Source organism: Labrus bergylta, chromosome 13 (genome assembly GCF_963930695.1).
Source record: "Labrus bergylta chromosome 13, fLabBer1.1, whole genome shotgun sequence".
NCBI classification, from domain to species: Eukaryota; Metazoa; Chordata; class Actinopteri; order Labriformes; family Labridae; genus Labrus; species Labrus bergylta.
Window position 1 is genome coordinate 25,722,300 of NC_089207.1, and position 141,097 is coordinate 25,863,396.

At 40.0% G+C, this 141,097-nt stretch overlaps 10 protein-coding genes across 16 annotated transcripts in view; 6 read left to right on the top strand and 4 right to left on the bottom strand.

The window, feature by feature from the left end:
* The first annotated feature begins 213 nt into the window (after positions 1-213).
* On the top strand, positions 214-24,689 carry LOC109996844 (transient receptor potential cation channel subfamily M member 2-like). Its single transcript, XM_029280642.2, has 33 exons — positions 214-406; positions 1,328-1,401; positions 1,717-1,885; positions 1,999-2,179; positions 2,815-2,978; positions 3,073-3,253; positions 3,380-3,441; positions 3,526-3,726; positions 4,950-5,052; positions 6,726-6,847; positions 7,159-7,533; positions 7,812-7,937; positions 8,036-8,165; positions 8,268-8,413; positions 9,057-9,169; positions 15,787-15,885; positions 16,000-16,225; positions 17,174-17,292; positions 17,376-17,508; positions 17,951-18,122; positions 18,212-18,392; positions 18,472-18,653; positions 20,074-20,206; positions 20,926-21,013; positions 21,247-21,331; positions 21,416-21,555; positions 21,653-21,717; positions 21,986-22,015; positions 22,114-22,200; positions 22,356-22,431; positions 22,541-22,642; positions 23,517-23,633; positions 23,780-24,689. The coding sequence occupies exons 1-33, from the start codon at positions 305-307 to the stop codon at positions 23,894-23,896; spliced, it is 4,401 nt and encodes a 1,466-aa protein (XP_029136475.2). The 5' UTR covers positions 214-304; the 3' UTR covers positions 23,897-24,689.
* A 1,865-nt stretch (positions 24,690-26,554) lies between these two features.
* On the top strand, positions 26,555-61,638 carry si:ch211-45c16.2 (mitogen-activated protein kinase kinase kinase 13). Of its 4 annotated transcripts, XM_020651161.3 has the most exons (15): positions 26,555-26,670; positions 38,554-38,635; positions 49,863-50,581; positions 51,533-51,716; positions 51,815-52,006; positions 52,808-52,966; positions 53,923-54,081; positions 54,741-54,849; positions 55,037-55,146; positions 55,354-55,470; positions 56,039-56,182; positions 56,371-57,121; positions 57,225-57,295; positions 57,485-57,776; positions 58,402-61,638. In XM_020651161.3, exons 3-15 carry the CDS (start codon positions 49,930-49,932, stop codon positions 58,501-58,503), a joined length of 3,042 nt encoding a protein of 1,013 aa, XP_020506817.2. In that variant the 5' UTR covers positions 26,555-26,670; positions 38,554-38,635; positions 49,863-49,929; the 3' UTR covers positions 58,504-61,638. The 4 variants fall into 4 exon arrangements, with proteins under 4 accessions (XP_020506817.2, XP_020506820.2, XP_065818217.1 ...); XM_020651164.3 differs by lacking the exon at positions 38,554-38,635 and having other exon boundaries at positions 26,585-26,670; XM_065962145.1 differs by lacking the exons at positions 26,555-26,670; positions 38,554-38,635 and adding an exon at positions 40,330-41,683.
* Positions 61,639-64,491: 2,853 nt separating this feature from the next.
* pfkla (phosphofructokinase, liver a) lies at positions 64,492-74,607 on the top strand. The gene is made up of 22 exons (XM_020651169.3): positions 64,492-64,734; positions 65,538-65,611; positions 65,714-65,791; positions 66,659-66,848; positions 67,072-67,237; positions 67,688-67,732; positions 67,827-67,935; positions 68,132-68,227; positions 68,483-68,575; positions 69,638-69,763; positions 69,860-69,924; positions 70,028-70,091; positions 70,218-70,364; positions 70,465-70,535; positions 71,216-71,303; positions 71,415-71,567; positions 72,002-72,166; positions 72,252-72,313; positions 72,963-73,074; positions 73,188-73,287; positions 73,390-73,495; positions 73,575-74,607. Exons 1-22 carry the CDS (start codon positions 64,650-64,652, stop codon positions 73,720-73,722), a joined length of 2,343 nt encoding a protein of 780 aa, XP_020506825.1. The 5' UTR covers positions 64,492-64,649; the 3' UTR covers positions 73,723-74,607.
* A 101-nt stretch (positions 74,608-74,708) lies between these two features.
* Positions 74,709-78,746, bottom strand: LOC109996851 (protein SIX6OS1). 3 transcript variants are annotated; one of them, XM_020651170.3, is made up of 14 exons: positions 78,661-78,746; positions 78,166-78,222; positions 77,921-78,047; positions 77,231-77,320; positions 76,952-77,139; positions 76,823-76,865; positions 76,616-76,724; positions 76,363-76,498; positions 76,202-76,278; positions 75,542-75,741; positions 75,325-75,460; positions 75,200-75,241; positions 75,087-75,114; positions 74,709-75,008 (listed from the first exon to the last, which is right to left on the bottom strand). In XM_020651170.3, the coding sequence occupies exons 1-14, from the start codon at positions 78,710-78,712 to the stop codon at positions 74,881-74,883; spliced, it is 1,413 nt and encodes a 470-aa protein (XP_020506826.2). In that variant the 5' UTR covers positions 78,713-78,746; the 3' UTR covers positions 74,709-74,880. The 3 variants fall into 3 exon arrangements, with proteins under 3 accessions (XP_020506826.2, XP_020506828.2, XP_065818378.1); XM_020651172.3 differs by lacking the exon at positions 78,661-78,746 and having other exon boundaries at positions 76,202-76,266; positions 78,166-78,467; XM_065962306.1 differs by lacking the exon at positions 78,661-78,746 and having other exon boundaries at positions 78,166-78,466.
* Positions 78,747-79,617: 871 nt separating this feature from the next.
* tmem169b (transmembrane protein 169b) lies at positions 79,618-83,591 on the top strand. Its single transcript, XM_020651173.3, has 3 exons — positions 79,618-79,775; positions 80,369-80,741; positions 81,218-83,591. The coding sequence occupies exons 2-3, from the start codon at positions 80,468-80,470 to the stop codon at positions 81,850-81,852; spliced, it is 909 nt and encodes a 302-aa protein (XP_020506829.1). The 5' UTR covers positions 79,618-79,775; positions 80,369-80,467; the 3' UTR covers positions 81,853-83,591.
* A 768-nt stretch (positions 83,592-84,359) lies between these two features.
* Positions 84,360-92,664, top strand: xrcc5 (X-ray repair complementing defective repair in Chinese hamster cells 5). The gene is made up of 21 exons (XM_020651146.3): positions 84,360-84,630; positions 85,227-85,340; positions 85,453-85,636; positions 86,374-86,422; positions 86,563-86,685; positions 87,164-87,343; positions 87,728-87,842; positions 88,712-88,850; positions 88,933-89,045; positions 89,194-89,256; positions 89,347-89,484; positions 89,565-89,655; positions 89,978-90,105; positions 90,255-90,451; positions 90,690-90,780; positions 90,931-91,000; positions 91,155-91,264; positions 91,510-91,606; positions 91,808-91,875; positions 91,989-92,063; positions 92,236-92,664. Exons 1-21 carry the CDS (start codon positions 84,616-84,618, stop codon positions 92,248-92,250), a joined length of 2,175 nt encoding a protein of 724 aa, XP_020506802.2. The 5' UTR covers positions 84,360-84,615; the 3' UTR covers positions 92,251-92,664.
* Positions 92,608-104,233, bottom strand: LOC109996836 (collagen alpha-2(VI) chain). 2 transcript variants are annotated; one of them, XM_020651145.3, is made up of 28 exons: positions 104,076-104,233; positions 102,804-102,948; positions 101,695-102,305; positions 101,560-101,580; positions 101,400-101,465; positions 101,243-101,296; positions 101,116-101,160; positions 100,990-101,016; positions 100,870-100,896; positions 100,730-100,774; positions 100,589-100,642; positions 100,239-100,301; positions 98,640-98,702; positions 98,500-98,553; positions 98,364-98,399; positions 98,214-98,276; positions 96,809-96,871; positions 96,496-96,558; positions 96,305-96,367; positions 96,124-96,174; positions 95,944-96,042; positions 95,497-95,559; positions 95,299-95,334; positions 95,158-95,203; positions 94,926-95,078; positions 93,599-94,054; positions 93,477-93,515; positions 92,608-93,406 (listed from the first exon to the last, which is right to left on the bottom strand). In XM_020651145.3, the coding sequence occupies exons 2-28, from the start codon at positions 102,940-102,942 to the stop codon at positions 92,805-92,807; spliced, it is 3,102 nt and encodes a 1,033-aa protein (XP_020506801.1). In that variant the 5' UTR covers positions 102,943-102,948; positions 104,076-104,233; the 3' UTR covers positions 92,608-92,804. The 2 variants fall into 2 exon arrangements, with proteins under 2 accessions (XP_020506801.1, XP_020506800.1); XM_020651144.3 differs by having other exon boundaries at positions 102,795-102,948.
* A 9,551-nt stretch (positions 104,234-113,784) lies between these two features.
* marchf4b (membrane associated ring-CH-type finger 4b) lies at positions 113,785-124,237 on the bottom strand. The gene is made up of 5 exons (XM_020651142.3): positions 123,925-124,237; positions 122,834-123,555; positions 116,951-117,106; positions 115,921-116,113; positions 113,785-114,388 (listed from the first exon to the last, which is right to left on the bottom strand). The coding sequence occupies exons 2-5, from the start codon at positions 123,323-123,325 to the stop codon at positions 113,964-113,966; spliced, it is 1,266 nt and encodes a 421-aa protein (XP_020506798.1). The 5' UTR covers positions 123,326-123,555; positions 123,925-124,237; the 3' UTR covers positions 113,785-113,963.
* A 4,102-nt stretch (positions 124,238-128,339) lies between these two features.
* Positions 128,340-139,814, top strand: smarcal1 (SWI/SNF related, matrix associated, actin dependent regulator of chromatin, subfamily a-like 1). The gene is made up of 17 exons (XM_020651143.3): positions 128,340-129,157; positions 129,248-129,599; positions 130,969-131,019; positions 131,154-131,414; positions 131,498-131,548; positions 131,653-131,836; positions 132,074-132,224; positions 133,442-133,603; positions 133,725-133,790; positions 134,969-135,109; positions 135,794-136,012; positions 136,819-136,889; positions 137,105-137,207; positions 137,576-137,758; positions 138,889-138,989; positions 139,183-139,279; positions 139,438-139,814. Exons 1-17 carry the CDS (start codon positions 128,729-128,731, stop codon positions 139,627-139,629), a joined length of 2,814 nt encoding a protein of 937 aa, XP_020506799.2. The 5' UTR covers positions 128,340-128,728; the 3' UTR covers positions 139,630-139,814.
* A 662-nt stretch (positions 139,815-140,476) lies between these two features.
* nme9 (NME/NM23 family member 9) overlaps positions 140,477-141,097 on the bottom strand; it is an 8,405-nt gene continuing 7,784 nt past the window's right edge. The window contains exon 16 of the mRNA XM_065962398.1: positions 140,477-140,611. Within this exon, the coding sequence (XP_065818470.1) occupies positions 140,541-140,611 (71 nt within the window). The 3' untranslated portion in view covers positions 140,477-140,540. The remainder of the gene's footprint in view (positions 140,612-141,097) is intronic.

The window sequence follows — 141,097 nt, forward strand, 5'->3', positions numbered from 1 at the left end:
CTCTCTGTCCACCTGATCCATGATGACTGAATTAACAGGTGAGTGTGAACTACAAATATGTAGGATGTGCAGTTTTATACAAGTCGGTTACTAAAAATCCATCTAGATAAGTGCTTTTCCAGGAGCACTCACAGGAAGTAGAGATAATGCAGAACAGGTCACGTGCCAGCGAGATAAAAGCAGATGTCAGAAAGTTTCAGGCTCAACAGCTTTTATAGATTGAGAAGAATCACACTCTGTACACCTCCTCCATAAGCAGAAGGTTGGACAAAAATCCCAGGGCTTTGTTTATTTTCTCCTAGGAATGTTGCCGTCATTTGAGAATATGGTTCTGCCACAGGAATTAATCGAAAAGATGCCGCAGAACAATCTCCAGCTGAATCAAGTGATGTCTCGTTTAAAAAAGGTGAGTGATCTGTCCGTTTACATATTGAATGAACTAGAGGAGCTGGCATTTAATATGCTGTCAGCTGTGCATAGGTACCATGGCTTTATAATTTTCTTTTATATGAACATAGAAAAATACAAAATAAATCCAGCTTGAAGATGTTTTTTTCCTGTACCTGTGGAGATTATAAAAGCTGTGTTCTGCATGTCGTAAAATGTCATAAAACCATTGTGTAGGAAAGATATCATGTGGGCTTTTATTTTACAATAAAGAAATACTTCAAAAGGAAATGAGGTTTCTGCTGTTTTTCAATGTTGGAAAAAGTCCTGGATTATGTTATTTTACTTTCTTTTTTGTATTATTAGAACAGTGATGTATTTATATGCCAGATGACCTTAAATGTTTTGATTGGTCAAGTTGGTGCTTATTTCACTTGGTTTTTTTGGACTGACTCATAAGCTGCTGTTATATTAAACGCCATGTAAAGTAAACTCATTCTCTATGTAGCATTTTAACCACAAAAAGTAGCAGTTTAATACATTGAGTAGCTTACAATTTTATGTTTCCCTTTAGCAACTTGAGATGTATAAAGTAAGTTTGTGGGGGGAAAAAATCCTCCTCTCTCAGTAATTCACTATTGATCCAGAACTGGCACCAGACTACTTTCTGTCCCGTAAGAGGAAGGTTAATCGGGTTCCAGCAGTCTGCTCAGCTTCAGCTCAGCTCTGACATCACTGATGCAGTGAAAGCCAGCACCCACTGCAGAGGCTCCTCTGCTGTCATGCAGTTAGCTCTCATCCCGGGCTGCATCTGTGCACTGTTTCCCCCCTTGTTGTCTCAAGGATGGTGGAAGCTAAGAATGAGTCCCAGCTGGTTCATAGTCTGGCGATAAGTGCTGCCAGACCTGGTAAGCACCTTTCTCTCTCTCCTTCTTTCCAGCGCTGCACCCTCACCTCCTGGATCAAAGAGAAGATCAACAAAAAAGAATGCTGCCTCTTTGAGAAAGATGTCAGGTAGGATCAGCTGCTCTCTGCTGTCATATTTTGGTGTTTAAAGTGTTTACTTACCTTGTAGTTGCTGCTTCTGCATAGAGATACTGTATCATCTGCAATCTGTTGTCTATGTGGGAGGAGACATCATCCACAATGCTGTCAGATGTACATGACAATTTAATTCTTTATTTTTTTCCATCAAACTGTCTGTCCAGAAATAATTTACGTCATGCCTCTGTAATTTGACGGATGTGTTTTTATCTCTTGACTTTGCTTTTTTGTCTTGAGGACTTTTTTTAAAATTTAAGCATTCATTGGCTCCTGTTTCTCCACCAGAGAGGATGTCTGCAGGTGTGGATATTCAAAGATTGAACATGTGGGTGAAGCCATCAAGCCAGACGACTTCACAGGCGAGTCTTGGGACAGACACAGACATATCCATGAAGTTCCCACTGATGCTTTCGGAGACATTAGCTTTGATGGTTTGGGGCAGAAAACGGGCAAGGTGAATCTTTTGCTTTCTCTCCAGTAAAATAAAAAAACACTTCTGTGCATGTAAATATGTCCTGCATGACATTAGCCTCACTCTTTCTCTTTTATTGCATGTCTATTTTTCAGTATGCACGAGTGTCCACAGACACTAGCCCAGAAATCCTGTACCAGTTACTGACTGAACAATGGAAGCTCTCCCCTCCCAACCTGCTGATCTCAGTGACCGGAGGTGCCAAAAACTTCTACCTGAAGGCTCGAATCAAGAACATGTTCCACAGAGGTCTCATCAAAGTGGCCCAGACAACAGGTAACCCTGCTTGGGAGAAATGTGTAAGTGTGTGTGTGGGATTTCTAGGTGTACAAATGAATAGCCAGAGAGAGTCTGTGCAGGCAGGTGTTCTATGATTACCTGTGAGGTAAAGGAAGTATGCTATTGTATCTGCTAGTCCTGTTTTCTTAGCTCCCTTCACTGTTTACACTGTGTAAGTCAAAGATCCATTTCTTCTTCTCAATAACTTCTCACTAATCTTATTGTCTTTGTACTGATCTCACATACTCACTCTGATATTTAACACTGCATACATTCTTTATTATTTAAAAGTGTAGTGTGTTGGCATATACAGTATTCTTATTTCATTTCATTTCATTTCAAACTTTTATTTATTCTCAAAAGGACACTGAGGTTTCCCTCATTCCCAATGCCATCGAGAAGCAGCTTGGCCTCCAAAACAACCCCCTGTATCCGCCCCTTTGTGAGGAACCTGATCTTGACCAAGAGTAGAGACTTTCTGGAGTCTAGTCATCATGTTATGGCTGTGTGATAGATTAAACATTCATTTTAAATCTGTCACTTTTCAATGGCATAGTGGGAGAAATCTGAAATCTGTAAATCCCCTTTGTAATTTATACCAAATACTATACTATGTACTGTGTTGTTGACAGGTGCATGGATCATCACTGGTGGTACACACGCAGGTGTGATGAAGCATGTAGGGCAGGCTGTGAGGGACAACGCCCTGAGCAGCTCCATTCATGGCCAGATTGTGGCTATTGGAGTGGCAACATGGGGAATCATTCACAATAAGGACGCTTTGGTGCGTCCAGAGGTACAATCATTACATTTACACACTTCATGGACTGTATGTGTTTCATCCTGCAAGATGCAACATCCTCCTCCTCCTCCTCCTCCTCTCTCTGCAGGGTTGTTTTCCAGCACATTACCCGATGGACATTAAGGGCCAGGGCCGACTCTCCTGCCTCGATAACAACCACACCCACTTCCTGCTGGTGGACGATGGCACCCACGGAAACTACGGTGTGGAGATTGAGCTGCGTAGCCGTCTGGAGAAATGCATTTCAAGAAAGCGTCTTGGAAACAAAGGTTAAACATATCTGATGATGTGAAAATAAAACCAACAAAGAATTTCAGATTACATCTCAAGTCTTGTCCTTTCTATCTGTCCTGCTGTTCATTTTAAATGGATTTTTCTTATCGTCTGACCTCCAGAGAGCGGAGTGACCATCCCTGTGGTGTGTGTAGTTTTAGATGGAGGACCAGGCACCCTGAATGTGAGTAATCAGTTTTCTGCCCCTCCCTCTCGCTCTAGCCGTGGAGCTGCCTTGTCTGACTGCCTTGTGTTTTTTTCCACTCAGACAATCTATAATGCCATGTTGTGTGGGACACCATGTGTGATCTTGGAGGGCTCTGGGAGAATAGCAGATGTGATCGCCCAGGCAGCAGGACAACCACTGAGCCGGGTGACTATCGTCCATATCCACCTGCTGATGAAGCGGTTCTTTGGAAAAGAGTATGAAAAGTTCCCCGACCTTAAGATCATAGAGTGGACCAAAAAGGTTTGTGAACAAGGTGGAACGTCTAACACGAACAAACCAATTTCCATTACTTTACATTTCTGTTAGAAGAAAAGACCTTCTAACAGAAATGATAGATAGCTATTAAAAATGAAGATATTAATCAAAGCTTATTGATGAAATGAGGTTGATGAAGAAAAAGCTTCCACAGATTATTATCTTCTCTGAAACCTCTTTAGATGATCTAAACTTTTTTAAAGTTGATGTTTTTCTTCATCATGAATTGAAGTTTTTCAAAAGCGGTAAACAGTTACAGTTAAGTGGGCTTTTTTTTGTCAAGCTGTTTGAAATTGAGCTTATTATAAACAATCAGCAGTATGGTATTATTTTTGTATGCAGATGACACTCAACCATTCATACCAATATTACTGAAGTAAATAAAATATAAATAAAATATATATATAATAAATATATAGTAAATAATATTTACTATATATTTATTATCATGTTCATCCCAACATTTCTGATTTTAGTAAAGAACATCCGGGATTGCATCATTCAATTATTCAGAAACAAAAGGGTTTAACATGTCTTACATTTGGGGAGGAGGGTGGGGGGGTCATTGAGGAAGGGTTGAGGGTGTCAGCTGTCTTTCTTCTTACCTCAGTCTCACCACTGCACTATTGTCTTATTTAGCCTTGTATATATTAGTGTTTTTTCTGCTTATATTATGTTATTATTATGTTATATTATTATTATTATATATATGTTTAACTTTGTACATTGAGAGCACAGTTACTGAAGACAAATTCAGTGTGTGTGTAAGCATACATGGCCAATAAAGCTGATTCTATTCTAATAACATCTTTAGATTTTCATCTAAAGTGAAAGATCACATTATTGAGTGAGCAGAATTCTCTCTTTATTAATAGAATGAGATGTTAGCGCAAATCTTCTGATCTCATCCTCTCTTCACAAGTTTACATTTTTTTCAGAATTGATCAAAAAGTCTTTGGTGAACTTATTTTAGAGTTTACTTTCAAGTCCCTTCTCAAGAAAAACATAGTTATACAATAATAGCATCTTTCTATATTAATTGATCATTGCCTTTATTTTTTGTGGTGTTTATTGTTCTTATCTGTTATATTTACTTTTTTTTTTTACTTAATTTTTGCTCTCTGAAGCACTTTGTTACTCGTGTTTCCAGACGTGCTTTTCAGATGAAGTTTCAGGTCTTGCTTGATTGTGTCTGCTGCATTATTCAGATTCAGGACATCATCAGCATGCCTCACCTGCTGACGATCTTCAGAATCAGTGAGGACGATCACGGGGATGTAGACGTGGCTATTCTACAAGCGCTACTCAAAGGTAATGATGATCAGGTCTTACTGGACTGACTGTAGATATAGAAAACAACATTAAATGAGCAATATGTAACTATGACAACTAGCACGCAGTCCAAATTCAAAACATTAAAGAGAGCTGTCTCCTCCCTAGAGTCTATGTGCATGCAGGTTACCATGTCCCGGACACTGAAGCTTCAGTGTTTAGCCAGATCTGCATCAGTCTTGAAACCTTTCTACGTTCTAGCCTCTCCATTTTTCAAAAGCATCTCCAATATTTATCCTAGTTTTACAACCTTCCTCCTCATGGAGCTAATTATAAAAACGCAGAGGCTTTTTTGGTCGAGTAGAATCAGTTATATTTGAACTAGTTCGCTTCCCCGCTTCCATCGCTGCAACACCTGTTGATTTGCTTTTAAAACTGCCTACTTCTCTGGTTAAAACAAAAACCAGACCATTCAGGACCCAAATCGGAATTTAGAAGGGCGATATACTGGCTGCTGAGTTGTTGTCAGAGAAGCCAGCACTTCAAAATAGCATTTTTTCCTTAATGTTTGATGATATAGTAAGGTCATTTTATGATTTAATTCAGTAGAAATGTTACAAATTGGCCCTATAAGTTTGGAAAAGGAAGGGCATTTTGCCAAACCAACTCTAAGAAAGTTTGAAGCAACTTCCAGAAATCTTAAGTTACGGCACTGTGGTGTCAAATATGTCAGGATAAAAAAAAACACGGATATTCTTGCAGATATTTCCCCCTTAACGATCTTCTTCTATACAGAAACTTTGATAGCCACACTTGATATGTTTTAATGCTTCTTCCAAACCTCTTCTTCCTCATTGTTTTCTGAAGAAAGAAAGATGAAACCTGTTTAGAGGAAGCTTAATGCGTACTGATATAAAAGTATGTGGAGACAAAGTGCTCTTAATGATGGGCAGATCCAGCACACTGGACAATCACTTAGATGAGTCATCATTCTAGCATAAATGCTTTATCCATACTTTCCATCTCTGAGATCCATTAACAAACCAGAAATGAAAGGGTTAGCTGCATTTCCAGGCAGTAATGATGCTAATTCAGTGAAGAAATCCCTTTTTTTTTTCTGTCCATGACCACAAGTTTATCGTATGACAACCATAAACAACCGTTTTTTGAATGCTTCATGGAAGGAGACAGTGTAAGTTGTTCATGGTCTACATCATAGTGTCTGACCTCAGGTTATGGCATGGCAAGTCATCAAAGTGCTGAACATCACATATGTCTTTTCTTATAGAGAGGAAAATAATCAACAGCAGATTTTACAGTATATTCTTCACAGTAAGTCAAAATCCTAAATAATAAAAAAGTACAGAACACACACAGTTCCATGTCTTCCCATGTAACATTTTGCTCCTTTACATCACCATAAATTGACTTTATAAATTGATCTGTTTTTTTATGGTCAATTGGAAAGGGAAAAAAAAGCATTCTTGGTCACCTTGTTTTCTGGGACACTGTGATGAGAGATATGAAGGATTTCCTGACAGTACATAGACTTTGTTGCATCATTACACAATAAAAAGTGCCTTGATCATGGAGAGTGACTGATATGTTGTGTAAAGAAAATGCCGTTTGAAAGAAAGGTGGCCCTTGCAGTCATTCATTCAGTTAACTCAATGTAAAGAGATGTAGTAAACAGTGACAAATTCTCTTCTCAGCTTCGAGGATCAGTGAGTCTCAGGGAATTGAGTGCTGGAAGAGGCAGCTGGAGCTGGCTATAGCCTGGAACCGAGTGGACATAGCAGAGACGGAGATCTTCACTGAGGAGAGCCAGTGGAAGGTGGGTTTCCTCAGTATACAACATTTTGTCACATTAGACACCTGTATCAGTCTCTTTCAGACATGAGACAATATCCTACTGTCTTTGCTAAAATAACAACAAGTTAAATGGCTTGACTTTGAAAACATGGAATATGATCCTTTGATGACCTTTGTTGTCGTTGTTTAATGGAACTGTAATGACAGAAAGTTGAAATACGATCGTATAAAAGACTGTACCATCAAATCAGAGAAGTGTATGTATTTGTAAAGTCTTGATGATTCTACTGGAATGCTCATCCTTTGTTGATGCACTGGTTCAATCCCACACAGTCCAGTGACCTTCATTGGGCCATGTTCTCGGCCCTGGTGGGCAACAAGCCTCAGTTTGTGAGTCTGCTGCTGGAGAATGGTGTGAGTCTGAGAGATTTCCTGCAGGACGAGGAAACCCTGTGCGAGCTCTACAAACAGATGCCCGGCTGCTTCTTTCTGAGCAAGTTGGCCAAGCGGGTGGACAGAGCGCGCCGCAGCAAGAGGCGAGCACTCGATAGAAGGGTTCGAGCTCTCCAAAGGCAAGGAGAGACCATCTCCTTGACTCATGTGTCTGAGGAGGTGCGCCACCTGCTAGGCAGCTTCACCCAGCCCATCTACCCCCCTTCCACCAGGACGTGCAACTTTAATATGACTATGGAGGACACATCTACATCAGTGAGTCTCTTTTATCCAGACTTTTTTGGGTATTTTTTCCAACTAAATTAACAAGTCGTTATTTTCCTACCACAACTGTTGAGTGTTTAGTTGTGTTTCAATATAATTTTTTTATGCATTTGTAAATAAATATGGCTGGAGAGAAGTTACATTTGAGAACTTTAACATTATGTCAGCTCTGACATTTCTGAGAGAGTCATGCTTTGATTTTTGATTCTGATTCTGAGTCTAATGCCATAAACTCTTCGATGAATGCACATTCATTTACTTTCCTCTAGCTGTCTAAATCTCAGGCAGGTTCAGAGTCTCCACATGATGAACCTCAGAGGGACTATGGCAGAGATCTTTTCCTCTGGGCTGTCGTCCAAAACAACAAAGATCTTGCGGAAATTGCCTGGGAGCAGGTGATCTTACTCTTCTGCAGAGAGCTTTGAAAATACTACCTGGTGTGTCTTGTGTCGTGTGTACATCCTTGCATCTTTGTGTATCTGTATGAACACAGTGTAGAGACTGCATGTCCGCTGCTCTGGCTGCCACTATGATCCTGAAGAAAATGGCAGAGGAGGGCAGCGATGCAGACGAGGCAGAGGTCATGCGTGAACTTGCTAATCACTATGAGAAACAAGCCATAGGTATAAGACAATATGGGACATTAGCGGCTTTTTCTGGTGTGATATTATGAGATATTACAAGATTGGTACCTGTTTCATTGTGTGTGTGATTGTGTATTCCAGGTGTGTTCAGTGAGTGCAATAACAATGATGAAGAGCGGGCTCAGAAGTTGTTGGTTCGTGCGTCACCATACTGGGGAAGAACAACATGCCTAAGACTGGCACTGGAGGCAGATGATAAAAGCTTTATAGCTCAGTCAGGAGTTCAGGTAAAGGCAACTTTCATATAATCTTTAGGGATTTGTGTTTTAAAGGTCACATATTATTCTCCTTTTCAACAAGTTTAAATAAGTCTCAGAGCACCCCAAAACATGTCTGTGAGATTTCTTTCCAAAAATCCACTTCCTTTATTTGATCATGCCTATAAACCCCTCTGTTTCAGCCCTGCTCACAACAGGCTGTTTCTGTGTCTGTACCTTTAAATGTAAATTAGCTGTGTCTGACCACGCCCCCTCTGGAAGGGTTTGGGTGGCTCAGGCTTTCTTGCACCATGCCGGATTGATAACGGTGAAAAAGGCAGACTCAAAGTGCAGAACAAACAACTAGCTGTGAGAGTGTCACCCACCTGGGGGAGGGCTAACTGCCCTTTGTGATGTCACAATTTTCCAAACGGCCTGTTTGAGGTGGGGAGTGTCGACAAGCTATAGACACATACTAGTGTTGTAGAAAAACAATGAAAAGTGTATTTTGCATAATGTGTGATCTTTAAAATAATCAGTTGCATGTTTCTAAATGTTCAGTCTTGATTAAATATGGCTACACAATCTTATGTAAAAGTCTTTCTTTGTAATAACAAGAAATGAATATTGAAGATTCAGATTGGCTCAATAAGATAACATGCTCATCTTTTAGGCTCTTCTGACTCAGATCTGGTGTGGCGAGCTCTCAGTGGTCAACCCTGTGTGGAGAGTGCTCATCTGCATGGTCTTCTTCCCACTGATCTACACTAGATTTCTTGTTTTCAGGTGAGTTTTTTAGGTCTGTAGAAAGACATGTCTTACTTTTATTTTAATATAGGCGTTGCATGTGATGTCTATTACAACAATAGAGTTGTCGCGATGCAAGATACTGTATGATTCTTGGCACAGCAAGACTGTGATACAGCTACAACGGTTTAAAATACTAGGAGAAATACAAACATGCAGCTGCAAAAAACCTCACATTTATAGCTAATACTCTGCGAATATACAAAAGGTTCTTAATCAAAAGCAAGTAATCACTCACTATAAATATATATATACATATATGTATATACACACAATAATTACATTAAATAAAGGGCCATACATGTGGATTGGCACAGAACATCTTTTACATTAAAAAAATGCACATTAAAAAAATATTTGTGCATTTATTTTATACCTCCTAGTGGCAGCAAGTGGCGGCTCTTTTTCTGTTTTCTCTGTTGTTTACAAAATTATTCGTGTTCATTTAAAACAGAGAACTTAAAAAGCTGTTCACAATAACAATTTTGTCAGACTCGGCACAAATGGTGGATAAAAAAGCTCAACTCTTAATAACAAGATTGTTAGAGTTCAAGAAATATATGCTCAAAAGTTCAAAAGAGCAGGCAGAGGTACACAACCATTACCAGGCAAAAAACAGGGTCTGACTCAGATCTGGTGTGGCGAGCTCTCAGTGGTCAACCCTGTGTGGAGAGTGCTCATCTGCATGGTCTTCTTCCCACTGATCTACACTAGATTTCTTGTTTTCAGGTGAGTTTTTTAGGTCTGTAGAAAGACATGTCTTACTTTTATTTTAATATAGGCGTTGCATGTGATGTCTATTACAACAATAGAGTTGTCGCGATGCAAGATACTGTATGATTCTTGGCACAGCAAGACTGTGATACAGCTACAACGGTTTAAAATACTAGGAGAAATACAAACATGCAGCTGCAAAAAACCTCACATTTATAGCTAATACTCTGCGAATATACAAAAGGTTCTTAATCAAAAGCAAGTAATCACTCACTATAAATATATATATACATATATGTATATACACACAATAATTACATTAAATAAAGGGCCATACATGTGGATTGGCACAGAACATCTTTTACATTAAAAAAATGCACATTAAAAAAATATTTGTGCATTTATTTTATACCTCCTAGTGGCAGCAAGTGGCGGCTCTTTTTCTGTTTTCTCTGTTGTTTACAAAATTATTCGTGTTCATTTAAAACAGAGAACTTAAAAAGCTGTTCACAATAACAATTTTGTCAGACTCGGCACAAATGGTGGATAAAAAAGCTCAACTCTTAATAACAAGATTGTTAGAGTTCAACAAATATATGCTCAAAAGTTCAAAAGAGCAGGCAGAGGTACACAACCATTACCAGGCAAAAAACAGGGTCCAAAAATGAGTCAAAGTCAAGTCTACTACAAAGAAAATGAGAGTTACGTATGTAACTACGGTTCTATGAATTCTGGATGACCGCCAGAGGCAGTTCTTAACACTGGATTATATCTGTCTCGTGCACGTGCAGGTCGAGTATTTAATATCAACAAAGTCACGTGACCTGGGATGACGCCTGACGTGGCTTAAATAGCCTGCGTCATCACGTGAGACGCCCCTTCAGAATCTTCTCACCAAGATTCTGAGTGACGGAGAACTCTGGCGGTCATCCAGAATTCATAGAACCGTAGTTACATACGTAACTCTCGTTCTATTTCATTCTTCCTGACCGCCAGAGACACTTCTTAACACTGGATGACTAATACCAGCATGGTCATGAGGAATCTCAACTCACCGTGAACAGTCTTAAGGTTCCTGAAAAACAGCTGCTGCCAGTGCCCTGGGAGCAGTGACATTCACCCTGTAAAAATGTACATGGTGTGGCCCAAGTGGCTGCAGCACATATCTCACTTAGAGGGACCCCCTGTAGTTTTGCCCAGGAAGTGGAGACACTCCTGGTGGAATGGCCATTGATATTAAGAGGCATTGGCAGACCCCTTGACCTGTAGGCCTTTTCAATAACCATAACTATCCACCTGGAAAGCCTCTGCTTGGACAGGGCCTGTCCTTTCTTGTGGATGCCATAGCAGATAAACAGGCAATCAGAGTGGTGAAAACTTGAGGTTGCCTGGATGTAGTGTCTCAAAGCCCTAACTGGGCAGAGCAGCTCTGCTGAATTGGCTTCCTCATCCTGCAAGGATAAGCTGTGATAAGCTCCCATCTCAATGACCTGATTAAAGTGGCTTGCCCCCAACCTCTTGGGGAAGAATGATGGTTTAGGCCAAAGTGCCACTCCTGTGCCATCCGAGTTCCATCGCATGCATGCCTCACTCACCAACAAGGCTTGAAGCTCACTCGCACGTTTTGCCGAAGCCATCGCCAGAAGAAAAGCAGCCTTTGCTGACAGCCACTCAATCCCTACCTGCCCCAGAGGCTCAAAGGGGGGGAGGCAAAGGCCTTCAAGCACCAAAGGCAGGTCCCACGAGGGAACCTTAACAGCCCGCGGAGGGTTTCGCCACTGAGCACCTCTAAGAAACTGGGTCACCAGAGTGTGAGACCCCAAGGTGTGGTTATCAACTTTAATATGCCTGGCCGAAATCACAGCCACATATACTGCAGAAACCGCAGTACTACTGGCACAGAGGTACTCCCAGGAGTCTCTTTGTGGGCTCTACACCATTCTGAAAAAAGCTTCCACCTGTTCCACCATAAAGTGACCTTGTGGAGGGTGCCCTCGAGTCATTTATGGTCTGGATAACTGCTTGGTCACAAGCAGCTAGGAGTGGTTCAGGCCCCTCAAGGGCCATACCCACAATTGCAGGCGCTCCAGAGTCGGATGCCAGATGCTGCCCCCCAGCTGTGAGAGCAGGTCCTGCCGTGTCGGCAGGCAACATGGAACTCCGTTCAGAAGACTGTACATGCGTGGAAACCAGGGCCTCCCTGGCCAGTTCAGGGCAACCAACAAAAGTCTGTGGTTGAACTGACTGATATGCTAGACTGCAGACATGTTGTCGGAACGCACAAGAACATGTCTGCCCTTTATATACGGCAGAAACTTGATGAGTGCCAAATGCATTGCCCGGAGCACGAGCACATTTATGAGCTGCGTAGCCTCCTGCACTGTCCAAAGCCCTCTTACCGCTCTGCACTTCCACACTGCCCCCCAACCTGAAGTTGAGGCATCGGTCATTACAACTTCGCAACGTGAGGGTACTATACCCAACAAGACGTCTCTGGACAGAAACTCCCTGTTTCTCCATGGCCGCAGAGGAAGAAGACATCGGCTGGACACCATGACTCTCTTGTGTCCCCTTGGATCTAAATGGAGGCCATTTGTCCAAACCTGGAGGGGCCGTAGGTACAAAAGGCCCAGTGGCACCACTGGTGTTACTGACATTAGCATACCCAACAGCCTGAGGAAAAGGCTGTACTGTAACCTCCTGCCCCTCCAGAAATGGAGGAGAAGCTGGAGTATGGCCTCCACTCTGCGTTGGCCAGCATACAACCTGAATCCAGAGTCAATCCAATAAAAACCGCCCTTTGGCTGGGGATGAGACAGCTCTTGCCGTAATTGACTGTGAGGCCCAACTGTGACACATGGTGAAGAAGGGCTGAAGTGTCCTGATCTGACTGCTTCTGGGTCGAGGCACAGATCAGCCAGTCGTCCAGGTATGGGTGGACATGCATACCCCTGGCCTGTAATGGGGCCAATGCTGCCCGCATGCACCGTGTAAAGACCCGCAGGGCCAGGGACAGTCCGAAGGGGAGCACTTTGAACTTGATAAACCCTGCCTTGAGTGCAGTGAATGCAAAGCGCAGGAATTTTCTGTGATGGAATGCGATTGGCACATGAAAGTATGCGTCCTTTAAATCGATGGATGTGAACCAACTCTGCCGTTTCACGGCCTGTAGCACATCTGCTGTTCTCAGCATGTGGAAGGGCAACACCTTCAGAAATGTGTTCAGCCCTCTTAGATCTAGGATAGGGCGAAACCCACCTTCTTATTTGGGGATCAGAAAATACACTGAGTAGACCCCACCTTGCTGTGACTGCTGATTTACGCCTTCTATGGCGTTCTTCTGTGGGATCGCTGACCGTGTTATGTCGGACCCCACTGAAAACTGGGGGCCGGCGTCGGAACTGAAGATTGTACCCTTGAGAAAGCGTGGCCACCACCCAAGGGTCTGAAGTACAGCTTCTCCAGTAGCTGAGGTGCTGCTCGGAGAAGCGTCCGATGGCCGGAGCTGGGGCATCAGGGCCTGCCCCCCTGGCCATTAGGGTCCCTTGTGGGGCGAAACCCAGACCCCCGACCTCTCTGGGTCTGTGGCGCAGACCGTGGGGGTGCACGTCGGTGGTAATCAGGCCGCTCAAAGGCTTGTGAGGTTCTTGGGCAGCCACCAGGCCGTCGTCTCAGAGCAGGCGCAGGGCCCTGAAGGCTAGCAAACTGTCACCGAGCTTGTTTCGTCTGGACTCCACGCTCCATTAACCTGCCAAGCTCCCTTGTCATAAGGGCAAATGCCTGCAAAGATGTGTCACTCAGGCTCTGGACGGATGCATCCAGGCCAGAGGACTGCAGGGACTGTGATAGGCCCAGTATCAAATGGGACAGTGAGTTACCAATACATCCCATGCAGGCCGCTGTATCAGAACATTTCACCAGAAAATCGTCTGTCATGCGACTTGTGGAGCTCCTCAATGTATGGCTGGAATGGTGGTACAAAGAAGCTTGCCTGTGGAGGGACCCGCCTAAAGAAGGCGCTGGCTGGGGTGCTGGATGCCGGGGTCTCATCCAAGCCCAAGCGTGCCAGTGCCGTGGGCTTGGAGCAGGGGCAGCCTCTGAACCAACTCCGGATCCGCTTACCATTTGCTGAGAACCAGTTTCAGAAGCATGAACGTCCACTGCTCCTTGAATCAAACTGGCCCCACAAAACCGGCTCCAGGAAGCCCTTGTAGACAAGGCATCCCCATCCCAATCAGGTGGGCCCTCCCCCGGACTTGCCGCCCCCCTGCTCGGCTGAAGGTCAAGAAGCAGAGTCTTAATCTCTGCAAACTCGGCGGCTCGTCTATTAACCTTAATGGCTAAACCATCCACCTTCTTAGGTCTCTTCCTAGGTGGAGCACATTCCGGCGGTGAGCCACTCCTTGAAGCCAAACCAGATGGAGGCAGCTGGTCTCCAGGCTGCTGTCCTTCCACCTCAGCCAGCCGGCCCAGCTTCAGATCCTGTGGCATGAAACTGCAATTCATGCACGGACTATATGACAGCCCCTCCCTCAGCTGTGCCACACCGAGGCATATAGGGCACTCATCATGACCATTGAATGAATGCAGCGGCGCCATGCATGAACGGCAAACATGGGACCCAAATATGTGGGACATGGTTACCTATCTGGGTAGTGTTACTCGGGAGCGAAAACATTCAGTGGCAACAAACACCCACAAATCAAATCAACTCCCTTTCCGTTTACCTATGGGGAGCGCTTACAGATGCCCTGCTTAACAAACAATTAAGCTGTTCTGTCTTTTCTTTTTCAATATTTCTCTGTTTTCATTCTAAATTATTTTACCATTAACCCACAAGTGAAAACCATTTGCTGGGGAGCCCTTGCTCTTTTACACAAACAAAAAATGTCACGCCTCGACGAGCGAACCCACTCGTGTAGCAGTCAATTACAATCAGCTGTCACTCACCTTGATACCGTCAGCCTCACGGTGAAAGCGCAGACACTTCTCACCGCGGAAAAAACAACCAAAGAAACCCGAAGCCAGGCTCTTCTCAAAATGAAATCACTGTACAGCTAAGGAAGGGTTAATACTTACCTCAGTGGTCCAACTTCAAGCTGTCATTAGCCAGTCCGTAATGCGCTGAGAGCCCCAGCGAAAACACTGGTCAGACAGCTCGGTACGGTGAAACAATGTAGCCGTTGTAACTAACCGCAGCCCTTGGAGGACAAAATTCCGTAGCTTCAACCGTGGTTACAGGGCTCCAAGCAAAAAGTTTTTTCGGCTTCCTTCTGTAAACAACCTGCATCGTGGATACCTGATGACGCGGGCTATTTAAGCTACGTCAGGCGTCATCCCAGGTCACATGTGACTTTGTTGATATTAAATACTCGACCTGTGCATACACGAGACAGATATAATCCAATCTTAAGAACTGCCTCTGGTGGTCAGGAAGAATGAAATAGAACAGGCTGTAATACTACTCTCACAAGACAAACTGGCACAAACAGCAGGGAGCGTAAAGACTAATTACACATGAGGTAATCAAGACAAGTGAAGACAGCTGGGTTGTTTAGTGATGAGACTCAGTTGGGACCAAGACGCTGACACAGTAGGGATGAGGAGGAATGTGAAACATGTGGAGGACACAAGAAGGCAGCAGAGGGAACCTGAAAGGAGAGGAAAGTCATTAACTAAAAGAAAACCACATGAAGGAAGTCAAATATTAAAAGAGAAACATAACCTAGTCTGAACATTAGGGTATGACAGATTTGTTTTTTGGAGGGGTGTATAGGTTCATATATCTGAATCTATTAATGTATTTGTGCTACAACTTTTTCCTCATCGGCTTTGATCACTCTCTGTTGAAAGTAATCTTAATCAATTGTAATTCTTTCTAGACGTGATGAAGTTATTCAGAGAGAAACGGAGAAGAATGAAGAGATCAAGACAGTGGAGAACGTGACAGGAAGTGTTCTCCGAACAAAAAGTCGTCATCTGTAAGTAGACAGTTTCTAGTCCTGCTTACAAGCAAGAAACAAAAGTTCTAAATGTCACTTGAGAGAAAAAAACACGAAGTTATCTGTGACCTCAGTGACCTTTTCTGTCCACAGTGATGCAGCCAGACTGCAGCGCCTGAAGATCCTGGGCAGCTGGTCCAAACTGGTGTGCCTGTACAGCTCTCCTCAGGTCAAGTTTTACTGGAACATTGTGTCTTATTTTGCCTTCCTCTTCCTGTTTGCTGTGGTGCTGATGATCGACTTCCAGGCAACGCCCTCTCCTGCTGAGCTGCTTCTGTACGTCTGGCTGCTCTCTCTGGTGTGTGAGGAGGTCAGACAGGTGAGAGAGTGCAGCTGGGACTCACATTTATGGAAGTATAGATGAACATACACTGAGGTCTTAAACTGCTGTTGTGCTTTCTTACTGTATGAGGAAGACCTGTTTAATTATCCTCTATTGGTGTAACATTGGTGTCCCATTATGTGAGTTTACATTGCATTACAAACAGTGGGAGCTGCACATAGATACACACTCACACAGGTATAAAGAGCTGTTTTCCTTGTCACCGCCTTGCCCCTGTTACTCCTCTGGTTAAGTCTCTGATGCTGGCTCAGGGGTCAAACGACTTGAGTGTGGCTGCAAAAGCCAAGGAAGCGCTGTTTGAGCTAATATTAAAATACATATTTTTACAACAGAATGAATCAGCCTGGTACAAAAAACAGTCTTGGCCTTAATGACATTTTTTTTCCCCTTCGAATGAATTTTTATTGACTTGTCCATTTTGATTATGTTAAGGCTCAGGGATATGCCCACAATTGCACAATTAGGGGTGTGGATTAACTGACTGACAGATGGGCACATTGTAGCTGTTTGCCAAGAAGCTTAAGGCCCTCCTGAACTCCACCTCTATGTCTGTTACTAAATTGATCAATAAACAGGTGGAGATAACATGGATATACCTCAACACTGCATGACCCACTCTTTATGTCTCAATTCATGGGACATATCCCTCTGCTGCCACCTATGGGTTGGTGGTGTGGAATGCATCTGGGGCACATCTGTCCCTCAGCAGCTCCTTTCTGTTGTATCAAGGAGGAGCAAATACGCATGTTCATGGTAATGGAGGCAGGCTGGTAACGTGACCATGCAGTAACTTTGGATTAATTTGAGGTGAAATTTAACTACATAGTTGGATGCTGCACTCAGAGTGTGCCTCATTCCACTAAATAGACTAAATAATCCCTAAATCACAAACCGCCCATTTCTGTTTCGCCTTTTCTTCCTCAGTTGTTTCATGATCCGGATGGCTTTGGATTTCGTAAAAAAGCCAGGATGTACATAAATGATGTGTGGAATATGTTAGACGTTCTGTCCATCCTCCTCTTCATTGTCGGCCTTGCGTTTAGGTATGTTCTTCTCCTCCCTGACGATCACTGTTTGCTACAGAACTGCTCTCCAGCCCACGACTTACAGTGTTTTTCTTCTTCAGGTTGACCACTAAACTTTTCTATGCGGGCAAAGTTGTCCTCTGCATCGACTTTGTTGTGTTCTGCCTTCGTCTCATGGCCATTTTCACCATCAGCAAGACCCTGGGACCCAAGATCATCATCGTCAAGAGGATGGTGAGAGGGTTACTTTGAATTAAACGACAGCTGACCTGATGCAATGTGGGAGCAATGGCAGAGCACAAAAAAAAGACGCTTTGCTCCAAAATACCTTTTATCAAAGACAAAAAAGAGGCTTCTGCTTCACTGGGCCTCCATCTGCTGTCTGCACATGAGAGAAACAAATCAAAAGTGATTTTGAATGAAGTGTAGCAGCTGGTACCGCACTGGATCTCAGTTAGATTGGAGGTTTTTTCATCCATGACCAATTCTACCATGCATGATTTCCTAAAGAGCCCTTTACTGTTTAAATACTGGAACATCCTACTGGAAAGTGTTCAACCTGGTATAGATCATGCAGTCTGAATAATCCAATTTTTTTTAGTTTTCACAGTGAACCTATATAAAGTCCCTACAGTTTTCAGATATGACTTATGTCTGGTGTGTGTTTGTCCCACAGATTATGGATATGTTCTTCTTCATGTTCCTGCTGAGCATCTGGGTGGTGGCATACGGTGTAGCCAAACAAGGAATTCTTATTGACAACGACAGCCGGCTGGACTGGATCATCCGCGGGGCAGTTTATGAGCCGTACCTTATCATATTTGGAGATTTCCCCACCAATATTGATTGTGAGTGGAGAAATGTGTTATTTCTTTGTTATAGAATCTCAGTCTTTGTCAACAAAAATAAATCTTTCTCTGTTGTCGTCTCTGTGCAGATACTGCGTTTGATATCGACACCTGCAGCATGAATGGCACCGATCCTCTGAAGCCCAAATGTCCTATCCTTAATGAAAACCAAATGCCAGCCTTCCCTCAATGGCTCACCATCATCATGCTTTGTGTTTACCTTCTCTTTGCCAACATACTGCTGCTCAACCTACTCATAGCGATCTTCAAGTGAGTCAAACTTCCCTGTACTCATAGTAGTATTCCCATGCCATCCTCTTATTTTTTTTATGCATTTTTTTTCTCACAGCTTTACGTTCCAGGAAGTTCAGGACAACACAGACACAATCTGGAAGTTTCAAAGATACGAGCTGATAAAGGAGTACCACAGCCTCCCTGCTGCCCCTCCTCCTCTCATCATCTTCAGCCATCTCTACCTCTTCATCAGGCTCTTGTTGTTGTGTCGGGCCCCCGTCATATGCAAAGAGTTTAGTACGTTTTGAATCATTTACTTATTCCTGCCTATGCAAAGACTAAACGTCAAAGTTAATCATGTAGACGTTCAAGTTTGATCTTCATCACTCTAGTAGAGATAAAACATACAAAACATTCTTTCTGATCATAGGCTACAATGATCATTTATAAGTACGATTATTATCTTTTCACTTGTTTGCTTGAGGAAAATGCTCTTTTGAATGGATCTTGGCTTTTATTTACAACCTTAGAGTTTCAGTTCCAACCCTGCCATATACTCATATCACATGGTTCATCTTCAATGCTTACATCGATAACATGCTTACAACTTACACATTTTTGTTACCGTTGGGGGTAACACTTTATATTAAGGTGCTTGTAATTAGCATTAATATCAGGTAATAATTCACTTATAAGTCACTTATAAGACCTTATTAGATTCTTATGAACACAAATAAGACTATATAAGTGTTAATATAGGCATAATTAATGCATTTATTATGTTTTATAAGACACTTATAGGCTCTTATTAGAAATGTACTGACACTTTATATACCGTCATAAACATTAATAAGATGTTTATTAACATTCATAAGACTTCAAGAGTGTTAATTAAACTATAAATTAATTTATAATTGGCTTGTAAGATATTAATTAACACAAAGAAACTTGTTTATAGACCACTTATCAACATTCATAAGATGCAGAGGAGCTTTATTAACTCTTAATAAGTGCATAATAAAGTATTTATTAACCTTTATAAGGCATTAATATGAACCTAATAAAGTCTTATCAATGTCAATAAACATCTTATGAATGTTGATAAGTGGTCTATAAACAAGTTTCTTTGTGTTAATTAATATCTTACAAGCCAATTCTAAATTAATTTATAGTTTAATTAACACTCTTGAAGTCTTATTAATGTTCATAAACATCTTATTAATGTTTATGACGGTATATAAAGTGTTAGTACGTTTCTAATAAGAGCCTATAAGTGTCTTATAAGACATAATAAATGTGTTAATTATGCCTATATTAACACTTATATAGTCTTATTTGTGTTAATAATAATCTAATAAGGTCTCATAAGTGGCTTATAAGTGACTTATTACCTGTTATTAATGCTTATTACAGACACCTTAATATAAAGTGTTACCCAGTTGGGTAACTCCATCTTTGTGACCTTGTGTTGAGAGATCATTTTGGTGGTCAAGGTTCCATACACACATATTTTCCCGATTTTGTCCCTTATATAATTGTGAACGTTTTCGAGCTCGAAAGTAGTTTGACAACACTTCAAAATAAAAGTTTAACACAATGTCCTTTTTCTGAATCTGGATCCTAATTTCTCTGAAACTGAAATCCTTGTGTGCATTTGTCTATGTGCATCTACAGTCTTATTTAAGGTGAAGAATTCATTTGTGACTCTGTTTTTCAGAGAATGAGCTTCCTCAGATAGAGGAGGAGGAGCTGCTGTCCTGGGAGGCGTTGATGAAGGACCAATACCTGCTCTCCACACAACAGGAGCAGAATCAGAGCATGGAGCGGCGCATCCTGGACACGGCCCAAAAGTAAAACCACACAACGACTGTAGCCCACTGTAGCTGAATAACAAATGTTTGAGCTACTTCTGTCTATTTGAGATCTATTGTCACATCTTGAATATTGTTTTAGTCCAGATTTGGTCAACAAAGTGTGATCCCACCTCCTCAACTTTTTATTCAATTTGAGAGTCCTGTTTGGTTGAAACTTCTAGTTTGTGACAACAGATAAGGGATAAAAGAAAAGTCTGTTGGAATGAACTTATCATAAAGCAGACATTACTACCCTTCAAAATGTCCATTCTCCTGTTTCACCTTTAATCATCCTGTTTCCTTTATGTTAAGTTCAGATCCTGACCCACACTGTCAAAACACACAGCCCTGGATTTAGTTCAAATGAACTTCAAAGCGCACAGGATCTGCCTGAGCGTCTGCCTTTGAGCCTCTTTTAGCTCATTGTTTTGGATTGTTAACCTCGGCTGTACTCTTTCTTTAAGACTGATAACACTTTCATGTGTCTCTGGAACACATTAAAGTTCATACAATCACTTTATTTATCTTGCTCTGAGTAAGATCTCACAAACATCAACTTTACTTAATACAGGGACTTAATCGTTGTCTCAGAGTTTGGATTTTGTTCTACTTTTACTGTTAAATATAAACATAATATTATATAACGTTAAACAACTTAGCATTAACACTAGAATAAGAACCAGACATCTATATATTGTTGTTGTTTGTCTCCTGAGGGTTACCACCATGAACGATCGACTTGAGAGGGAAGAGGAGACAAGCTCTGCTGCCATGGCGACAAGACTGGCTCGACTAGAGGAGCAGGTTGTGACCTGTTTTTCTTTTTTTACTTAATTTTGCACCTGCGTGTATATTAAAGTATTTTTTTTTTACATCAGGCAGAATGAGTGAGGCACAGTACAGAAAATAGATGATACACTTCAGTTGCATTTTATTTCCAGATGTCCCTGATTAAAAAAAATAATAATAATCTTTCATCTTCCATGTTGTACAAGCAGTAATCAAAAGTATCTGACCTACTTTTGTTTTGTCATCAGGCTGCCCAGTCAGTCAAAGCCCTGCAGTGGATTATGGACAGTCTGAAATCTCAGGGTTTTGCCTCCAAAGAACCACCATCGCTAAGTCAGCTCCCGACTTCCTCATTCCCATGATTGTTTACATACCAAACCTCCTCTTGTTGTGCTTACTTCTTCATCTTTCCCACAGCCACAGCAGACGAGTCCCCCGACACTTTGAGGAGCACATCTGAGAAAGAGGACAGGTTCCACGTGAATGCTCGGCAGTTTCACTACCCAAACAGCAAAATCACACGTTTCCCCGTGCCTGAGGAGAAGGTGCCATGGGAGGTATGTCATAAACATCTGAACCAGTTTCTGGACCTCAGAAGTTTAGAGTTTGGGTTTAGTGGATCTGGTTGGTTTTCAAGTCCTCTGTTTTTTCCAGGTCAGCTTCAGTTCATACATGCCGCCTTATTACATCTCTGAAGACGGTGGGGCCCAAATGGATGGGTATGTTTCAACAAAGAGAAGATAATACAAAGTGTTTAGTTTCTTTAAGGATATGTTTGAGGATTTATTTGTACCTATGGTCAAGATTGTCATGTTAAAACAAAACCAGATCATTCAGCCAACTTGAATCAAATGTATAGAGTAATTAACTTTTTTGTTTTAAATTAAGATTAAAATGTTAAATCTCTTATCTAACCCTGTTACACGTATCACATCCTCTTCCTACTATGTCCTTCTCTTACATTTCATTTCTTCCTTCTCCGTGCAGAGTAGAACCAGTAGACTTGGATAATTACAGGTATGATTCGAAGATAAGATACACAAAGCATCAAATAACACGTTCAGGGACATTATGAACACGTCTCGATGTCTGAAGTGCGTCTTGTGTGTCATTAGAAACCCAGGAGGCAGGACGGGTGTCAGGGGACAAGGTGCACTCAGCTACCTCGGTCCAAATCTGAATGTAGACCTCGTGCTGACACGGTAAGGTCAAAGAGCACGGTCTAGACCTGCTCTTTGTAAAGTGTCTTAAGATAACATTTGTTATGAATTAGCGCTATACAAAGAAAGATTGACTGATAAGTCATATATATTTTTGCACGGCACGCCTTAAAGCTTTAAATGTGGATTTTTTTTAGGTGGCGAGACAGTGAAAGATCTGTTTTGGAGTACTTGGCAGTTTGGGACAACCATGGCACCTTAGTTCTACCTGGGGTAAGTTCTAATGTTAGATCAAGGTTTCATTTTTTTCATTTTTTTTTTTTTCATTTTTGTTGCTCAAATAAACATGTAACGTGTTCTGTTTTCATTCTTAAATCTGCAGGGACCCGTTCAATCAGCGGATGAGTTACCAGTGACTCTCAAGAGAACATTTGGAAAGAAGTTGTTTGAAAAATTGTCTGAAAAAGCCTCAGAGGGAACAAAGGTACATCTGTGCAACTCTGAAAGTAGAGTTTGAATGTTCCTATAGGGACAATTAATGAAGAAGGCAAAGCAGTGAATAAAAAATAATAATAATTACATGAATACAAACTCACTCAGCAGCTTGAAACTAGAGGATAAGCGTGTGTTATTTGCAAATGTTTGCAGGCCAACTTACAATTTGTTAAAAATATAAAAGCTTATTAATCAAACAAGCTTAAGTGATAAAAAAAAAAAAAAAAATTCATAAAATGCAATTTTAGCTAAGACAAGCACCAACTGTTAAAGAATGACAATAATGTGATGGATAAGAACAAGCTAAAAGAAACTACACAGGAGTCTCCCAAAGTGGAATTATCAAAAAGCTGGGCGAGGAGGCTGCACAACAAATGTATAGATCAGAAAAGAAGAAAAGAAGGTTGACAGGGTCTGAACTTTTAGAGGTCCTCACTGACAAATATAAGATATATTGTATGCACGATTATAACAAAAAAGACAGCAAGTGATGTCCCTGTTACAATGAGGTCAAACACTCATTTGATACCCAATGGGAGACCTTATATAGAGACTAACCGATGTGTCCTGAGCCAGTTTATTCAGAACACATTGCTCAAACTAATGCAGGCTTATACAACAGCCCAAAAGAAATCCTTTAGGCTGTAGTGTTGAATTTTATTAAAACTTATTTACATGTCCATCAACATTACAATCATCAAGAGGGTGCAGTTTGTATTGCTGTTGAACTTTTTTAACAATCCTGAACTCCAGCAGGGTTTTTTGATTAAAACATATTTTAGTTCTTTTATTGAAAGATGGATTTTTTTTCAGGATTTTGAGGATTCTGACTTGCAGTTGTTGTTTTTCTCTGGTTCTTTTAGGTGTTTGATGATTATGTAGATGACTGCAGGAATACAGATAATGCCTGGGTGAAAACAACCGTGTTAAACATTCACCTGAGCAGAACCAGTGAGCTTTTTTTCGATATCAACAACGTGGTGAGAACATTTATTATCATATGTTTTGAATGTAGAGGGGGGTGGTATTTTACTATATTATGAAGAGTTTGACTTTTTCTGTCTGCATCTGTTTTTTTAGTAAAGTAACAATTATTTTAGTTTCATGATTTTCTTTTTTTCTTCAGGTGGTGAGCAGCAATGGCGCTCTACAGTGGCAGGAGGTGAGCAGCAAAACCAGACTGTCGTCGAACCAAAGAGACTCTCTGCAGAAGGTCGCTGAGCTGCACAACAGGAAGTTCTGACATTCATTCTGCTGCAGCTGTAAATGTGCCTCTCTGTCAACAGGTTTTCACCTGCTGGTTCATGTAGCCTTCAGTTAGAGGCTGATCTAGATGATTTTCTGTTGCACTAAATGCACTTGGGGAAAAAAAAACTCTAAAGCCATGATTTATGCTGCTGTGAATTATTTTGCACTAAAGTCATTGGACGGTAAAATGATCGCACACACCTTATTCATGTTTTAGACTTCATATGTGGTCTCTTGAAAAAGAACATATTTCATTATAGCAGACTGGCCAATAACACAAACTCATGAGTACCTCATTTTTTTGCTACTTCATACTATTACATACATTTCAGTGGCCAGTGTCATATTTTTTAACCTTTGCATCATTTATGTGACAGAATAGACAGTATGTCCTTTTTTTCAACCAGAACATAAACTAGGCTATATACTGATTGTAAATAAAATTATACATTTTAACAAAGTGAAAAACATCAATAATGATAATATAATCAACGTCTGAAGGGAAAGCATTGTATAATGATTACTTTATGTATTTATTTATTTGCTGTTTACACTTCTGTAATCAGGTAAAACTTTAAATACATGAAATGTCACAGGGTGTTTTTTTATTTGATTAAAGCTGCTGCTTAATTAAAGTTCTTCCATCTTATTCTACCACTGAAATTGCTAGTATTGTCATTTAATGCCCCTGCATGTCAGTCTGTTAGTGAATTTTGCACTTTATTTCACATGTGACCTTAGCACTCGTTGCCTTAATAGCTTAACTATTAAAATCAACCTGAATTTAACTGACTTGGCTGATTTTTTTGAGTTGTATAAGACGATTCTCTCACTGAACTCCTCCATATCTGTGTGTTGTCTGTCATGTCAGTGTTTTCTCCACCTGCCAACCATTCATCCCTGCATTAGTTTCGGAGCAGCCTCCGAGGGCGCCTATTGGTTCAGACACACGTGGCAAAAACAAAGCAGTATCGGTTTCACACCCTCCTATTTATCCCTCACGCTCATAAATGAACAACTCAGAAATCACGCTGTCACTCTGTCAATAACTGAGCGGAACTTAAATGCGCAGTCGTAACAGATAGCAAAGTTCCTACAGGGGTTTGCATGAACACATAATAGGCTACTAGGTTTTTTTGTGTTCCTCCACAGAGTCAAGAAAACACATATCAAACTCATTCTTACATCTTTGTTTATGTTATTGTTTAGCACCCCCGGCTGCTCAACACAATTGTAAAGATTCAGCAACTATTTTTATCCACAGCGTCAAAGAGGGGGAAAAAAAGAAGAGCCCTCACTCCTCTCGCAATCCACGACACTACAAACAGCACCACACAGCGCCGTTCATTAGGTGCTCTTGCTCTCTGTGTTTACATCCAGTAATGTCAGATTATTATAATATTTGTTATATATGTATATCAGTTGATAATAGCAGATACATAATCATCAAAATGAATTTTACTGAGCCATTTTATCTACTTGTGTGAAGGCCTGATTTGACATGTGTATAGCCATTTTTACTTGAAGTAACAAGTTCAAATAAAATCTTTTTCAGTGGACTTGAGTATGTGGTCTGGTAGTTCCTGTTCATTTTTTTTTTTTTGTTTAATCTAGATAGTTGTTCCTATACATCACAATTTTTCCAGATGGAAATGCAATTACGTTCAAATGTAAAAAGCAAACAGAAGCCATCTGTACAATTACTAAAGATTAGTATTATATGTACAAAGTAAAATCTTAAAAACCTGTGAAAAAAAGACAAGCCTCTTAATGCTTACATACCATTTAATTAAGGTTAAATTAAATTAAATTAAACTAATTTAAAATTAAATTAAATTAAACTAAATGAACTAAACTAAACATTCAAGCAAACAACCAAAATATATAATAGGAAGAAATAGGAGAATCCTTAGGAAGAGACTCTTCCCACAATATGCATGACCATTTTATTCTGTAGTTTGAGGTACATAGCATGGAGAACTAAAAGATATATTGTTGTGTTACCAGGTCATTGTTTGTCAAGGGACAATGTGTTATGTTGACATGGTGCCTATTGTTCAGTACACAGAGCATGCGATCCAACTGAGTTGTGCTGCCATTTGTAGTCCACTCTTTGTAGTCCTTGAGACCTTACCATAAAGGGTTATGAAACTAAACTCTAGTAACAACAAATCATACCCCATATTTTAGGATCACCACAGCTCCCTTGAGTCTTAGGCACAGTATAGTTGCATGGTAAATTTTGCGAATGCTGATTATTCTTATTCTTATATACCTTTTTAATATGACCTGATATCTTCTACAAATTTACTTGCACATTGCTAAGAGGTGAGAGATGTAATGAAACAATGTAGTCAATAGCAATGTTTAAAAAAATACTCAGTCTTGGAATAAAAAAAAACATCTCTTTGAATCTTCTCTTTGAAAGTAAGAAGTGTTAGGCATATTTCATATTGAAGTAATATGCCCTATGCAGCGTTTATGTGAACAGCATTTTAATTATGTTATGCTTGCAAGAAATGTTGGACAGAAGAGGGGGCGCCTTTTAACTTCTGTGTGATTTGTCTTCTCAATAGATGATCTTTGATTGCGTGAGGGCCGGAGTTTACAGGTGTACGGAGCCAGAGTGTCCGGAAGTGACGTAGGACGCTCACAAGACTTTACACCAGTGGATTGGACTGTAAGTCGATGGACCGAGGAGAGAGAGAGAGAGAGAGAGAGAGAGAGAGAGCAGTCGGACATCTCAGAGGGATTCAGCGCTGCAGAACGGTAATATATACATTTTGTTTTACTTTTATCGAAAGACGCATTGTAATTGTGACATTTAAAACTTAAAATTGCAGTTTTTTTTCTCCCCCGTTAAACGATTCTGTTTTGATCGTGGGGTTGAAGCTAAATGACTGGGACAGCGAGGGTCTTTAACGACAATAAATACTGTTTCTGAATGAATCTTCAGCCTTAAAAACAAAACACAATGTTCACCTTCTGTCAACAAAGAGAGACTTTACAACAACTATGTATAACTATGAGTCACGCAGCAGATACAATGCACGTAGTAAAGGGTTATAGAGTTCTTCATTATGTAACAGAATGAACAAAATCTTGTTGAATCCTCACTTGTTTAGAAAATGACTCTTTCCTTGCCTGTTAAGTTTGAAGCAAGACAAGGATAAAATTACAGACTGATCTGTGCTGTAGGAGAGGAGGCTTAATTATAGCTGGTGGCGAGGTAATGTTTGTTTTTGAAGACAGAATGTAATCTTGTTTATTATGTTTGAGTAGCCGGTATACGTGGCTGAAAGAAGACAACAACATGTATTTTGACTGTGTTGACCATATTTGTGTTCATGTGAGGGTATAAATATCTTATAGCCTATTTCGTTGTCACTTACACTTTGCTGAACCTACTGTAGTCTAAAATTGTCATATTGCACTATTTAAGCTTAAACCTCATCACTCCTGTATATAGGCTACTGTAGTTTGTGGTGCACATGGAGTAAAAAGCCTCATACTCACGAGTGTATCTTAATATTTCTCACATCTTACCCATATAGATGAGGGAGAGATGATACAAACACTGATCAGTGTGATTTATTTTCAGTGGCATTACAAATTGGTTGCAGTAATATTCTGAAAAGCTTTTGCTTTATTAAGTGTGAAGTCCAAGTCCGAAAATTCTGTGTCCCATACAAATCATTATGCAACTTCAACAAAGGCCTAATGGTCTTAACATTTTTAGAATGAAGTAATAGTAGTGTAAAAACAATGGTTTCCTGTAAAGAAAGGTGTTTTTATTACCTTTAAATAAAGTCTAAAGAAAGCAGGACCATCATGTGTGCCTTATTATGTTTTCACTGAGACAAGTTTTTTTTTAGGTCTAAACATCCAAATTTGATCATCCTAGAAATCACCACACAATGTGATCCTCTTGTTATGTCACAATTTCATAACATAAACGTCAAATCTTTTGCCGGAGACAAATAAGGTTACGTTTTTTAAGTTCATGTCTTAAGTCAGATTTTATTCCACACCTCTGTCACAAAATGCAGCCTCCTAAATTACCAAAAGAGTTGACTTATCCCGAACATTAAAACCTGCACGAGGGCTGCATTCATAGCAGGACTGTCTGTATGACACTGCTCCTGTGTGTGCAGCGCTGCAGCCCTCAGCAGACATCTGACACAAATCACATGCAATCATTCATCCATCTCTTATGACGACTTGTTGTCACAACAGTTTTATGGTTCGGCTGCTTTTCGTTTCTGTTTCCACATTCTCTTGACAGTCAGCGAGCGGTGGAGAGGGTTACATGTGTGAGCACTTGATGCAGTATTGTGTTCCTCCCTCATTGTGCTGAGTGCGACGTTTTCCAGTCAGTGTCCATGTGTGTCGGTAACGGCTTTGCCTCCCTTGTATCTGCTGCGGTGCAGTTACAGGTCACACTGGGCTCCAATCAGCCAAATGAGGTACCCCACTAACAGTGTGTTGAAGGCTACACCTCTCAGGTGTTCTTAACTATGGCACGCAGACACCCAACACCAGACCGGCATCTAATGTGAGCAACTACACATGAGGGACAGTTTGGCTTTTAAAGCGCTTTGATGTTTTTTTTAATGTAGCAAGTAGTTGTTTACAAGTCAGCTTACAAGCTCTGACATCAATAAATAATGAGCACATTGTTTTTCATCGAAGATTTTCATGAAGTATTGTCATTTAAGGGGAAACTGTTGTTTTTCATTTCCAGACATTGCAAAGAGAAGTGAAGTCCTGCTATTTCCTCCAATACTGCACTATAAACAATAAACAGCTATAGCTTAAAGGATGGAGCTGGAAATACTTCATGTAAAGCAGAAACATAAATGGGCTATTGATCCTTTGGAACCAGACAAATCCGCGTGGTATTTGTTCAGACAGATACGTCTGGTCCCCCCCACTGATTTAATTTAGCAAAATTGAGGTCAGGCTGATCATAAACATGATCTTGTATGGAGCTGGTGGCTTTGAGGCCTTATTGTAGGTTACCAAGATGGCTACTGCTGATATGGGACTTTCTGAATCTGCGATCGCAGCAGTATGAAGCTAAATAGACCGGAGTTTAAGTTGGATAAACATGCCAAGAGTGGGATCATGTAGTGGAGAACGTCCATGTAGGATACTGATCTGAAGTCATATGAGGGGAATGTTGGAACTAGCTTCCTGGCTTAGCAGCTTACCGCTACCTACGTCACATGTAATGTTGCTCAGATTTTCTTTTTGAGCATTCAGATGTTTTTGTGCCGCGACAGAAACAATTTGCAAATTAACTGAAAATTGATTTTATAACCATTCTGATGCCACTGTAAGGAAGAAAAATGTGCATATCAGTTGGTTAAGCCCTTTTGGTTGTAATTATTCCCCCCCCCCCCTTGCTTTTATCAATCTTGCCTTTCTGAGATGATCAGTATTATAAATAAAGGTCTTAAGGTGGTTAGTTGTCTTGACTTCTTCTGCAGAAAAGTTCACACCTTCAACACCCGAAGGACTTCCTGTCCACGTTGGCACATTTCTGACTCAAAGATCGTTGTCCTTATGAGAAATAAATGGGCCGGGGCTTGAGTGTCATGGACAGGATGGATTTGTTGACATAGGAAGAAAAAAAAGGATATCACTCACCTTAGCATTGAATACCCCTTCATTAGTTTTTCTTGAAAAGGTGGGTCACCCCCTGCTGCATGGCAAGTTTTTCAGGTGTCAGGAGTCTGATCTGTCTCGCGCCAAGTCAAGCAGGACGTCAGCAGCGGCACAGGAAAGAGGGGAGGGAGGGTCCCGATGCAGGGGTAGGGACAGGAAGCCGTATTTATGTAATTGACATGTGTAGCAGCAGCAAGCAGTGTAGCCTTGCAGCTGGTCTGATCTCTCTAATCCCGCCCCCAGAGACTAGATTTGTTTGTTTTTTTTGGTCACATTTGTATAGCAGTGGCTCCAGTCCTGTCCCATCAGGCTTAATGAATAAGCTCATTGCTGTGTTTCATAACATGAAGAAACATCCAGCACATAAACATTTATTGTGTCGTCAGTGAAGGGACTGCATTGTCCTGTGTCATTAAATATACAGATATATATTATATATTGAGGGGAATTCTTTCACACAATATGTATTACCAAGGACAATGCTCTAAGTGATTAAGACATGGTGTCATCTTACGTTGGTACACATTGCGGTCAGTATTCTCAGCACTGTCTGCGGCTCATATAGCAGAGCAAAAGCTATTTCTCCCATCTTTTTTTTAAATAGAAAATTGGTCATGACATTGTTTTCCATAATGTTGATTTAGTTCAAATTCAGGATCAGTATTGGGCAGTTGTGGCTCAGTTGGTAGAGTCAGTCGTCTCTATATGAATATCGGCGGTTTGATTCCCAGCTCCACATGTACAATGTGTCCTTGAGCAAGACACTTATCCCCAAGTTGCTCCTACTGCTTTGTCGGCTGTGTATGAATGTAATTTGTTACTTCTGATTGACACTTAACATAGCAGCCTCTGCCATCAGTGTGTTTAATGTGTAGGTGTGACATGCGGTGTAAAAGCACGACAGGAGTTGATATTTGTTGCCCAATTGTTCTCAAATATTAATTATAAATAATGTTGATAATTGACTAATTGTCTGAGAAAAATGTCGCGCAAAAAGCCCGTCTTTTTCCTGGTAGTAGCTTCCAAAGTGTGAGAATTTTCTCTCTTATTTTTCATATTTTATGCCCGATTAATGAAAACTGCTGGCACAACAAAAAAGTAGTTCTAGAGGATGTCACATTGACTTATTGGAAACATGAATAGGCCCTTTTTTGCAATGTAATCTTCAGATAAAGCTGCATCGTTAGTGGCCTGGAAAAAAATCCATCTCCTCCTTTTAGTGGAATAAATGAAACATGTTGTGCTCAGGTGTGTGGAGTCTACAGTAATGCATGGCTAACAGCTGTTTTAAAAATAGCCGTCACATTTTCTGTCTCTGTGCTGAACGTTAACGTCGCGTGCAGCCATTGAAGGGGCAGCTGAGCGGAAAAAGGCAAACAACAAACGCTCGACTCAGGGAAATGATGTGAACATGAATGTCTTACCCCGTCCCACTCTCTCTCTCTCTCTCTCTCTCTCTCTCTCTCTCTAACCTCTCTCTCAATCGCCTGGCCCCCACCCCCCCCCTCTCTGTCTCCCTCAGGTCCTCTCCTCTACTCTTTCTTCCTGACTGACATTTCTGTAATGACACTGTCTGAGCTCCACAGGCCCTGCGTCCATACCAACCTTAGCTTACTGTGCACCACACGCAGGGCCAGCTTGTCACACCGCGAGTCCGCCTGGCACGCCTCACTTCACTATCAGACCGCTAAATGCCAATAAGGACAACTCAGCTTGATTAAAAAAGTAAGCATCCTCCATCTTCCGGGCTCCTCTGTTAGTTGGCTCTGCCGGAGATAAAGTGGTCGTTTGCCAGAGGGTTTATTGGACAAACTCGTCTGCCAGTTTGTAGAACTGGGACTCTGCTGAGAAGTGGGTTAGCCCTACATCTTCACATTTGGGCAGCGAGGGGGTATTTTAGCGGGACTGTGGGAGCTCAGAATAACACAGACCCCTTGTAGTCATAGAGTCATATTTAGATTGTGACACCTTATAAAGTATTAAATGTGGAAAAACACCACAAAGAACCTTGACACAGGACGCCATTTTTCAAGGGAATATCATAAAAAAAAGCTAAATATTTTCTATACATGAGCAATGTTATGACGCTGAGTGTGTGCGCCTTAGGGTGTGTGTATGTATGCTATAGTGTGATCATACTCATACTGCACATGACTTTAAATGTACTTCTCTCTTGTGATGGGTCTGCTAGCTGAGCTTCTATAATTACCACAGCCTGCAGCGCCTCATGGGGAGCATATTAACACACATGAGTGGAGGAGCAAGAACCAGAGCACATGCACAAAAGTCATACAGGCTGCATGTGTGTATACAACCACTGATGTGTGAATAATATGTATATGAGAAGGAAAGATGCACTGTCACTCATATGATATATAATGCATATAATGTCAGTGTATGGATTGATAAAGCTATCAATACTAAGCTCATATTTGATTTTTAAACAATTTGATGAGCACAATTAGAGCAGAAATGATCTGAAACAACATTTATCTTCTTCAGCCTTCATTGGTTCTCTGGAGATTTCGGATTTTGGTCGCTAGGGTAAAAGATATGGAAATACAAAACAAACACGCAAATATAAAACAATGTTTTTAGGTACTAGGGATGACTGTTTGCAGTACGAAAACTCACCTTTCTTACATATCTGGACTGACTATTATTGGCGCGAGACGTTTTTCTGCAATCTCATTTCTTAACTATTGTGTATTATTACTAGGAAGTATTTTGATTATAGATATTGGAAAGTGTGGATTCTGTGAAGGTTTTTTTTTACAGTTGCATTCAATAAGCATTTTAAACAAAAAATGGTGTTTTTTAAGTAACCCAAAGCACACAAATAAAAGTCTAGATACTGCTCCAAAAAGTCATGAGACGGGCTGTTGTGATATTTTGTGTTATTCAGGTCATATTCTAGATGTGCAGTAGCCCTGCTGTCTCCTCTTGCCTTTGGACTGTAACCTCATATATTCCTCTCCCCTCTCACCCTGAACAACAGCACAGTACCCTGATCTATACAGTGGCAATCTCAGACACTGCTTGTGGCCCGGTGCATCCCCAGACTCCTTCTTATATCCTTAATCCAAGATTGTGAACATGTTAGTGTGGGTTCATTTCCTCCCACTTCTGTAGTTCTCTTGTGTGAAATAATTTAAACCAAGAAGGCCTTCATAACATTCTCTGTTATTTAAGACTAGCTGCTTGTGTTTTGCATTATAGCTCTGCACGCAATCCCATAAATCAGGCTCGGGATTATCAGGTGCATACAGTTCAGAGGGAGGCCGGCCCAGCCAACCAGGCTCTGTGTCGGCTGCTGTTGCAGTTGCGAGTCTGCACTGATGATGAAGAAGGAAACGGGATAGATGGATTGTAGTGGTGCAGGCAGAATCCTCCCGTATAGTGTTGAACAGTCATTGTTATGTAATTTCCTTTCAGCGCGGATTGGTCAGGCTGTGGGTTGTTGGTGGGCTCAGCACAGTAATCTCACAAGCATTATCTGCCTCTCAGAATCAAGGGTTGTTGTGTGCAGGACTCACTCATCCATGTCAGCCTTTGTAAAAGCTACCAATCAGCTGTGCCGGCCTGTTTCCATCTCTCAGGCGAACAATGTTGTCCCCGTGCGTGAAGTGGACACACTGGGGACCAGTGTCATTTTAATTCAACAGCTGACCAGCTGGCTCTGGGCTGTGAGATTTTATTGGCTGGACGTTGAGCCCAAAAATACATGTTTTTTGTTGTCAAAAAGCTCTTTGTTGAGATAAGAAATAAGAAATACGCCTAACTTATTGAGAATTTTTCAAATACAGAAGTTATTTGCCACAAAAATCTGTAAACTCAGCTATAGCGCCCCACAGAGGCATTAAGGAGTAAGAGGAGAACATAAGAGGCGACAAAAAAAGCAAGTTTCATATCAGTTCAGAATGTATTTTGAATGTACGCATAATCTGTGTTTGCTTTAAACCTAATTTTTACTCTGCAAAGCTAATACTTAGTTAGCTACCTTTTAGCAAGTCTCCTTAACCTGTTAACTATTATTTTACGTTTTTCATATGGTATCCCATATGCATAACACAAACTACATCCCCAGTTTGTAGGTGACTCAGTTGTTTGTATTACTTATTTAAATGAAGAAGCTAGAGGAAATCATGTTTTAAAGAACCAGTTTTGCCAAAGCTAGTTTTAGCGCTCGCTCTTTTAGCTTTGGCTAGCCATGACTTATCTTTGCTCACTCTTCAAAGTCAGCTAGCTTTTTGCTTCTTTTTGTTTTGGTTAACTTTGTAGTTACATTGTTGTTACTGCTGTATGTTACCCAAAAATGGTATGGTATGTCATTATGTCAAGTTTAATAGCAGGATATTTTTAGGTGATAAATACAAATGTCAACGTTGAGATTTAAGTCTGAGCTTGATTTAGACTCAATCACAGCTAAACAAGTGGAAGTCATTACATTATGGCTTTCTGATGTGGTGTATTATAAACCATAATGTAGTCAAACAGGAAACAGATATATCATCATTACATGTACATTGCTATAAAAGTGAATAAACAGACCTAACCTACAACTTAAGAAAGCTATCTTGGTGTGATATAGTTTATTTAAGATTGAAGTCTTCCACATACACTGTTTCTTGCTCAACTTTTGACTTAAAGCCAAACAAAGTGGCTGACAAAGACTTCTGTTGACAGTGAAGTTGCCTTGAACACTATTTCCAAGTGAATTATATTGATTGTCCTAGATGATGCTTGTTCAGCCTCTCTGAATCCTGTTGACGGCTATACATAAAAGTCGCACAAAGAAGACTTCCTTTACTGCTCTGTTAAAAAGTACATTAGCTAAAGCTATGTCCAGTTTTAATGAGTTTGGACTATTTCATCTTTTCTCAGTTCAGAGTTTTTAATTTGTGATAAGCCCTTTAGGTCAAGGTTTAAAAAGCTCTTTGTGCTAGATGTGCTAACACTTTCAGTTTCAGTGCCAAAACCTTTAGAGTGCTCTTTGGTTCCCGTACTTTTGGTACTACAAAAAACATTTTGCCTACAAAAAAAATCTCAGAAAACTAGAGGGAGATCCCCAAATTTCTCAAATACTCAATTTTGTAAGAACTAAGCAAACTGTATTGACTGCTATCTTCAATTCAGAAGAGCATGAGAAAGAGTCCCAAAGCTGAATATGGATATATGACTGTTTAATAATCTTTACATCTTAATATAAAATGTGTTTAGCCACATTATTATGTTTTCTTCATTATGAGAACTCTTTTTATATCCATTAAACATTTAAAATCAGATTTTGAATCACTGCTTTTCTCCTTTATCATCTTGTCATAGGAAGCAACATGATAGTCTCATAACTGAACTAAGCAGACATCCATGGACTCTTATTTATTTGTTGGTAGTTGTAGATGTGTTTGAGTGTGTTTGTGTGTGTGTGTGTGCCTTCTATCTCTACCTGGCCGCTGCATGCGATGTCAGATTGTAAAAGTAAACCACTGTAAGCTGCGATGCTGCTTTTTCTCTTATTAATGCGGGGACACAGGAGCTGTCAGTGCGGTTGTTCCGCTGCTGGTAAAATAGTAATGAGTGTGTATAACGGAGCAGAGCCAGTGTGGTTTACAGCTCTGTTGCACTCAGAGGAGAGGGCAGGGAGCGCTGACCGGCTGTACATCACGTCTGTGTACCGGTGATGGAGACTGAACAGGAGGCTTACTACTGGAATAAAGCTAACCTTAGAGACTCAGGTCAGACTCTTATTTTTCTTTTTTAAGTATATAATTATTTCAATAAGTGCTCTGGGATGTGTTTGACCATAAGACATCAAAACATCTTATAACTGAGTATAGGGCCCTCACTGTCTGATTACAGCTTTAGTTCATATCAGAGCACACAGTGTAGCTATCAGCTACCCTCAGATGAAATGGTGCCAAATTCAGTGAAAAAAACAATTTTGAACAATTTTGTGGGATGTGAGCACAAGTATGAGTTAAAGCTAAATGCACTCATTAACTTTTATGTGTCAACCTTCATATCTTTATCGCAATGTTGAAAACTGTTAAGGCACAGTGCGTATTTTTCTCCTATCATGCAGGCCAAACAATTTTAATAAAAGTCTAAAGTACATGTTTTTTAGTATCAGTGTTGGAGAGAATTTATAGTGTCAAAATACCTGGTGCCTTTGACATTGGTCTGTAGCAGATATTGTCTGGAGCTAAAGGAAGTAGTAGTTATTATTTTATGAAGATGCCATTTGTTATTCTAGATTGAAAAAAATCACTTTTGGATAGGGTTAGGGTAGGGTTTTGTATTTTTTTAAAGTTGAAATAAGGACTAAACAAAATGATTGTCTGAATGTTATGACTGTTAATAACATATTGTTGTCTTGCCTTCTATCAGCATACATCAGTATAGTGCTTACATTTTCCTGTCTGTTGCATAACGGGCTGTGCCCTGTCACAGAGCCAAGCAGGGACCTGCACACTGCAAGTGGACAAAGTCCAAGCAAACTTACGCACAGAACAGAAACACCTCCAGTTATTTTCTTACATCAGAAGTGGTTTTTATATTTTTTGTTATCTTAGAAAAAACAGCATCTCTTGTTTTTGACATTTCTTCTCGGGCGATGACTCTGAAACAAACATCATTAATGAGCAGATAATCTTCTATCAGAGACCGTTTCTTTCTACTTGAGGAAATTGTACTCAATGTAGAAGAGGGAGATCTCAGATTTCAGCTCCCAAAGTAAATTGAACCTTTGATTAATGTTAAATGAGTTTGAATTTGTTTAGGAAAATAGAATGCGCAAAGCATTTAATGAGAGATTGAAAACAAATTCTTAAAGTAAAGCTGTTGGTTAGTAGCTATGGCTAACTATATTCCTTTGGATTTTAAACGTGTATGTTTGAAAATGATCCTACTTGTGTTGTCTTAAAATATGCCTGCATTATTTATTAGATAAGATAGCTTACAAATCAATGCTGATTGTTCAGTCAATGCAAACAATATTTATAAAACAAACAAAGCCATGGATCATTTCTTTAATTTTTTTATTTTTCAAGAACCAACATCAACAGACGGGGACCAAAGTTCCTCAGGAAACTCAAAGCTCTCTGAGCAGCAGAAGTGAAGTAACAGTCAGCTGTCAGGTGGCAAATTACTGTAAATCAAGAACACAAAAACAACAACACAGATCAGACAACACTCGCTATCTGTTAGATAATTACACTTCTGTTTAATATTGTCATCATGCTGGGCTAAGAAAGAAACATCAGTGTCAGCCATCTACTTCTTTTTTCCTTCTTTTTTCAAATTAAATGTCTTAAATTCACATCTCTGTGCAGTCGGCCATATGTATTAAGTCTCCCAATTGGCCTGACCGGAATCTGTTTGGACAGAAAACTCTCTGAATGGTGAGAGGGGCCAAACACATCTTTAAGAGGAAATATAAAATGAGCTTGCATTATGGCTGCAAACAAACTATAATTGCCATCAGGATATGTACAGTGATAATAAACGTCACCAAAAATCCTTATATGCAAGAATATGAATATTTACATATATGTACACATGCATTTAATTCTCACTCAGCATGTGAACGTCTGATTTTCAGTGACATTTGGATTGCATTCAAAACATTTAGGCCAATCAGATGAAGCCCCAGCTAGCCTTCAGCTAACTTTTGATAAATCAGAGACGATGGTGGTTAGCTAAAGCTCAATGCCTAATGAAGGGAATAAGAGCGTGTTTGATGAAGACCTCATTTTCTCCAGATCTCTTTTATATGCCATCCCTATATGGAAGTTATTACTTTCCCTTGTGGTCTTATCAAGACTAAAGCAAAGTGAAAGAGATCTTCATGGTGCATCCTGTGCATTCTTTTAAACACCCTTGTGTGATGATGTGGTTTAGGACACAGCAGTCTTTGCTGGAGTTAAATAGGCCTTCATTTCTGTTTGAAAGTTCTAGGTTAAGCATGTTTTTTTATACAATGTGGCTTTGCTTGTTTCCACGTGAGCACACAGGCTTGTGATCTGCTGACCTTCGGAATTACGGCTCTAGAGCAGAGCTAGACTTTCTCACTAAACAAATAGTTCAGTATTTGATTCCATGTGACTGTGTATAGCCAATGTCTCTCTCTTTCTTTTTGCTAATGTTTAACTAGAGAGCTGTTAGTTTGGGGGATTCCCCTGCTGTGTTTTTATGAATGCAGTCTACATGTTTACAGGAGTGTGTCTTCTGCAACAAGGAAAGAATAGCACGTTCAATGCCTACACCCACTCTTGTCTTTTTCAGGCACAGGAGAATGAATGACATTATTTTAATTTTGGACATTTTGCATCAAAAAGGTGTTGTGTTAGCAGATCCAACACAGTGTGCTCACACACTCACCAATCCCTAATGTCAGTACCATAAGAGCCAGCATCCTCTGCCATCTGTGCCTTGACTCATTTGACTGTCATTTCACGCCATTTAAAGACCGTGTTTGGAAGCCTCCCACTCAGCCTCGCCCCGGGATACCAAACCTCCCCCTCTAGCTTTGTCCCCTGCTGGGGTGTGGCTTGAAGATGAAGATTGGACAATAATGCTCCTGTATGCCTAACCCCCAAGCCTCAGTGCATCATTACACTCCTACTATAACTCCCCCACATCTTCATTCCCCCCACCCCCGAGGTTTGGGCTCTTAAAAACAGGATGGGTGGAGCATCTGTTCCTGGAGCATTTCCTATCAGGCAGACCCTCCCTCTCAATCAGTCGCTTTTGATGTAGTGTCATTGGTTTTAGTCTAAATCTCTGCCACCAGTGGAGACATTTAACACAGATATCCAGTCACACACACAATGTCTCCCTCTAGTTCAGTCATCCTGGAAATGTGTAGTGGGTGATACCTTTATAACGCTTCTTATTATGAGTTATGGACCCACTCATATTTATTCATGACATTCCTCATTCTCTTCCTATACGTCCATTCATTTCTGTTCTGTTTGTTTTCAGGTGAGAAGCAAGGCAGAGCTGAACCTGAGCCCAGTTTTACACTCAGAAGACCCTGTGAGATGTTTAGAAACAAACCTGACAGGTCAGTGTGTGTGTGTACATTCACAAACTCATGCACACAAATGTAAGAGTAAGAAGTTAACCAGCTGAATAAAGTAGTTTTATTTTCAGCATTGCATTAAGTAGGTCTGAATTGTTTTTTTCACCGTCTGTATTTTTGTTATTAATTGGAAATGTTGAACTTAATCCAGGACCTGAATCAAAGTGACATAAATATGAATTGGAATGACAGCTTGTCAAAGCCTGTGAAAGCTACTGCAGGAAAGCATGGTCTTTATCAATTAATTAAGGAGCCTACTAGAATCAGCAACACACACAGTTCAGTCCTTGTCTTTACAAATCAACCATCTAAATATTCTCTGTCTGAAATTATTCACACAGCGATATCAGATTTCTCACTTATTTATGCAGTTTGGAAAATTATTAAATCCCCAAAAATCCATTCTTGCCAATTTCTCTCTAAAATATCAAATTCAAAACTATCTCAGTTTAATGCTGAAATTAGTAATATTGATTTGAACTGCCTTTAGAAAACCCTGAACATGACATTGTGGAGTCCATATGGAAAAAATGTACTACTGTCTACAAGGTACATTCTCAGCAGAATAATTTACCACCGATAAATTCTCAATTACTCAAAGGCTTAATGTTTTTAATTGTATAGGTCATCAAAAACACTAGAGAATAAAATCAATATACAGAGCTTTAGAAACATGTAGTCTGTTTATTTCTAAGAGCTAATTCTTCAAGCTGCTTCTTAACCTAAAACTCTGTAGCAGACACTTAAAGTAATTACTGGAGAAACTAAGAAAAAGAAAATCATTTTTGAATTTGTCTACAGGATACTCTTATCACTCACTCTGAAATATAGCTTTCAATTATTGTTTTTTTCTATCTGTTATAGAATAAACATACCATTTTGAGACTCCCTCTAATCCCCCACCTGTGCTTTCCCCTACATCTGGAAAACTGCTCAATTCACCCCCTTTTTTAAAATCTGATGATCCAACTGTAGTTTGAAATTACAGGCCAATATCCATTCTCCCATCACTTTTACAATTTTTTAAGAAAATTCTCTTCAATCAGCTAAGCAACCATCTTGAAGATTAATTTGCTCAGTGACCTCCAATATAGTTTCCGTTTCACCTGATCAACCATGTCTGCATTTTTATTATTCACCAAAAACATTTCCTCGCTCATTAAAGGTCACATCACTGAAGGCATTTTTATTGACTTAAGTAAAGCCTTCGATACAGTGAATCATCAGATTCTACTGAACAAACAGAGTTAATTTCAATTCTCTTCTTCTGTGGTAATGTTGATCTCTTCATATCTATCTAACATGTCTTAAGTGGTTAAAATTGGTCATGTTACATCTCTCTCTATAGCCTGTTATATCGGGGTTCCTCAGGGTAGCATCCTGGGTGGTCCCTTACTCTTATAAACAATCTCCCAGATGTGTGTAAATACTCTATTATTTTACTATATGCTGAATACACTGTAATTTTTCTTTTTGACCTAAATCCTGATGCCAAACTTACCTCTGCTCTTCTTTGTCTACAAGACTGTTTGAATATAAATCACTTAACTTTTAATGTAAATTAACAGACTGTATGTATTTCCACTTATCCAAGAAAACTATATACATTTCTGACCATTTTGTGAGTCAAACTCTACCCATAACAGAAACGTATTAGTATTAGTATTCTTCGATCGCGTCTTAGTTATCAAACTCACATTCATAACTTAAAGAAACTTACCGGTAACCAGAAACTGTTTGTTCATAACAAGATCAGATTAAACGTACATCTGTTTATTCCAGTAACAGACATGAACCTATAGCTGGATTGCGAGGGCTGTTGAGAGGCATGACATGACCTTTTGAGGAGAGAAAAGAACCGTTTTTCTGATATTCTGGCGTTGACCTTTAGTTTCTCTCTCACTGTTAGCCCTTCGGACTTGGATTGGGAACTTACTTATCTCTGGACTCATTTCTGGTGGTTCTATATGAGATTTAATTGCTCTGTATCGTACGAGACTTAAAGTATTTATGTTTTATTAGCTCCAGAGAACATTGAATGTTGTACGTTTGCCAAAAAATACTTACAGTATAAGTTGTGCAGAGCATGAAGACCCTGTGGTGGAAATGTAGGTCAATAATCTGATGATTAACATCTATCCATCAGGCACCCAACTGTGTGGCAGTTTGTACATAATCTACATTTAAAAGAATGTAAAAAAAAAATGGCTGGCTATCTTTTATCATTATTACTGAAGAGATCAGGTTGTATCGTATTAGATGCAAGTATTTGGTGCATTTATGTGTTTTCTGTGATAATAAAGGGAATATTTTGGGCTTTAGAAAGAAAAAGAGGGATGTCACCTTTGGTTTAAGAAGAAGGATCATTTTGTATGTGGTAGTCTGGCATTATACAAACCCCTGTTATATACAATACAGGACACATGATGCAGTGGTGCAGTATGTGGGATGTTGATATCATTGAAATGCAGAGAACTGATTGCTGATTTTGTACAAAGGGATTTTCTCTTGTGCAGAAACGGTCTGTCCTACTTACAGAGACGCCACCGCAGCCGAACCTGCTGTTCCCAGCTGGTGCTGCTTTGAAATACATCCTCCCCCCCTCCTCATTCTTTTTTTCCTCCCTCCCTCTCTCCTCTTCTCCTCTTCATCTCTATTTGCTCCTCCTCTATGAGTCGGTGCAGAAGTCTCCACCCCTCCTGCGTCCCCCTCTCACACACCCCCTCCTCCCCTGCTCTCTGGGCCGCGTCCTCTCTGCGTCAGGCAGCTCCATTCATGAAAAGTGTGACGTGAGCAGGTCTTCAGCGACTCTGTGACGCTGACAGCCACCCACTCACGGCCCAGGTGCTGCAGGAGTTAGAGGAATGTCTGTCATCCTCCTGCCTCTGTCTCCCTCTGCTTTTCTTACTGTTTTTCTCCATCCTCACTGCCAGCTCAGCCTCTTTTTCCCTGGCAGCTTTTTTCCTTTTTTTATCCCTTCATCCCTGCCTCAGAGCTGAGGGAGGACCATGTATCTGAGCTCTGTCTGCTGTGAGTAATCTGGTGATGCTCTGTCTTTCAATGCATCTGATATAAATGTACTTTTATGTATTTCTCTGATATGTTTGACTTTGTCATTTTGTTTTCAGTGTGGTCAAAGACATTCTTGTGTGTGTGTGTGTTTGTGTGTGCTGTTTGTAAATCAGCTGTGAGCGTTTGCTCAGTAGCAGTGCAGTTACAGGAGTGTGTGGTTGTCGAGCTGTCGTGCGTAGGTGCGTGCAGAAGCTATTTTAGGCTCAGCGGTGATGCTGCTGCTGTTTTTTTTTTTTTTTTTTTTTTTGATGCAGTACTTCTCTGTGCCCTCTGAAGGACAGGTTGAGTTGTTAGATAAAGGTATTGACCAACAAAAAACTGTCCTCACCTTTTGATGTAGCAGCCAAAGAGCATCCTCTAAGGCATTTGAACTTGAAGCGGTCAGAGATGGAAGACTTTTATTGGACTCACGTGTATCATGCACAGCCGTGCTATGTCAGTATAACACTTATATTTTCCTTTGTTTTATTGTGCTTTGGTTAACTCTCTCTTTGTGCACCTGCCTGCTTTAGCATCCTTGACTTATTCCTCCCACTTTGCATCTCCATCCATCTCTTTATTCAGCTCAGCAGCAGGAAAGCTCTATGAGTTTGTGTGTGTGTGTGTTTGTGTGTGTGTGTGTGTGTGTGTGTGTGTGTGTGTGTGTGTGTCCACCTCTGTCCTCTGCTGCTAAGCATGTTTATGTAACTGCGCTGGATGAGTAGCCGGCAGCCGGGCTTTGGAGGAAAGGAGGAGGGGAGAGCTCCATCCATGCCTCAATCTATCTTTTCTCCAGTGTATAAAAACATGGCTGCATAAGGAGTTTACCATTTATATTTTTTATTTCTAGAGTGACGCTGACTCTTTTTGGGGTTCAGTTTCTAATATTAAAACATAAAGGAGTTGCAAGCAGGGATACACTGAACCCAACAGCTAATAGAAGCACTAATGTGTATTGATTTTCTTTGCTTTCTGCTGTGGCAGAGTGTCTTTAGACAGTTAAAAAGAGAGTGTCGTTCAAAACCCACTTCCTCGTATTAAACCCACATACCCCCTTTTTTTTTACTCTACATTTTTCATGTTGCTGCTATGAAAATGGTGTCAGTCGCAGCCAGGCTCTCGCAATATGTGTGTTGGTCTGTTGTGACACTTTTTTGTGTCTGTCTCTCTCTCCGCTCCTTGTTGTTGGCGGAACAGGCGGGCCGTCCCTATTAAAAGAGCACAAGGGGGATTGTTGTGGCAGCAGCTGCTCTGGTGAGCAGTGTTGAGTGTGTGTGTGTGTTTGTCTCTGTCTGTGTCTAAATGTGTGTGTCTGTGCTACTTTCTCCTGGCCGTGCAGGGCAGACAGGCCCAGTTCGCATGGAGCCGGCTCCTCTTGTGTCCTTTGTTGTCGCTCTGGGAGTCTTTCCCATTGGAGCGTGGTCGGTACAGTATCACGCCGTGAGCAGTAGCAACAGCAGCAGAAAAAAAAAACAGTTTTTCATCTCCCTTTCTATTTGTTTCTCCTTCATTTATCTCCTCTCGTTCTCTTTTCTGTTTCAAGCCACAAAACACACCATGTCTTTTTCTCTCTTATCTTCTTTTCTTCCTCTAAATCTCTCTCTCTCTCTCTCTCTCTCCCCTCACTGTCTCCTTGGCCTCTCTGTCCCTTTTCTGTCTGTTTGCTTTCGTCATCTAGCCGGATGAATCTGGTTAGAGTTCATAAACAGAGCTCTCCAAAGCTTTAGCGTTAAGTATCACTGTGGACAAAGACTCGGCTTGACTGAAAAGGCACATTTTTGTAGCCCTGCAAGCTGTCCAGAGCAGAGTGTGCGTGATACTTGCAGATTTTAGGAGGCTGTGTGTCCTGGTTGCAGCACTGGCTGCAGCCTCACTGAGAGAGAGAGAGAGAGAGAGAGGCTATGAAAACGAAGCTGGAGGGAGAACGTGTGACGTGTCGATGGCGCACACTGTTTTCTTCAGTTATTATTTTCTCAATTCTGGCTGGTACTGGTTGAGGCTATTTGGGGCAAAGTTATATTTGTGTGTGTTGTGTTCAGAGTGCTAATGAAACACATCCATGTTAAAACGCTTTCTGGATTTTTGTGTATTTCTCTGGAGGGGTTTTTTTCGGCTTGGATGTCAAAGCCAACCATGTCTAGTTGCCTTTCAGATCAAGCCTCGAATAACCAGTTAACAACCAAAATGAATCAGTTCCATGTGAGAAATCATATATTCTTTATTGCATTGGCATCAAGAGCGTACTCTCTAGCAGGCATCAATATCAGGAAGAAAAAAACATGTTTTTTTTTCATAATTTCAGGTGAGTCCAGGTGAATGACAGGGGGAATCAGAATATGAAGAGAGAGCAATTACAGGAAAATATCAGCCGCTTAACAGCAGACGGCTGAACGCTGTGCCAGAATTTGTTTAAATTTACCCTTCATCGCCAGTCCCAAACCGGCTGCAGATTATTACTTTCACCCACCTTCAGTTGACTACACAATCCCCCCCCCCCCAGCAGGACTCAAAGCCATGATAGCTAGGGAAAGACGATTTAGACATTAGCCCACATCCTGACAAATCAAATCAGGCCTGGGCTGTTCTGTTGGCAGACTCACATTTCTAAGGTCTCTGTGTAACATGCTCACAACGCTAAATATGCCATAATTCAATGACAAGAGAGGAATCCATGAGCAGAGAATTGTGTTTTGTAACATTGTTGACTCACGTGGTTATTAACAGCCATGAAGGTCCAGAGTCTGCTTTGACTAAAGAAACAAGTACAGATAACAGAGTTCAAATGTGACCCGGAGTCGCAGACAGACACATGTGTTGTTGAGCACAGAGACTTCTGACCTACTGATGATAAAACACTTGTGTATTTGTCCAGGCTACTTTTTTAAGAATCTTTCTATTATTGTTGTTTTCTTGAGGTACCTTCCAGGTCCTGTCTTTGCTCCATTTGTTTCAAGAGAGGTCAAGAGGGATAGAGAAAGTCTGGGTCAGGCATTTGTCTTATTTATCTTTCCCTCAAGCAGACCGGTCTGCCAGAACTGCACAGCATCTCAGAAAGGTTTGACCCTGGCTCACTGTGCTGCAATCACGTGTCACTTAATGCTTTTGCTTTCAAAATGATTATAACGTTGGATTTTCTTGTAGAAAATATGCTGTAAACATGTAGAATATGTGGCAGCTAACGGAGCTGGGCTTGTATCCATTTGATTTTCAGTTCAAAGAATAGAGTTCTCTTGTTCAAAAAGCCTATTTATTCTGAGTATTATACACTGTCTGTTCTTACTCTATGATGAGCTCAGTGGATACAGAAAAGCAACCTTCAGGCACTTTCTATCTCTCCAAACCTGAGCGTTGGATAAGAGTGAGTGTGACTGGCAGCAGAAGGCCAGGATGGATGCTGTGTTGACATGGTAACGTGTGAATGATGAGGTGCGATAGGGTCTAAATTGGCTCTTTGTTGTTGGCCCAGCTGTCACCTGAAGGGAGGTGCCCCCTGTGGGGACCAGCAGGACTTCCCTTAATGAGGAGCGGAGTGATGGAGACACTGATGACACTGCTGCTTCCTCTGCTGCTAACATGTTAGCGTTAATGAAGTGTGTGAACCTGCATAAAACTGTAAGTAAGCAGTCTGTCTGATGCTACATTAATATGTTGTGGAAGATCAGAGTGAAAGCACAGTACACTGAAACACAATCTAAACAACTATATTGGCTTTTGCTGAGTAGCACAGAAACCCCCTGTCCCCAATGGATTGCTGGGAGTAGTGGGATTATTGGATCCTGCCAGACACGCCCCAGGCTTGCATGTGTATGTGTGTGTGTGTGCACACACGTGTAAACTCAAATCCCCCTCCAACAGCAGCTGCTGTGTACACACCCACTCTCATATAAGTGTGGTACAGTTGTTCAGAACTTTACCAGGCCTGCTCTTTATCTTGAAGTGTGTTCATGTTAGAGTGACTAACCATGATTCACTGTGCTATTGAACATCGACATTAGTTTGCTTTTTGAGAGGCATGTGTTGTGAAAGGACGTGTATAGAGGGGTATATGAAGAGGGAGGGCTGAATAGGGGCTGTGTTTGTACAAGCTTGTTTCTAGAGGCCTGTAGAGGGATTAAAGGATCAGAACCCTGATCATTTCTCTCACTCTCTCTCTCTCTCTCTCCCCCTCTCTACTCTGTATCTGAGTTTTCCCCCGAGGCAACATCTACTCCATCCAAAACATGTAACTTATCTTTCTTTTTTTGTTACATCAGTGGGTCCTTTTGCGTAATTAAGGTCACTTTCAGATAGTGCTGTAAATAAAAGACTGTAAATGAAACCCTTCTTGATGCAGCACAGACATTATTCATTAGAGTCTATGTACATAGAGATCTTCCATTAGAGATTAATGGGTGAGAGCAAGAGGTCTGTTTCCTGCTCTTGGTGTCAGATATAGATGCATAGACTCAGTCTTGTACGGAAAGAAATTGGTCAAAGGGAGCTCAAAAAGGTTGACAGACGTCAGATTTTCTGTCAAATCGTGCTCAGTAGTTCGTCTTAAGTTGAGAAGTTGAGATGGCTACTGTTGGTGATGTATTGTTTTTTACAAGTGTAAAATGTGTATTTTGTCCAGTGGACCACACACACCCACCTTGACCCACGTCAGGAGCTCAGCTCTGAGAATTGCCCGTGGGATGGAATTACAGCTCGGGCCTCTTCACGAACAGCTCGATTGTCTCGGCTGTGGATAGGACGGATTTATTGGATACCTGAGAGAGCATTCTCTCCTTCCCCTGCACTCTCAGCAACCTGCTTAGAGACAGGCCTGCATTATAGATGAGCTTCTGGCAGCCCCTACACTCTCACAGCGCTCAGGTTACCCCCTCAGCAGATACAGTATGTAACATATATGCACCATCTATGTGAACCAAGGGTTAGGATGCAGACCATCTAGCTTTGAGCAAAATCTGCTTTGAGTCCCTTTGAGGAACTTTTTTTTCACCCTTACCCAACTTTGTTTTATTGTCAGGTATCAAAAAAGATTAAAAGAGATGTTCAGATACTAATATGGGTCTCTGAAATGTCTCTGACCTTAAATGTTCTATCAGTTATTACTGTGTATGCCATTCAATGCACTGAGCACATATAATCCATGAGCCCACTCAAAGTGTTTCTTCTTCTCAAATCAAAATGAGAATTTATATTTTCCATACAACAGATAGTTTACACTCTTTATTTGATTGCACAAGAGACCTTCATGGGTGCTTGAGTACAGCAACACTGAGGCGTATAACTACATTTATCACTCCGCATCAGGTGTAAGTTAATGATCACAGTTAATTAAACAACAGACAGTCTATGCCTGGAATAATCTATCACACAGGCCACCAAGGAAAATGTCAACACACTCTTGTTTCACTGGTTGCTTTATAAATGGAAACATTTGAATAAGACAAAGTAGCTGGTTTGACATAGACATACTAGCAAGAGTGCAGGTAAAAGTTGGGGTTTCTTCGGTTCAGTCAAGTTCTTGTCAATTTTCGGAACTAAAATCAATGATTAGAGTTAGAAAATATATATAAATGATGTTAGTGCTGTTATGTAAAGCAATATCACATTCCAGGCTAAAAAAAACACAGATGTTTTTATGGTTGGCATTCTGTCTGTGGCTTTTTAATAATGACTGAGTAACATCCATGCTATATGGTAGTTACTAGCAGCTTCAGCAACCAAGAAGAAGTGATTTCATGTAAATGAACATGTGAAGATGGCAGACAACTACAAAGGCAACAATGCATTGATAGTTCAAAATTGTATGTTAGTCAAAGATAGCAACATGAGCAGTTTTGTGTGTTCCAACAAAATGTTTAAGGCATTTAAGGTTGTTTATTTAAGATTCATAGTTATGACAATTACTTTGGTTAAAAAAAGTTTCATGCGGTGCAGATGGCCTAGCAGTAAGGTGGTGCCCCATGTATAGAGGCTATCATTGTCCAAGCGGGCAGCCCGGGTTCTAATCCGACCTGCGGCTCCTTTCCCGCATGACTCTGTCTCTACTCTGCACTGTCCTATCTAATAACGGCACAACAAAATTATATCTAAAATTTAAAAAAATGTTTCATTACAAAGGTCAGGGTTTCTTCAGCACTTTTGGGTGGACAAAGCATGTCAGACGGCTCTTCGGATTTTCTTTTTTGTGTAACAAGCTAGGCTGAACAGAAATAATGCAAGACAGATGATAAATAATAGTTTTAATGGAGATTTTTTCTTTTCTTCTGATACTCGTTAGTTTGACAATAATGTCCATTTTTGAGTGAAAGTATCAGACATGGTTTGTTTTGTAGCTTTGCAGCGTTTCAGCAGTAACACTATCTACATCAAAGGGATCACAGCTTTATTGTACTTTGACCTATGCCAACAGGAAAAGCTGTGTGTTCATGCCAATGTTCCCGTAGAGTGCAGCATAGATGAAGTGTGTTTCTGTTGGACCTCCCAGCTGCCCTCTCCCCTTCAGGAAACTTCCACGTCACCAAAGCCAGCTCACTCTACTCCCTCCTGGACTTTGATCTTTTGTTCCCGACTGTACAGCTTCTCAATATCTCCCTTCCTCTGTCCGTCACTCACGGTTTTCCACTGCCCCCTCAAACTTGATTGGATTTCTCAGGCCATGTCCCCATGGGTTTACAGAGGGGGAAATCAAGTCTTTCACAAAGCAATTTATTCACTGCTTATGGTGCTTTTTGCAAAGATTGGTAAACAAGCACAGCCAGACTTGATAAATGACCATCTGCAAACACAGTGTACTCTACAGTTGCAACAAATTAGAGTCTATGTGCAGGATTTGAACACTTCCCAGTGGTAGAGGTGAAAAGGTCAGACTGGCAGCATTGCACACCAATACGCTTTCAGAGACACTGACATGACGAGAGAAGGGGAAACAGAGTGTTTCTTCTGGATTGTCTTATTTTTTCAAAATAGAAACAGAACAAGTGGATTTTATAATCATGACAAATTAAGTAGTTTTCTTATATCCATCTTTAATATAGAGCATAACCTTTTTGCCGATTGTTCTTCATTAAGAGTGATTTTTTAAATCATACCACACAAACGGAGAAGCCATTAGAAGCTAACCGTCATTTGTTGTCCAAGCCCATTTTTTGGTCACCCGATAACTCCTTAGTAAGATAAATTTGTGATTTGTGAGATTGTATGACGCTATTCATATCTTAGAAATGGTAGTAGAAGGATGTTGAGTTGAGACGATATAACCCCCGTTGATCCATGTCTGTTCATTAAGCTGTCTCATCCTATACTACTATACTATATATACTTTGTGTGGTGTTGTAGACAGTGCCGCCACTATTTTTCTTTTTTTTTTTTACTGTGAGGTGACATGTACTTTATTAATATTTGAGGACAGGCTTTAATTGAAATAATATTGTATTTTAATGTAGTTTTTTTATGGTAATATTTTAATTTCTCAGGCTTTCATTGGCTACAGCAGGCAAACACACGTTTTTCTTGTTGCTTTATCCACAAACTATGTTTCAAATTTTGACTTTTAGGAAAGGTGTGTTGTATCCCCCTCCTTCGCAGTGGTCAAGCAGCATCTTGCTGTGGGTCTGAGGTGGGCCGCTGGTTAAGCAGTGAGAATGGGCTGTGTGTGCACCAGATGTTTTGCTCTCTGCAGTCCTAATAAATAGAGAGCGCTTTAATCCCAGCTATACTGTTTATGCTTCACATAGAACACTGTAAAGCCTTGTGTGTGTGTGCGTGTGTGTGTGCATGTGTGTCTTTGTGTGATCGGTTTAGTCAAACTGTTTCCCAGAAATTTCCAAGAATTACATTCATGTGCTCTGCAGTGTGGTTCGTACAACAACTGTCTCTTACAATATGCCCTAATTTAAACAGATTTCCGACCCCTCCCCTTCCTGCTGTGATTTCTCTCCATAGTTGAAAAAAAATGTAAGCTCTTGAAATCCCACAGCTCAGAGAGGAATTGAGAGGATTGCATTGTCTTTGCGGGTGTGATATTGCACCTCCTTTATGTTCCAAGCATCCGAATAGGTCTAACTTATCTTCTTTTAATTTAAATTTGCATTAGGCTATATTTTCCTTCTACTGTATTATTAGCTAACATGTCTTTCTTTCTGATTATTTCTGTCTCCACATTCTGCAGGTGAATTTCAGCGTTTAGACGAACACTCGTGTTAGGACGCACTCAATCCATCCTCACTGGGCGGCCCATGCACATGCACGACAACATGGGTAGCTCCCCGGAGGTGCTCTCGTGGACTTCCTGCCCCAGTCTACTGGTGGGCAAACTGAAGGAGGAGCTCAAACTCACTGTGGCTGGGGACGGAATGAAAAAAACAAACTTGCCCAACACCCAACCTCAGCCTCCTCAGGCACCTCCTTTGAACCTACCTCCTCAGATTATCACAGACTTGGCCCCGCCCACACACCTGCCCGTTCCCCTGCAGACGCTACAGACGCCTATTCAGGATGAGGACTCAATGCTGGGGGGTATAACTCCCCCTCACGTAGCTTTGAGCGTGGATTCCACAAGGAGCGAGGGCGGACACTTTGACAACAGCGTGCTCCAGCTGCAGGAGCACGACCACGAGGAGGCTGTGTCACCGGCCTCATGTGAGCATGGCGGGTGTGGGTGTGGGAGTGGGATGGAGGAGCAGATGGAAGAAGGGGACTGTCCCATGGATCACAGTGGAGAGGGGAGGCAGAACCACCACCCCCACCACCCTGATGACATCAAGCTGCACTTCCAGAGAGCAGGTCCTGGTTCGGGCGGCTTCTTAGAGGGGTTGTTTGGCTGTCTGCGGCCCGTCTGGAACATCATCGGGAAGACATACTCGACAGAATACAAGCTGCAACAGCAAGGTTAGTCTCATTTCTCCTAATGTAGTCTACAACCTTAATTAAATAGCCATCCCCAGATTCACAATATTGCTGTAGTGGGTGAAACTGTACTGCTGTCAGTTTGAATTGAGGTCGTGGTTTAGGTAGACTCACCTTGCTGCAGGCTGCACACAGAGGATGCAAGTCGAGGTTAGACAGAACGAGGCTCGGCCAGCTAATGTCCAAACGTTAAGGGATGAAGATGTTAGCTGCGTAGTTTCTACTCTTTGCCTGTTTTTAAACCTAATAAGGAAAGTGGATTACATATGACGCACTATTTATACAACATCTGAGACATTTGTAGCAGTTGTGCACAAGGCTAAAAAAAATATTTTTTTATGTTATCCACATGTGTTGTGTGTCTTTTTTATGGATGTTTACAGGTGACTGACACTACATGGCATGTGTATAGTCCTATAACTGTCACTATTTCTCTTAGGATAGAACCTTTTATAGTAATAAATCAACCTTTATTTGTTTCACATCTTTCACAATGATTTGTCATTGATGTGAGGTTGCAAGAAACCATCAGAGAATAAAGGAAGTAATAGCACCTAGCTAAGCAGTAAACCAAAACATAAACCCTTTCAAATGATAAATGTCTCTATTACTTTTTGTTTTGAATAAAGGATAGAAATAAACAAGTTTTAACGTGATAATATGTGAACTTTACAGGTGTTGGTAGTTTGATCTTTGTTGTTCCTGCGGTTCCCCCGTGATCGAGTCTTTTTGCTTAGCTAAGCTAACTAGCAGTTTCTTACAGCCTCACACGATCATACCAACAAGATAAGTGTTATCTATGTACCCAATAGGATTCACTTCATTTCAAAGAGAACGTATGACAGCATTAAGTAAAAACTAATTGTTTATACCTCTAAAGGCACAATACCTAATACGCTTCTGTATTTACAAATATGATTGACTTGTTTCCAGACATGTGGGAGGTTCCATTCGAGGAGATTTCAGAGCTGCAGTGGCTCGGCAGCGGTGCACAAGGAGCCGTCTTCTTGGGAAAGTTCCGCTCTGAGGAGGTGGCCATCAAGAAGGTGCGCGAGCAGAAGGAGACGGACATAAAACCCCTGCGAAAACTCAAACATCCAAATATCATCAGCTTCAAGTAAGTCTGCCTTACGTGTGTGTAAACAAATGTTGACTCATTTTTTTCCAGCCGGGGAATAATAATAATAATAAATGTCATTCCTGTGTTTTGTCCAGGGGTGTGTGCACGCAGGCACCTTGTTACTGCATCATCATGGAGTACTGCGCTCAGGGCCAGCTGTATGAGGTGTTGAGAGCGGGGAGGAAGGTGACCCCGAGGCTGCTGGTGGACTGGGCCTCAGGCATCGCCAGCGGCATGAACTACCTACACCTGCACAAAATCATCCACAGAGACCTCAAGTCTCCCAAGTGAGTATTCTCTTTTCTAGTTATATTAAGAGAAAACAGACTGATTTTAAACTTGTGCAGTTAGAAAAAAAAAACTCTGAGCAGAAGCCTTATTAATGACTAGGTTTAGTCACTGTGGGTCTTATTCAGTGAAATATCTACAGTATGAATCACAATAAAATTGATATTTCCCCAGATCTACAAAAGAGTACTGTATGTTTTTTTGGTGTTGTCACGGTTATAGATCAGCTGATCCGTTAATCTCACGAAAAGCGCTTAGCAGCCTTGTTTAGTTTTTGTTGGCCCATTGCAACAAAAACAATTCTTCCTTTCAGCTGTGGCTGCTCTGACATTAAATTAAATGCCATTCTCAGAATTAATAAAAAGCTTGTCCCCTTAACTTACAAGTAAGACACAGTGTCCTGTCTCATGCTGCTCATCCTGTCTCATCCTGCGCACACTGTAGCCCTGTTCCTCTAATCAATATTATCATGCTGCAGCAGTGCTGAACACTGTATTAGTCAGCAGAATGATAGCAGGCTGAATGTGCAGGAAAGGTCAGTCTCATTTAGCTAATGGAGTGATTCAGATGCAGAAATGCTTCTGACAAAGCTGAGTCTTTTAGGCTTAAAGATTAAAATTCTGCCAAATTAGAAGAAAATCTCATTCCTCTTCCAGAACGGAGGAAAGTTTGAAAAAATAGAAAAAAAGGATTGTTTAACTCAGGTCATTTGACCTGGTTTAATGTCAGTCTGACACTGCTATCCCCTGATATGATTGGTTTTAACACGTGTGTGCTTGTGTGTTTTCTGTGTGTTTTAGTGTTTTGGTGACCCACAACGACACTGTGAAAATCTCTGACTTCGGAACGTCCAAAGAGCTCAGTGACAAAAGTACAAAGATGTCATTTGCTGGTACGGTGGCCTGGATGGCCCCAGAAGTGATACGAAATGAGCCTGTATCTGAAAAAGTAGATATATGGTGAGTGCTAAAATTGTGCATATTTACGTTACTATATTATATTCTAAGAAATAATTAATAAAGATGTAAATATGCAGGTTATGACAATTCAAGCTTGAACTTGACAAAAAGCTACAAAATTGAAAGACTGTTTAAGTGTTTTTATTAGGGCTGGGCACGTTAACGCGTTATTTTCGCGTTAACTCATTAATTAATTATCGCCGACAATTATTTTATCTCGCATTAACGCAGTTTTTATTATTTATTTTCTTATTGTAAAAGTCTGTTGCTCACTGGCTTTTATTTTGTAAAATTCTATCGTGAGCGAGTCTAGTATGTTGCTTACTGCTGCGCATGTCTGCTGCGGCGCTCACAGGAAAGAGGAAACAGTGTTGCCAACTTGACGACTTTCTCGCTAAATCTGGCGACTTTCCAAACCCCCTTGGCGACTTTTTTTGTCAACAGCTACTAGCGACAAATCTAGCGACTTTTTCTGGTGTTATTGGAGACTTTTTTGGTGTAAGAAACTGACGTGAAAGCACGTATTGCTCTGCAGTCACTGTCCTCAACGAGCAGCGGGTGCTGCCGTGAGCCCCTCCTCCTTCCAAAAGCACTCACAGGCTGTCAGTGTAGCCTCGAGCAGCAGACCCAGCTGCAGTCAGAGAGCAGAGAGGAGACCCACACCACTCTGTGTCCACACTGCAACCAATGCAATAAGCTTTAGTTTTGTATTTATTTGCTTTGATTACGTTGTTTAAGTTGAGAAGTACATTTACAATAAAAGTGTGCTATACACTACTTTTGAATTCATTATTGGATTTTGCGTATAACAATGCGATTAATCGTGATTAATCACAGGAACTCATGCGATTAACGCGATTAAAACTTTTAATCGTCACTAATAGTCTCCTACTTTACAATCCTTCTGTAGATTGTTACCATGTACAGACCTGATTCACTCTCCTTGTGCTCTGTAGGTCCTTTGGTGTTGTGTTATGGGAGCTTCTGACTGGAGAGATTCCCTACAAAGACGTGGATTCCTCTGCCATTATTTGGGGTGTTGGCAGCAACAGTCTCCACCTTCCTGTTCCCTCCACCTGCCCCGATGGCTTTAAAATCCTCATGAAGCAAACATGGTGGGTGTGATGAAACATCATTTCTGCTCTCATCATACTCACAGTTGATGTTCAAATGGTTTGGGGTCAGCATCTGTATTAAAGGTCACATATTATGTTACACTTTAACATGGTTTTCTAGCACTCATATGTGGCCCTAACATGTCTACAGACTCCTCAATCATGAAAAAAGGTCCATCCTCTTTTCCTTTCAGGAAAATGTGTGCTCAAACAGGCCGTTTGGAGATTTTCCCTTAATGGTATCACAAAGGGCAGTAACCCCTCCCTCAGGTGGATGACACTCCCACAGCTAGGTGTTTGTGCTGCCCTCTGAGTCTGCCTTGCAATCCCCTTTAAGAGAGGGGAATGGTCAGACACAGCTACAGACACAGAAACAGCCTGTTCTGAGCAGGGCTAGTATAGAGGGGTTTATAGGCATGATAACAATCTGAGTGGACTTTGAGCAAGAAACTTAAGTGTCATGTTTTGGGGACGTCTGATACTGAATTCAAACTGGTTTAAATGGAGTATGATATGTGACCTTTAAAAAAATGCTAACCATGCACCACAAAGGGTGTCCTGAAAGCTAATTCTTTGAGAAGGTTTTTTTCATTGTGTATTTGAGTTTTAATCACATCTGCTCTCCCTTCCTTCTGCTGATTTTGCTGATCCTTTGCCAGGCAAGGCAAACCTAGGAATAGGCCTTCATTTCGTCAGATCCTATTACATCTGGACATTGCCTCTGCTGATGTCCTGGGAGCTCCCCAGGAGACCTACTTCAAGTCTCAGGTCTGCACTGTTACTACAAATCAGTCTGAGGATTGTACAGGCTTCTTTTCCTAAAATATTGCCCTTACACTGAGTGTTGTGCTCAAGCTCTAGACTGCTTAGATTTATTCTAGATGATAATGTTATTTTAGTTACAGTGCTGAGAATCTACATTTGATGTGATATTTACTGTTCATCTAAATTACAGTCAGAATGGAGAGAGGAGGTGAAGAAACATTTCGAGAAGATCAAGAGTGAAGGCACCTGTATCCACAGGCTGGATGAAGAGCTCATCCGGCGCCGGAGGGATGAACTGAGGTGTGTAATAAATAAGAGCCAGAGAGAAAGATCTCCAACTCTACAGTAAAAGAAAGCAAAAGTGAAAATTTTGTCTGCTGATGACATGATGTCAGTTTCTCCTGATTTCATAAAGAATCCTATATATTAAGGACAATTAGATTTTTGAAATTAAAGTTCAAACTGTTGAGAGTAATCATTTTGCCTGCTTTTTCTGCACACATTCAGGCATGCTCTGGACATCCGGGAGCACTATGAGAGGAAACTAGAACGAGCAAACAATCTCTACATGGAGCTCAGCGCCATCATGCTGCAGCTGGAGGTCCGGGAGAAAGAACTAATGAAGTATGTAAACAATTTATCACAGTAGTCATTGGTCAGCTTTACTACTATTGTACTCATGTTTTCTTTATCATCTACCACCACTTACCTCCTCCACTGAGGTATTTCAAGTGATTTTATATCTGAAATTATAACAGTTACTGGGGAGATAACTGATGTTATAGTAAGAAGAGAGAGAACAGTAGTCAGTGTTTTGGTTTGGTTTTGAATTCACTAGAACAACAGGGCATATGAGTCACATCACTTTTTTACATATTTCCACCCAAGCCTTCTTTGGCATGTATTTGTTTTTGCTGAGAAAGAGGAATAAAACGCATTCAAGTGTTGATGTTTTGTTGCCTGTCCTTGACCTGTTTTTTGATCCATATTAATTTTCTTCCTCTTCTGAAATATTACTTACAGGAAGAATAGCTTCTCGCTATGCTGAAGCTAATGGGGATCCAAATAAAACAAACAAACAAACAAACAATTGCTGTGTACCTTCTCTTATCACTGTAGGATAACCTAAAATGAAAAGAAAAGTTATTTTAACTGTCATGAAAACCCCAAACTAATTCTGTCCCCTCTACAGGAGAGAGCAAGCAGTGGAGAAGAAATATCCCGGGACATATAAGCGCCACCTGGTCCGACCCATCGTCAGGTCCAACGCCGTAGAGAAGCTTATCAAGAAGAAAGGAAGCATTTCCCACAAACCGGGGATGCCATCCGCTAAAAGGTATGTAGCGTAAAAAAAGCACATTTGTTTCTAATGCTACACATCCATTATCATTTGCAGTTTCTCCTCGATGAGATTAACATTCATTTAAATAAGTGACAAGGCTCAGTAGAGTAGGATAAAGAACTTTTTGTTATTGAATCATTCATGTTGCATAACAGTAACGTTGCTGAATGCATTTCTTTCAGGCCCGACTTGCTTCGTTCTGATGGCATCCCCAGTGTCGACTCTCTTCCCTCCCCCTCGCCACTATCGGCAAGCCCTAAAGTCTCAACGCCTCCCGGCAAAGCCCGATACAGAAGCAAGCCTCGCCACCGCCGCGCCAACAGCAAAGGCAGCCACAGTGAGTTCCCTGGGCTGTTGAAGTCTATAGCTGGAGCCTCAGAGGACACACAGTCTCTTCAGGAGCAACAGTTCCACCATCACCACCACCACACACTACCTGAGGGGGCCCTCCTCCCCTTGAAGGGCCGCGAACAGGCCGTTGTCAACTGTGCCAATAACCTACGCTACTTCGGCCCCGCGGCTGCCCTCCGCAGCCCCCAGACGGACCACCTGCAGCGCCGCGTTTCTGAATCCAGCCCCGACCTCATATCCACCGCGGTGGACGCAGACACGCGACAGAGGACTTCATCCACCAGCTCCAACCACGTCCCAGGTGCTGGTGCTGGCTCTCTGTGTCCCTGCTGTCAGGCTCACCCCTTCCCTGGATGCCTTCACTGTCAGGAGACCCCTCCAGTATCAAACCACCCAGAGTTACCTCACTACTCACTGCTCAACACGCAGGAAAGCACCCAGTCCTTTTTGGGGGCTCCCGGCAAAGACCAAACTACAGACAGCGAGGCCACCAAAAAGACCGAGCCACAGGAACGTGACGCATCGGAACACACACACACCCTCCCCTCTGCCCTGCCCCGCATTCTCAGACCTCTCAGGAAGGTGAGCACAGCTGGAGTCCTCTCGTGACTGACCCTGTGGTGAGTGTTTGTGGTATAAAACTGTGAAGCTGATGTAGTAACAGCTGTGATTGTCTCTCTTGCAGGGAGGCGATGAGTCATCTGAAGAGGAGGAGGGGGAGGTAGATAGTGAAGTGGAGTTTCCAAGAAGACAGAGGTAAAGCTCAGTTAATCATCAAATGTTCCACCTTGATCTAATACTATCATATCATGTTTTTCAACACAAGAAAATAAAAGACTCTCCTAATTTTAACCACAGCAATCATCATGTAGATTACAATATGTATTCAAGGAATCAAATGCATATGAACAGTGTCTAAAATGTACCTTTTTCTCTTCCTCGAAGACCTCATCGCTGCATGAGCAGCTTTCAGTCCTACTCCACCTTCAGTTCAGAAAACCTGTCCGTGTCCGACGGCGAAGAGGGAAACACCAGCGACCACTCCCACAGCGGACCCCTAGAGAGGATGAGCGCCAGCCAGGAGGAGCACCTGGATGAGCTGCTGTCGCACACACCGGACATCCCCATCGACATCTCCACCCAGTCAGACGGCCTGTCTGACAAGGAGTGTGCTGTCCGTAGGGTGAAGACCCAGATCTCACTGGGAAAACTGTGCTCTGACGAACACAGCTACGAGGTCAGCATTGTGGATGTGCTATCATGTTGGCTCGGTGTTTTCATTGTTCAACACACATCAGAGTGTCAGCTTGTCCGCCAAACCTTTTAGTCCACAATAAAATATCTGAACACCTTTTACATTTATTTCAAATTTCTTATAGACCCCTTTGTATCCTAGAATATGAATCGTGCGGCTGCAGATTCTCATTTGTGAGAAAAGTCTCAACACCTATTGGATGGAATAGAATTAAATTAAGCACAGACATACATTTCCTCATTAGATCACCATTACTGGTCATCCCTAACTTGTCATCTAGCGCCATCAATAGGTTTCCGTCTTAATTTGTTCATTGCTTTGGTAGCACCTAATAATAGTAATAATAACTTCAAAGGGCTTTCCACTAAACAATGTTACAGAACAGATAAAATAAACTGAATAAAAGAGTTATATAACATTACAGTCGAGGATACAGAAAAATATTGGCTCTTTATTAAGTACAGAAGGGAAAAAAATGTATGTGTTCACAGTTGGGTCACAAAAACACCATGATAAGATTTTAAAATTGATAAGAGTTAATCTATCCCCCTATTATTGGATCCATGCTTACATCTCTTCTTGTTTTTCGTTCTCATTATTCTCCCAGAATCCACTACAGTTTGGGGACTCAGACTGTGATTCATCAGAAGCAGAGTGTTCAGACGCCACCATCAGAAACAACAAAGCTGGGGCTCCATCTTCGTGGTGAAAAGGTCCCCAGGGCTTAGTTCTGTTTTTGCCTGGAGGCCATCGTGTCCCATTCTGCTCTGCAGAAAACACAGCAATAAGAGGACCACATTGTAAACAAAGCTCCCTATAGCAAAGCCCCATGCAATCTCTCCCAGGACCCCCCTTGTCCCCCCCCCCCCCCCCCCCCCCCCCCTTCATTAGACCCAGTCTGCCCCATCTCTAGCACAGCATCCAGGCAACCCATGGCAGGGATTCCCTTTTGAATGATAATGTAGATAGTCTCATAATTTATTTTTTCTGCGTTTTGAAGTAAAATGATGACCTTATGAATATTCTCTGATCCAAACAGAGGAAGACATTTTAAAACTGGGCAAACTGTGCATTGTCTATAGATTGAGACTGGACAAAGATGCAAAGGATAATAAGATGTCAGAAAGCTAGAATGGTGGAGTGACATCCCTGCAATTGTTGATCTGGCTCTTAGAAAACCCAACAGAGAGACGTGCTCTGATTAAGATCAAAAGGCTTTATCATTAGTTTACAGCGCAGAGCCTCAGAAACCCACCTCCCTGACTTCCATCCCGTCCCCACCACACTGAGTGGGGAAGAGGGAGCTCATGAAAACAGTGCAAAACACCAGCATGAACAACCTGCCTCGCTACCGGACTCTCTCCCTAAGTCTCTTCCTCCCTCCCTAGAAACAGTGTCCAGTCATCAAGGCTCATGCTGAACTGTACTAGCATGCTTGTGCGGCTTGCAAAATTCACAAGGCTGCAGGAAGACTGCATGAAGCGGGACAAGCTGGCAGAGCATCAGCGAAGAAGAAAAAAAAAACACCCCAAAAAAAAAAGAGTCTGTTCCTTTGTGATGCAGCTCATCCTTCTCCGAGACACGCCAACGTCATTGTCATCATAAATCAGATGTCATGACCCAGAGTTCTTAAGGGAGTTATAAGTGTGTGTGTGTGTGTGCGCGCGTGCGTGCGTGCGCGCGTGCGTGCGTGTGTGTTATGATGAAGGCCGTTCCTCTCCATTAGATACTACAGTTTCAAGTCTCATCTCAGGATCGTTTGGAGGACTGTGAGAAACTGGATTGGACCAATTGTTGTATGTAGGAATCTTCTTAGGGTGGCACTTAATAAGGACCGTGCAGGATTATTATAGGAAAAAAAAAAGTCTTACAGGTAGCCTTGATGTTCAACCCTTTTATCGCTGTAACAGACATTAATGTCTATGTAAAGATTCAGAGCGGTTTAGTTACAATCCAGGTGCAGTATCCCCTTTCTTGAAACTACTCAGTGCAGCATCTTCCATGTTCCATTTTCTAGCAGGGTAATTTATACTGTCTAACACGCAGCGTCCAATAAATGTTCATCTATGCTGTAGTCGTAAAACAGCAATAATGTAGACTGGGCATGTAGTAGTCTAGCAGGCTAGACACAACAGAGTGACTGGTGGCTAGATAGGAGCAGGAGGTGTACAACAGCTTAAAATATAAGCTTTATTTTTTATATTGTCCCTACTTTGTGAACTTGCCTTTCCAGAGATTGATGCTCAGGTTTTATGTTGCCGATTTAGAGCAGGAGCAATATATCCACAGCCACTAGATGGAGACAGTTACAATAGCTTTTCCATGTGTTTTTGTAATTATCATGACTCCATTCTTTTCTCTTTTTTTCCCCTTACCCAAGGGATATTATCTTCCCATGAGCATCCAAATCCAAGAATCCCAGCAATTTCACTTTTTGTCTTGTTGTCTTTGAAATGGGATACTGCACCTGAGAGAGCTTTATTTTTCACCCCTGTGAGAGTGTTTGTCATCCCACTTTAATTAATTACTGTGCAGTTGAAATAACTGCCAGCCAGGGTTGAATTTAACGTTAACGATGTCAAGATGTCAGCTCAAGTGTATGCAGACGGCTGAGTTTCTAAGTTAGGAATAAAAAGCCAGAGACAAGGCCACAGAGCCATTAAGCTCTCGGCTTTCAACAACCTCATCTCAGTGTTAGTTACTCCTGTATATAATCAACTGTAAATGTAATGTAACCTGTTTTTGTCCTCTCTCTTTAACGTATTGCACAGCTCAGACAGAAGCCTCAAGTTTCTGTCGCTGACGACCAGCCAACTGGTTTGAAATAAGCAGGAAATTCCTTAATCCGTATCACATCAGTATTGAACACTGCAGGAGGGTGTGAGTCATATGATCGTAGAATCTAAACCAGTACTGATGAATAAATTACCTTTTGCCTGACAGCTTTGGAAAGGCTCAGCAGCTGCTGCCTTTCCACTAGCCTCCTTCAAACCTTCTTCACTCTGTTTACGTTTGTGTGAAATAACCTTGTGTATCCTTATGACTGTGTAATTTGATCAAGCTGTTAACGTTTATCTTTCTGGCATATATCCTGTGAAGTATGACTGATTGTTGTAAAGTTTTAATTTAATATTGATTTTTTTCTTCTTTTTTTTCTTTGTAGCTGGCCTACATGATTATTGAGTTAATTTATTATGCTATGGTTTTTTGTTCTTTTTAATTTCAGGCAGCTTTAGAAATGTCATGACCTGTGATTCCTCCTGAGAAGTATTATATAAAGAAAGCACAATGATTTGGTATGGGAAGAAGACAGTATTTTTACAGTACGGTTCAACAAAAAGCATTGTCATATAGTGAGCATCTCTTTTTTTTTCTTTGGGACCACTCGTCATCTTGATGTTCATTGCGGATGAAGTATTGATTAGCAGCATGAAGTGTTCCTCAGGTTTTAGTCAACCTGACGGAGGTCTTCTACAACCAAAAGTCAGTAACTGAACTGTTTCAGCAGGGTTAACGGAACAATAGGGTTGTAGTTATGTGTGATGCCGATTTTGGTGCTTCTGCAGAAATCCCTCCCTCTCATTTTTTAATCCAAATACCAGTTACTTACATCTGAATCTCTCTGAAATCGTCTCTAACTTGTTGACGTCATGTTGCCTCATCCCATGTATCAAACATATGTTTTCTTTGTTAATCTCATTTCCAACTCTCTTACCTGTTGAATGGCATTACGATCAACCAATCCCGTCAGTTTCCTGTATTATCCAGTGTACAGTGCAACTGGTATCTTGGGGGAATAAAATCAGAGCAAATTACTGCATGGAATAAATGCTGATGTACTGTACCCAACAAACTGGTCTGTCTCTTCTGTGTTACAACTGGTTCCTGTTGATTTTATATCTCATCAACTACATAAATAGCTCATTTGGAATGACAGAAATGTATGAATATGTTGAATTCTAGTGTTAATTTCATGTTATTATTACACGACCAATAGTCTGAGCCATAGGTTTATTTACCTCATTAACATATCCATGATTTAAGAGTTACTGAGCCCACAGAATCTTGTTTAAGTTTCATATGAGAGTTTAGTTCTATTTCCTGTTATTGTTTGCCCTTGTGTTAAGATCTGGAGAAGATTACCACACTCAAGCACAACATTCAAATATAATATTCTAAAGAGTGCAAGAAGTAAACTAGAAATCATACTGAAGATATGATGAGTCATTTAACATGAAATAAATGTTTTTTTATATATCAGAGGCCATTTGTCTAGGCCAACAGTAGCTTACTGGGCGTGGTAATGTTGCAATGGTGTTTTGTACAGCTATTAAAATATTAAGCACCTACTTGGGGCTAAATTCATATTTAAAGTGAAAATTTAACTCCGAACGTGGTGAATTTCTACGGCAGCGTATTGCATTCATGTGGAGAATTTTTTTTTTTGCCTGGTTTCTTGTTGTTACGAGATAAAGATCTCGTTATTACGAGAAAAGATCTCATTATAACGAGAAAAGATCTCGTTATAACGAGATAAAGATGTCGTTATTACGAGAAAAGCTCTCGTTATAACGAGAAAAGATCTTGTTATTACGAGAAAAGATGTCGTTATTACGAGATAAAGATGTCTTTATTACGAGAAAAGATCTCGTTATTACGAGAAAAGATCTCGTTATAACGAGAAAAGATCTCGTTATTCCGAGAAAAGATCTCGTTATTCCGAGAAAAAAAGATCTCGTTATTACGAGAAAAGATCTCATTATAACGAGAAAAGATCTTGTTATTACGAGAAAAGATCTCGTTATTACGAGAAAAGATCACATAACAGACTAAAATGATACTAGAGGGGTAATGAAGTTTGCATTGTGGCAGGCAGAGGAGGGAGGAAGAAAAGGCAACGATGACCAGAGTTATTGATTTGATTGCGTTTTATTTCCATCTTGGGTTAAGACATTGGGAAATATTAGTGTCTTTGAGTAACATAGATGGTATTATCATGAGCATGTCAACTTTGCGCAGGCATCTGAAGGCGTTAAGGTTCTTTCATTAAATGATAAAAAGCCATTAATAAGATACCATTCTGGTATAATGTTACACAAACACATACATTTAACAAGTTAGCCAATTAACAATTACTATAGCTAATACCTGATTCTCCACCTTGTAATGAGCTGCCGCTGGTGTACTGTGCACTCCCATAAACAAACCTGTGCCTCCTCATAGCCACCACCCTAATGCTTTTCTTGTTATAACGAGATCTTTATCTCGTAATGACGACATCTTTATCTCATAATAACAAGAAACCAGGCAAAAAAAAACAACTCTCCACATGAATGCAATACGCTTCTGTAAATTTCTATTAATATCCTTGTTTCTATTTTTATAGTATACCTTAATCTAGTTAGTAATTTTGATGAGAATAGTAGGCTTTAAAAAATATATAATATCACAAACAATAGCCTACAAGTCATGCGTGCTGTACATATGCAGGGGCGTTGTAGTGGGGGGATAAGTGGGACTGACTACCCAGGGCTCTAGTGGGGTGGGAGGCCCTTCATGGGCCTGAAATAAAAATGTATTTCTTATTTCTCTTTTTTCTCTATGTTATTAACGCAATAAGATAACTAGAATTGTCTGAATAAATAAACAAACATTCAGAATTCCTTTCTGGAAAAAATGTGGAGTCTCTCTAAAAGGCCCTCTCCCCCCCTTCTGAATGTGCAGAATGGTTTAGTCCTCCCACCACCTCTCGACTGGATTGATCTTTCAGCAGTCAGTCGAGTCAGGAGTGAGAGATGTGGCAGGCTGTAGATTAAACCAGTTGTTAGAGGAATTCAGCCAAGAATATCGTTTTGATCATATCTGTGTTTTATGTAGAAATATATCTTATTAATCCCCTTCATAGATATGATTTCATACGACCCTATTTTCTAAAAAGATATTACATCGCAGTCAAAAAGAGTCCACTTTGGAGCTATATTTAGCGTCTTTCCCAGCGAGCTACAGTAACATATTTGATATCAACAGATTCAGTGTAGTTCCTATGATATCAATGTTGTCGCGCTAGCATTAAAACTGAGTCCGCTACTTTTGCCCCAAAAAAAACATTTTGAACGTCAGGTGAGACAAATGGTAATGCAGTGTAAGAAGAATTAAAGTGAAGTCAGAACTGAGAAGAACTATTACAGCCTAAAAAGTCATGCTGACAAGTGTGGTCGAATCTAATTCAGATGTATTGTACGTTTACAGTTTATCATTAATGCCAGTAGAATTTTTAATTCAATAAGCTAACCAATAAGATCACTTTAGACAATAAAAGCCTTTACAACATTAACTATAGCAAGTTAATAAGTAAAATAATGTTGCTGGAAATGTTTCAACTGTCTGAAAGGTGCAAATATTACAAAGTTTAAATTATGTTTAAGCTATGAGGAAATATTACAGTGGTTATTTATCTCCCATTTTCAGGGTGTAAAACAAAGCATAGTTGTTCAAAGTTTTTATGGCTCATTTGTGTGATGGAGGTGTTGTTGTAGAAATTCTCTGGGGTTAGTTTGGGCTGTGGTAGGGGCCCTATGTGAGATCTTTTCATGGGGCCCGGAGTTCCTGGCGTCGCCCCTGTACGTATGTGTACGTGCTGTTGAAGACATCAAAAAGTGAACGCCCACTGTTCCTCTCCTTTGGACAGGGCGGAGTCCAGAAGTGTCAGCGCTGACTGTTTTCAGAGAGTAAACCTGCAGAAAGGAGGAAGCGACATCTGGGTTGACCTCAGGCTTACCAAACCAACACTTTCCTTCACTCGTTAACAGTCATTTCTTAATTGTCCTCCAGTTTGTCTGTTTTAAAAGTGAGAAAATGTCTTCGATGGACTTGGAGAAGCTGAAGATGACGGGAGCTGGTCGAGCCATAGCGGTGCTGACCAGCGGAGGAGATGCACAAGGTGACTTTTTCAGCTGCTAAGTTTGATTCAAATGACATATATCATTATTTATACGTGTAGGCATTAAACAAGGTTTCTACAACAAATGCTTTCGAGAGCAAGAATATAAATTAGCACTCTGTTAAAGTAGTTAAGTTTATATTAATAACTCCCAATTACAGCTGGATATATTTCCCTTCTGTTCAATGAGCAGCATACAGTTCACTTCCTGTTGATTTACAATGGTGAAAATAATGTACACTTAATCAGTCAACTACTGTACTTGAGTAGGCTACAGTTTGAGGACGAGCCCACCTGTGCTTAACTTTAATATGGCCACAAAGCAATTAAAAGGCAACTTTACTTTTTTCTGAACTAAATCGCCCACTTAAGTAACTTTGAACCAACAGATGAATCTATTTATTGCATTATTTACCATTGAATTATTTTCCCCAGAACACCTGAAGTTGTAGGATGAACCATTGATTGTAATATGCATGTTTTACCTTTTGTAAATAATATATTTTTTTTTTTAACTTGTGTGGTAGTTTGAGAATATGACTTTTACTTGAGTATTACTACACATTGTTACTTTAAGCTAAGAACATAATCTGACTAGTGCTGTATCAAGATCTAGTTGAGTACTTCTTGTCAGGACTGTGATTGCTGTTTCAACAGAGCGGGTGGCACCTTTGCCCAGTAAGAGATAGTGAAGTCATATCCACTACATGTCCTCAAGCAGGGCTATTGTGCAACAGCTTGTGTGTAATGACTTAAGAAGCAGATTTAATAGTAATATTTCTGTGCAATTGTCCTTTACCCAGGGATGAATGCTGCTGTCAGAGCTGTGACAAGAATGGGCATCTATGTGGGAGCGAAGGTCTATGTTATATATGAGGTAAAAAAAAGAAGCTGTTTCATTGTGCTGATGAAAATATCCCCCTACTACATACAAACTGTGTCAGTACACACAATATGAAAAACATCTGTTACTGTTCAGGGATACCAGGGCCTGGTGGACGGGGGAGACAACATCAAACTGGCACACTGGCACAGTGTGACCAACATCATCCAACAGGTACGATTAAATATTAACCTCAATGGCTGTTGACAGCAGTGGTAAGGATATTTAATATGCCATTTACCAAGCAGACATTTTAACATGTCAAATAAACACACAGGTATCTATTAAGGTCTCCAAGCAACAAGCTAAATGCTAAATTTAGGATAGCAGAACTATCGTTAATTATTTGACTTACACCTTTGCCTTTCATACATTATGTCAAAATCTCTGCCTGTCGAGTCTTACAGTGATTGTATTATGATTTATAGTTTGTGTTATCTTCTTTTTTTTCTCAAATGTTTCTCTTTTTCTCTTTTTTTTTTTGCCTGTCTAATAATGGTTACAAACTGGTAAGGGGCCTTGCTGCATGGGCTTTAAGCGACATCTCTTCATGAAGCAGCAACTAAGCACTAAAACCAAAGACATTCAGAAACACTCCCACTTGTCCATTTTGCAGCTGTCTGAAATGTATCTAGCATATTGCTGAGGGGGATGCAGTTATTTTGTGAAGCAAATGTATTGTATGGTTTTATTGGTTTGTTAAGCTTCATTATAGTTTATCACTGATTCCCATTCGATTTCACTTATGTCCCATTAACACAAAGCAATATCTGCTTGCCTGCTAATTTCAAGAGCAAACTCCCAGAAATATGAAGCACATTTTTTTCTTGTCACCGCTTTGTGTGAGTGATAATCACAAATCTCAGGTGCACTGCTTGTGGCTTTGTTTCATGCCTATATTTCATTGAATCTGTTCCTTCAATCTGTTGTATCTTAACCAATCCATCGTTTGCAAAGTTAAAATAAATATTGCTCTTTTAGTGTGACATTTTTAAAGACACATGACATTGTTTGTCTTGCGGCTTTGTTACATGACTGCAGGGTGGGACTGTGATTGGAAGCGCCCGCTGCAAGGCCTTCACCACTCGGGAGGGGAGGCTTGGCGCTGCCTTCAACCTGGTGAAGAAAGGCATCACTAACCTGTGCGTGTGCGGTGGAGACGGCAGCCTCACAGGAGCGAACATTTTCCGCAGTGAGTGGAGCGGCCTGCTGGATGAGCTTGTAAAGAAAGGTAAAGTGCTCAAGAAACCATTATCAACTAGTCACTAAGCCTTACTTACTTAATGTAAGATTGTTTTATATTAATACTTGTGCAGCTGGTAATTCAATTAAAAAAACTTTATTAGTCTCACTAGGAGCAGTTAGTTTGAAAGAGCTTGTACCAAAAAAACATATGCATTATGTAACCTGCCAGTTTAATATCTGCGATAATGAACCTGTGTTGTCCTAATCAGGGAGGATCACAGACACGCTGGCCAAGCAGCATGACCACCTGAACATCGTGGGTCTCATTGGCTCAATCGATAACGACTTCTGCGGCACAGACATGACCATCGGGGCCGATTCTGCACTGCACCGCATCATGGAGATAATTGACGCGATCATGACCACTGCACAAAGGTCAGAAACTGTGATGTTGAACAGCGGCAGAACGCACGAAACAGTTGGTAAAAAGCAGCTATTGTGAGGTCATGGACAGAAGTGTTTCTTTCTAAATCACTAAAAGTAAGATTTAACAACAACAACGCAGGAGAACTTCCTTGGAAAGATGTGAATAGATACATCTATATCATTGGTAGTTATATTGATATCTCACAGTTGTGATTAAAATACTAGCAGTTGAAGTCCTGTGTCAGACGTACCGTAATGGAATGCAAACATCTCTGTGAAGTTGTCAGAACTCGTCTCTACCTTTCAAACCTTGCAGGAACTACTTCCAGTGATCTCGCCCAGACTTGCCCCATTTCCTGCATGTTGCTACAATCTGAGTAATCTCAGTTTGCCCACACATATTGTTGCTGCAATTGTTCATTAGCTTTTCTTAATATAAATGTTGTGTCCCTCCTGCAGCCACCAGCGCACTTTTGTTCTGGAAGTCATGGGGCGACACTGTGGGTGAGTAACACCCCGACACATTTTACTATCCTGTATGTTCTGCCGTGAATATTATGACAAATGATTGTGCTGGTGTTATGTGCTATTCCTCTAGATATCTGGCCTTGGTGTCTGCACTGGCCTCTGGAGCAGACTGGCTCTTTATTCCAGAGCTTCCTCCGCTGGAGGGTTGGCAGGACCGTATGTGCGCCCGTCTAGAAACGGTATGATATGAAAACAAGATTATTAGCCACAGGCACATATGTGTTTTTTTCACAGAAGAGGTTTGTCTGTTTTAGAGTGAGTATTAATGCTCTTTGGTTAACATGCATTTTTCGACTGACTTTTTTTCATGATTGCACTTACTGACTCACTGGCAGTGGCTAATATGTACATATGTGTATCTTCTTTTTTTTTCAGAGCCGCATCAAGGGATCCAGGCTTAACATTATCATCGTAGCAGAAGGTGCAATCAATAGAAATGGAGAGCCCATATCCACAACTTACATAAAAGATGTAAGTGTAAAGATTAAAGAACAAGGGGGGGATTGATGACTGGCTGTGATGTAATAGCTGCCCAACAACAGAGTGTAGTATGATGTTGAAATATCAATGAAATGTGTATCTGGAAAATGCTTTTTTTAAAGGTGTTAAATGTCTGTAGTACATGAGGAATACACATGAACTCTAAAAAACTCATATCTCTCTGTTGTGTACGCCCGCTAAATGGCATAACATAATACTCTGAAATGCTTCCATGTCTGTTTGAAGCTGGTAGTAGAGAGGCTGGGTTACGACACCAGAGTGACAGTACTCGGGCATGTTCAGCGTGGAGGAACTCCCTCAGCATTTGACAGAATACTGGTGAGTTTGATAACGTGCATATTTTGAAGCAAAAATGCAGCTTTGAACATTGAGGAACATTAAAAAGTTTGATGTCACACAAATGATCCATTTCAGGTTCAGGTGATTTTATTTGTACCTGTAGGTAAATTTGGTTGTAGGGAGAGTCACATATACTTAATAAAACACAGACAATACATAAAACATACGTAGTGCAACATCTCAGAAGTGCATAGTCAGCAATAGTTTGAACACATAACTGCAAACCTAAAGTCCCCAATATATAATAATGTAGCAGGACCAGAAGAAAACTTTGTTCTAATTAGCCGAAGGTACCATTAGTCTATTAAAATATGCTGATGACAACTCAAACAAAGATCTGATACTACAACAGTGTTGTTGTTTTTTTCTCCAATCAGTATACAAGGTTAACTGCTGTTTACCACTAAACATAGTTTACACTACTTTTTGACTGGTGAAACTTAGCTGAACTTGCTACAAAAAAAACCCCACACAGTGTAAGTTCTATACACCATAAAAGGAGCTCCATGGTTGATATAAAAATGTTTTTTTTTTAAGATTTATTTTTTGGGCTTTTTGTGCCTTTTAATGGAGAGACAGGACAGTGGATAGAGTTTGAAATGAGGGAGAGAGAATAGGGAATGACACGCAGTAAAGGAGCCACAGGTGGGTACAAACCTGGGCCGCCCGCTTGGAGGACTACATCCTCTGTACATGGAGCGCGCGTACTAAACACTGTGCCACCAGTACCCCATAAAAATGTGTTTTTAAGTTCAAAATGTACAACAGAATAGTGTAACAAATCTTGTATAAAGAACTACATATATTATGACAATTATAGGTGATTGGTAATGTTATGTACAATGGCCAGTGAAGCATTTACATACTTCTGTTTAGATGCTTTCTTTACATCCTTAGTAAGCTTAGAAATATTAAACATGGTCAAATCTGTGTCTAGATGAGTTATTCTCCATAAAACCACTACAACGTATTACTCATGATACCCTCCATCACTTGATCTATTCAGCTGAGTGCTAATTGAAGCCTCTCCTGTGTGTTCAGAGCAGTAAGCTGGGGGTGGAGGCGGTGGTGGCTCTGATGGAGGCCTCTCCTGACACACCCCCCTGTGCCATCGGCCTGTCGGGTAACCAAGCTGTCCGTCTGCCTCTGATGGAGTGTGTTGAGATGGTGAGTCACCCTCCTGTCTTCCATAATTGATTTTAAAGGAAGCTGTGCCATAAGTGGAAGGTTGATGTTTTTTTCTAACTCCGTCATCATTTACAGACTAAGTTGGTGCAGAAGGCCATGAATGAGAAGCGGTTTGAAGAAGCTGTTAAACTGCGTGGAGGGTGAGAACTACGCCATGTTTATTTAAATTAAGTAGAAATGAATCATTATATTGAAATAGTGCTGTGATGTGTCATCAATTCATGTTAACTTCATTTTCTGTAGGAGTTTTGAAAACAACTTGAATATCTACAAGCTCCTTTCCTTCCAAAAGCCTTCCCAGGCTCAGGTAAATCGAACACACACACACACACACACACACACACACACATACACACATACACACATACACTGTATTTTAAATAACACACTAAAGACACAAAGGTTAACCCAAATGTGCTCTTTCTTTCCTCAGAGCAATTTCTCTTTGGCTGTTCTGAACGTGGGAGCTCCTGCTGCAGGGATGAATGCAGCCGTGAGATCTGCCGTGAGAATAGCGATGGCTCAAGGGCATAAGGTCTATGCTGTCCATGATGGCTTCCAAGGACTCGCCAAAGGAGACGTGAGGCCTTCTACTTTTAAACCTTCCCCACACTGCAGTTTATTTTCTAAACAAGTGAACTGTATGGAAAGAAATGGTTTAGAGCTGATACTGTCTGCAGGTTTTTGAGATGGAATGGCACAAAGTGGCAGGATGGACCGGACAAGGAGGATCACTACTGGGAACCAAACGGTGAGCGTTTGTGCACTTTGGACGCGTTTTGGGACTTGAGGAAGACATATTTTCTTTTTTAAAGCAGAAAAAAACATCAAAATTGATGCTGAAGAGGTTTTGACATTGCTCTTTATACTACGTTAAGGATCTCTTTGATATTCCTGGATTTCTCTGCGATCAAGGGCAGGGTGTAGAAATGATGAGCAGGTCTGCCCTACAGTGAATCAGGTTTTTTTTTTTTTTTGTGGTGAAGTGACATGAAAACAATAGTGTAAAACAAACATTCTTACTCGTTTCAAAACACTAAATGTTTTGTAGGAGGTGACACATCCAACTCTCTCATGAAGTTTGTCGCAGGACATCCAACCATCACATTGAAAAAAAGAAAAAGTTCTGCACACTACTCTTGCTGGGCATCACCAATTTATTAGAAAAAAAAAAATCATGTCCCGACCCTCTGAACCTTTGTTATGTATGTTCATTAGTACACTCTTTTCAAAACAACAAAGGAAGTTGTCATAATGCAACTCACTACTTTGTTAGACATTGTGAAATTCAAGGGCTCTAGTTTCTAATGCAGATTTTTGGTTTAATATATGCAGTCTCCAAGCCAAAGATGATGTCATCTTGGTAATTTCCCCTGCTTTGAAAAAATTGTAATTGACAAATTACTGTTTCTGTTTCATGTCCTTTTTCAGAACTCTTCCAAACAAACACCTGGGGAAGATTGTGGAAACCATCACCAAGTTCAGCATCTCAGCTCTGCTTGTAATTGGAGGGTTTGAGGTATGACTCACAGCCCTTTAAAGAACCAGAGCTGAATCACATGTATATTCATTTATAGTGTCAATGCTACATCAAAGACGTTTTACATCTACCTCCTGGTGACTTTCAAAGGGTTACGAAGGTGTGCTGCAACTGTTTGAAGCCCGAGGTCGCTACGATGAGCTCTGCATCCCCATGTGTGTAATCCCTGCCACCATCAGCAACAACGTCCCCGGAACCGACTTCAGCCTCGGAGCAGACACGGCCGTCAACGCTGCCATGGAGGTAACGCTGAGCAGATGGCAAATTAACAGTGTGACTTTGATGTTTCAGGCCTAACATGAATAGAGATGAACCGAGCCAGAGAACATCTCGTCTAATATGAGCTGCTGTATAACACAGATACACTTTGAACTCTCTGAGCAGTGTCAACAACAGAGATGTCGGCGTGGATTTGGCTTTAGATTTTATCTTTCAACTTTGACAGGAAGCAGATAATTTAGACAGGACTTAAGTTTATCCCTGTCCTTCTATATTTAGCACCACACTTTTCTTTCAAACTTCCTTTAAGGAGCTTTTCACCTGTTCACCTTTAACTGCTTTTAAGGTTTATGAGAATTAAAGTAGAATTTGTCTCTCTTCACCTTCATGGTTTGATTTTTTGACTCCCTTTCACTTACCACGTGTGCTTTTACAATGATTTTTAATTTCCTCCTCAGGGTTGTGACAAGATCAAGCAGTCAGCCAGTGGGACCAAAAGACGAGTGTTTGTGGTGGAGACAATGGGGGGATTCTGCGGCTACCTGGCAACCTCTACAGGCATAGCTGTGGGAGCTGATGCTGCCTATATCTTTGAAGACCCCTTCAACATCCATGACCTGAAGGTGAGAGAAAAACGTTTTTTTTCTGAATCATCAATTAAACATTTGTAGAAGAATCTGTCTCTTTAATGATTTGGCTTTCTGACAGACCAATGTGGAGCATTTGTCTGAAAAGATGAAAAAGGACATCCAGAGGGGTCTGGTGCTGAGGTACACAACACTCATACAAACATTTACACATTGGATATATCTATGCTTTTGCTGCCTTAGACACCATTCAGTCTATCTCCTTTACAGTGAGTCTGTGTTTGTATATTTCCATACTGTGAAACTACACTACAGACTGTACAGCCGAGATAACAGATAGGAGGCTTTATTAAAAACTACATGTTAACATAAGTGTGATAACCCGGCACTGACAATGAGAGTATGCTGATGTTTAGCTGGTTGTATAAATCTGGTTCAACACCTGAGTGAACATGCTTCATTTTCTTGCTTCTAATTTAAGTTTAGGGGTATTTTGTTCTACAACAGTTTTTCTTCAAACATCAAATTGCATTAAAATCGTATTTTGACCAGATTAAGGTTTTAAATGTTGATTTCTAAGATCAGCAAAGTTTTTGGGATTCATCCACTGTGGCACTATTGTGGTTATGGCAGGTGTTCTAAAAGTAAACAGATTTTAGTTTGGACGGCAAACTGACCAAAAGACATCCTTTAGAAACACACTCCAAGTCTTTAACAATTCATATGACCAGTTCAAAAAAAACAAACTACATGGCATATGATGAACTGCACACTTTTTATGCAACATTAGTGTTTCCTGTGGTTAATTTTTTTTCTTTTCTTGTCTCAACAGAAATGAAAAATGCCATGAGAACTATACTACAGATTTCATCCACAGGCTGTATTCATCAGAGGGGAAGGGCATCTTTGACTGCAGAGTCAACGTGCTGGGACACCTTCAGCAGGTGCAGAGACACCACACTGCATCCATCAAGACAGTACACAAACTCACAAATAATATCAGTTGCATTGACAATAGGAGTCTGTCTTATTCCCAGCTTGTGCTTGTGTGCCCTAGGGAGGCTCGCCTTCTCCTTTTGATAGAAACTTCGGCACTAAGTTGGGTGTGAGGGCTATCCAGTGGCTTTCAGAGAGAATGACTGAAAACTTCAGACAAGGTAGTGTTGATGTATAGACCTATAGTTGACATAAATATATAATTCGATAAAACAAAAAGTCAAAGTCACAGCAATGTCATTCCCAATATGTTTTCCTGTCAGGTCGCGTGTTTGCCAACTCACCAGACACAGCGTGTGTGCTCGGTCTAAACAGGAAGGTCATCTCATTCATCCCAGTAACTGAACTGAAGGAAGTGACTGACTTCGAGTAAGCAAATTAGAAGTGTATTGATATAAAGTGTTTCATTATTTATCAGTGCAAGTAAATTGTGAACTTTGATTTCCAGACACCGGATGCCAAAGTTCCAGTGGTGGCTTACACTTCGGCCGCTGCTCAAAATGTTGGCCAAATACCAAACCAGCTTCTGTGAATATGTCCCCGGAGAGATCGAGCATGTGACTCGACGCTCCATCAGCATCGACTCTGGGTTTTAGGCTCTCTGACAAGGCAATATTCTCTGTGCACTTTCAACCCTTATCCTACTCAGATACTACGGAGCTTTACCTGGAGACAGGATGCAAGACTTTAAAACGTAATATTGATCTCAGTGTGTTCTTGTATCATAGTAGCTACTGAATGTTCAATCATGTAAAAAATGTACTTCAAGAGTTCACAACGTATTGAATGAGATTCAACAGTGCTGGTTTTGTTTTGTAATGTGCAACAGTTAAGCCTTTGTATGGTCAAATCACTGCATAAAGACAACCAGGTCCGCCATGAAGATGGAATTGTATTAATTTACTACAGAATTTATTTTCAAAAACATTTATGAGGTATGTGGTTTAATGGTTTTTGTTTGTTTTACTTTCAATGTCACAAACCATAAGTAAAATAAGTTTTTGTATTTATGTGCTTTGTTAGCTAAAAGTGAGAACTGCTAAAAGAAATGTTTAAACTCCCTTTATATTTCTCACAAAACTCTGTGAGCTGGCAGGTTGGTTTGAGATGATCGCACTAAAGAGGACTCAATGTTGAAGCCCATAGTTAATGCAAAGCAACTAAAAATCTGTATGCATATAAAAGCAGTTGATTACACTCTAACACCAAAACTATTGTACTTAAAATCAAGAAATGTCTTCACATGGCGCAGATGGCCTAGTGATTAGGTCGCATCCCAGATACAGTCCTCCAAACAAGCCACCCGTGTTAGAGTCCAATCTGTTCCTTCTTTTCCTCATTTCCTCGTCATTCCCCTTGCTCTCTCTGATTTCGTACTCTATCCCCTGTCCTTTCAAAATAAAGGCTAAAAGCCCAAAACTTAATCTAAGACCAAAAGAAAGGAATCGCTCCATAATTATAAATGTATGAATTATTTTAATGGTCTTACTCGATCATGAACACAATTCTATTTAACAGTCATGTTAGATGCTCTCCATTTCTGAAATAAAATGTAACACAATTTATTGAACAAGCAAATAAAAACCAACCAAAAATAATCAAAGAGGAATGCTTTTTACCTTTCAGGTTGACTGTTTCATGTCTAAATTAAACTATGAACACTTGAGAACTTAACATGTGAGAGCATGAACAAAGGCACTCATGGATGAACTGTTCTTACAAACAAAACACTGAAGATGTATTTTGTATAACTTTTAAAAGTTAAATGAAAATGTGAAATCATCTGCTGGGTTATCTTTTTTTGTAGTCTTAGGGCTCTTTGCAGCAAAGGCAAACTGGAAGTCCTCACTTTGCTCTGGTTGGCCGAACGGAAAGTCAGAGCCTGTAAAAAAGAATGTACATACCTGAAGTTCAAAGCAGCTCACATGTCACAGAAAACAGAGATTTAAGTGGCACTTACAGCTTGGAGACTTTGATTCTGATGTTTTCTGAAAAGATATGAACATATTTTCTTCATTTCAGTATTAGTAATACTGTTTAAACTGAAGAGGGGTTAAAATGACAGAGCTGTACCTTCTCATTGAAGAAAGGGCTGGTGAAAGCGAACGATGAGTCCTGTAAAGAAACTTGATGTTTATTCCAACATTAAAAACAGGGTTTTTCTGTAACATCACTCCTTCCCTCTGCCTACTCCTCACCTCATCCTGTGCTGAGCTCACGTCAAATCCAAATCCAGAGAACCCTGGAGTGCTGGGATCAGGGTTCAAAGAGAACAGGAAAGCTGGAGATTTGGTGTCAGAGGTCCCTTGACGTGGGGAGCTGGCAGGGCTAAAGCTGAAGTGAACACATGAAACATGGATCTCAGAAGTTGTCGACCGTGCTTCAAAGCATTAGACAGCTCAGATGAAGCCTTACTTAAATGGGAATGTTGGGGTTGATGGTGCAGCTTTCACTGTTGCTGAGGACGACTGCGGATTAGTTTCTTGAGATGATAATTGAGGAAAAGCAGTAGGTCCTGTGTTCTCTCCACTTGGTGCCTGCTCTCTCTCTTCAGCTAATCCTTCCTCCAACTCCTCTTCCTCCACTGCTTCCTCTGCTGCAGCAGACTCACTTTCCTACCCAGTAAAAAACTTGGTTTGAGAATTTCTAAGAGTGAAAACTTTGAAATTGCATCAACAACATAGACTGTGATGGCACTATTTATCAAAACATGAAACAATCTGATACAAGACTATTTTTTATTGTCCTGCTGTGGAGCAGTTTCATTTTCAGTCTTTACTTGTGAAGAAGTTCTGAATGATAACTTCCCTACTGTATGGATTACTAAAGGTAACCTGAGATTATTTCTGGAAAGAGATTCTGCTTTTTTGTTTACCACTGATAACACAACACAATGATGCTGTAAGAGATATTAAAACATGTGAAATGATTAGTGTTTCAGGTCAATAAGTGGAAGACTTGGGAAAATGGGAGAGATCAAATCAGATTTTAGTATAGATTTAACTTGAAAGATATTATCCTAAAAGTTGCAATTTGAAGGTTTATTTTTAACAAGTACTAGAACGTAAAGATTACCAGGACTTGTCGTCCAGTTTCCGGGTTTTCCTCCTCAGTATGCATCACATCCGGCCATCTTTGTTCTGCAGAAAAAGCTATTATGTTCCATTAAAAACATGGAATAGTGTGCACAATTGCTGGCATAAAATAAAATACATTGCTGACTCTCTTTTTCTTACCATACAGCTGTTGACATGATGCCATCCCATTGGCTTCTTCTTCTTCTTCTTGGACGGGGCTGCACATGCCGGTATCCTGGAGCTCATTTTCCTCACAATTTTCTTCAGCACTCACCTCTACAGATATTTCATCATCCTACAAAATGTTTGTAAATCAAAAATTAAAAATTAATAAAAAATGGGAGGTGGTTGTAACAGGAACAGGATTCAATATTTATAGCATGCCATTATTTTTGATTGTGGGTCTGAGTACTTTGGTCTGGTTTAAATGAAGAGAGGAGATGTTGATGGAAGAATCAATGTCCTCCGTTTGGGGATCCAATTGTTTCTCTGGTCCTGTTATAAGCTGCTGTCCAGAAACACTAGGAACAAAAGAGGACTCAATCATAAAAAAACTAAGCTTTGCTTGAGGCTACATGTCATTTGCTGTCATCTATAAGATACACTATAAAAAAAATACCTATCTGGTGGTTTCTCAGTAGAGGAAGAGTTGGCTTCTTGACCTGAAATTAAAGAAGTCGAAAAAAAAGGGCTGCAAATACTTCAGCACTACCAGAGCAAGTTATATACCGATATCAAAGTTTATTACCTGAGAGATTGTCCAGTTCCTTCTGTTTCATGGTGATCTGATCATCACAAGCCTTGATCCTAGACTCAATCTCCTCTTTTTCAGCCTGGAGCGCGAGGAGCTTTTTTGCATGAGGATTTTGGCAATAATAGTCTTTATGAGATTGAAATGTCTTCTTATAGCTTGCGATTTTCTCTTCGTAGACGTCCCTTGTAGAGTTAGAAATAAAGAAAAATACAGCTTTATAATGTCTTGAAAAAATGTATGGATTGAATTGAACAGCTAGCTAAGTGAACCCACATGTCATGGTTGTATCTGTCTCTTCTGGTCTCCAGTTCTTCTTTCAGTGTCTGCTCATATTGAAGAAGCAGGCTGTTTGTCGCCTTGATGCTAAAGTAACACAGATAACAGAAAGAAAACATTTGTAACATGTGAACATTACAGTCATCCAACACGGTTTGACTCGGTAATTATTACCTACAATTCTACAATTCTACAATTCACTTAGCAGACACTTTTATCCAAAGCGACGTACATCAGAGAGTAAGAACAACACAAGCAAGGATCTAGAAAAAAGGGAACAATGTCAGTAAGAGCAAACGATCAGCTTTGAGTCTGATTGGACACACAGGTGCTGACAGGAAGTGACCAGAGGCAAAGCACAACATTGAGGGCAGTTCTTGAGAGCTCTAATCAGTATAGAAACCATCTTATAAGTCGTCATTATCAAACAAAAACCATCGTCATTACCATCATCATCATCAATAATATGGAGACCATCATCATTAAGTTAGTAGGTATTCATGAAAGAGCTGGGTCTTTAGCTTTTTCTTAAAGGTGCAGAGGGACTCTGCAGATCGAATGGAGTTTGGAAGTTCATTCCACCACCGGGGGGCGACAGAGGAGAAGAGTCTGGTCTGCGTCTTAGGACCCTGTTGCGAAGGTTGGATCAGAGCGTCATTAGCAGAGCGTTGTGGGTAGTCATCATACCTTTTAGCACATGCTTTATTGTGCATCAGCGTGCTTTGCTTCACGATGATTTCCTCATCAAGTTTCTTTGTATTTCTTTGTATTGTTTCAATGAAAGACTTCCTCTCAGCAATGTCGGCTCTGCAAACTTAAAAAAAATGTAGCACTTGATGAAAAACCACTTCAAGAAATAAATGTAGGGTAAAGTATCTATCAGTTTTCTATCTTTCATACAGATGTGTAATAACTACATCTGTTAGACATACCTTGAATTTGTTGGTTGATTTCATTTTTCTTTTGAGAAAGCTCCCGAGTTTGAAGAGCTAAAAGTATAAAGAAAGAATGGTTATGAATGTGAAGGAAACAAACTAAAATCTTTCTTGAATTGATCACGAGGTTTAAAGCTCCTGTCATGATTTTTGCTGAGGTCAGCAACCCATCCGGGTACTTTGCCCAAACGATGCCGGCCCCGCCCCTTTCTGGGCGAAATCATTCCATCTGAATGAATGTTGATTAATGGACAAGTTGGGGACACTGAAAGACACTTCCTGCTGACGTCATGAACACTGAAAGATATTTCCTGCTGACGTCATCAACACTGAAAGACACTTCCTGCTGACGTCAGTAAAACGAGCAGCTAGCTTGATACACTCTTGGCTAACTTAGCTAGCTAAACCTCTTATAATGCAAAGTAATGCAAGAAAACGTTATAAATAAACTCTAACCAAAAAAACAAACATTAACTCGAAAACTGAACTCACCAAATTGAAAAAGCAGGTTTTCAATATCATCAAAAGAATAACGGTCGTTCATTTTGACACACCTGTAACAACTGTCAAACTGAGGGTTATCAACGGTCCGTAGGGGCGCATGCGCAGTTCGTCGCACCTTTCAAAATAAAATAAACATTATGTTTTTATCAACCAGAAGAACACTTTCATGTTGTGTCGTATTATAAATCATTAAATGATATAAATGTTAGGGTAACGCATAGATTTTGTGGAATGGTCTTGACGAAACGATTAAACAAAGTACGAATATAATGCAATTTAAAAAAATTTACAAAAGATATAGCTTTGAAAAGTACAAAAATGAGGAAGGAGAATGTAAATCTCACAGATGTTAATGGCGCCTGTTCATTTTGTTTTGCATTTGTTAATGGTGAAGAATGGGGGTAGGAAGCCTAGGCTTCTTCCTATCCCTATTCGAACGAGTCAAATGTGCATTATATTGAAATTGACTTTTTTTTATACTGATTTTTTTTCCCATTTGTTTATTCATTTTCAGATATTTTTTAATCGTTCGAAATAAAGAAAGAAAGAATAAATAATTGTAAATAATAAAGAAATGTGCCAATAGGCTACAGTTATTGTTTATTTAGTGTTTAAAACTAGTTCAGAATATTTTCTGTAGGCTATCAGAAAACTCTATTTTTTTAACGCATCTGAAACATAGCAAGGTTGCAAGCAGAATATTAAATAGCGTAATGTCAATATAATGCAAAATTGTATTCATTTATGATAGGCCTTAGCCTATTGAATAAAAATGTCAACAATTTTTAGGCCTACAGCCCCCATCCACTGGCACAGTTGACACTAAACGACATTAGTGGATTTATCCCATCAGTTTTTCATTTGATCACATAGGCCCGAACAGCAGTGAGGAGGAGGGATATCTCGGGATCTGCTCAGGATTGGTGTGACAGAGGTTGGAGAGGCGGGTTTTGTGCTATTCTGGAAATCCTTTACGTTGCGCATCTGTATCGGCAAAACACAGATCTGTGTTGTGTGGGCTCCCTCAATATGTTAGCCGAATCCTGTGATTTTTCCACACACGCCAGAATTGATCCACCCGGTTCTCGTTCAACCCATTAAAGGTAAGATTTAAATGTGTCTGCAGCTGTAGTTTGGTTGCATGCAGTTCGCCGGCTGGTGTCTGCAGACAAAAGAGAAAAGAGCGGACATGGGTGGGATTTAAATGGGAGGGGATCAGCTGTGCGAAGAATGGGATGCATTGTCGATTAATCAGCCTTCTTATTAAATCATTCACTCTTTTAGATAATCACAATAGTCCACGAAATACGGGTTAGGGTTATGTTTCTCCCTTTCTGTATTTAAGGGATCTAGGCTGAGATCGCAGCGTTTCCACTAAGAGGCTCTCGGTGCTCTGTCATGCAAAGGAGAGACATCCCCCTCTTTTGATCAGATCTTTCACGCTTTGTTTTTCAGCTATCCGAAGCAATTAGGTCTCTGTCTGCTCAAACGCCTAATACCATTGGATCAATGATGATACCAATGAGATTTGACATATTTTAACAGCCATCATTACAGCAAAAACGACTTTGCAGAATCTAGGCCAGGATCACTGTACATAGAGGATTACATTATTTTTGACTGAAAAAGCAAACCTGCTCTTAAAATACTTTCTTCTCTTTGTTTCTGTGTGTTTGTATCACTTTGTGTTTAACAGGAAATCATCCTCAGTTGTAAAAAACAATGGGGGGACATCCATCAACAACCCTTTAAGTAGCCTTTAAGAGTCATCGAGTTTACTAGAGCAGGATAGAGCATGGCATTTGTAGGGGAGTCTCAGACTGAAGGAGAGGGCAGCCCCCAGATGATCTCCTTAAGGTCAGACATATCAGGGAACCATGTGGACGATGGAGAATCAGGTCCCTCCATAAGGAGGAAGAGGAGGAAGAAGAAAGACCCACGTCCAGAGTCCATTATTGTCTACCGCTCTGAGATGGAGAGGGGATCTGGAGAGGAGCAAGGTGGTGAGGAGGGGGAAGAGAGGAGAGCGGAGGAAGGAGCTAAATTCCTCTGCACACCCACAGGCGATGGTGAGAATCCAGTGTTTATTACTGATGGAATCGATTTCATGTTTAGGACATATGCAGTCACACGTTTACCTTTATTATCAAGACAGAACGTTTTTTTTAATCAAGACCAGTCCTTTCATCATGCTATCCAGTCAATTTGATGGCCAATGTGTAGTATTCATATTAGAACTTCTTCAATATTTTAGCATGTGACTATTAGCTATTTTATGTGTATGCTTATCAAGACCCCTTGTTCTCTTGATGGATTAAAAAATGTACTAGAATTGAATTCAATGAAACTTGGTAAAGAAAACTCTGTGGTACTTTCATTAGTATGGGACCATGTAAAGTGATAAAAATAGCATCACATTACAATATCACTGGATAATAGACCATAACAGTCATTTGAAGTCAACCCTTGCAAGGGGACACATAAGGAAGGGACATTTATCTTTATTTGTCATCAAGGTAGTAATGTTGTTATTTCATCCTGTTAGATGGAGGCTGGAGCCTTCCTCCAGACAGCCGCTACGTCACCCTGACAGGCACAATAACCAGAGGAAAAAAGAAAGGCCAGCTGGTGGACATCCACCTCACATTGACAGAGAAGGAAATCAGGGATCTGGCCAAGTCGAGGGAACGTCTCGATGCAGAGTGTGAGGCAGGTGAAGGCTATAAACGCTCCTGTGGCTTAGGCGTGTGTCAGGGACCCCACGTTGTCCTGTGGAGCATCTCCTGCGCCCCTCTGGTTTTCCTCCTCTCCTTCATCACCTCCTTCTACTACGGCACCCTCACCTGGTACAACGTCTTCCTAGTGTACAATGAGGAGCGGACATTCTGGCACAAGATTACCATATGCCCCTTCCTCATCATCTTCTACCCCATGCTCATCATGCCCATGGCGCTGTCTCTGGCTCTGTACTCAGCAGTGGTGCAGGTGTCCTGGGCTGCCAGTGAATGGTGGCAGGTTGTGAGAGACCTGGAGAAAGGTTTCTGTGGCTGGGCCTGTGGGAAGCTGGGACTGGAGGACTGCTCGCCCTATAGCATAGTGGAGCTGCTTGACTCTGATACGGTCTCTGGAACTCTGCAGAGCAAAGCCCCCAGTGAACTCGCTCAGACATCATCAGTGTGAAGCGGGGGAAGCGCAGGCACTTGTTTATGTAAGCACTGATTTATAGTGGTTTGAAACGCATGTGCCAGAAGGTTCAAGTTTTACACAGGAAAATATCCAAAAACTGTTTTACTTTCTGTAACTTATCAAACACTGCCTGAATGGTCCTTATATGCTGGACTTTTACTTTCAATTTTGTTAGGCATTATCGTATCCAGATATCTTTAAATTATTCATTGGAGCATGGGAACAGAAATGTTGTAATTTTTTTATTTGTATGTGTTATGGTTGTTGGAGTTACCTTCTGTAACAGACTCACACTCACATAACTTTTTTTGATATGCAGGCCTTGGTGCTATCTGTACTAGAGTTTAGAGAAACATTGAGTAGACACTGATACACACATTGTGTAAAAACAAGTTTGACATTATCTGTAAATAGGTGTAATTTATTGTATGTGATCACTGTACTGTGCACTGACATCAAAAACAGCACCCATGTCAGAGTCAAAGCTGTCTTATTTGTGAAGTCATTATTATCACTCACTGAAGTCGTGTTTGGAGTGAGGCAGGATTTTCAACTGGAAAAAATAGAAAACTGCCTTCTGGGCCGCTTATGAAGGATTACTGTGTGCTAAAATTTGACACCAGGTTCTGTGTCTGCATCTGAATAAGGCTGGCAACAAACTAATCCAATGAAAATGCCAAAAACAAACAATGTGTTACTTCATGCCTCATGAAACTGTCTTATTTGTTTCATCTTTAGCTGCAAACGTCAAGCTTATTGCTTCCTTAGGAAGACATGCATCTTTCAAAACAGGGTCACAGATATAAAGTGCATGGTGGTGCTAAAACACCTTAGCACTGCAGATCTAAGCATTTCGAAGTGACTCAAAATGGGTTCACATTGATGGGTTATTTAATGTTTTTAATTTAATTATTTATTGGTGATCAAAATAAATCTCTATGGCTGAAGATGAAAAGGGTATTAAAGGCTCTAGAGAGGAAACTCTTCTTAGAAGGATTAATGGTTTTGTTGGTCTTTTTCTGGGTTTTGTCAACAATAAGAATAATATAGAACCATATCCATTAGCATCTGATGATAGTGTGCTTACATGGTGCATATTTGTAAAACTTGTTGGGTTGCATAGATGTACCATGGCATATGCTGATTGGGCTTTAAGGCTTTAAGGCTTTAAGGATATAATGAAACAGTGATGTGTGGTCTGTTGTGTTCTCTGAACTTGATAGTCATGTACATAATGCAGAGAGAGAGGAAGAAGGATCTATAGTGGGTCATAGGTCATCATTGCCCTCGGGCCCAGTCACAAGATCATAGCCATGAATTCATCATAGACATATAGTAAGACAAAACTGACATACCAGACATTCCTTTGGTGGACATGTGATTTTTCTGTCACGTTCATGTTTGTTGCACCATCAACACTGATGTTCTTATCTTACTCTCTACTTGTGTTTTGTTTACATTTTTGGTTCATACACAATTAAATGAAGTTATTTGTAATTTTCAACCTGCAATTCCTGTTACAGTGAACAGACATACTTTCAATGTTGATTTAATTTATTTTAAGTATTTAATATAAGCAGAATGATGAATCATGTTGTTAGGTGTTTTGTACTCCGGCGCTTCTGAACAGCTGTAGTAAATGAGGTTGGTTTAAGTGGAGCAGATGGTTGAATAATTTGGTTATTGAAATGTTTATCTGACCACTATGTAAAATAAATATGTTTTATTTTTAATACTGAGAAAGACATGCGTCATATGATGTTGCCTGTGTCTGTTTTCAACATAACATGTTTGAAGCCACAGGATGTAAAGCAAATAATTACACAGATGGGGAAACAATTGTTTTCATGACATTGAAATTATGTCACAAGAGATTATGTGCTACTCTTGAGATATTGGTAGAAAACAAACCATCATCTTGTAAAAGAAAATTGAACCACTGGTAACTGGTGTTATCTTTGTTCTTGGTAAGCATAAATCCCCCTGCATGGTGCACACAGCAGCACCATGCAGGGGGATTGAGTGTTCTGATTATTGGCACTCTGGTGCTACATTTGGTTGCCTTTTGCCCCAAAGCCAAGTAGTGCTCTAGAAAAACAACAACACAATAGGCCTACTTATCAACTTATGCTTGCCTTTATTGTCTAATTTTATAAAATTTTAGTCTAATGGTAAAACACAGAACACACAATATATGTGTCAAAACCACTCAAATGACCCAGAGCCACGGCTTCAAATGAAAATGACAGCTAATTCATTCATTTATTTTTGGTATAAGTTGGATCATTTTCTCTACAAATGCTTTGACCGAAAGATAGACAGGACTTTTTAATGTCTTATACGCGGAAATGGGGTGGAGGGTTGGTGCTATGGGTTAACTTTAAGAAGCCTTTATTTATTTAAGCCATTTTTAAAGCATGACTTCACTCTTTGTACAGAGTCTATTTGAAGCGCAAGAGGGCGTTTGACCTACATCTTCTTAATGTATTCATTCTTTGCACAGACTCATCTCCAGCTCTGGAAAAACCACAACGGAAACTGTCACCGCTTTATAGAGGTCCAGTAATGGCTCGTTGAACAGGTTTATAGTAATTTATGGCGAACAACCAGCACCATCGATCCGTTGAATCTCTGTAAGATTTATTGCAGGAACGTAATCACCGTAAAAAGGAACCTTCGTTTCGTTTCTTCCGCTCTCGGTTTCTGCCCGGAGCCATAACACAGTCACACGCGGTTTTGGAAAGAGGGAAAAAGAAGATGGCAGGTTCTAAAGTAAGTAACTTTCTCTTGGATTTTAAATGAATTTACCTCCCTAACAGCTCTAACCTGTCTGGTGTTTTAATGTCTGCTTGATAACGTTATAAACACATTGTTTGTGTCTTCATTGGTTCTACATTTGACGTCGTCGACATGTTGGGACCATAGACTGTGTTGGGACATGTTCACTGTTCAGACTGAAGCGTCCTGATCACGCCCCCTCCACCCGTCCCATTCAAAATAAAGATAAACTTTATTGATGCTCCATGGGGGACATTTTTGCATTACAGCAGCTCAAGAAAACAGGAAAAAGGAATAAAATTACTAAAAATAAAAATAAATAAATGTACATCAGTTAAATAAAGGCGGAAAAAAATACAATAATAGAATAATACCAGGATAAAATAAAAATTGTATTAAAAATTGTATAAAAAATGTATTGTGTACTGCGTTTCACTATGTGAGAACAAATTGAAAAAGTTGGCCCAAATCAAGCCGACCTTGGCACAATAAAATGTATTTCCCGTCTGGGCTCATTCAGGCCGTGTTATGAACAGAAAATGTCTCCCTAATGTCTTACCTGAGATGTTGTAATTTTGTATTTACTGAAGTCAGCTTCTGTGCTGTGCATGGATGTGGGATTCTCCATGTCCAACTCTGCCCCGGGTGAAGAGCCTCCCTTTGAACTTGCCAAAAAAGTCATTCAGAAGTTTGTCCAGCGCCAGGTAAAAATATACTCTCATACTTCGCCCTTCCAAAAACTACAAAACAACAAAGATCTACTTTATGGATCTGTGTCTGACGTCTTTGACACAAATGGAAAATGTCTTTTGACAGGTTTTTGCAGAGACAAAGGATGAACTTGCTTTAGTTCTGTTTGGCACGGACTCCACAAATAACCCACTGGATAAGGACGGTCAGTACCAGAACATCTCAGTGCATCGTCACCTCATGATGCCTGATTTTGACCTTCTGGAGGAAATACAGAATCAGGTCCATCCACAGGGTTCGCAGGCTGATTGTATCCTTTTTCTCCATGACTTTGCAGCTCTATGAATGATTGAAGTTCACATTCATAAGAATCTAATTAGAATTTAAAATGAGCTGTGGAAGAATCTTTGCTCACAATACAAATGTTTCTTATCAGGGGAAACATTTTGTAACTTTATATGACAACTGAATCAGATCCACCTTCTGAGGCTCGACGATATATATTGTATTGATATATAAGACTTACATTTATATACTTTTTATCAGGTTAATCAGTTTCTAATCAAGAATTCTATCATATGGTGAATAAAAAATAAGTTATGGTACATGTGCTTACCATGCAAAATGAAAACCAAATAGATATATTCAAGCACAGCTGTGATAGGCTGAATTAAGGGGATTATAAATGGCCCTATATAAACTGCATCACAAGTGAAACTATTTTATTATTATATTATTATGGTATTTTCATCTTTGATTAATTTTAACCCAGTATGTCTGCTGTGCTGTCACTTTAAGCTAATTGTTAACAGTTAACAGTTTAGTCTAACTTGGCCAAAAGCCTAAAACATTCAGGTCATATTAACATCAAATAGAAGATAAGGATGATCAAAATAAATACTAAAGATCTAATATGCATCTTTGATAATAAAAAGATCAGTTTTAGGTTGGTTAAATCATTGTTGATTTAATAGTTTGAGAGCTAAAAGCTAAAACCTGTTCTTTTCCACAACTTGAGAATCTGTTAGCATCTTAACTCTTTATCAGGGCTGGATGCTCTCGTCGTGAGCATGGATCTCCTTCAGAGAGAAACCAAGTATGTTCTGATTTCAAACAGAATTCCTACTCATCAGAGAAAAAAAAACATTTTTGTCCACTCTTTTCAATATTTATTTTTCTAACATTTCTGTCCCAACGCGGATGAATCCCTGTTTTTTAAATATTTTTTTTATTCAGAGACAAAAAGTACGATCGTCTCATCATTGCCCTCCTGACTGACCTCAACACTCAGGCCAGCTCTGAGCACCTTGACGATATCATTGAGAACCTGAAACAAGCTAACATCACCCTGCAGTTTTTGTAAGTTCCTGACACATAAAGCAAAGTGTCCTTTTGAAATCTAATAGAATCCATCAAAACTGCTCAGGCTGTCATGTACTGCATTTGAAAATATTTTCTAGTCTTTTATCGATGACTTTAACATTCACATCTGTCTGTGATGCTTTTAATGTGCTTTGAATGATATTCATAGAAGTAAAGAGGTGTGGCCCAGTGAATAAGGAGCTAAAACACCACTGTGTATAACTTAGGTATAAGGTGTAATGTGGGGATATGTTATATAATGGGGATATCATTTATTTAAAGGTCCAAAGTGCATTTGAGAAATTTTTCATACAAGCTTATTTACAAACCCATGTACGGTTTCCCTCATCTCCTAATACTTTTTATATAAGACAAGTACTTTAATCAATCTAACAACAATGACTTTGGTCTCCTGTAAAGTCTATTATACAAACCTTTATGGTATTAACTGAAACCTAACCTTACTCCTCTTCAGTCTGCCATTTGCTGCAGAGGAAGATGAAGAAGGTGGAGGAGATGGAGACAGGAGAGGCCCTGGTCATCACGGCACAGGCAAAGGACTGACCAGTGAACAGAAAGATGGTCTGGACATGATGAAACACATCGTGCTTACCCTGGATGAGGAGGACGGCCTGGAGGAAATTTACACCTTCAGGTTGGAGGGCTCCTACAGATATCCATCATGTCTCACATCCTTCTTTTTTATGTACTTTATTTTTGTCAACAAACGTAAAAACAACAACACACAGATATAACAAACAGTTGGTCATCCACACAATCTAGATATCTCTACTGATGGAAATACACTTCAACATCAATTCATACGATAGTGGCTTAGTTATCAGCTCTCGATGTAAAAAAAAAACAAAACACAATCCATTTGTCCCAATACTGCAGGAATTTCCCGGCCCTAAGATTCAATGAGAAAGTCGTTCTGCTTTTTTCACAATTTTCTCTTTGAATAATTTTTCTTAATTCTCTAACTGCATGCTGCATTATGAAATTTATTTTCTTTCCTTGTGTTTTATTCCCGCTGTAGGAATGCAATTGAACAGCTCTGCATGTTCAAGCGTATCGAGAGGAGACCCATGGCCTGGCCCTGTCAGCTCACCATTGGCAGCGCTCTGTCTATCCGTATCGTTGGATATAAAGCAGTAAGTTTACTGGACATTACACATCTGATGCTTTGTTTTAAAGAAGAATATAACATCTGGTTACTCATAACATCCTATTTTCTTTGTGTTTTTTTAACCCAGTTGTATTGTACAGTAGTGTTGTACCTTTAGAGCAGTAAGTTATGTTTAGCTCATTCTCTTACTACATGCTTAAGATACATTTCACTAACTTTCATATGGTTATTCTTTTCTTTAATGTTTATTTGTATAGGGAGAAGTATGACGCAAGTAGACTGTTGGCACTCACTGCAGCATTTATTGCCTAATTTGCAATGCCAGTCCCCATAACTCAACAAAAAAAAAACACAATAATGATAATAATAATACATTTATTTATATAGCAACTTTAAAAACAATTGTTTACAAAGTGCTGTCACAGACAAATCAAATACAGCAACACAACAACAGAACAGAGATCAATAGAGGGGCCAAACAGAGGGCAAAAATAATATAAATGCAAATAACAGAAATAAGATAAAATACAACAGGCAGGTATGAAGAAGAGGCAGTTCAATACAATAAAGGAAAATTAGTTTAAAATCAACCAGGAGAGATCAAAATTAAAATAAAAATTGAGGGAGAGTGGGACGACATCACATCACAGGCTGTAAGCAAAGAATGAAGAGGAAAAGAAATGAGAGATGGTTCAATGAATAAAGCAGCAGAGGGCTGAAGAGTTAAATTGTAAAAGGAGTTGGAATTTAAAAAGGACGAAAAGCAGTAAAATTAATACAGGAAGTGATGCATTTAAAGGCTAAAACAATACCAAACAAGTAAAAACACAGGTGGCAACAATCAATAACAGTCACGTAAAGTTTGCCAGGAAAGCTGAAGGTTTTCTTTTCCAGGTGACCGAAGAGAAACTTAAGAAATCGTGGACGACGGTGGACGCTCAAAGCAACAAAAGAGACGACGTGAAGAGAGAGACCGTCTACTGTCTGGATGACGACAATGAGACAGAGGTGCAGAAGGACGATACCATCCAAGGTGAGAAGTCGTTGTCTGGTGTTGATGTGTTTCTAAACAACAGTGTAAAAGATGGCGACTTTCATTTTATTTTTGTCTGCAGGTTTTCGTTATGGAAGTGATATCGTTCCCTTCGCAAAAGTAGATCAAGACCAGATGAAATACAAGCATGATGGAAAGTGCTTTGCTGTCCTCGGCTTCACCAAACAGAGCCAGGTATTGTCCTTTTTTTAATTACACATGTGGCAAGTAAAGCGCAGGCGGGACAAGCGCCGTCAGCAAACCCGTGGCGCTGTGTGAACAGAGTTTGTGGAAATTGGGGGTAAAGTTTGGTGTTTTTTTTTTTTGTCTTTACTTCCTGCAGGTGCATCGCCATCAGTTCATGGGGAGTCAAGTCATCAAGATGTTTCCTGGCAAAGATGACGAGGTAAGAAAAGAAAAAAAAAATGGCTAAAATGCCCGAGACTTTAATGCTGTTTACTGACTAGTTTTTGTTTCCACTGTTGTTTCCGAGCAGCATGCTGCAGTCGCTCTATCCGCTCTAATCCGAGCACTGGATGAACTGGACATGGTGGCCATTGTACGTTACGCCTACGACCGGCGCTGCAACCCTCAAGTAGGAGCAGCCTTCCCATGCATCACCAAAGACTACGAGGTGAGATCACGTCTAAGTCTAATTGTTGAATCCTCCGGCAAACAGCACAGAGTTCATGGTCCGTCTCTCTGCCTCAACAGTGTCTGATGTATGTTCAGCTGCCCTTCACCGAAGACCTCAGACAGTTTACATTTCCATCTCTTGAGAACAACAAAAAGCTCACTCCATCAGGTACCGTTTGTGCACATCAGGCATATTCATGTGAGCTCTTTGTTGATGCAAACTGCCTCAAACTCGCACACTTGTGTTGAACTGATTGTAGGCTTTCATTATAACATGATTATAACAGCTGCACTTTAAATATTTAAAGCTGCAGGTGTACACATGACACTGCTGCTTTGTTGTGCAAAAAAGGAATGGCTCAAGTAGTTTTCACATTGATTCTCCAGGATCCCTGCATGTAGTTAGCACACACACAGGGCTATGTCTGTTTTGTATCTTATAGGCATTGTTTTTAAGTAAATGGACATCATGTGCTATGTGGTTTATCTAGACACCCAGCTGTCGATAGTAGACTCTCTCATTGACTCCATGATGTTGATTGAGGAGGAAGATGGAGAAAAAAAGGACTTGTTCGAGGTCCAGAACATTCCCAACCCTGCCTTCCAGAGGCACTTCCAGGTACTGCAGTCCAGCTTGTGTGTGAAAGTTCAAAAAGCTTTATTACTCATGTAAGACAAAAAAAAACATGCATGTGTCTGACCAGAGCTTCACCAGCTGGAGTCTGTTTTTCTTCCTTTCAACTCCCCACACCAAACCTTTTCTTTCAGTGTCTGCACCATCGGGCCGTGAACCCAGGCACCCCTCTTCCCCAAATGGAGCCGTGGCTGAAGGCTGCTCTTGAGCGCCCTGATCTCATCAGTGAACAGTGCAGGGCTTCACTTGAGGAGATGAAAAAGAAGTTTCCCCTCGTTGAGGTGGAGAAGAAAAAGAAGCTGAAGACGAGTGCTCAGATTTTTGGCAAAGAGTGAGTTTGATTTGTGTTAAAGTTTGGGCTGGGTTAAAGCTGTAAGTTACTTTAAGTAGAGACACGTTTCTGTGTTCGATAGTTTATAAAAGCATTTTAAATTCTACTAAGTATACTTGCATACTATACATTTTAGTCTTACAGTACGTTTATGAAAATGTTTCTGTGTGTGTGGAGGTTTTTGCTGAGTTTTAAGATGGTTTAAAGAATTCTAGCTGACCTTCTTTGTTATTTATAGTTCTGAGGAGCCAGATACCAAGAAGGCCAAAGGAGATGACGAAGAGGAGGAGTTTAACTTGGCTGACATCGCTGAAGGCTCTGTTACTTCGGTGAGAAAGGAGCTGCATGGGCAGAATAATCCTAGAGGGATAAAGACTTGATAAAAACTGCTAGTTTTATTTAAAGCACTCCACCACTTGTTTAAACACTGAAATTCACATTTCACCTAATTCCTTGCTAATTTGAAACCCTTTTACCAGGTGGGCAGCGTTAATCCAGCCCGAGATTTCCGTTCTCTGATTAAGCAGAAGAGTCTTCCGTTCGGAGAGGGTGAGGTCCAGTTTTTTTTCTGTCTTGTTTTTCCGGGTGATCTGATAAACTGTTTTTTTTTTGGTGGTATTCTAAACCCTCATGACTCATGTTCAGCCCTTGTAATTGTATTTATCTCTTTGTTTGGTTGTGTTGACCCCTGCGTCCTTCCCAGCCTGTCAGCAACTGACTCACAGGATAGAGCAGTTGCTAAGCAACAAGAACACACACTACTTCATGAAAAGCATCACCTGTATCCAGGCTTTTAGGGAGCAGTCGGTTAAGGTAAACATTCACTATCTTGAGTTTGGGGAGTGCACGATGATGCGGGGGTTTCTGTTTTAGGAGTCTCTGGAATAATTTAGAGACATGGGGACGTTAAATTTTGGCTTTGCTGCGGAGATTATGACTCAGCTTGAGATAACAGTGTCTTGAACAGAGGCCAGTTCTTATGAGTTTCTGTGCCTGTATGTAGTTGTTGGCTGTTAGAGACTCATAAATGCATTTTTGAATGTTTTTATACCTTTCAGCTGGAGAATGCAGATCTGTACAACAGCTACCTTCAATCCCTGAAAAGAAGCATCCCAAACAGAGGGCTGGAGGTCTTCTGGGACCTGCTTGTTCAAGGTGCGATAAGCCTCTTTACTCAGGGCTCCAGGATTCCTTTCAAATCACTCCTCCCTCGAGAGGAGGTGAAGTTTCCACATAGTTTTTCAAGTCCAAAAATATGTAAACAATAGAAAACAGGAAGCTGATTGGTGCCTGAGTCCTAATCCCTTTTAAGGAGCTTAATGTTTGCAGACTTGACTCTTGCTATTTGATTGACAGATGCCATAACTCTGATCAGCAAGGACGAGGTTGAAGGAAGCAGGGTATCCAAAAACGAAGCTAATCAGGTGACTTGATTAAATCTTCCCCCTTTGAAGCTGTCTAGGAAAGATTTGAATGATTGACATTTTTTAAACTACCATGAAACATATCTCTTGCAGTAATTAAATGTTGTCCTTAGTTTCTGGTTTCTGAGGAGAAGAAAGAGGAGGTGGCTGCACCACCGGCTGAAGATACAGGAGACTTGGATGACCTGGCAAGTGTTTCTATTCATATTTTCAGGGTTTAATGAAGTTTCTCCCAAACTTATAAGAATGCATTTCCTGTCTGATTTGCTTCACTCTTTGTGCTTGTTGATGGGCTTGGCTCATAGAGACATGTGATAGACTCTTGAGTCTAAACGTCTCTTATATTCTCTTCCTGTGCAGCTGGACATGATGTAAGACGGGAGGCAATGGGAGAGTTTGCAGTGGACACGCAAAAGAAATGAGAAGAATGCAATCATTCAGCCAGGCCAGTCCAAAGCCAATCAGCCGTCCATTGTTCTGCTTCCCACATAGAGACCCCTGATACTCTGTAACTACATTTAACTGCGCAGAGGAAAGCTAGACTCAACTAATGTTTACACCAGAGTCTTTACAAAAAAGTATCATAAGGAACTGTATGTTTGGGGCTTTGTAGGTGTTTAATTTTAAATGTCACATTTCTTTATTTTTTTATTAATGTCATGTCTTAATACAAGAAGTCATTTAAATCTTATGATGGATGCGCATTTTTCTGACTTGAAAGGCAAACAGCGCTTCAGTGTCCCAACAAGTTTATTAAAATCAGTAAAGCTCAATGGTTGATTAAACATGTTGGACGTGTCCTGTTGTATATCAAAATACTGAGGATGAATACAGTTTTCCTGATAAGTGCAGTAAAGCAGTGCAGTGGATTAATTAGCAGATTGTACAGTGTAGCACCAGTATGATGTTTGCATCCATGTTGTCTTTGATTAACATACCCACCGGATGAAACGCTCAAACAAACTGGACCGGGTTAGACGTGAGAAGTCTTTGACCATAAAGATGGCGTCTTTGTCGCCCATAGCCAGCTTCGCTAGGACTTGATGGTCAACATCACTTCCTGTGGCCATCACCGTGGAGACAACCTGTGCACCACGCATGGCACTGACCGCCTCCTCCAGGTTCTTGCTGTCCGTGATGCCATCTGTGATGAAAATGAATGAAACCTCCGCGTTCCGTCTGGTCTGCCGAGTCGTTCCTTTACTCAGGATGTTGTCGATGGCGTGTAAGATGGCGGGCCCCACGCTTGAGGAGGAATCCAAATAAGGCAGGCGGGCTATGCCTGCTGCAATGAGAGCGGGGTCATGAGTGAGTTGGAAGGCTACATGGTTCTCGTTCTCCTTGCCAAACTCGGTGAGTGCCAAGCGAGCTCGCATACGGTCCGTCTTGTTTTGTGCCATTACAAGCCGGTCTGCCACCTCCATCAGAAATTCGCGGACGTACCGGAAGTTCTCAATCCCGAGGCGTTCTGAGCCATCAAGCAGGAATACCAAATCTACCGGCCTCTGGACGCATGGAGCAACATCAGGTTCTGTGAAAGACACGAATGATTGGCTGAGCTGCGATCAATTATAGCAATCTAGGTATGAAAAAACACCTACCATTCTTGCAGGGCAGATCAGGACACTTAATCTCCGGATCTAAACGGGAATTCAAAAGAACATCGGTGAGATTTAAGTTCAGAAGAACCATGTTTATCACTGATGTGTGTGTGCAGACTTACCAGGACACAGCACTGTCTCCATCTGTTCTATGAAGTCCTCAGCCACCAGGTCGATGTAGTGGTTCATCTGAGCAACACGTTCCTTTCTGTCACAAGCTATCGACCCCAGGATCTCATCATCCTGCTGTCTTTGAAACATGTCGCCAACCCCGATAGCGTTCACCACCACCCGGTCGTCGTTGCAAAGGTATTTGAGCAGATCTTCATCGTCGTGGGGGTCAAAGCGACCGTCTGTGATCACCACCACGGACACTTTTGCCTGGGCTCTCTTGCTGTCCCTGATGAGGTGATCATAAGCGTACTTCAGAGCTGAGGGCGTGAAGGTGCCTCCAGCAATCCACTGGAGATTCTTCACAGCCGCTTTGAAGGCAGACATGGAGTTTATCATTGGGTCATCGAGACGGATGGCTTCAAAAGTCCCGTTGTGACTGAATTGGACAACTCCGACTCTTGTACCTAGAAGAGGCAAACAGGTCAGGTCGTGCATTTCAAAAATATAAATCAGGTTGTAAGGATAGGCTCTAAGACCAGAACCAATCATGCTAGTCCTGCTCTCAGTACTTGCTTAAAAATACTGTAGGTCACAGATTGATATTTTTACTTTTATAAAGCAAATACTTCTGAAACAGATGTGCATTTGTTGAGGACTATTTTAAGTTACTTAAACATACACAAGTGGTGCTTCATATGAAGTTGACTAAAAACAAAGTGAATCAATGGAAAGAAGGTTGAAGCTAATACTGCACTGGGTCAAAACAATTTGAAGAATCAGGTTCTCTTCAAGAAACAGGGGGACACAAGTAGCTTCTAAATAAATGACTGTCTTGATTAGAAAGTTAATTGTGAAGAAAGGCAGTCTAATCTGAAAGTCTGAGGCACTCGTTTATTGATAGTCTAAAGTGAGTCAATGTTTCTTTTTGTGAATGATCATTTTATCCAAAGAAATCTTGCCTGCATATGTTTTTAGAGTAAATCTGGTGTATTGATGCTCACATCACTCTGAAAGTAAATCATCATTAGTTACAGTTACTTACTCATTCAGACTATTTACTGGTAAAAACATTTAAAGGCTGAAAATACACAACGTGGACAATCTGCCGTCACTGCAGCAGTCACAGGTTTAAGGAAGAGTGCGCTGCCATGTGGTCCAGTCCAAATGTTTTTTGGTGGTGACTCTATTCTGTATTTAGTGCTGGATTATGTGATTCACTCATTGGAAATTGTTCATCCTTATGGCAGCCTCTACTTCTTGTCATTTGAAACTGTCTGCTAAAGCGTTTGTAGGTACTGTACATCTGTGTTGTGGTTTGTTTTTGCTCGACTGTACCGGTAACAGATGCAGGGTCACTGGCCATAGACCCCAGCCTGTTGATGGTGTTGATAACAAAGTTCTTCTCCAAAGTGAAGTTTGTCAGCCCAACACTTTCTGAGCTATCGATTACAAATACAATGTCCAGAGGTCCACAGCGCTTCTCACAGTCTGAGAAAAGGAAAAAGTAAAGGATCAGTATGTAGAAGAGACTAGATATTAAATCTGTTTTTGTGCAATATGTGTTTACCACAACAACCGCACGTCTCCCTGATATAAGTCATGACATCACAGTCCTGCAGTGACAGGATGCAGATTAGACGTAATACAAACAAGGACATATAAAGAACAGTGACCTTTAAAATGTAATGTTTTTTAAAATATTACTCACAGTGAGGCCAGGATCCCCCTCTGGACCTGGGCCTCCCTTCACACACACACACACACACATATACACATACACATACACATACACATACACATACACATACACATACACACACACACACACATACAAGAAGAAACCAGTTAGAGCTTAAATTTGCATGCATGGTCAAACAATTATTTGAGTGGTTTCGCTGTTGCTTACATCAGGTCCAGGGTCGCCTCTGGGTCCCCTGTCTCCTGGCTGACCTAGCTGACCTGGTTCCCCCTGTGCAACAAAAAAAAGAAAATTCAGGAGAAATGACTCTTCTCTGAATAATATTACTCTTTGGAACTCTTTGGAAGTCCTATTGTTTGGAAGTCCCAGAGGAATTCTGGGAGCTCTAAACTTTAACACCTGCTTCCAGAAGCAATGTCCTGATGCTGAAGAAAAATCCGCAGAACTGCTCATGAAGAGTTTTCTTTGGATGCTTTTGGAAAGAGACGTTACTCGTGAGCTTTCTGAGCTTGTCAAAAGCAATTACTTAATGCTGCAGGCACCGAGCTCCAGTCAGTTTAAATACAGTGGAGGGGAAAAAATCTCAAGACATGGAAAAGAAAAACCTGCCTAATAGAATGAAAACTATTTGGAAACTTGTGTGATGAATCTTACAGGTTGTCCTAGAGATCCTTTATCTCCAGGTTGTCCTTTGGCACCACAGTCACCTCTGCCCCCCCTAGGTCCTGCTCTTCCTGGATTGCCTCTGTCTCCCTGAAAAATTAAGAGCGGTTTCAGAATTCAGTAGACTTTAAAACAAATATGAATTTCATGAGGTCAATGGGATAACCTTACAGTGGCTCCTCTCGCTCCAGGATAGCTAAATCCTTGTCTTCCTTTGTCACCCTTTAGAAGGAAAAAAATCATCAATATCCAAATATATATCCAAAAAAAAAAAAATATATATATATATATATATATATATATATATATAGCATTATTTTACATTTTAAAGTGACAGAAAGGTTTGGCACACCTTTGGTCCCGGGACTCCAGAGTCTCCCCTTGGTCCAGGGTCTCCAGGATCTCCCACAGTGCCCTTGAACCACAGAAGACACTGTAAATGCTCTGTAATTTACAGAAATAATTTTCTTACCAATCCACTTAAAACACAGCTGTGACAATGAGCACTTAGTGTCGCTGATTATGATGTTATAAAGTACACACAATTTCTCCTGGGCCCCCTGTTTCTCCTGAATGACCCCTCGGTCCAGGCAGTCCTTGGTCTCCCTATAAGAGATTGAATGAAACATCACCGACATACTCAAACTTACTAATGCAGATAAAAATCTAGCCAAGCATAGTTCTGATACACTTTTAAAAAGTGTGGATTTGTAAAAGAGGGAACAACGTTTTTGTTTGTTTTGGCAGGACACTCGCAACATAAAGACAAAACTTGCGTTATTATTTTTCCTTGGAAAAACGGCTGAGTTTTTTTGTTTTTTTTTGCCAAAATCTGCTCACTGCTTGACCCCCTCACCTTTGCACCCTTGAGTCCGTCCTCACCAGACCGACCTCTGCCTCCATGTGATCCTCGTTCTCCCTGGAAAAATAGATGAAAGTGTCAGAAGCTGCACTGCACCATTAATCACAAATAGATTTATACAAACACCAACAGGAAACAAAGAGTTATCTGAAGGATTTTCCTCAGAATCATTTAAAGTAATGTTCCATAGCAACTCAGACAGTAATTATACTGGGCAAGGAAGTGTTTACAATCTTTCTCTGTTAGAACAAAAACCCCAGAGAGGGGTTTGAAACCCATGAGGCTGGTCTCTTTCAGGTTGTTAGGAATCCAGTCTGCTTTGTTGGTGTTTTTTTCTCAACAACATATTTGTCTCTTTTAGATATCAAATGCCAAATCTCTTTCCCATATGTTCCTCTGAGCATGTTTCTTTAAAAAAAAAAACATTTAGTCATGTTTCAGATGAAGGTCTGTAGTATTGTGTTCAACAACTTTTCCAGTGTTTTTAACATGAAACTGCTCTCAATGCTACAAACCTGCTACAGTAGCAAAGCTAACTAAAATACAAGATGGTATGCAACCGCCAACTACTAACATTTGCTTTCCTTTCCTTGGACTTGTCTGTCTTTTCAAATTCCTAAACCCCGGCAGCAGAATATTTCCATTTCAAAGGTGGCCAGCCAAGATTTGTGCGAGCGATTGATTGTTTGTCCAAATGTGAAATGTGGTCACAATCTCCCCATGTCTTCCTGTGTTCAATGACACCAGGTGTGTTTTATGCAGTACTGTATGATTCTACAATTCACTCAGCAGACGCTTTTATCCAAAGCGACGTACATCAGAGAGTAAGAACAACACAAGCAAGGATCTAGAAAAAAGGGAACAATGTCAGTAAGAGCAAACGATCAGCTTTGAGTCTGATTGGACACACAGGTGCTGACAGGAAGTGACCAGAGGCAAAGCACAACATTGACGGCAGTTCTTGAGAGCTCTAATCAGTATAGAAATGAGCGAAAATGAGTTTTAAGAGGTCATAATGTTCTTCATCATAATGGTCTTTATCATAATGTTCTTCATCATAATGGTCTTCATCATAATGTTCTTCATCATAATGGTCTTCATCATAATGGTCTTTATCATAATGTTCTTCATCATTATGGTCTTCATCATAATGGTCTTTATCATAATGTTCTTCATCATTATGATCTTCATCATAATGGTCTTCATCATTATGATATTCATCATTGGCCACCAAATTGATAAGTTTAAGAGAAAGTGGTGGAAGTATGGCTCATCAGAAGATATTAATATTATTATTATGACCATGGCTGTTGCTTGTGTGGGGACAGTATACAAACTCAAATTATTAATGAGTACTTGATGAATTTAACATACAACTTTCTCTGAGAGCTGAACTTACCCTCTCTCCTTTTATCCCGTCAGGACCTTGGGCTCCCTTCTTCCCTTCGTCTCCTCTCCTTCCCTGTTAATATTCATTTCATACTTATTACATTTGACAGCAAATTCTCCAAATTATTATTTCATTTTCTTAAAAAACAGCTTTATATACCGTTTCGCCATTTGGTCCAATAGTTCCAGGAATCCCCTACAAAAAGTAATAGTTTAATTTCAGGGTCAGTGTAGAAATATTAACTTACAGTAGTACACTACAGAGATAATTATAATGAAATAATATTTCTCAGTACCACTTCTCCCTTTTTTCCCGGTGGCCCTGGATTTCCAGGATTTCCTCTTTCACCCTGAGGAACAGAGATGTGTTATTTTGTTTTTTTTCACTGAAGAATCATGTTCATCTTTCTGATGAGTTTTCTGTCATGTTTTCTACCTTTGGTCCTATGTCCCCCCTAGCACCAGGTGGACCTGACTTTCCAGGGAAACCTGCATCACCCTGAACAAATAAAAAACAAACATACATGACTGATGACATCACTAATGAACATTTAAACATCTACAAGTGTACAGGACACAAAAAATAATACAAAGTTTTTCCTATCTCATCAGGAACCAGACCTGTGGGAAACAAGATGAAAAGAACGTAAACACATTTCATCAGAATGTACATCTATTGGTCGTAGGTATTTTAAAACCGGACAAAAGTGTTGCAGTTAAACACCGACAAACATGCCATTATCTATGAGTCATCTCTTTAGCCCTTGCATGACTAATTGCAGTTTTACTGTTTATTTGGAGAGATTATCCAAACTGTTTAGACTACTTGAGATGCTATGGCATGCCTTGCAAGAAGGCAAGTATTTTATCTTTGCTATGCTAAGGGGTCTAGCTTTTTTGGCTAAAATATATTAGCATAGCAAGGACTTGTGAATCCAGGGAGCTAACATCATAACATTTCTGATGTGGTGGTATTAAACTTACTCCAATTTGTCTAGAGGCTTCCTGTTCGAAGGCTTAAAAGATCCTTAGAGAGAGTTTGTGCTTAGACTTTAGTTTGGTATAAATTTCAGCTTGAACCTGATGGATTAGGCAAAAGATATTTTCCCAAACCAGCTGGAACTGCTTGTTTGTGTGCTGTTAAGTACAAGTAAACATACAGATGGAGACTAATCAGGCCTTCTCCCTCCACCGTTGGGCCAATTCTTCACACAAACATCCGTGGTCACCAGAGGATACATGAATCTAATAAATGGCTACTGTGAACGGTAAAATTTCTGATTTGCCAGTTGCGCGTAGCAACGGTTTTCTATCCCTCAATAGCACATCATTGTTCAGAAGAAAGAACCGTCAATATGAAAAGCGGGCGGCTGCTAGGGACACAGCTCTAATCTCAGAGTTAACTGTAATCATATCAATCCACAGAAATAAATCCAGTTAATTTTGATGTCTTGTCTGTTTAGGATGGGAAATGAAAACAGTTGTGAAAAGAGGGAAAAAATGTTATGACAGAGAAATCTACCCATCTATAAATAGATAGTTGGCCAAAAAAGTAAGTGTGGAACCGAAAGGGTATGGGACCCAGAAGTGTCTGAAAGACTCATGAAAGGAAAAGAAAATGTCAAAAGACTGGACGCAGCTCTACCTGTAGATTCTAACAAACTGTTTGTAAAGCTATGAAATATATTTAAATAAAAGATTATAATTTAATGTATAAGTAATACAGTATAATGTACAGTATATCGAGCACGACAAAATCCCACACACATACACACACTTTGTGTGGGGTCCTGCTCCCTCTCTGTGTTCCATTCCACTAAAACAACCTGCTCTCTATACATTATCCAAGACATGACTTTGATGACTGTCTAACTTTTTCTGAAACACTACCAGCTAGTTTAACGTTAGGGTTTAAATGAAATGTTAAAACAACTTTAAATGGATTTCTGTGAATACTGTCAGAAATACGCTTCTGACATTAATTTCCCCCTGGAGGTAAGGAGGGAGAGAAATGTGTTGAGTTTTTAATACAGACCTTCTGTCCGTTGTCCCCAGGAGGCCCAGTGTCACCAACATCTCCAGGGAAACCATCTGGTCCCTTTTAGAGACAAAAACAAAAACGATTATACGGTTCAGTAAACCAGTATACTAAAAGTTTCAGCGATAAAGCTGATAGATTAGAAGATATAAATGTGTTACTTAATCTAATAAATATATAAAAAAAAGATGTCTATAACAAAATTGGAACAATAAATTATTAATTAGTTAAACTTTGTCACCATAGCCAAACATTTCCACATTAAATATTTGGAGATTATAGCTATTTTGCATTATGGTCCTCATCTCCTATACATATTTTTTTTTATAAAAAACAACTACACATACCTTGTCACCTGGATCACCTTTGCAACCAGGAGCTCCAATTCGGCCCATATGACCCTAAAGATGATGATTTCATGTCAGTGTGCAGAACATATCACAGTCATGGTAAACTGGTCTTTTTGTCCTTGTCCAATGAAGACTCACCTTTCTACCATTAGTTCCATTCATGCCAGGTACTCCTACCACTCCCTGAAAGTGAGGACATTAATACACAGACAGAAATTTAACATCAGTATGCAAACAGGAACAAAATAAGATGAATTATGAAAAGAAAAATAAGTTACCTTTGCTCCATCTGCTCCTATTTCACCCTGTTAAAGAACAACAGAGCCATTAGTCCCAAAAGCATTTTATTCGATTGGACAGCTGGGGGATTGGAAGATATTTAAAGTTGTATCCCTCACCTTGTCACCTTTCAAACCAATCATACCCTGTATGGCAACAAGAAGGACATTTATTAGAGAGAGGAATTTGAGTCAAAAATGACAATTCTTGTATGTCGCAAACACAATCAGTGGGCTTCAGCAAACCTTGGGACCGGGTTGTCCGATTGGACCTTCAATGCCAGGATCCCCCTGCAATTTCAGATTTGTTTTAGCATTAAAATGAAAAGTGTACAGAATTTAAGGAGTAATAATAATGCTTATATCATCATACCTGATTCCCCCTTTGACCTTTTGGCCCCGTTTGTCCTGTGCCTCCTTTTAGACCCTAAAAAATAGGAAGAAATATTGACATGTAAACAAGACAATCTTCTGTAAAAGTTGAAGTAGACATTGACAAGAAATGTTTTGTTGTTGTTGTCAGTACTCACTTTTGGACCTCGAGACCCTTCTGGTCCAGGGATCCCAGGAGACTCAAAGCATTTAGGCTTGTAACACTACAAGAATATAATGTTAAATGTAAATAAGAGATTTGATTTAAATATTAGTATACTTTATGACATACAAAAATGGTTGTATCGTCTTTCTTACTTTTAAATAGGCTTGATATTTCTGCAGAGAAAACAAAACAAAAGTCGGCGAAAAGAGCTTTACAGTGGCATGTATTCAAAATCTGAATTTAAGTATGAAATACAAGACAAGACAGGAAAAAAGATTTTAGATCACCATGGTTTTTATGATACGATCAATGGATTCGATCATTATCCTCGATTTTCCTTCAACAATATCCACAGCTATGTAGTCATCATGGAACACTTCAACCGGAGAGCTGGCTATCTCCTTCATCCCTACTTCATCGATAATCTTGGACGCCGCCACTGAGAAAGTATGGATTCCTTCTTCTCGAGCCTTGTCTGCCATTGCCTTTATCCCCCCACATGGATTTCTTGTCACATGTCCATCCGTGATGAACACTGAGAAGAGGACGTCGTCGGTCCCTGAGCTGTACTGAGTAAACTGTTTGATCATATTTTTGATGGCACAGTCGGTGTAGGTGCCTTTGCCCTGGTAATCGACCCCGGCGAGGTTCCTGATGAAGTTCTCTTTATTTGTGAACTGGCTGAAGACCCACTGATCCTGGGAGAAGTTCTGGCCTCCTACTGACCATGTGATCCTGATCTGGCCCTTGTACTCCTCATCAGCCAACTTCTGGGCAAAGATCTTGGTGAACTCCTTGAGTTTTTTCACCAGCGCCCCTGGTGGGGACTCCTGTAAGGCGATGGTCTCCGAGGTGTCGATGGTGAAAAACACTTTTACCGGACAGTCCACGATACGAGCTAGAGGAGATGACAAGGACAAAAAGGTCAACAACTTTCCCACTCTGCTATGTTTCACTCATATGCTGTACTTCTGTATAATTCAGAGGTACTTTGCAGTAGAGTACTATTGTTATTTTTCAACATCAGATGGAAGTATTCTAGTTTTAAAGTGTTAGTTTCAGGGCAAAGATGGCCTAGCGGTTAGGTTGCGTCCCGTGCAAGGGGGCTATAGTCCTCCATGTGGGCAGCCCGGGATTGAGTCTGACCTGTGGCTCCTTTCCCGCATGTCATTCCCCATCCTCTCTACCCAGTTTCCTACTCTATCCACTGGCCTATCGAATAAAGGCAAAAAGCCCCCAAAAATAAATCTTTTAAGCGTTGCATATTGAGAATTATACATGCAAACTGTTGTAACATTTTCACTTTGGTACTCTGAAACACCTTGTTTACAATCATTCATGCTATAAAGTTAGTATTATCGTCTGACAATAACTCTCTGACACTCACTCAGACAACCTGTAGGTGGGAGAGGCGGCTGAGTCGGTCCTGGGCTGTCACCCCGTCCAGGGAACGGCCGGGGTCCACGAGGTGTCAGATCTTGAAGGGTTACTGCTTGGAGCATGCATAGAAAGATGAACCCTGAAATCATCGCCATTCTATCCTGCAAAAAAAAAAAAACAACACAACAAGAGGTGAGTGAGGTCATTTTTGAAGGCTTACTTTTTACTCCAACACTGCTTTTTAATGCAGGAAGTAGCTGTCACACAAAGTGAGTCTTCACAGCAGGCATCTCCGCAGAGCTCAGGAATGTTTATCTGTGTTTTAAACAATGTCAGTGAATAACCAGACTGTATGGGGAAAGAGGAGAATATTTCAGATGTAGGTGGAAAAGATGTTAGAGATGTTACATGTCTCGTTTAGTGACATTAAAATCCACAGCGAGGCTTTCTGAAATATTTCATGTCAAGAGTGATTAAACATAATAAAGACATCAGAGGACCATGTTAGGGTTTGTGCGATGAAATCCCCTCCAAAGATGAATTACTATTTGGTGCTAAGTGATTAAACAAAAATGTGCTATAGCTAGGGAAAACTTTTTCTAAAAGAATAAAGCTCCATAATGCAACATCAATGACTAACAAAATAAAATAAAGCCTACAGATCCTGCTCAGAAACATAAAGAAGACAATGAAGTAGATAAAGCAAAAGAATACAATAGTAGACATGTGTGCTAAGTTCAGTTTGTTTAGTGTTTACTTTAATCTTCTTCATCCCATAATTTAAACCTATTGTTTTCACTCAACTGCCTCTGTTCAAAAACATGTAAAGTTACCAACTTCACTTTACAAATTAATAATTTACATTTTTTACGATAAAAATGCATTGCTATACAACAGGCAAAAGTCCACTACCTACAACATTATAACGTGGCATGTATAGGGTATACAATTGATTCGTTGTGGTCCAGTTCTTCAATAACATCATAAAACTCTGAAGACGGCCATTCTGTGTGAAAAGTAGGTTAAATTTTACTGCTAAGAAATTTGTACTTTTATTACAGCTAATATTTTGATGGAACAAGGTGCAAACATTTATTAATATAACTTTCCCAAATTTAACAATTTCTCTCCCAAAAAAAATTTGACCAGTAAAGTGCAGAAAAAACCTGAAGACTCATTTGAGAAACGTATCCTGTCAGAAAGTCTTTTGCCGACCAGATAAACAGCATTTTTAAGCAATTTTCTAATGCAGGAAAACTTTCTAAAGTTCAAATAAAAAGTGACTCACCTCACAACGACTGCACGTAGACAGTAAAAACCCAAACAGCGACTTGAGGCTGTCAGGAAACTCAGGAGATAATCATCTCAATCGGGAAGTTGCCATATCAACAGAGAGAGTCGGGGTCAGTTTCTGCACGAGGAGCCGCCCGTTTTATACTGCACTGACGCACGAGCGCCTCCGGGACGCACGCGCAGCGACTCACGCGTAGGCCTACTGTCACTTTCATTTGGAAGTCAATTCAAATAACTTTATTTATCCGTTAGGAACTTCATTTGTGTAAAACAGCATCAGTGCGCATACAGCTAGACACAAAAAAAACAACAGCAGAAACACACACATACAAGTGGCTCTATTAAAAACATGATAAATAGGTCATAAATAATTGTTATAAGCGGTTAAAAGAGTTGTCTTAAAAGTAAATAAGAAATAGATCATTTCAGTCAACAGATTGTCTGCAGGAGTCAAACGAGATGTCGCAGTCACAAAACCACAGACATTATTCCAGAAAATGGAGTAGTTTTAATTAAACAGAACGCGCTGCAGTAGTCTATTTATCTGCTCGATTTGGCAGAATAAATGTGAGTGTCAGTGACTTATTCTCTCAAAGCTCAGTGTTACAAACACTTGGACTCCACTGCTGCATATCCTTACATGGAGAGAGCTGCACACACTCACAGACCGTTAAGCGTGAGAGATGTCATATAGGAATTTGACTGCAGCAACTCTCCAAAAATGACCAAATGTCTAATATAAATGATGTCCACAGTCTATATGAAATGTTTAATTAATCTCACATTTTCCAGGATGTTTCAAACCACTTTTAATGTAATTGAAATCAAACTCAATCAAATGCTATTGAAAATACAACAATTTACTGGACTTTAGAGGTGGCAATATGGGCACATATACGGAAGAGGATTAGGGCCACTGAAAATAAATTATTTTGTTCCTCATAACAAAGAAATATGTTTTCTCATAATTCTGACTTTTTTCTGTCGGAGCCAGAATTCTGAGAAAAAATAATTCTGACTTTTATTTCTCAGAATTCTGAGATTAAAGTCAGAATCCTAAAAGAAAAGGCAGAACCAAAATATTTGTTTTCAGTGGCCCTAATCCTCTTCTGTACTATACAAACAAAGTGTAATTTTTTCATGGTTATTTAGCCTGCCTAAGTGAAGTTTTTAGTGAAATGATTCAGTCAATGCACCTTAACTGCTTTTACAGTTAGAATAATTAAGTTAAGATTAATTGTTTAATTAGTTAAGATTAAGACTGTATGCATGAAAAATAAAGAGGACCTCTCAAAGTATGGTACTTGATCAAAAACAACATAACCATAGCAAGCTGAAAGAGTAAAATGTCACTAACACATTGATACATCATCAGTAACATTTATTTAAATACCTCTTTACTATACTTTATGATATGATGGTTGCAGAACAGTAACTTAATTATTGATTTACTTAAAGATGCCCAGAGCAGTATAAACACTGTTCCTGTTTAAATCCAGTGTTACTCACCCTGAAACATTGGGTATATCTTTGACATGTAACAACCCTACATTGTTAACATGTAAACTTGCTGGCAGTGTTCTTCTTCACATCCTTGAAACGTTCTACATACACAAAGCTAGAACGCCAAAACTTTTTAAAAAATCTTTAAATCAAAGTTCAACTATTTTCAATCTGGGATTCAAGAGGAGGCTTGCTAAATATCCTGTAAGATATGGATGCTTTAATTTAAACCTTTATGTAATTACACAGTTAAGGTTGAGTTAATCATATCAACATGATATCAATTAAAAAAAACAGACATGGTGCTCTGCATTTAATGACACTACAGACACTGCATCATGAGATAAGATGTTAAATCAATTTCTCATTGTCTTTTGAAGGACACTTTTTCTTGGATGCTGTACAGATGATTACTGATGACCTGCCTATCTTTTTATGCCTTCATGATTTTATTCATTTTCTTTTTACATAAATCAAGGGCAGAGATGTGTCCCCTCTGTGGTGACTGTGACAAGGTCACTCTGTGTATCTGATGATTGAAACTATGCTTCATTACACTTTAGTATTTAAAAGCAAGTACAGATAAGATGTGGTGAAAATGTTATGCTATGCACTTTACAGACCATGCTGTGTATATACTGTATTCAGTAAAGTGTACGTTTTCCACTCTCAGTCATTTAATACAAAAATAATAAAACACAAAAAACATTCTTAGTTACAGTGCTTAGCTAAGGACAAGGAAATATCAATTACTTATTTTCCAACTGATGGCACTGGATATTCCCATCAGTACATGAATGCTTCAACAAAACCCTATCAATGAAAATATTCATATATACTGTAAAATACGGGGACTGAGGTATAGCTGCACTTGGAAAGGAAGGCATATAAGGATAGTGCAGGCTAGATGAGAAAAGATGAACCCTCACATAAACAAACAGGGTTAATCTGGTTTCTCAGTCACACACTTTACTTTGGGAGGAAGCTACTTGGAAAACCAGATCTATTACCACTAAAATATTTTCCTTAATTCTAGAGGTAATAGCGAGAAAGAAAAAACAAAACCTTTGAATATATGTTCACTGATACACGTAAAAAGAAGGTGAAAGCAGGCCCATTGTTCAGATACTGTTAACCTATGTTGTTAAATATACAGTGCAAACAAAAAAAGGTTAATACAGGAATCCTGCACTTTTTAGGGATAGACATGTCTGCATATGCCTTAGTTTGAGAGGTGTATTTTAATCAGGCAACAAACTGTTCCCTGACATTGTGTGACAAGCAGCAGGAATGCATTAGTGTGCAAGGCTGTCTGTTTATCGACATTCAAAGGCAGGGAGCTCAGGAAGTTCCTCATCAGGGGCTCAATTAGAGAAATGCAATGATACGCCTATTGACCTGCTCACATAGTGCTGCTGCTGTTTGCAGAGCACCCAAGTGTGAGGATGCTGTGTGTGCGTGTGTGTGTGTGTGTGTGTGTGTGTGTGTGTGTGTGTGTGTGTGGCAGGGTTGGGGGTGCATTTCTGAAGAGATGCTGAGTGAGCAAGTGAGCGATTAAGAGGGAGGCAGGCGATCTGAGATTGTTTCTCCTGGGCAACAGCTCTTTTTAAATGCCTACTGCATCAAGATTAACATTCACAGGTGGAGTAGCTGTGCACAACATGAGGAGAGGAGCGAGAAACACTAGTGACCTCACAAACCAGGGTGTTCATACATCTTACATATAAGTACATTTATCATACTGTTTACTGTTTAGATATGCATTAATGCATTATAAAACACAGAATTAGTTAATTAGTTTTTTTCTTTGCAGATTATATTTGAAATATTGAGTAAGAGAGGTCCTGTTATGAACAGTGGTGCAGAGGTACTTACAAGTAAAAGCAACATTGCCTCCTCTATTATTAGTGTAATCAGGGTCTATGTTTCATCAATGGTTAAATAGCCTTGATTATGGTTCCTGTTGTTTTTTATTACTGAGGTGCTCTAGACTTTAAGACTGAGAGCTTATTCTCTTTTACCTTAACCGCATCTCTCTTTTTGTTTACTGCAGCTTTACATAGCAGCATATTTCATAATATCATTGTAGATACAACTGCTTTAAAGTGAAGTATTTTCAAACAATTTCCCCTCTGACTTCAAGTTAAAATACTTCACTTACTTACATATTATCAGAATTATAATCTTTGCAAGTCTAGTAATAATAATAATAATTATAATGTTTGATTACCATCACTGTTGTATAAAAATGTAACTAAGAATTTATGATTTGAAGGTCAGGCAGTTAAGTAGACTTATAGATTTGGCAGTTAGTCTGAGGTTATGTCTATTGTCTTTTCTTCATGTCTTTCCTTGCATTTATTTTGAATTAACAGAAATCCTAGAGTGATGAAATTATCAGTATAAATATTCCACATAGTGAAAACTGTTTATTTTAAAGCTAAACTGACTACACATTTTCACATGCAGTTAATCAACATGTGTTTATTTTGCTGCATCATTTTAAGTTGAAGGTGATGCCTGAAATGAGCAGCATCATGCTTTCATGTCAAATACAGTTTCCAAGAGTATTCTGTAAAATGTACAGAGATTATAGACCTCAAGCCCAGTAAGTCAGAGTGTACACAAGGAGCGACCCAGGTCTGCTACACATTAAACAAATGTTGTTGTTTTGGTGCAAATATCAAGCTCATAACACTCTGAGAAACCATTTTTTAACCCTTAATAACAATATATCATTGTGCCACCAGGGGGAGAACAGAAGCTACAAAGCATGTTGGTGAGAATTATTTGTATTACTGATATCCATTTGTGACAAAGAACAGAATGTCTTTCATCTTTTCAATCAGCGCCTCTCTTGTAGTGTATTTCCACATGACTGAAGTTTCCAGATAAAATAACTATTTAAAGTAATGGTTGCATTCACACTGAAGTGTCTGAATGGCAGAGGCTGATAGAGGTTCGCTGTCTTTCATGTTACATAGCAAGAAGTCTTGGATATGAATCTGAACTCTAGACTTGTTGTCTGGAAGTCATTTTCCTGTGTGATACGTTTGGAGGTTTTTCCCCACAGCCTTCAAACGTGCAGATCAGTTGAACAGGAACTTCTAAATTGCCCAGATGTTTCTTTTTCGGATTTTCTTACCCAAATAATAAGTCTTCACAGCCAGAGTGAACTCTGAAAAAGGGGGGTGATGGTAAATCGTTCACTGTTACGGTAAAATACACAAAATTGTTCTATTCTTTTAAAGTATATTTAAATTCTTAAAGGGGTCATATTATGAAAAATCCACTTTTACAGTGGTCATTGCTCATTACATTTAAAGAGACACACACACCAAAACCGAGCGTTCTGAGAGAGCTGGTTTATACAGGGTCACAAACCTCCTCTGGTGCTTGATTCATGTTATATTTTGACCAAAGCACAGCACCGATGTTTCATTTAGATGTGTAACATGTGTTACTCTTTATACTATGAATGTAGTCTAAACAAATCAAAATATTCAAAGAGAATAGAGAGGGTGAATTGTTTTTAAAAGCTGTGTACGTTAGGCTAAAAGATGTTAAAGCCATGTTAAGAGACCTTAAAAAGCCCATGAAACCTGAGCTGTTGTATGACTTTTGTTTCATTAGATGTGTGAGAAAGTTTTACTTATGACGTCCATAGTAGAAAAATAGTATACCTTCAAATGCACAAGCTAGGAACTAAAAGTCTAAACCACATTCTTGCCCATGCATTTGTAGGTACTCAATAAAAATAAACCTTAAAGAAATCTCTTGATAGTAATATTGATATTTAACACCAGCAATCTCACACCACTTAGCAGCTGTATTGTTCATATCTCTATGATATGTAACGAATAATAATAATAATAATAATAATAATATAATCCCTGCCTGTATCAGTTTAAGATTTCATATATTTCTATCATGAGGCCAACTCAGTGAAGAGAGAGTTCTGACATGTAAAGGCAAAGAGCTCAGTCAGTCACAAATGCCCAAATGTGTGAGGAATTTGAAACTTTATTTTTAGGTGAAAGCCAATGAGCACATGGGTTTAAAGTATATGTTACAATCTTTTCCATGTATTTGATCCTTAAAATAAATATCTGGGGCTCTCCTAAGAGCATTGATTGACTTCTGCACACAGCAGTGGTGTATATTATTAATTCCAAACAATTTAATTGAATTTTTAAACATGAAGTAGTTGGATAACGCTTAGATTGGCTACCTTAAAATTACATGAGTAGAATGTGATTTCTCAATCAATTAATCAATCTTTATTTGTATAGCGCCAATTCATATCAAATGTTATCTGAAGACACTTAACAAAAAGAGCAGGTGTGGACCAATCACTTCATCAAACAAAAAAAAAAGTTCAAATAAAACTTTAATGTGTCCTTGTATGGATAGTGGATCCTTCAGTTTTGTGTAGCTAGCATTCATATCGGCTAAAATGTATATGCAGCAGACTGCAGCCATTTTCTTTCACCTTAACTAACCTCCTGAACTCAAGTCCCCCTCTGAAGCACTTCAGTCGGCAGATGATAAGTTTGAAAGCTACTCCAGGATTGGTATCAGCGTGTGAGATGCTGCGGCACACAGGATTCAGTTTTCAGTGTTCAACTACTTGGAAATTGCTCGCTGCATTGCACTGATCATGAACTCAATGTATTATGCATTATCAGTACTTGAACTTGTGTTCGGATACTGTCCTACTTTGTCAAGAGCTTTTGGCAAATAGTATAACGTGTGTCCTGCTTCTAGGGAGCCTTTGGTTCATTTCTTATTTTTCTTGAGGACTGGTCCACTGACATAATAAAAACATGCAAAGTAGGTCAGACCAGACAAATACAGGAAATGCATGTATTTGTCATAGGGCTGATGTTTAATTAGGCCACATTAAGTGTTTACCCAATATTGATAGCAGAGAACACATTTTTGAACTGCACTTTTTTTAGTTAAAAAAAAACACATACTTAGATTAAGAAATACAAATGAAGCATTTTGAGCATGATCAATTGGTTTTCAGCAAACACATTTGTAATGTTCATATTTCTAACGTAACAGATTTTTACACTGCAGAGAAAGGGTGCATGTATCAGTATTCAGTAAGAACCAGTCACGAAGCTCCAAAGCTGCCTCTCCTGCAATTTGTCTAAACATTGTCGTGATGTCGATGCTTCTAGCCTTCTAAAACCTCATCTCAACTCTTCAAAAGGCTCCTTTTCATTTTCAGACGGAGCAGAAGTTGGAGGGAATGAATGCAGTGCTTTTCTGCCAGTGTGATTCAGACCTTAGATGACCTGCTTGAATAGCACATTAGCTGTATGCAATGCAATTTACCCAGTTTCAAAGGTTCAGTGTTCTATATAGTCTGCAAAAATCCTTTTTGGGTCAATTATCTGCAGATGAAAGCAACACGGTTTTATTATACCGTGTTCCGACCAGGAGACAGACAACCCTCCTGAAATCAGGTGCTTGCATAAATTGTACAATTTCAGGCTCTGCAAAGTGCCTCAATTATTTGTTGCTTAGTGAAGGAAAAAAAATATAGATGTATAAATTAAAAACCTTTTTAATTTACATAAAACTAAATTACATAAAAAGTTCAATTTAAATTTGCCTGGTTTTAATCTGATGAATAGACTAGCATCTAAAAACGGTGACACATGGTGCCAAAGGTAATTTTGCAGGGATTTGTGACAGTTCAAAACGATGGTAAAAAGCAGACATACCTTTAGATTAAATGTACAGCATTTACATTTCAGACTGAATTTTAACATGGTGTATGTTTTTTCCTATGCATGAATTAGATATGAGTTCCATGTGTGCAAAAGAGTACACTTGAATATTTAAACTGCATGGTGACCGTTCTCCATATTAAACCTGAAAGCAACTTTCATGAAATAAATTCCTGTGCTTTTCCTCTTTTTTCAGCTTTATCAAAGCTAGGTGTGTGCGCCTGTGAATTCAAAGAGACAAGGTGTGAACAGTGGAGAGGGAGAGCAGATTTGTGAACTCTGTGCGACCTCTGAGCTCCTTTGCAAGTTGGTTCTATAGAGCAGTTCCAACCCATTGATATCAGCACTCTATGGCTTAAATAATTCATCAGAAAATCTCAGTGCTACCTGATTCTCTGCAGATACTGTACTCCTGGCATTTGATTATGATGAGGATTTTCAGACTTGCAAAATAGCATAACCACCAGTTCACGTGGAGATAAATTAGACAGATTACAAAAGGCTAAACGGAGAGCAGCAGATTTTTCTGAATGAATACATGGGGAATACTTTGTTTTCCCTCAAAAAAGCAATCAACTTCTTTGTTAAGTTGTTCACGCTGTAAGTAGGAAAAGTGTTCGATTTATCGGACGACATTACAGTGTACTGCTGCTTTTCAAAAACCTGCAGGAGTGGAAAATAAACCGCATGACGTTAAGCTCCAGCTTCTCTTAATTTAATGCAGATCATTCATATGAGATGTATTTTAAGCTAATGATGTGTTTTAATGTAATGCATGTTGGAGAAGGCTCAAAGGCATCCGAGGCAAAGCTTGTGAAAAATGTTTCACACTATGATCAGCTTTGGCTTTCTGCTTGAAACGGATAATATTAGCATCAAAATGCAAAGTGTCTCCCTGCACAGCATCACAGTGTCAGTTTGTTGACTTTCAGGGGAAAGAAAAACGGCTAACCTGAACTCCTTGTTGCTGTGAGCATGTTTTAAACGAGGTTTCTTCCCTCCCGCAACATGTGAGATCTGGTGTCCCCTGGGCTAAAATTGATCTTTTATGGACATGAAACAAGAGCTGTAAAAAAAAATATCAAAGAGAATATCTGAATCTGACAGCGAAGAGACGAGGAAATCACTGGCTTTGTGAGTCTGAACATGAATATGTACTGCATGAGAAATGACGGCTTTGGAACATGCATAGAGATAGCTACAAAGGCAAACTAGCTGACTGTCCGTAGTATGCTTTTCTCCATTGTTGGGATGGACTATGAAAGATGTATGTGCAATTTAAGAATAGGTGGCATAAAACTGTATCCCAAACAATACCACAAAATGCCACCTGAGAAGGACAAAAAGCTCATCAAAGTTCAAGTAAAAAGTGAAACAACCTTGTCTTCTCAAAGCAGCGCGTCAAACCTGCTTTGAGGTACTACTTTGCTATTCTTGTTTACTGCGCCATATCTATGCCTGTCATTGACATCAACTCATACATTGTAATATTCTCTCTGATGTGACTCCTTTAATAGAAAATCTGTGTGAGACAATTCAACTTTGGCACTTCTCTGTGCAGGGTTTGCTCCACAGTGAATTATCTATAATTTCAGTTTGTGAAACATCCACTAAGAGTTCTGTAAACTTTCCTCATGCACTTTTAAGAATGTTAACAACAGTGAAAAAGAAAAGCTGCTAAGTTTTGAACAGGATTTCAGTGTCAGTGTGTGTGATGTAAGTACATGTTGAATCACTCATGAACCACTGTCGCCTTTTAGGAAAGTTCCCACCTTAAATTTGATCTCTGCATATGTTTTTTTTAAACACTTAAAGCAGGTGTGCAACCTGGTTTGTTCCTTTCCATGGTACCTGTCTGTGAAAGGTCCCCTACCCTGGAAACTACCAGAAATGATTTATTTATGGTTTTTAAGGTTTGATCACTTCATTTCATAGACCACAAAGTGTGCACTACATCTTCCAAATCGATAAAGAAAAAGATGCAGCACATCGTTTGATCATGTAATTTCTCATTGTCTACTATGCTGATATAAAACAATGCCATCACAAAGAAAATCCATCTCATTATATTCAAAAATGATCTCTTCTTTGATGTAAATGTGCATTTAGATACAGATTTAAGAATCCTAAGGGTTTCTGTGGTAAATATAGGATCGTCTCAGATCTTTCTACACTTATTTTTGTATCATTGTTATGTGATACAGACAGATGTCCTCCTGTTCAAAATTCTAGTAGTCAATATTAAAAAGGAAACCACAGCTCAAAAATACTCTTTTCAACAGTATATGCTCAGTTGTTGAATAAAGCTGGCTGAGGTGGCTCCTCAGAAGTGGTTGAAAGCTCTCATAAGCATACCTTTGAACTTCACTGTTGAGTGTTTTTAAAGGTCAGGGAGGAACATTTCTGCACATGTTCTTCAACTTTAAAACCAGACAGAAATATTTTCAAACCAATCTGCAAATTAAACAACTTTGACTTTTATTCAATCCATGTAAGGACAGCAGAGATGCATTTTGAAACAAACAACAAACATGGTATTAATCCAGTGCAGTCAAGATAAGACTTTTTTTTTTTTCAACTGTCAGCTGGTTGATAAAACTTTCACCTCCGTGTGAGATAAGGCCTCAACTGACTCCTCAGACTGTAGTGACTCTCATGACCAGCTCTCTTGTGCTATTGCTGGGTTGGCTGCGGACCTCCGGCTGCCTCAGCTGACTGAGGAGGTGGAGGATGTTGTAGGGACAGTGTTGGTCTGGCACTGTGCTGCCGCTGTTTGGGTCCACATGTGTACCCAGTCCTCCTGGTACTGCGGTTACCATGGTTGTAGAAGTGGAGCCGGCAGCTGTAGAGGCGACCACCATCAGTGAGGAGGTGGAGGTGGACACACCTAGGCCAGTCTGAAAGCCCGGGCTGGGCTGAGACACAGTTCTTTCAACAGCGGAGTCCTTCAGGTCGCCGCTGTCCATCGACTTATCATAGTTCAAGACTTTCCACTGCTGGTTCACGGCCTGCCAGCGGTGGAAGATTCGAAACACAGAGGGTCCCTCGTGGATGATTAGTGCTGTGGAGATCAGAGCATCAATTAGACGATGTCAGTGTCTGGCAGCAGACTTTTATGACACAACAAAGTGATTTATGCCTCTGCAGTGGTAGATTCACTGTGTTAAAGCCTGCAGGAAGTTATAGTTTGGGGAGCAGCAGAACAAAACAACTCATCTTTAAAGTACTGCACCATAAGCCTAAGATAAGATCTCTATTTCTTTGAAAAATGGTAGACATGGAAAAACTTATGACGCAGCAACACTCACCACTTTTGTTTTAGGTTTAAACGATGGATCCAGTCCCTGGGGTTGTTCGATAACATCTTATCAAAGTTTAAAATTGCTTATTGATTTGGTTTCATTGAACTTAGTATCTGGAAAATTGAAATCAATCTGTGACAATTGAGGCTCTGACACCAACATTTTACTCCTTTTCATGTAGAGGGACGTCCTGTAACAATGAGATAGTTTCTCATCTATTCTTTTCTATTAGATATTGATGATGATCTTACCATCTTCACTGCTACAACATATACATAGAGCCTTTGGATTTAAAGTGGTTATGCCTTTCATTTATGTAAAGGTACAAAGTTGTGCTCTAAATCTAAGAGCTTACATATAGCTGTAATATTGTGAAAATGACATAGGAAGCTGACTGCTAAATATGGAAATCTAATCATTCCCACCATCTTCTATATTTACATAGTTCATTGAAAAAATCCGGTCTCTCCTTTTCAACTCTGTTTCTCTCCCACTCCGACTTTGTGCATGAGGGAAAGTCGGGGCTTTGCTCTTTACCGTCTGCCAGGTGACAAGTTAATCTCTGTAAAGAGCAGAGTTAATGACTCGGCAGTCATTCATTGCCACCAAACCGGAGACAATCAATCTGCTTTTCCTCTCATCCCCCTGTCTGCTGCTGTGTCACTTAGACTTTTTCTAATGTCAGATGCCATCACACTGTCTTTCCAAACATGCGGCCCCCCGGGCTGCAGAGGAGGACAGCAGGCTAAAGCGGATTCTTCAAGTTACTGGACCTTTAGTGTACCATGGTGTTTAATGTGCTCCTGAACTTTGTGCTGTAGTTATTTTATTATAGAGAGAACACACTTTAATCTATGCTACAGAAACCACTCTAGTAAATTGAATTCATGCTTTATTGATAAAGACAGCTTTCAGAATGTCCGCACCTTTATTTTAGTTGCTGTTGTTTAGTGAATTTAAAAAAGATGTTTTGTGCAATACAAATTTAAAGCCAGTGTCTCTTGAGAAAACTCCACACAGTGAATATGGATATGAATTAGTTTTGGTTTAGTTTATAGATTTGTCGTATTGATCATCAATAGTTCAGGGCAATCACAATAATTTGTGCTCAGCCAGTGGGTATACTCATTGATTCTGCTGAACACCTTTGGCATTTTATTTGTTTTGCTTGTTGAATGCACAATGAACCCCACACTTATATAACCAGACTGGATACATGTATGATATATATCTGTGTTTTTCTATATTCATCTAAACACATATTAAACCAACGTGAACTCTAGCTCCTCACCGATACAGACGACATCCATGAAGCCGTACATGCCGTAACAGATCTGGAAGAGCAGATCTTGTCGCTGCCAACGGGCGGACGGGCTGAAAGACGACCACACCAGCCAGGAGATACTTGCCATGAGGAAAAGGGAGCCCAAGATGGCTGCTGCTATCTGAACTTTTTCGATCACTGTCAGCGAGATGGCTTGCCACTGCAGGGAGACACAGACCACCATCTGGGTAAGCTCTTTTCATTTCTCTTAACTTTAAAGACAGTTGAAAAAAACACATTGTGTGACAAGGCTTAGAACAAATGTTTAAGGAGAAACTTGTCAATGGGTACTATCAATCGCAAAAAAGCACCTTTTAAAACATCCATATTCTAAGTTAATGAGGCTGATTATCACATTACCAAACTGTTCAATAAAAATAAAGCACCAAAATTAAAAGGTATACATACAAAACGCTTGATTTACTTTATCTGGTTTGTTTAACATCATAACGTATAGGTTAGGTGATGATACATCTGACTCCAGGTATATAGAGGAGACAGTATTTCATATATCAGTGCTGCCTGATGATAACTTCCCCCCAAAAAATCCATGTGTAATCACAAAGGAACCTATCATGTCACCAATGTCTAAAACTGAGAGAAAATATGTTTCTGTAATCTTTCTGTTCTACAGATCAGACAGAAAAAGGCGTGTTTAATTCAAGAACACCATTCCTTTTATGCTGAATTCTTCTCTTCATCATCAGTGCACGACACGATTCACAGTGTGTGATCCTGGAAAATGCTGTTTGGTAGTTTTGTGCCAAATTAAATTTTAGTTGAAAACCAAAAATGGTTCTAAATGAGTCCCAGAGGAAGGGGGCCTGGAGCTATTTTCCTATTTGCCAAAACACTCCTAAAAGTCCAAAAAAAACAGATATGTCAGTACTGCTTTTTCTTGTAACCTCCTAGCTTCAAGGACTTCAAATCACTATTACTCATGAAGCCCCTTTCCTTTTTAATATCTCAACTGCAGATCCCTATACCAAGAGCTCACCTGTAGTGGGTTCTTGGTGCTGATGGCGATGACCTGATATTTGTAGTAGCAGAGCTCACAGGCCCAGGATCCTCTCTCGCTGATCCACTTGATGAGGCAGGGCTGGTGGGTGCAGCGTACTGACCCACAGCACCGACATGGGCTCAGGAGCTCCCCCTGTAGGACAGAAGCAGAGTCTGTCAGTACAGGCAAACCAAGACCTGAGTGTCCCACAGTAAAGTTCAGTTAAATACATATTTTTTCATTAAGACATTGATTACAAATCTTTTTTGAAGAATATGTGCTGCTGCTGCTGGGAAACAGGACATTTACTTTCAATGCAGTACTGTGATAAAAATAAAGAGACGTTCCGCACTAATGCACACTGGCTTACTTTTTGCATTAGAGGCACCTAGAATACAATGAAACAAAAACCAAAAACAAGAAACAAATTGCTAAGAATGTTTGGCTCTGACTTCGGCTTAAGCATGGACTTTATAGTGATTTGTGATTTGTATATCCCTTCAGCTATCATCGACTGGCTGACACATTCTTTTTCTGTGGCCCTTGCAAATAACCCCTTTTTTCATGCAATATTCTGCAGGTTATATCATAGGTTTTTTATTTCTTTGCAGTTCTTTGTGCTCACTTATTGATTTTTTTTCGGAGAGATTTTGCATGCACACAGGATACACACAGCACTACACAGTCACATTACAGCAGAACACCAGTTCAGGTGTGAAATGGGAGCTTTGCCTCACACCTAGTTGACAGACACAATGCATGATTACCAGTAGCTTTGAAAAGGGGAGGATTAGTCACTGAAGCTTCTGTCAGAGAGCAAACCTTCAAAAACAGCTGCAAAATACTGTGCTGAAGGTATTCTGTTACTGCACCTGCTGAAGGGAATTTGGCTGTCACATATGCATGAATATTTTTTTATAGTTCTAAATAAATGTTACTTAAAAAAAACCACATAATTTCCCCTTTAAGTCATTCTTTCACATCTATTCTCTTTACTTTCCTTTTTAATTTGCAAACTGATCTTTATAAAAATCCTTGTAAATGTACTGGTCCTGCACCTTTCACCAACAAGGTCGTTTAAAATCATTTACATAAGACATGAATATAATTAAGAAAAGAAACACATGACATTTTAAAAGGACTGAATAAAAAAATCACAGTGGAGTTGCAATGTGGTGCAAGATCTGAATAAGATGGCAAGAATAAGAATAAGAAGTCTTAAAGCCTGTTTCAAAACAACTGAATGTTGCTTCTAGCTCTTTTGGCAGTTTTTTTTCTCTCCCTAGATTTTAGGTGCCTTAAAGAGAACACAGCTTTGTAATGTGTAGAATACTTTAGGGACATCAGGCAGACAATACAGATTATATTATATTTGGCCCTAAAAACAAGTGCTAATTAAGCGCTTTGTAATCCTATATAAGTATTTTAAAAAACAGTGTTAAGAAACCAAAGTTAAACTAGCTGGATGTGGACCTTCCCTTTGTCTTAGTGAGGACTGCAGCAGTTGTCTGATCGACCCTTTACAAGGACATGCAAAGACAGAGATACAGTCGTAAAAGTTAGTTATTCTTTGGCTTAAGAGATCCATTTGTTTATGTTGGAACTGCCCAGAGAGGTGTAGAATATGTGCAGAAGAGCTAATGCCATCCACTTGAAAATACAGCCCAAAGGGAGAATAACAAAAAAAAGAGGATTTCAAATGTGACACAAATGTCTTCCAAGGTTTTAGAGTTAACAGAGAGACACGTCAACTAAAGTGACATTAAGAAATGTATTAAATTGGCATCAATAGTTTTTTACTTAACAGCAATATGTGCTCAGCTCAATCCTTGACCAGCAAATATTCTTACGCTCTATTCAGCCTGAGGAACAAATTTGATTTATAGGCTCTAACCCTGGGCCCAGAACTCATTAAAATATATTACTACTCATGTCAGATCCGATATGATGACCCAAACGATAGAGTCCAGCACTCTTTTAAGGTCTTGACCCACCGTTAAAGAAACCTGGATCAATAAAATTCAAAGCCTGACCTTCTTGTATATAAACTTTAATCTTAATGAGATTGAACAAAAGCCCTGTAGAGAAAGAAAAATAAATTAGCCAACCCCTTCTGCAGCAAGAGAGCTCTCTTCTATAATCTGAGGCATTCACTCTCTAAGCCATAGTATTTTTAATTCAATAATGAATATGAACCGTGTCCCTATCCACCCTGAACATGGCTTAGAAATTGTAGAAAGAAAATGCAAAACGCAGTGAGTTTCCAAATTATTTGTCCGCGCTGTCATTATGCTGACATCGCTGACAGACAGAGCAGGGCCCTAGTAGAGGAGAAAAGGAAGAAGAAGCAGGGAGCTGGAGGAGAAAAGGCCCATCCACAGATGGCCAGGGTGGGAGTGTATTGGCAGGAGCACTAGAACACTTCTGCCGTGTCCAGTGGGACTCGGACCGCTCACGGTGACTGGGCTGATTGCAGCCAAGAGCTGAAACCTAGATCAGTCCAGTACAACTGAGGCTGGAAAGAGTAAGAGAGACTGATAACAAATGTGGCATTACAGCCCACGCATACAGAAAGTGATAACTAAATGTCCTTTTGTTGATCAAACAGCAAATATCATTGAAAAAATAACACAACAGAAGATTGTCTTTTTAAAAAAAAAAAGAGTATGAAAGCTTGGCTGAGATATTCTCTTTCTCTGATCTGCATTTTCCTTGAAACACCTCAGTGCATCTTATTAAATTATTGGATCATCTCCCAATGTATATAATGACATGAAACTAAATAAGAGATAGCTACTCACATTTATTAAGGATCTGCAATCAATGAAAGTGGACCCCATTAACTCAAGGAGAAGGGAAATTGTGGTTAAATAAACCAGCTCCCAATGAAACTGAATAAAGCTATTTTAATAGCCATTGACATTAGAGCCTCATATAATCCTTTTATAAGAACTTGCCATATTGAGTCATCAGAAAAATTACATTGAGTCATATTACTTTAAATTGATTTACCTGTAATGAGCGTGAATAAAACCTTTGCTGGGAGCGTCCTATTCATTGCTTATTTTACAGGAACCATTAGGCGCACAGTGACAGTTACAGGCTCTTTCAGAGTAATAAAATAGAGGAGCTACGAGAGTTTAAAGATTAAAATGATGAATTAACACCTCACATGACTTTTCCAATAATAATGTCGCGTGGTTATGTAACTTGTTTGTAATCTATTCCCAACAAATGGCAGAGGAGGAGTCCAATGATAGATAAGGAGAGCAAAGTGCTTCTGCTCAGTGGGGCCATATAGAAAGAATGATGCTAACTTGACCCCTCAAGGCTTCTCATTGTGCTTCAGACAAACAAACTGTGCAAGTGTATCATCTGTGTTGTGATTTAGGAGGGGAAAGCCAACATTTTTTCAAAGCAGCGGGGACTCACATATTCTCAACATGCCACTGAAGTGAGGACAGGACAGTAGAAGCATCAGCCCTAAAGGGCACTTGGATGTAATAGTGCATGACACTTCAGGAGAGGATGCCACATGCAGGGTAATACTTCATGACTTTTCTTTGGATATTTCTGTATTAAATCTCTTTTTCATAAGCTTGTGCACGACTTGACTACTTCCTGAAAATCTCTTGAGTGATTCAGAGAAATAGCTTATTCTTCGAGGGGCCAGGTCAAGCTCTAGTCTGAAAGCACAAGTTTGAATAAAGCAAATGCCCCTGCAAAGCGTTTTGCTGACCTTAAATGCAAACAGTAACAGGCTGAAATACGTCTCTAGCAAGCTGTCTATAAAATATACATGAATAACCCCGGGTACTGCTCTAAAAGACTCATTGCTTTCTTGTCATTTCATCTGAAATTGGCTCAGTTGTACTTTATACTGCTTACAATGTGTGCATAATTAGAGAAGCAGTCTACATCTGTAGTTTTTGTTTGTGCTAACATAAGGAGGAATATCTTACCTCCAGTAAGACTTGGTCTTACAGACCTCTGGCCTTTGGATGCACATATTTGTATTCAGTTTTGTATGATTCATATACTGTATGAGAAAAGGCTGCATTGCCTATATCCAGAAAAACAACAGTAGTTTGGTTGCAAAATACTAAGAGCACCTCAAAGAAAAAACTACCTAAATACTCCAGTATGAACTCGACTATGCAGTTATTACAATGTTTGATGTCACATTTAATCACCAGTACATTTGTTTTTCAGTGGTTGCTTCTGTCAGAGACTTAGTGTCTTATTCTAGTGGGATACTCAAGGATCAAGAAATGCCTCTGCTCCCTTCTTTACTCTTACTCGAGTATCTCAGACTCGGAGAAGGACGTGTTTTGGATGTTGGTTGTCAAATGATATACTGGCTGCCTTGGTCTATGTGACATCCTGAAGGCTTAAAGAGAACAGAGGATAACTAATGTCCTCGCTGCCTGTATCACACAGTGACACAGTCCACTCATCTCTCTTTTCAAATGGAGCCTCATTCTCCTTGTACCCATTTACACCTCAGCAGATCCATATCTGGACTTCACCCAAGCCAACAGCAGAGATGACAGGAAAAGGAAGAACGCTGATAGATAAGAACTTGAATAATGATAAGACGGCCCCAATTCAAGTGCTATTGACTAGCTGCAATGTCTCAAGGAGGCATCGATGAGACGAGTCGGAGGAGGAAGCCATGGGAAATACTGCAAATTTTCAAGGCGGTAATTCATATGCACTGCGGTGTGCCGACTATCTGTGGAGTTTCTGGAAAAAAAGAAGATCAGGCCTTGTTTTCAATCTCCTAAGTAGACCCCATGTCAGTTATAATTACAAAGTCTGGGCTCAGAGGTGGATTGAAGCACAGAATTGCTCTTGGAGTAATTAGTTGATGAAACATAGAGAGATTACAGGCCATACACAGTGCAATGACCGTGAAATGATATCATCTATCTGCTGCTTTTGTAAAAAGTAACCATGAGTACGGACTGCCAGATACAAAGTTATGTTCTGCATACTCAGTTATCTTGCTTCACATTTCTTCCAACGTCCCTACCGCCATTACTAATTGGCAAGGTGTGACATATTCGTCAATGTGGTTTCAAAGGCTCTGTCAAACAGTGTAACTAATGTGTCTGTAAATTGCCAAGTGCCAGCTTCTCTTTTAAAGTCTAATATTATTTATTGTGGCACACCTAAGCCAGCTTCTCTCAGATTTCTCCTCTCCTGATTGATGAAGTGTGACATTATCATCGATATGGCCCCAAAGGCGGAGGCACGCTGTGTGATTTGCTTTGCGGCTCTTCCCTTCTGTTCTGTGCACATTATCATTATTACTTTTTCCCTCTATCGGCTGGTTGTGAGCACCAAGTGAGAGTTATCATTTGATTTTCTTCTTTTTTTCACACATGTAATGCGTCAATATGAATTCACAGTGTTTGGCTATAACGAGTTGTTACTGCATCTTGGTGTATCCTCCACACTTGTCAACCATGGGGATAAGGTCTTTCATTATCCTCCCACTGTGAGCTATAGTTGTCTTTTTAAGCCACACAAAGGACTGACTGCAGGATGCAGTAAGATCCCTCTTCAGATGGCTCTCCAGCAGCTATTGTCCTCACTGGAAAGGCAGCTTCACAAGGGAAGCCCAGTTTTCTGAATCTTAGGGTGTAACAGTCAACTCACTAGTTTGGTCAAAAAGCTGCTTGGAGTGCAATGAGTTGATGGATTCTGTTTTAACTAAAAATGTACCAAAAATATTGATGCTTCTCAGTTATAGGAGGTATAAGAGTATAAATAAATATTAAATATAAATATTTTTCTGTATCAAATGTAAACTTCTTTGATTAGAAGAAATATATTTTTCTAAGATTTAGAAAAAACATTTTTTTCTGGACTTACATGTTCTGGTCCTTGGAAGCAGATCCGACACACAGGCGTCCTGAAGCCGCTCTCCGTGTAGCTGGTGAGGGAAAACCTCTCCTCCAGTTTGCCCTTTGAGCAGTCATCAGAGGAGCTGCTGCAGCCACGCAGGGCCGCTGACAGCTCTGCAGCATCCACCCAGCCCGACACCGGTCGCTCTCCACCCGGTGGCCCGGTGGCTCCCGCGGTAGGTGGGGCAGCGCGGTCCTCTGCGTGCTGGTGGCTCCGCGTTAACGTGTTGTTGTTGTCGGGTACTGTGACGCCTGTCTCATGGCTTTCCGTAGTTTGGCTGCTCATGGGGGTCAGCGGAGGCAGCGGTGTTGGTGGTGCCGGTGGCCCGAGTAGGAGCACCCTCAGGTCACCGAGCAGAACGCAGCAGCGGCTCTTTAGCATGCCCTGGCTGCGCAGCATCAGGCTGTCTCCGGCCACAAACTCAAAGCACCGTGCAAAGGTGCTGGACGAGATCAGCATGTACTGTATGTATCCCCGGCATGAGCAAAACACTTGTTCATATGTGGACGGGTGGGAAAGTCTGTTTTCCTGCGATTTTTTGGGTTAAAGCAGACTTTATTTTTCTTTGTTAAAATGTTATAATTGAAAGTATTTTATTGTCGTCCCTCCAGAATGTAAATCCAAAAGGCAAATAAATCCCATCGATGCAAACAAGTGTCTGAAGCCATTAAGTTCAATAAATGGAACAGCTAAAAGAGGAAAGTCAAATGTTAGATTGATAGGAATATGCATTCAAGTAATAAGGCTGTGTGCCCACTGTCATTGCATGGCCTTAATAGTCTGGCAGCTCTGTACAACATAAACTATCTCGACAGGCTTCTCCCTCCAGATTCACGACGAGCCCAGAAACCCCAGAATCAAAATCTGTCTTCGGTACAATGGACTGTTACAGACTACAAAACAAAATGTCAGCGCTCACTCTTAAAATGCAATGTTCTAACAACACATAATGCATAATACACATTTGATATCAGCAGAGCTCATATTACTGTCGACGTCTTGAAAGGCTTTCAAGGCAATCGATGGCGTGCCATGTTAGGAAGCGAAATCTGTCTTACCTGGCGAGCTACCCCGATGTCTACGACTCACAGTTTCGGGATTTTTCTCATAGATCTCCAGCCAGACTGCAGGTCGCTGGCAAGTCTGTGTGAAGCTTACATCCCCAATTATCGAATTTCCATGTCCAGGGGAAAAAGCCGATGGGTTTAAATCTCCGTTATAATCCAACACGATTGTCGGACTGTCCTGCTCTGGGTGAAAGCATCCGTAGCCCCGGATTCTCCTGTGATCATTGGCTGCTGAATCGGTGCTGCAGCTTCAGCACCATGATTCCTGGGACAGCTCCCAGACGCCACACGTCACCGCAGCGCACGGTGATGCAAGCAGCTCACTCATTACTACAAGTGTGGACTGAGACAAATACACAGAGAGATGGTTGATTACTTGTTTAAGGCAAGCAATTTATCATTATAGAAGAAGTCGATAAGTTAAAGGCGACATTAATGTGTATTTTCCTTTAATCATGCAAACTGAAAGCAGAAAATTAAGTTAATAATCAATAATTAAACAATTCAAGCACAAGGCAAACACAAATTATTGATAGCAGCTCAGTTAAATATTGTCATTTTGCTTGGCACAAATACCAATCACGCTGAGAGTGGCTTAAGTCTTAAAAATTGTAATGTCTGAAAGAGAAAGGAGGCTAGACTCAAATAAAGCAGCCACTGAAAAACACTTAATTTAACACACAATTAAAGAAATGATGGAAGACGTAGAACTTTTATTTTCATAAGCTGACCACATCAGTCCACACTATCTACATCCCAACACTATGTGGGTTAATAGATTCATCATGCTGTATTGCTGCCCATCACAATTTCCCACAGCTCTATTTGGCTTTATCATATTGCTGTTTTGACAGACCAAAATGTGAAATATTCAAGGTAACCTACTATCACGAAAGAAAAGAAGACTCATAAAGATTCAGCTGGATAAAAAGACACGTAGAGAGTTTTCCATTAAAAGGACGAATGAGTCATTTGTTACTTTAAGATCTTGCATATTTTTTTGTTTTGTTTTTAGTCAAGTTATAACATCAGCACTAAAATGTTGCAACACCACAATGTAAAACATAGACTGTCAATTTTATCAAATAAACTGCTGATTATTAGCAGCGTCTTAATATTGTAGCTGGTGATAGTATACACAATTTCTTACTGTTGGGTTAACTTAATCAAATATTAATTAGACTATATCATTAAGGCTGAATTCATTTAGGGTAAGAACCCAGAGATGGAGTTCTTTGAATTACCTACACAAACTATCTATGCATCATGAAAATGTTAATGGACCACAAAAAAAAATTAAAATCTGAGGCTCATTGAAGGATATAGGGTGTGTCAGAATACTGACAAAAACCAAAAGGCTTGAACACACTGCTTTTACATCTCATGGCTTCCGATAAAGCAAAGAATTGATTTTAAAATACTTTTAACTGTCTTCAAATCCTTGAATGGCTTCACCCCTTACCAACATGCTCACTCAATACACACCGGATAGATCCCTGAGATCATCAAATAAAGGTCTCCTCACCGAGAATCCACTATAAATCAGCCTGCAGCCACTATGGCCCCATTCATCAATATTGTCTTCTTTTAAAAGCAAGCTAAAAACACATTTTTTGCAGGCTTTTAGTTAGGTTTTAATTATTTTAGAATATAAACTTTGTATCTTTTGTCTTAAAGCTTTGTTTTATATGTAATACCTTCTTATCTAATATGCTCTTACGTTATGTTTTTGTCATGTATCTTTGCCTGTTATTTTTCTGTCTTAAAAACAAATTGAGTCTATGCCTATGCCTGTCGTATGAAATGTACGTGCTATATAAATAAACTTGACTTGACTTGACAGGAGGAATGGTTAAAAATCCAATCAAAATGCCAGTAAATAAATAAAGGAGACTTGGGGGAATGTGGTCAGTATGAGTTAAAACACGTTTTATTTTTCTCCCTCTAAGCTCCACATGGATTGGCTTGATGACCAGTACTCTATATTGGAAATGTCAGGTGCACCGTATTGTCAAGATTATGCCTACTTGCAGACAATAAAATATTGAGGCTATCAAAATCTGACTCAGTAGTGATGAAGGTATAGAGGTGTGTCCCCATGTGATCCATGATAATTAAAAAGTAGATCAGTATATTTAAAAAGGATGATTTATGTTAGAAATAGTATCAAATGAACAAATTTGAGCTAGAATCAATGTTGAAAGTGAGAACTTTAAGAGTTTGTGGGAGTTTTGTGTGCTGGGACACTGTGAGGATCTGTGTGAATTTGGACACTTTGTAAAATGATTATAGCCTACTGTCTGTTTATCTTTTCATACATAAAAACTGTAATGACAAAAAACTTTAAGTACAAGTAACTCAAAATTGCTCCTCATTAAAATACTGATTAAGTGTTTGGCTGTTTTTTTTATTTCTCAAAATGTATGTCTGCTAGTCAGGTTAGTGTCTATGGTATGAGCATTGAATAGGTGTCCAACAGTAAACTAACACATTAAACCTGTAGCTCTCATTCCTGCTGCTTCTCCACTCCGGCAGGTAATTTCCATTGATTGTCCTTTCATAATACCTCAGGGGTAAAGAAGTGCCCCATTAAATAGGTAATCAGAATAAACAAGCCAATAGAGCAGATTCTATTCAGAGACACTGTTTACAGAAGAACACTGCACACATCTACTGCATGGTAACAGCGATGATGTCATATTTTCAGATGTTTAAATTAGGCAACCTAAAATAAAGCAATATCACAATGTAAAAGTACAAGTAGAAGTCCATCAAAATGCCTGCTTGAGTAAAAGTACAAAAGTGTAGAACTAATCAGCAAACACTGCTTTCTTATAGGCTAGTTCAAGAGAATTTTTCACTTCAATTTGCAAGACCTTGTTTATCTGTAAAATTATGTAGCCTATGTTCTAAAATTAATAAAACTAATGCATTTTTGTAGTATTTTACTGTTGTAGCCTACCTTGTTGAACGGTATGTTTCCTGTTAGTTGGCAGGGCAGACGTAAAGTTTACGTTACATTTAGGGTAGCGTCAGGGGCGTCGTAGTGGGGGGGGGGGGGGGGGGGGGGGGGGAAGTGGGACTGACTACCCAGGGCCCCAGTGGGGAGGGGGGCCCTTCATGGGCCTGAAATAAAAATCTATTTCTTATTTAGCTTTTTTCTCTATGTTATAAACGCAATAAGATAACTAAAATTGTCTGAATAAATGAACAAACATTCAGAATTCCTTTCTGGAAAAAATGTGGAGTCTGTCTCAAAGGCCCTCTCCCCCCTTATGAATACGTATAATGGTCGAGTCAAGAGTGAGAGATGTGGCAGGCTGCAGATTAAACCAGATTAAGCCAAGAATATCGTTTTGTTCAATTTGTGTTTTATGCATAAATTCATGAATCCCCTTCATAGATACGATTTCATATGACCCTATTTTATAAAAATATTACATTGCGGTAAAAAAAAAAGAGTCCACTTTGGAGCTATATTTAGCGTCTTTCCCAGCGAGCTACAGTAACATATTTGATATCAACAGATTCTTTGTAAACTGTCAATTCATATGATATCAATGTTGTCGCGCTAGCAGCAAAACTTTGCTCAAAAAACAATATTTTGAACGTCAGGTGAGACAAATGATAATGCAGTGTAAGAGGAATTAAAGTGAAGTCAGAACAAAGAAGAACTATTACAGCCTCATTTTAAAGTCATGGCAGAATCTAATTCAGATTTATTGTTTGTTTACAGTTTATCATTAATGCCAGTAGAATTTTTAATTCAATAAGCTAACCAATAAGATCACTTTAGACAATAAAAGCCTTTACAACATTAACTATAGCAAGTTAATAAGTAAAATAGTGTTGCTGGAAATGTTTCAACTGTCTGAAAGGTGCAAATATTACAAAGTTTAAATTATGTTTAAGCTATGAGGAAATATTACAGTGGTTATTTATCTTTATTTATCTCCCATTTTCAGGGTGTAAAACAAAGCATAGTTGCAAAGTTTTTATGGCTCGTTTGAGTGATAGTTATAGAAATGTTAGGTTAGTTTGGGCCGTGGTAGGGGCCCTATGTGAGATCTTTTCACGGGGCCCGGAGTTCCTGGTGGCGCCCCTGAGTAGCGTACAACTCTCCCTCTTCCAGCTAAACTTCAACCTTACCTTCAATGTAGTGAAACAGTTTGCATGCCTTCTCTTTAAAGCTGACGCATTAAACACTTTCGGGTACTCACGAAATAATGTGAAATACAAACATCTAAAAACGTGTAATGGTTAAGGTTAATACTGTAAATATTAAGGGTTAATAATAATATAGCCTATGGTTAATATCGATGCTCATGTTTGTTGCTATGACTACATCACCAGGCAACCGCCACCGACACGTGCCTGGTTGTTTTGTAACGTCACTTCCTGCGCGGCAGACTCACCGCTTTGTTGAACAAGTAAGTTGTCAACTAGCGTTAAAGGTTTCTGTCTGCTTCGTTCGTACAACTTTGAATAACATTGTTCGTATCTAGACATCACTCTTGGTCATGTACTCTCCAGTGAATAGATGCTGCCATATGACTAACACTAACCATAGACTGTAAGGCACTAACACGGTTTATTTCGCTGCTAACTGTTGCCGCCCTTGCTAGCCAACGTTAGCTTCCACTGCTAGCAGGGAAGCATACAGTGCACGTACTGTATGCTAACGGAGAAACTTGTACATGCATCACTTGATTGTTGGCTAACTAGATATCTTTGTTAACTCTGAGTGTGAGTCAAACGTCGTTGCTTGGCGTTAGGTGCAGCAGAGTTCATCATCATGTCTAATCCACTGAGTGCAGAGCAGTGGAGAAAGATAGAAGAAAACAGACAGAGGGCTTTGGAGAGAAGAGCCCAAAGACTTGGACAGAATATTAGCAGCAACAAGCAGGCCTCAGCACTCTCCTCCAGTAGTTCAGTACAGACTCACCCTCCTAAACGAGGCATTGCTTCGGATCCTGCTGCCCTCACACATCTCAGAGAAACACCCAGTTTTGCCCCTGAACCAAAACGGTTTGTCCCACCCTTAAAAACACATCACAGAGAAACACCAAGCGTGGTCTCTGAACCCAAGCGCTTTGTTCCACCCCTCAAAAAAGACTCACAAAGCCTCTATAATCCAAATCATGGCCAAAACCATCAGCAGTTATCTGGCACTGGCAACCAGATCAACCAGAGTGCTCTGTGTAACTCTGCTACTTCGAGACAGGTGAGATCTGTGCTGTAATGTTCAATTTAATGTTTAGAGAAAATAACTTTTATACTGTTTGCTTAATCTGCTCACTGTCCTTTTTTGTAGGTGAAAGTTATTGACCCACTACCCCAGACAACAAGTCAACATGTGAGCAGCACTGTCTTGTCAAGCGGAGGAAGCTTTGGGGCAAAGCCAGCTCATCCCAAGCCTAACCTCACCTCAAATACCTCTGGTGGAGCAATTGGCTCATTCTACAAGCAGACTAGTAAACCTGCCCAAAGCCCTGTTGCACAGCTACCCTCTAACTCTTCAACTCTTAATGGTGCACCTACTAAGAAGCCTGCCATCTCCGTAAGAGGAAAATGTGTATCTCACACAGAGGGACGCTTCAGAATAGAAGTCGGCTATCATGCCGAACTCATTGCAGTTTTTAAATCCATCTCTTCAAAGAACTATGGTAAGTATCCTGGGAGTGGAGGTCTAATGTTTCAGCTAAGTCTTGATGCTCATATCTTTTGTCTTTTCTTTTTACATCTCCAGTAAAGACAGCTGTACACATATGAAATACAGAAAGTGATAAACAAATAACAAGCATACGCAAACACAAATTAGCAACTTTTTTACTGATGTAATTATTTCACAAGCTGTTTACCTCTCAGTCGGAAATAGGTCAGAGTAGGTTCTGCATCATCTTGTGACTGATTAGACTTACTTTAATGTATCAACAGATTCTGCAGTTTTTAAATAAACCCAATCATGCCATGCAGTTGACTTGCAAACAAACAAACAAATAATACAAACTTCATGTACATAGCACTGTATGAACAGTTGTTTACAAAGTGCTTTGAAAGACTAAAGCAAAGCAATTAAGAAAAAAAAAAAAGAAGGAATTATGTTGTTTGGGCGACTTTATGAAATGTTCTTTGTCCTGAACCGTCTTCTAATCCAAATCAAGATATAAGTCAAACTAAAGATAAGTCAATTCATAACTGCATGGCCATGTGTCACAAAAAGGTTTGTTTACATTTTCATATTGTTTTCCATTATAAGAAGTGCATAAAGAAAACAAGTCACTCAGTGATGTCACTCAGAACTACCTGTGACTTATACATACTTTCATAGAGCTACAGCTTTAGAGATTCTGCAGGGCTAAAACAGTGCAGAAACACAAGAACTATTAAAGTCCACACACTTGTAAAAGTACTTCAATGAATTCATTTGTCACTGATTTGAAGAGGTTCCATATAAAAACTAAATTAATAAGAAAAGACACTTAAAAGAGGACTTATCTATAAAATGTTGCGCAACAAAGCACACATTGGTGCTTAAAAATTGGTCGGGTTGCAGGAAAATAAAGGTTTGGTTCTAAACATGTTCTTTGGGGACCGGAAGAGCCCCCTTACCTGATGGTTCCTACTATTAACCCATGAATATTCATCTAATGGCATTGACCAACGAATTGTTGATAAAGACAAAAAAAAACATTGTAGGTAACGTTTGGGTCCAGTTATGGGGCATTTCAAATATTGTAGAAGTATTTATTGTCTTTTTATGTTAGTGGTGGGGGGGGGTGCTTCTTTTTTGTCCTTTGCCGATCACATCCCTGAAGGAAAAAAACAAGCAATAAAAGACGATAAAATGACTGAACTACTGTAACCACTGACAAAAACTTCAGCATTCTTATTTGTTGAAGAAACTGTTGACAAGTCCTTCATCCGAACCAGTATCGTCTTTCTTTAATTCCCAAGTTATTTGATATGTTTGCTCTTATACATGTCTATTTCTGTACAGCCTTTTGGAATACTGAGTATTCTGTTCTGCTTTAGACCCTGCCACAAAGATGTGGAACTTCGACCTGGAGGACTACCAACAGCTAAGTATGAATGTTAGGGTAAAATTCACAAAGCATGCTTTTTTTATCTTCAAAGAAGTAGTTTGAATTGATTATGTGACCGAGTACTCTTGTTGGGCTGCTGCTGCATCACCTCTTGTCTTTCCCCCCTTGTTGCAGTGGACGAAGCAGCTTCGATTCCCTCTGTGTCTTTGAGGCCTCTGGAGGGAATGGAAGCACTGGACGTTGCTGTAGCCACCAGCCGAGCTCGCGACGGTGCAGCACTGGGGGCGCTGCTGAAGCTGTGTAACGGCTGGCAGAAACCTGGAGCTACTCTGCAGGGCCAGTGCATCCTGGTGTCTCGGACAAAGTTTGAGGTTGATATCGGTTATCATGGCGATGTCATTGCAGCGTTCAAGCAGATGCCAACGAAGAGCTATGGTAACAAAATGTTTTTGAATGTTTATGGCCGCTTTAATTGGAGTTGTTCAGCTTCTGATGCGTTTTCTTTTGTTCTGTGGCAGATATGAAAGCAAGGAAGTGGAGCTTTTCACTTGAAGACTACAAGAGACTCAGTGAGTAACAACATATGCTGTATCTGGCTGTTTTTATCTCTGTGATTGTGTTTGTCTCTGTAACATTTGCCATCTTGTCTGACCGTGCGTTGTTCCACACCCAGTGGATCTTCTCAGTGGGATAGCAGCAGTGGAGGTGGAGCCTCTGCCCAGGGCAATAGTCCAGGCGTTTTCTGCCAGCTTTGATGGGACCGAAGCCAGGTCTTTAGACGTCCCTGAGGCAGACCTCTCCGGCATCGACCCCTCGCTCACCCGCAGCCTCATGCCCTTCCAGAGGGAGGGAGTCAAGTAGGTGCCTTTTGAAAGCCATTAGTGCTCTCTCTGCATGGTGTAGCCAATAACTCAATACCTCGAGACAGCTATTTAAATATAATGATGACAGCCTTGCGCAAATGAAGAGACTCATCAGAATGATTCAGTATTTATATGCCAATCATCTGTGATTGTACTGCACGTTTTTAGATTGAAACAGTTTGATCAGCGAAACAGTAATTTCTGACATTATTATGTCATATGTTTCTTTAGTTTTGCAGTGTCAAAACAAGGCCGCCTCCTCTTGGCTGATGACATGGGCCTGGGAAAGACGGTGCAGGCCATCTGCATAGCCGACTACTACAGGAACGAGTGGCCTTTGCTGGTGGTGGCTCCCTCCTCTGTGCGCTTCACCTGGGCCGAGGTAAAAAGAATTAGCAGTGTTTTTTCTTCTTAATCAAAGTTTTGTGCCTCGGAGAAAAAAGCTCATTACTTAGAGGAGGCAGGAGTTTATCACTTTGTTTCTGTTTAATGGTGTCATTATCAGTCTGCATTAAGTCAGCAGGCGGCTTCATAAGCATATCCTTCAAGTCTCCTCCTCTGACAAATGCTTTGCCCCACACAGTATAAAGCTTTCTGCATTCGAGTAAGACCCCCAAGGACTAGTTACTCTCTGGTCTGTACTTTATCTTCAGTGGGTAAATTGGCAGAATGAATTGATGTCTTTTATTTGTCTAATTGTTTCAATCGATATTTAGAAATGTGAATTGTTGATTTGTGATAGAAATGAATATCAGTTATTCTTTGGGGATTTTGAAAGTTTAACATTTTGTATTATCCCCTTTATCTGATTAATTATTCTGTTGAAAGGTAAACTGGACATATGTTGGAAACGGTTTCTCCAGCTAATTTACAACCTGAGACTTTGTAGACACACATCTAAAACAATCCCACCCTTTGCTCGCCATTATTGAATTGTTATTATTGTTATTCCTTCCATGTCCCAGTTTTTTATTTTCTTTCAGAGATCATCTTGGCTCTCGCTTATTTCTGAGTGTCTCTCATTTTCTGTAGCATCTATACTCTACTTTTCTGGCAGCACTGCATTTTCTGAAGATCCTCACTTTGCCTTCTGTCTATTGACAAGACAACACAGGCTGTTCTCGAAATAGATTGCTCGGATCAAACACAGTCCACCAATCAGAAGTCAGAAAACACAGAGGAGAGTTTAGTTATAGAGTGTCTTCCAGTTGAAAGGATACTTAGTCAGTCTAGCTCCGATATTATCTGCACTGTTAGCGCTCTGCATGTAGACTGATTTGCTGTAAAAATAGACATCACTTTGTGACTTTAAGCCAGGTTGACAGGAGAATGTAGAGCAAGTAAGTAAATTGTCAGAAACATTTGGGCCACCGTATTTCTGAACGAGGGTCAGCTCTTTTATAATAACAGTTAGGCTGAATTGCTGATGATTAGCAACATGTAAACCAGTGACCAGTCACAGATGTCTTCTTGAAGTTTTTTCTCTGAAATTCCCGAGTTCCGACATACTCCTGGTGTTAGGAAAAAGTACACCCTGAATTTAAAATTCTTTAGTTTTGATTCTGCATGTCTTACATGAGTAAGTGTCTCTGCCTGAAGGCCTTCAGACGCTGGCTTCCCTCCCTGAGTGCTGACAGCATCAACGTGGTGGTGAAGGCCAAAGATAATCTGCGCTCTGGTACGGTCAACATCATCAGCTACGACCTCCTGAGCAGGATGGACAAGCAGCTGCCAGGAAAGCCCTTCAGCGTTCTCATCATGGTCAGCTGTTTGGTTAAACTGTTCAGAATATAGCAATGACTGTTCTCGATTCCAGTATCCATTACTATAAAACTTAAACTCTAGGTTATTAATAAACCTGTTTATTTGTCATTCTATGCAGGATGAGTCTCACTTTCTGAAGAACATGAAGACTGCTCGTTGTAGGGCAGCCTTACCTCTCCTGAAGGTACTCCTTCTTCTATTTAACATTTGATTCGGTTTAATAACCCTGTAAAGTACATAAAAGGCTCTCAGCAGGATATCACAAAAATATCCAAAGTGAAATATCAAGAGCTCATTTAAAGAAACAGTTTATCTAAGTCAGGGGTGTCCAAACTTTTTTTCTTGCGGGCCAAAATTGTCGTGTTAGAAACACTTGCGGGCCACAGGGTTTTTTTTTTTTTTTTTTTAAATATAGTTGAAAAAATAGTAAGGCTTTGTAGATCAGAATCTAAAGAAACCCTTTAATAAAAGGAAATCAAATATTTTGATTTCTTCGTTCTACTTAATTTGTTTTTTTCTCAGAGCCTGTAACGTGGTTCATTTAGCTCAGGTCATTAAATGGTTAAACAACAGTCCGCTTGTTTGCAAAAACTTTGCATATCTTTTTTTTTCATAGTTTACAAAAAAATGTGGAAAATAGTAAAATCTATAGATTTAAAAAAACAACAACAGACATGTTACTGAGCATTTTCTGTTTTAGGAATATTGTTCAATATTGTTGTTAACATGAAAAATAAGATAACGTGCCAATCTTAATCAATAAAATCTTCTGATTCTTCATTTTAAGTCACGGGCCGCAAAAAAATCCCCTCAAGGGCCGCAAATGGCCCTCGGGCCGCACTTTGGACACCCCTGATCTAAGTATTCAGGTATAAGCTTGCCAATAAAACATGGACCAATTTTCCTTTCCACTAGGTCACCTATCAGACATTTAAGTTTCTGTTCCAAGTTTTGCACGTAACATTGTCCCGAATGTTCATTAAAACTTTTCTTGTAAAGCGTATTACAGATAAAATGTATTCTTATTTTTAGATCTACACAAGAATAGTCCTCAAACAGACCATGAGCCAGTTTCATCAGTTTATTAGACTGACAAGCTACACAAGCAACATTATTTAATTTGAGCTTTAACACATATTTAGTCTTTCCTCAAGTTCTATTTAGATCCCAGTAATTAAACCTCATTCTCAACATCACTGTATCACAGAGACTGCATTGATGTATCTGTATAGTACAGGAATGTTTGCTGGTGACATGGATCCACTAACCAGCTAAAGCCGCATCACGCAGGACTTGGCTCATGGTTAGGTTTAATACCTTGATCCTTAACTGTGCTCTGATTAGTTGTTTTTCCATCTTCAGGCAGCAAAGAGAGTGATTCTTCTGTCCGGGACCCCCGCCATGTCCAGACCCTGTGAGCTCTACACCCAGATCCTGGCTGTCAGGCCTACACTCTTCCCCCGCTTCCATGATTTTGGGATGCGCTACTGCAATGCCAAACAGGTAGCTTAAGTCTTTCCAAGATTGACGTTTAATACTGTTGAGCTATTGGCTGAAGGTCAGGGAGACACCAGAGGATTTAAAGTGGGTTGATTAGCAAATATGTATTACTGATGACATTCATCGTTTAAAGGAAGTATACATACCGGTAAATGAGCAGTCTAAGGAATTAAACTAGTTGTGTTTTAGGCATCAACACATTCCTTTACTGTGATTACTTAGATTGTTATTTTATATATTTGGGGGGGGGGGGGGGCTCTCCATTTATTTCATCCCATTTTCTGTGACTCTCCTTCTTGCCAATTAATCATCTTAATTCATTTCTTTGGTTTTGAATAGGGAACACTCTGCATGATTTAAAGACCAATTACGACCTTAATTTGGTCTTGATGACTAATATCCAGCTAAGAATGTGGAGATTATGAGCTGCCCTGTAAAAATGGGGTCTATCACCATAGAAGTCCATCTGCTAAAATAAGGCCACATACTGATGTTCTCCAGCTGGAGCTTTTCCAGTTCATGTGTGAAATCAGAGTTTTTCATTCTTTAAGTTTAGTCTCATTTCAAAGTTTAAGGTGTTGGCTGATCTGTTAATTTTACCTCATGTCTTACATCTCCTCATTCCTCCCTCCATCAAGTCTGTTGTTTTGTAATTGTCTCTTCTGTATATCTCCTCCCCCCCTCTAGATGACTTGGGGCTGGGATTACTCGGGCTCCTCTAACCTTGGAGAGCTGAAGCTGTTATTGGAGGAGTGTCTGATGCTGCGTCGCCTCAAGTCTGAAGTCCTCTCTCAGCTTCCCTCTAAACAACGCAAGGTGGTCACAGTGACTATAGATGGTGTCAGCACCCGCACCAAAGCTGCTCTGTCTGCTGCCGCCAAGCAGTTAGCCAACGGAAACAGCAATGTAAGTTCACATGATCTTTGAAAATATGAAAAAGTAACAAAATCACACACAAAAAAGGATTTGAACACTTCAAGGATATCAGTCTCTACAGGTATTATCATTTTAGGGATTGAGGCACAATTGAAACAGAAAAATTAAATTGAAAGATATAAACAACAAAGTTGCACAACTTTTTTTTGTACCCAGGTGGCAGTGATTACAATAAGATTTCAGAGCATGTTAGACAGATAAGTTAAAGTTTATATTTTTTAATTTCAATGTTGGCTGAAAAGGCGTATTTATTTTGATAAACTGGAAACAAGAATGTGTTAAGTTACTCCCAAACAACAGAGTTTAAAAAATAAATGATAGCTTTTTATCGTTTTTATTAATAATTTAAGACTTCATTTTGTTAGACTTAAAAATATTTTCGAGTTATATCACCTCTTCTTCCGATCCGTCCCTCAAATTACACATTCTCTTATTTCCTAAAGATAAAATACAACAGTATATTCTTTTTTGAATGGATTGTCTGTGATTAAAAAAGTCTTTTAGTTCAATAAGCATAAGGATCCTTTGTTTAACACGTGGAATTCAGATGATCGGCTGTTGGGGTCCTTTCAGGCTTCAAAAATGCTTTTAAGCTAACCCAGAGGACTCCAGTGAACCTTATTCTACTAGTTTTCATATCCTCAGATGGTAGTGAGCTGCTGAGCTTGATTGTTCATAATCACACTGCTCCTCCGAGTAGTGGCAGTCGCATCCAATCATCAAAAAGAATCTCTTGTCAGTTCTTATCTTGTACTGTTTCTTATCTCCTTTCTCAGAAAAGGGAAGAGAAGGAGGCCCTGCTCATCTTTTATAACCACACAGCTGAAGCCAAGCTACAAGCGATTATGTAAGTACAGACCCTCTAATGGTGGGGATCAGTACGTCAAATCAGATTAAATATGATGAGCACTGAGATTAAAATGCAAAATGAATCGGAGTCTTTTGTCAGAGCGTTGTGATTGCACTGGATTTGTGATAACTGGAAGCGTTGTGATAAATACTCATGTAAACTGAATATTTGACTCTTCCCTTTGAGAGATGTATTCTTTCTGTCACTACCAGGGAGTACATCACAGATATGATGGAGTGTGGGAGGGAGAAGTTTCTAGTGTTTGCCCATCATAAGTTAGTCCTGGATCATATCACCAGTGAACTTGGAAAAAAGGTAAGCCCATTAGCACACTGCGCAGAAGCCTGAGAGGAACTGAAATCTAATGTTGGCTTAAAAGAGTCGATTTGACTTTTTAAACTAGACTGGCTCTTGCGTGGGAGTTGAAGTCAACTCATAGGTCAAGTTTCATCGCTATCTAGGGAATAAGTGTGGGCAGTGCTGAGCACATTTCTGCTTAGAACTATTATGACTTATCGTTTTTGTGGTTTTAAAAGGAAGGGTCGTTAATTCAGTTAATTTGTTTTGGCCCACAACTAAAAGCCACTCTGAGTGTGAAGAGTTTGTGTTAAAGGATCATTTGGAGTTCTATAATGTTTATAAAAATGCTCACCATTCACAAGGTTTTAAAATTACTTCTTTAGAATGCCGCTTACATACGTATAGATGGGACCACTCCATCGGCTGAACGGCAGCAGCTCTGTGAGAAGTTCCAGGTCTCGACCAATAGCTGCATAGCTGTCCTGTCCATCACTGCAGCTAACATGGGTCTGACTCTGCACGCTGCTGACCTTGTGGTCTTTGCTGAGCTTTTTTGGAACCCTGGGGTAAGCCAGAGAAAGTCTTCACTACAAATTACTGCATACTCCGTGTGAGTACTTTTTTTTTAAAGAAACATCTTCACTAGTGCTTTGGACTTTAATTTTGTTTCAATCCAAATCTTTGTCTTTTATCCTCTGTCAGCTCACTTTTGGTTTTGTGGCTACTATTAACACTTTATTAGATACTCCTTTGTCCAACCATGTCGTCAGCTGTTCAGGAAAAACAGACTGAAACCTGTTGACTACAGACTACATGCTGACACCAAATGACAAACAGAGAAGAGAACAAAGTTGCCAGTGAAAACAAGTGAAACATGTAGCTGCTTAATAAACAAAACTTTATCTCAAAAGTCAAAAAGAAACTTGAAATACAAATGAGGAAAACATATCTCATGTGTTAACAATAACAGCTTTACAACCCACTACTGCAATTTATTTTCTTTCTCTCCTCATCAACACTGCACATCTGCCCTTTGTGATATATGAGAGAGAATGATTTATAAAGTATATTCCTGCTGGAGGGCAGAGGAGACGACAAAAACGGATAAAAGCTGTTCTTGGTCATGTGCCTAAAATGTTGCAGATTTTATTTTACTTTTGGCAGCCTTTTTTCTTTAAGGAGTTAATCAGGGATATTTTCTTCATTTGACGACAGATCCTTAAAGCAAACATTCAACATTTACATGGAAAAAAGCATCCACCCAAACACATCAGAGGTGGCTTTTTACTCAACACTTCCACCCTCATGCCAACCCTGGTGTTAGCAGTGACAAAGATGTGACAAATATCACACTACAGTTTAAATAGGCTACTTTAATTTACAAGAAAAGGTCAGAAGTAATTCTGAGAACAGCTTACTTCTCTGTGAAAGCACCATTAAGAGCTCTGTACTTAACCTGTTCTCTTTCACATTAACCACAGCTTAAGCTCCAACAGTCATTTTATTGGTGCTTTCACTTTAACTCCTGACAGCAAAATTATACATTTAAATGATAGATTATAATTATATTTATTTGTTTCTAAAGCAGCAGTCAACCTCCAGGGGTCACCACAGCTGAATACAGACAGAACACCTTTGATGATTTCATGAAAAATGTAATTGCTGATTTTGTTGTAATGCTTTCTTCTCATTGCAGGTTCTCATTCAGGCAGAGGATAGGGTGCATCGTATTGGACAAACCAGCAATGTGAACATTCACTACCTGGTTGCCAAGGGAACTGCTGATGATCACCTGTGGTATGTGTCAGTCAGTGGGCTGAATTACCTAATTCTGATTTTACCACACTGTAGCATTTGTCTTTTAACAATGAGCCAAAGCTGACTCTGTGAGGTCAAGTTAATGTTGTTTTTCCTGAAAGACATATTGTGACAAGTTGTGTATTTAATTGCTTCTGCTCCATTATAATACATTCACTATGTATTGATCCAGGCCAATGATCCAGGCCAAAATGAATGTCTTGGAGCAGGTAGGCCTATCTGAGTCCAACCTCTCTGACAAGGCAGTCAATGCAAGCTTCCACTCTAAGGTAAGAAGTCAATAATTTTAAACCATTTCATGTTTCTCAATAACATTCACACATTAACATAAATAAAGTTGTAACCATATCCAGTACAGCAGAGCATACCTACTGAAGCTGCATCATTAGTGAGCCTGTAGATGAAGTGATTATTTGTTGTTGTTCAGGATCCTAAGCAGAGGAGTATCATGGAAATGTTCCAGAGCTCTTTCACTGCGGATGATGATATGGACGAGGCCATCTTACTGGAGGCCGCAAACGACTGGGAGGACTCCCCGCCTGAAGACAGCTGTGGTCAACAAGGCATGGTCGGACAAGACCCCAGCAAAAGGAGCATCAAAGACTATTTCAGCAGATGACTTTTAATGACTTTTAATGGCTGACAGTCAACAAGCCCCATACCAGATTTTGCTGAGCTTATCATGAACTGAACGTATGTGAACATAACTTTTTTTTAATACTTTAATAAACCTATTTTTTTGCGACAGAGAAAATTAATAAATATTTGATTCTTAAGTTTTTCTTTAGAATCTCTGAAAATGTATCCTGGCTGGTTACTTATGCAGTGGGATGTTTATCTTTGATTATCTTGAGTGCTGTTGCTGATTTAGGGGGAAAAACAGTTTTAATTTCATAGTTAAATGTGTAAGGCCTAGTCTCAATAATTCCACTAGCAAGCATAAAGCAATAAAGCTAATGCTGGTTTAATAGGTTTTTGTTCTGATGATGCTAATTAAGCTGAGGTAAGTTGTCCACAATTGTAAAGCTAAACTGCTGTTATTAAGCTCAAAGGAAAAGAATGTGTCTAATCACTCATATTCATATTGTCACAGTGTGGTAGTTAGACCTGGAAATGGCAATTCATTTGCAGGCAATCCCATGATTGACTGAATAGAGTGTACCTCTCATTGTTGTCTAGTTATAGAAAAAAAAGCTTTTATTTTATAAACCCTGAAATAATTGTTTTGTCGTGACTACAATCCTGGTCAGGGTCGTGTATTTTACAGCTGCTAAGAGGAGCTAAGGCAGCATGTAGAGTGATTATCATGTCAGCAGAATATATTAAAAAAAATAACTCAACCCCTTCTAAAGGAATATGATGGCAGATTGTAATGTCCCTCCACCTACACATACAGTATACAAAGCATGTAAACAGACAACACATCTTCCTTGTTATTTCATGATTCATAGCTTGACAGATTTGCATTTTTTTCACAATATATTACAGAATAAACCTATGCAAGAGAAATGACTAAATGTGGGACTTGATTTAGTTTGAGAGCTCTGGATCGTCACCTCCTCCGGTCTGTGGGCTGCCAGGATTTGAACTATGTGTGTCACCTGAAAATCAATGGATGAAACAACAAACCACATATTAATTCCCTATACAGTGATATCTTGAAACAAATTAAATTATAAAGTTTCTCTGTATAAATCAATGCACCAGGCTCCCCTCCCCGGGAATGAATAAAGTTAACTATCCAGCAACTTTCAGTTATTTTAGCTCCAACTGCACGCCACCAACCCTCTAAAACTAGAGGTCAGGTTATACATAACTGTAGTGTTAGCAATGTTACTGGGCTGTACTGAGTTTTTAAGATTTCATGTCCATTTCCAGGTCAGTTTGACTTGACTTGAAAATGGAAAGTAACTTCTCTGTATCTACTAAGTCACTTCACATACCCACGTTTGGGAAACAGCAGTTTAAATTAATCAACCACAGGACTCAAAAAGGCCTACCATTCCACTTAAACCTATTATTATCTCCACAAAATGGAATGAAAGAGAATGTGTTGCCTATTTGAATGCATATTGCCCTCAACATCC

Coding starts and splice junctions, on each gene's coding strand:
- LOC109996851 (XM_065962306.1), bottom strand. CDS start 78,313: ATGACAGGAGCTTTAAACCTCGTGATCAATTCAAGAAAGATTTTAGTT. Junction 76,866..76,951: donor GGAACTGGACAATCTCTCAG/GTAATAAACTTT, acceptor CTTTAATTTCAG/GTCAAGAAGCCAACTCTTCC. Junction 75,115..75,199: donor GCCCTTTCTTCAATGAGAAG/GTACAGCTCTGT, acceptor ATATCTTTTCAG/AAAACATCAGAATCAAAGTC.
- LOC109996836 (XM_020651144.3), bottom strand. CDS start 102,942: ATGGCGATGATTTCAGGGTTCATCTTTCTATGCATGCTCCAAGCAGTA. Junction 96,559..96,808: donor ACGGACTCAAGGGTGCAAAG/GTGAGGGGGTCA, acceptor AATCTCTTATAG/GGAGACCAAGGACTGCCTGG. Junction 95,335..95,496: donor GAGGCGACCCTGGACCTGAT/GTAAGCAACAGC, acceptor GTGTGTGTGAAG/GGAGGCCCAGGTCCAGAGGG.
- tmem169b (XM_020651173.3), top strand. CDS start 80,468: ATGGCATTTGTAGGGGAGTCTCAGACTGAAGGAGAGGGCAGCCCCCAG. Junction 80,742..81,217: donor CTGCACACCCACAGGCGATG/GTGAGAATCCAG, acceptor TCATCCTGTTAG/ATGGAGGCTGGAGCCTTCCT.
- si:ch211-45c16.2 (XM_020651161.3), top strand. CDS start 49,930: ATGCACATGCACGACAACATGGGTAGCTCCCCGGAGGTGCTCTCGTGG. Junction 54,850..55,036: donor AGACCTACTTCAAGTCTCAG/GTCTGCACTGTT, acceptor TCTAAATTACAG/TCAGAATGGAGAGAGGAGGT. Junction 55,147..55,353: donor CGCCGGAGGGATGAACTGAG/GTGTGTAATAAA, acceptor GCACACATTCAG/GCATGCTCTGGACATCCGGG.
- smarcal1 (XM_020651143.3), top strand. CDS start 128,729: ATGTCTAATCCACTGAGTGCAGAGCAGTGGAGAAAGATAGAAGAAAAC. Junction 129,600..130,968: donor CATCTCTTCAAAGAACTATG/GTAAGTATCCTG, acceptor GTTCTGCTTTAG/ACCCTGCCACAAAGATGTGG. Junction 136,013..136,818: donor TAGCCAACGGAAACAGCAAT/GTAAGTTCACAT, acceptor CTCCTTTCTCAG/AAAAGGGAAGAGAAGGAGGC.
- LOC109996844 (XM_029280642.2), top strand. CDS start 305: ATGTTGCCGTCATTTGAGAATATGGTTCTGCCACAGGAATTAATCGAA. Junction 407..1,327: donor TGATGTCTCGTTTAAAAAAG/GTGAGTGATCTG, acceptor CCTTCTTTCCAG/CGCTGCACCCTCACCTCCTG. Junction 6,848..7,158: donor CTGAGGAGAGCCAGTGGAAG/GTGGGTTTCCTC, acceptor AATCCCACACAG/TCCAGTGACCTTCATTGGGC.
- marchf4b (XM_020651142.3), bottom strand. CDS start 123,325: ATGCTGATCTCGTCCAGCACCTTTGCACGGTGCTTTGAGTTTGTGGCC. Junction 116,114..116,950: donor GCACCAAGAACCCACTACAG/GTGAGCTCTTGG, acceptor GTCTCCCTGCAG/TGGCAAGCCATCTCGCTGAC. Junction 114,389..115,920: donor CATGGATGTCGTCTGTATCG/GTGAGGAGCTAG, acceptor TGATCTCCACAG/CACTAATCATCCACGAGGGA.
- pfkla (XM_020651169.3), top strand. CDS start 64,650: ATGTCTTCGATGGACTTGGAGAAGCTGAAGATGACGGGAGCTGGTCGA. Junction 70,092..70,217: donor AAAAGCCTTCCCAGGCTCAG/GTAAATCGAACA, acceptor TTCTTTCCTCAG/AGCAATTTCTCTTTGGCTGT. Junction 70,365..70,464: donor AAGGACTCGCCAAAGGAGAC/GTGAGGCCTTCT, acceptor TACTGTCTGCAG/GTTTTTGAGATGGAATGGCA.
- xrcc5 (XM_020651146.3), top strand. Junction 90,452..90,689: donor GCTCAGATTTTTGGCAAAGA/GTGAGTTTGATT, acceptor TGTTATTTATAG/TTCTGAGGAGCCAGATACCA. Junction 91,607..91,807: donor CTGGGACCTGCTTGTTCAAG/GTGCGATAAGCC, acceptor TTTGATTGACAG/ATGCCATAACTCTGATCAGC.